This window comes from Actinia tenebrosa, unplaced genomic scaffold, assembly GCF_029948245.1.
Source record: "Actinia tenebrosa isolate PJP-AT-01 unplaced genomic scaffold, QUT_ActTen_1.0 PGA_scaffold2__45_contigs__length_23673736, whole genome shotgun sequence".
In the NCBI taxonomy this organism is placed as follows: Eukaryota; Metazoa; Cnidaria; class Anthozoa; order Actiniaria; family Actiniidae; genus Actinia; species Actinia tenebrosa.
The window spans coordinates 3,385,047-3,509,659 of NW_028292579.1; the positions used below are offsets into that span (position 1 = coordinate 3,385,047).

At 38.7% G+C, this 124,613-nt stretch overlaps 8 protein-coding genes and 1 pseudogene across 12 annotated transcripts; 5 read left to right on the forward strand and 4 right to left on the reverse strand.

Annotated features, from left to right (window-relative positions):
- Positions 1–3,815: 3,815 nt before the first annotated feature.
- On the reverse strand, positions 3,816–40,197 carry LOC116300457 (uncharacterized). Of its 4 annotated transcripts, none has more exons than XM_031709336.2 (9): positions 40,134–40,197; positions 29,043–29,122; positions 28,540–28,678; positions 28,004–28,105; positions 26,546–26,636; positions 25,290–25,387; positions 22,664–22,826; positions 6,424–6,561; positions 3,816–4,383 (listed from the first exon to the last, which is right to left on the reverse strand). In XM_031709336.2, exons 2-9 carry the CDS (start codon positions 29,117–29,119, stop codon positions 4,157–4,159), a joined length of 1,035 nt encoding a protein of 344 aa, XP_031565196.1. In that variant the 5' UTR covers positions 29,120–29,122; positions 40,134–40,197; the 3' UTR covers positions 3,816–4,156. The 4 variants fall into 4 exon arrangements, with proteins under 4 accessions (XP_031565196.1, XP_088890506.1, XP_088890504.1 ...); XM_089034380.1 differs by lacking the exon at positions 40,134–40,197 and adding an exon at positions 39,957–39,976; XM_089034378.1 differs by lacking the exon at positions 40,134–40,197 and adding an exon at positions 37,371–37,615.
- LOC116300458 (uncharacterized) lies at positions 31,150–36,148 on the forward strand (annotated as a pseudogene). The gene is made up of 9 exons (XR_016120366.1): positions 31,150–31,237; positions 31,401–31,459; positions 31,820–31,930; positions 32,014–32,844; positions 33,274–33,385; positions 33,494–33,755; positions 34,207–34,496; positions 34,598–34,899; positions 35,010–36,148. The product of XR_016120366.1 is annotated as an uncharacterized LOC116300458 (transcript).
- A 5,803-nt stretch (positions 40,198–46,000) lies between the features above and the next one.
- Positions 46,001–57,388, forward strand: LOC116300466 (scavenger receptor cysteine-rich domain-containing protein DMBT1). Its single transcript, XM_089034363.1, has 14 exons — positions 46,001–46,196; positions 47,807–48,133; positions 50,182–50,508; positions 51,265–51,591; positions 51,926–52,258; positions 52,427–52,750; positions 53,692–54,015; positions 54,130–54,232; positions 54,348–54,615; positions 55,019–55,082; positions 55,703–55,805; positions 55,921–56,188; positions 56,644–56,707; positions 56,948–57,388. The coding sequence occupies exons 1-14, from the start codon at positions 46,076–46,078 to the stop codon at positions 57,139–57,141; spliced, it is 3,147 nt and encodes a 1,048-aa protein (XP_088890489.1). The 5' UTR covers positions 46,001–46,075; the 3' UTR covers positions 57,142–57,388.
- Positions 57,389–60,723: 3,335 nt separating this feature from the next.
- On the forward strand, positions 60,724–62,158 carry LOC116300456 (tachykinin-like peptides receptor 86C). Its single transcript, XM_031709334.2, has one exon. The coding sequence runs from the start codon at positions 60,925–60,927 to the stop codon at positions 61,960–61,962; it is 1,038 nt and encodes a 345-aa protein (XP_031565194.1). The 5' UTR covers positions 60,724–60,924; the 3' UTR covers positions 61,963–62,158.
- Positions 62,159–65,785: 3,627 nt separating this feature from the next.
- Positions 65,786–67,686, reverse strand: LOC116300467 (steroid 17-alpha-hydroxylase/17,20 lyase-like). Its single transcript, XM_031709343.2, has one exon. It carries the CDS (start codon positions 67,568–67,570, stop codon positions 66,101–66,103), a length of 1,470 nt encoding a protein of 489 aa, XP_031565203.1. The 5' UTR covers positions 67,571–67,686; the 3' UTR covers positions 65,786–66,100.
- A 224-nt stretch (positions 67,687–67,910) lies between these two features.
- Positions 67,911–71,963, forward strand: LOC116300469 (chromosome transmission fidelity protein 8 homolog). Its single transcript, XM_031709345.2, has 3 exons — positions 67,911–68,431; positions 70,212–70,323; positions 71,727–71,963. The coding sequence occupies exons 1-3, from the start codon at positions 68,409–68,411 to the stop codon at positions 71,961–71,963; spliced, it is 372 nt and encodes a 123-aa protein (XP_031565205.1). The 5' UTR covers positions 67,911–68,408.
- Positions 71,876–96,072, reverse strand: LOC116300468 (scavenger receptor cysteine-rich domain-containing protein DMBT1). Its single transcript, XM_089034367.1, has 12 exons — positions 95,937–96,072; positions 82,699–83,013; positions 81,956–82,294; positions 81,140–81,475; positions 79,853–80,176; positions 79,431–79,748; positions 78,971–79,073; positions 78,245–78,512; positions 78,036–78,111; positions 77,468–77,629; positions 75,798–75,964; positions 71,876–73,836 (listed from the first exon to the last, which is right to left on the reverse strand). Exons 1-12 carry the CDS (start codon positions 96,040–96,042, stop codon positions 73,792–73,794), a joined length of 2,559 nt encoding a protein of 852 aa, XP_088890493.1. The 5' UTR covers positions 96,043–96,072; the 3' UTR covers positions 71,876–73,791.
- A 2,244-nt stretch (positions 96,073–98,316) lies between these two features.
- Positions 98,317–102,820, forward strand: LOC116306564 (uncharacterized). Its single transcript, XM_089033994.1, has 5 exons — positions 98,317–99,722; positions 99,944–100,259; positions 100,674–100,807; positions 101,026–101,297; positions 102,564–102,820. Exons 1-5 carry the CDS (start codon positions 98,317–98,319, stop codon positions 102,818–102,820), a joined length of 2,385 nt encoding a protein of 794 aa, XP_088890120.1.
- Positions 102,821–103,131: 311 nt separating this feature from the next.
- Positions 103,132–105,309, reverse strand: LOC148909023 (uncharacterized). Its single transcript, XM_089033491.1, has 2 exons — positions 104,521–105,309; positions 103,132–103,958 (listed from the first exon to the last, which is right to left on the reverse strand). The coding sequence occupies exons 1-2, from the start codon at positions 105,258–105,260 to the stop codon at positions 103,163–103,165; spliced, it is 1,536 nt and encodes a 511-aa protein (XP_088889617.1). The 5' UTR covers positions 105,261–105,309; the 3' UTR covers positions 103,132–103,162.
- Positions 105,310–124,613: the final 19,304 nt, after the last annotated feature.

Below are 124,613 nucleotides of genomic sequence, written 5' to 3' on the forward strand. Positions count from 1 at the left end.
TAGTCTTAGAAATATGCTCTGAAGGTGGTTGTCGAACTTGTATGCTATCATATCTCAAGCAGTGGGTTTTAAAATACATATCGTCTTATTCGTCTTGTTGTTCTTGGATACTTCTTTAGATCCAGGTAAGCTTTATGTTTGCCATACATTTGTTAATATAGTTTTTATTAATAGTGTGTGAGGTCCGTACTGTAAGTATAGATAAAATGTTTTGCTGGAGATGAAATGAGAAAAAAAAATCCTGCATGTTTGAGCCTCTCGACAATATATGTTAATCGTGCTACAGAAAAAAAAAAACTCCTGCACGTATGAGCTTCTCGACTATATATTGATGTTTTAGTTTGTTTTATGGTTCGTGGCCTTTATTATATTTCTCAAATCATTCATGCCATGTAAACGGTCATATAATCAGAGAGGAAGCTTTACCAAACTAGATATGATAAATATTTACAGTATTACTTATATAGACCGTAATATACGAAAGAACATAAAGAAAAATGGAGAAAGAGGAAAGTCTAACCATTTTTAGATGTAAAATAGGTAGCAGTTTCTCCTCAGTTACTTTAAGACGCTGATTGTTGGTCCGGCTGGAATTCGAACCACGACCTCCCGCACGAAAGTCAGAAATGAGCATAGTTAATTGTCTACTTTCACATCCCCATAATGCCTTGCGTTTTTGGGGGGTAACCAATCAAAAAACTGTCCCAAATTAAGGTTTCTTAATTGAATTTATACTATATCTGCTTTTATCTGTACAATACTGATTATCAATTTATTCCAAGTCATTTTTGCGTGTACAGATCATGAAGAGTTTTGGTCTTACAGAAATTGTATTGACTTACGAAAAGTTTTTTAAAATTTACCTTAAACGTCTTCAAGCTTCTATCTTTTTCTGTATTTTACTTCTTCACTTTATCTTTGGATACCAAACAAGGTATTTTCAACATTGTCTGATCAGCCTTCAGCAAAATAAGTGGGTTTTTACCCTCTGGTTACCCCCGAAGACGCAAAGGATTATGGGGATGTGAAAGTCGAGAATGGGGCTCCACTAAGGAGGCTGGAAAGTGTTTTGTGCCTAGCTTCACATTATGAACTAAAAAATAATAATGACTATAATATGATAGCAAGTAAACCTGTAAAGCCAAAGACCATAAACCAAACATCACAATGGACATGAAAAAATGACGTAAGACGTTGCTATGACAACATCCAGAACGCAGAAAAAAGTCTGTAAGAGGGAACTATTCCCAACAAATTTTACCACAGGTAAGCTTGGTTTCTGTGGTGTCATGTTATAAGGAAATTGGGATTCATCATAAATTTCAATAAAATCATTGAAACGTGAAATAAGGCCTCGAAATTTTACCCGATCATTGAGAAATAGCACTTTTTTCGCTCTGTGTGGTTATTTTTTTAATTCAGCCCGTTTAAGGATTTTTTCCCCCACCAGTAAGAAATAAGAGAAGGTTGGAGACTCGAGTCCCAAAAGCGAACCATCACGAGTCTTTGAAACCTCGTAGGTCTTCGAATTTCCTTTCCAGCGCAAAATTTTAGTATAACCCTTCTCGCACATCCCTATAGAACCGAGAAAGTCGCATTAGAGATTAGTGTACGTGCCTTTAAGCCATGAAATTTGCTTGTATTCACATACTACCTGGCTTGTTCTGACCCGTACTTGGAGCTCACTGTACACCAGTTCAACGGATTTCATTCGGCAACCGACCCGAGGTCACGCCGGAAGTCTTCGTATCGTAAATGTGGATTTGGAGATAGTCTTTCTTCGAAATTATAAGTTAAATACTTTTGTATCTTAGGCCGTTAAAAAATACACTCACCATAACTTTGAAGAAAGACTATATCCAAATCCGCATTTACGATAAATTTTCATTGATTATCAATTCTTCCCATAACAGGATCCTCGTCAACCGTCCATGTACGTTTGGTGGATACCGCTGTACCTAACGCTGGTCGAGTGGAAATAGGTTACAAAGGTGTATGGAAATCTGTCTGTGACACCGACTGGTATTTCAGTGTGGCCAATGTCGCGTGCAGAATGCTGGGGTACAACCAAGGTGCTGCAGCTGCCATCCATGGAATGGCAAGTCCTGATGACCCCTGCCTCTTGTCTTTTTTTTGCGAAGATCAAAAAGCAAGCATTGTTTCCATCGACAAGTGTACGATCAGCAATTCAACAACATGCCCAGATGACAGACGAGCCGGTGTGGTTTGCATTAGAGGTAAAATGCTGTTACACTAATATGAATTTAAGCACTACATAATAAAGGGGAGCTCCCTGTGTTGTTTTGGCTTGCAACGCGAAGTTCCGAGTGTAAAAACCAAATGCTCTGTTTCAAACCGTTTTCATAGAACTCACATGCCTCTATCGTATAAAACGCACTATTCGTCTCGCTTCAATTCCATGCAAAGAGAAGAGGCTACTTTTCAAGATGGCGCAAATTTCCTTGTTAATTTTACTTTAAGGTGGCTCGACCCCCTCACGCTTGACCGCTACCTTCCACTTTTGGAACGCTAGTGCATAAACGTCTTTTATCCTATTGCAAATTTTTTTTGCACATAAGACACATAAAGATTGAATTAATGTTTGATGCAGTTTTTTATGAGATCGGACGTCATAACACGTGATTATGATGAAATATTTGATTTCGTTTAGAAAATAATTTTAGCCTTGCAGAGCGTTCAACACTAAAATGCTTCGTACCACATAATTATATACTAGATGCCTCCATTTATGGGGATTTTTAAAAAAATCTATCTAGCTAATTATGTGTGTATAATACATCTTATTTTTCCTTGACCTAGTAAAGCCATGGACATATACTTTCCCTGGCTCTTCAAAATCCAAAATGGTGGACGCTTCAGATCTAATGTACACGCGTTACACTAACACTCTTCTGAGAGACACATGCGTGACGTTATGCATGCCAAACAGCAAAGAGAGTACTTGAGGATCAGCCTAGCATGGAAACAGCAGTTGTTGCTTCAAATTATAATGCACAACTTCTTGAAATTCTATTCGACCCTAGAGGAGCTTAGAATTCTATACGCATGCGCATATTTGAGGACATCATCTACATTCAATGAAATAATCATTATAATGAAATTCCTATTGATTTGAAATTCTTTTCGGCCCTATAAGACCAAAATTTCCATACGCATACCTTAAAGGACAAAATACAAAATATAGAATTGGAGGACATCATCGAAATTCAATTAAATAATAATTGTATAAAAAATAATGAATGTATTTGATTTTTGTTTTCTTCTTCTACTTCTTCTTCTTCTTCTTTTTCTTCCTTTCTTTCTTTCTTTCTTTCTTTCTTTCTTTCTTTTTTAACGGTATACATTTTTTCCATTCAAATCCCTTTGACATCGTTGTCTTTGTTTAAGAAGATCGATTTGATGCATGGGAGAATAAGCGAGGAAAAGAGAGAAAAAATGAGCCAAGAAATGCCACTCATTTGGCTTCCAAACCGTACCTTGTAAAGTTTGTGCAGAAAGCCGGCACTAATGTACAACAATTTATCAAAAGCACGCTCGTCGACTCCGCCATATAAGCTAAGCATTTGATGAAGCATAAATCTCTCGGTACCTTTTATATTTACGATTGGCGGCAGTCAAAACGAACTTTACAAAAAACCGTTTAAATGACTGCGTTTGCAGAATATCGAAAATCTAATATTTGGCCAGAAAACCAGCTAGACCTCTCATATTCAACTCAAACAAATGAAGTCAGTTTCTCTCAATTTCTCTTCTAACCAAGGCTACCAAACTAAAAGAAAATACAAAGAAAAGTCTTGACAGAGAAACTTTGTCATTTACTGTCATGCCGTTTGCATCAGAGTCAGAAGTGACGCAGCAGCAAGAGTCGGCGGCAAATTAAACAATAGCCATGTGTTGTTTTTTTTTTTTTACATTATGCTTGATAAGTAATTTAGAGATATTAACATAATTATCTTAATTGCCACTGATTCTACTCATGTTGGTTATTATGATCATGGCTATCTTTACGTTTATTTTCATTTCAGTTACTGTGATATGTGGTTTTTAGCAATCGCTTTTTCAGCCAAGTTTGCTGCATCTACTGCAGAGCCCCAAGAAAGCAAAACTCCGTTCCCACCATGCCCATAGTTGTGAATTAATGCTGGACATTCCGGGTCGATCTCATTACGGATTTCATCCTTTCGAGCTGGGCGTATCCCAACAATAACTTGTTCCACATCTTTATATTCGAATGCTCGCAGTGGGGGAAAAAAGCCTTGGCGTTATCGAGAATTTTTCTAGCAAGTTCATGGCTCATATCAGCTTCTGCAATATCTGTTCTGTTTTCTTCAATACTACCACCGATCCAAATACTGTGGTTACCTGTTGACAGAAAGACAAGCGAATGATTGATATAATCATCAGTTATTTTCGATGATCATAATTATGTTCATAAATTTTAACAAACCTTTCAGCTGGAAAATGAGGAAACGTAAAATATAACACACATGCTACATTGCATGCAGATGGAAAATCACACTGATGTCCTTTGTAATTATGATCAGTCATTTCGTAATGGATAAAAAATAACAAATAAAAACAAAATAAATTAATTAATTTGAAAAAATCAAGGATGCAGCATGTTTCAACAAGCTCCGGTCTTGAGGATGGCAGGTTGTATGACAGTAACAAACAATAACCCTCTGTCAATCAAAGTATAAAAAGACCATGTTTGTCTATGTGTGGTAAGTCTAATTCGACTAGCGTTTTGTGAATTATCCTTGAGCTTTTAAATCTGTTATACAGTCGCAGCTCGTGCCTCGGGTGTAATATAAAAACCGCTTTTATACGCCTTGTGTTTTTAAATCTGTTATGACAATCATATAATTGGCTCGAAAATGACGTCTTTCTTGTGATTGGTTCATAATAGATGATGTGCAAAATCTTTCAATGTAGAACCCAAAATGGTGCAATTTAGGCTGTATTCACTCCTGCAGGGAACCAAACAGATTGCAAAACTTGCTAGTGATTTCAAAATGGATGTAATATGAAGAGTAAAAATGTCGACCATGGCCGAAAACAGTGCCTCAATTTATATTATGTTTAGCATCGAACCGCTTAGAATTATCTCACAGTTTCATATGTCTACCAAGTACATAATATATGTGTTGTGCACAAAAGTTCCATATAGTTTTAGGGTTTACTGCCCTTTAATGAGTACTTCACGAAACAGGAATAATTCTTGTTTTGCCGATAACTGCGGCTGTCGTCCCCATATCAATAGTTATAAAATAAATTAAATAGTACGCACGCTGTGATTGGTTGATAGCCATGTTTGCATGAGGATATGCAAACACAGTCGTGACGTCACAACTTTCGTGTTTTCGCAGTACGAGTTCAAAAATTAAAAATTTACAGTTTCTTTCGAGGAAAAAAACGCCCCCAAAAATGTATTTTGAAGACGAAGTTCCAAATTTTGACTTGTGTCAGGGCCACAGGCATAACCCTATGGTCTCATGCAGGTCTTTCTGATCGTAATATCATGACAATCTCTCGTTGGTCACCGCAAAGAGAATTCCCTCAGGAGCTACAACACACGTCCTCCGTCAGGACAGCTGCGGTTGTTCAGCGACGTGCTTTCTCATGATTTAAATGCACCGCCCGATAAAGAATACATGTATTTCAAGGAAACAGTCAGCAGCTTCAAACTTTTTCCAGCGATAGCTCTTGAGCTCCACAAAATATCTTCTCGAGGCAAGACGAAACAATCAACTTCGCTGCCATGTTTTCTCGCTGTCAAATTGAGCAAAACCGCGTTTCTTTCGACCGAGAATTCCATTCACAGTGACACTTGTTATCCACTTTTGATCACTTTCGTAAAGATAATCAATTCTGAAATCTTTTAAGCATTAAGATTTCTATTCAATCTTTGGACATTTCTTTGTATTTGTTTTAAAGTTTTAGAATGATAAATATTTAAAATAGCTAGCGATTCTTTCTCGCTTCACATTTGCCTCCTTGGCGTTTATTACACAAAATTTGATTGGCTAACGATCGAAGTTCGTGATGTATGGAGAATTTGCATTTTGATATGAGAATCAAATTCAAATAAAGATTTATTTTCTTGCAAGTGGTAATGTTTTCCCTTAGTATTTATTTTATAAAAGCAATAGAAAACTTTTTTCTCTGTGCTTACATAGCCTGATAGCAACACTCGGGGGGTTGGGGGAATTCTCGACAGTTATGCAAACCCTCGACTACCTCTCGGGTTTGTATAACTGTCTCGAATTCTCCCAACCTCCCCTCGTGTTGCTATCAGGCTATGTAAACACGGAATAAGTTTTCTATTGCTTAATTAGTAACCATATCAATGGTTACCTAATAACCACAAAAACAATATAATTCTATACTGATGACACCTACCTCTTGGAATAATGTAGAAGTGCAAATTACTTATGTCATTTTCGTCTTCAAGGTTCAACAACTTGACATAATCCAAGGCCAAGGAAAACTTCAACTTAGGCATCAGAACACCATCGTTTTTAATTTTTAGCACAAAACCTGTGAGACATAAGTCGAATTGTAATTACATACTTTAGTTTTCGAAACATACCGGTGACATCAATTAGGGTAAAATTTGCAGCTCGTACAAACACAGCGAAAAATAAAGCCATATCTTATATTTGTAAATCGTAGCGTTATCCAGGATGGTGTACAAAATTAGATAGCACTGAACTTAAGGGGTCGAAATAAGGAAAAAGAAACCATCAACTTGTCGCGCAACATTGTTGCGTTGCAAGTTGCAAGTCATTGTTGCACGTTTTTTAACCCGAACCATCAACCACCAACCGAAAATCATTTGTTGCGAGTTGAATAAACTCTGTCAGCTGATTGGTTAGTTATATATTTTCAATATGGCGGCCGCTACTTCACAGCGAAAGCGGGCCGTAGCTGTTGTTTTCCTTATTTTAACGCTCGACGAGGTGCTTGGAAAAAAATATCCTCTTTCATGTAGGGAAGTCCTTCATAGAACTTCTACTTGACCGCCTGCCCCTCCAACACTCTTTTTACCTCTCTTTGTTTGACCCCAGATGCCCATGCTTGACTTTGCGGAGGGTCGATGTCTCGATGTTGTACTAATCGCTGAGCTCCTCTATTGCCTTCCCTCGGGCGTTTTTGTCATTGTATGCCGCGCAACCCGTTTTCCATAAACATGAAAAGTTCTGATGACTTGAAATGAGTTCCGACCTCTTTTCTTCTGTCAGACTTCTATCGAAATTGATCTCGGAATCCCCACCGTCCGAAGACTTTGCAGGCGAAATCTCCAATAGTAGTATAGGGGATGGGGGTTCCAAAACAGTGACCACCCGAGGTTTACCCGCGTTTGTAGAACCTCGGCTTACGCCAGGAATACCCGCATCCCATATCTACGTAGTTAAATATGCTAGTCTATATATGGAGTGCGAAGATTGTAAGAGGACTTTTAAGAAAGAGGCAGATTTGAAGAAGCATTTGAGGATGAAGAAGAAATGTTTGAGCAGCTATGATTGTGGGTGTGGTAAGAAGTTCGATACGAAGGTCAAGTTGTATTGGCATTGCCAGGACTGCGAATATGACTACGACGATCTGAAAAGGGCTTGGAATTGAGCATAAGATATTTCCTATTATATATGGAATCCCAAACCAACTTCGAGACGGTGTCAATACCCGGTAACGGCGAGATGCCCTGCAGGAGGAGGAGGAAGCAATAAGAGAGCGCCTGCACCGCAAGAAGAAGGTAACATTCACCAAAGAGAGTCAGGATGCATATGCGGAGGCTAAGGTTTGTCACGTATGCGATAGGAATCTCCTGCAATACGGCAGGCAAGCAAAGAGAGCGTGGGACGAGGAGGGTAAGTATCTCGGGGAAGCGCAATTCAAGTGCGGTACCTACGCAAAGAAAGGAGAGAAGCCCGGCAAGCCTTCCACGCACTGCATTCACTGCAACAAAAGATTCGCATAGGATTTCTACATGGACAAGGTGCTAGACTACTGCCCCCTGACGGGCGCGCACATAGGAGCTGCCCACTGAAGATGTCGTACGCACGTGGACCCCGACATGGAGATCCCCGTGTTCTTCCACAACCTCCGCGGTTACGACTCCCATCTGCTGCTACAGGGCACGGACGGCTTCGACGTCAAGTGCATACCGAACAACAAAGAGCGCTACATGTTCGTAACTGTGGGCAAGCTGAAGTTCTTAGACTCGCAGCAGTTCATGGCGGACTCCTTAGCGAACCTCGTCAAATACAACACCAACTTCCCCATCTCCCAACAATACGGCGCAGAACGCAAGGGTGTGTTCCCATACGAGTACATGGATTCCTGGGAGCGCTTCGAGGGGCCACTGCCACCAAAAGAGAGATTCTACAGCACTTTAACAGAGTCAGGGATATCAGACGCCGAGTACAAGCACGCAGTAGATGTGTGGCAGAAGTACGAATGCCAAACGATGGGCGACTACCACGACATCTACCTACGCTCCGACGTCGTCCTACTAGCGGACGTCTTCCAAAGCTTCCGGAAGATGGCTATGGAGTACTACGGGCTGGATCCCGCGAACTTCTACAACGCACCCGGGTTGAGTTGGAGTGCCCTGCTGAAGAAGACCAACGCGCAGCTGGACCTCCTTACCGAGTACGACATGTACCGGTTTATGGAAGACGGGATCCGTGGGGGCGTCTGCGGGCCAAGCCGTCGTTACGCACGCGCCAACAACCCCTTAGTAGAGCACGACCCGGAGAAGCCAACCACGTACATCTTCTACTGGACGCGAACAACCTCTACGGCTGGGCAATGTCGCAGTACATGCCTGTGCGCGACTTCGAATGGGATGAGATCCGGTCGATAGACTTCTACATGCGTGAGACTTCTACATGCATGAGTTCCCCCTAGCGCCGGAGGCTATAGAGATACCATTTGCGCAGCTGTCGCCGCTGCAAAAGCAAATGTGTCCCAATTACAAGCCCTACAGGAAGCTAACGATGAACCTGATGGACAAAGAGAAGTACGTCGTGCATTACCGCAACCTGCAATTCTACGTGCGCCATGGAATGCGTGTAAAGAAGATCCACCGCGTGTTGAAGTTCACGCAGGAGCCGTGGATGCGCTCCTACATCGACTTCAACACCCAAAAGCGCACTGCGGCAAAGAACGACTTTGAGAAGAATCTATTCAAGTTGATGAACAACTGCCGTCTTTGGGAAGACGATGGAGAACATCCGTAAGCGTGTCAGCGTGAAGATCGCCGGCGCCAGAGAGGAGGCAGAGGCATACGTGTCGCATGCCAGGATTCGTAAGGTACGTGGAGATGCTGAACTTCTACGTGATTCACATGAAGAAGGCGAACCTCTTCTTGAACAAACCCGTATACACGGGGTTTACAGTGTTAGACCTATCAAAGTTGCTCATGTACGAGTTCTACTACGACAAGTTGAAGCCGAAGTACGGAGACCGCTGCCACCTTCTCTACACGGACACCGACTCTTTAATCCTGGAGGTGCAGACGGAAGACGTTTACCAGGACTGCATGCAGGACATAGACGAGTACGACACCAGTGGTTACCCAAAGGAGCACTTCCTTTACTCCGCGAAGAACAAGAAAGTAATCGGGAAGATGAAGGACGAGATGCTTGGAAAGCCCATCGTGGAATATGTAGGGTTAAAACCAAAGATGTACAGCGTGCTGAAGCTGGACGGCGTAGAAAAGAAAGCCAAAGGCGTAAAAAAGTACGTGGTTAAGAAGAACATTACTCACGAGTCCTACTTAAACGTACTACGCACGCGTAAGGAGCAGCGTCACAAGATGAACGGTCTACGCAGCTACGGACATCAAATACACAACGTTACGCAAGAGAAGGTGTCCCTGTCTGCATTTGACGGTAAGAGGTGGATGTGTGACGATGGGATTCACACGATAGCATTCGGACATCACACGATAAGCAGTTCTTCTTTGACGAACCCACGCGTGGGACCATCATGAAGATAATACAAGATGGGCTGACCCTTCTTAGCTATCGCGCTTCGGATCTGGTAAGTTTCCAAAGACCAATTAGGATCCGTAGCTCTTTTGGATCCTCCTTCTAATTCGCCCGGCTCATAGAGATATCGAACCGTGACATCGCCTATTCTCTTTTCCTGGGGGAAGGCCGCCCTCGAACTTCTGACGTAGGACTTGTTTTCCACGTGTTTCTTTTTTATGGCATCCTTGGGTTTCATTCCCGTAGCCCTGGCCGCCTCGTTGTTGAAAGCCGTGATGACCTGGGGGAGCCTCTGAGTCCATTCCCTGTTGCGTTTGGAGGGATCTTCCAGCTCTTTCCAATACTGGAATCCAAAGAGACGCTCGGCCAGGGTCTTATTGAATCTTTCGATGCTCTGACCCCTGTGGTACTCAGCTTCGGCTCTTCTAATCTTGGTGCTGTGGTCTTTCAGGGTCTTGGTAACCACGCCCATGAACTCTGTCCCCGCATCCACTTGCAGCAGCTGAGGCCATTTCAAAACGCGCTTATAAATCCTACCTAGGGCTTCTGCGACTTCCCCAGAATCCTTGCTGGTTATGGGTTCGGCGTCTTTGTATCTGCTTGCGATATCGACTACGGTCAAAGCGTACCTATAGGTCTTTCTTCTTACCTTGTCGTGCGGAAAGAAAAGCAAATCCGCCTGATGAACCTCGTTGGGGGCATTTACGGTGAAGCTGGGCCTGGGAATGTACTTGGGCACGGGAAGATAAACCTGCCAGAGGGTTTGTTTTTTTAACCAGTTCTTAGCCGTTTCTTCTGATACCCTGGCCGCGGCTGCAAGTTTCTTGATAGCCGTTGTCCTCTCCAATAGCCTTCGGGCCCATAGTAAATCCTTTTGAGTTTGTCCTCAGTTCGACCCATTATATGAATTCCAAAACAAGATTGATCTTTCGTCCGTTGAAATCCACCGTCTCTCAGTCCACTTTGATAGTGATGCTTATGCTTTCTACCAAATGAGACAAATCATAGTTTAAAGAAATGGGTGCGTATTCTACCAGATCAAATGGATTACCTTTGGGCAGAAACTTGGACATAAGAGAAGACTTTTCTCCATTGCTGTAACTATGGACCAAGTCGCAATAGACTTCATAAGAGGATGCAACTTTCCATTTCACGGGTATGGCCGTGTTGGTAATCGTCTTACCCAAGGCACATAATAGAGATTCCAATGGGTCAAACTTTCCAAAAGTTACTGAATAGTTTGGCATATTATGTTTGAGGGTCATTTCGTGCGGTAATCCGGTGGTGAGAGTATAACCGCGCTTGGCGAGCTCCTTAGCAAGGGTGATTGGTGTGTAATGTCCATCGGGTAGCATTTCACCTTGATAATTGCTGCCACCTTTATGCACGGTGACCATGCCATTGACTAAATTATACCAAGAATTGTACAAAGAGCAACTTATAAGCCGAACCTTATGGGCTTTGATGGGGGGATTCAAGTAAGTGGTAAAGTCATTCTTGTCGCTTTCCAAAAAGACGATCATATATCCCAGGTAACAAAGTTACCTTCTAGAGGTCAGACAAAATACGTCAAAGCCGCGCCTTCGGCCAGCCCTGCGATACCAACAAAGACCAGCTCATTGTCTTTTTGCTTCTTAGAAGGCTGGTAGTAATTCTTAAACTGGGGCTTTCTCATTATCGATGCCGCGGGGCGTGCTTGCGCATAGAGCTTAAAGGCGTAACCCGTGTTTTCAAAGTTCTTATCCGCCTGCATTTTGTCTTGGTAGTTCTTGTCCAACCAATCCCTGTAAGCTTGTCTTTTTTCATTCCAAGCCGCCACGTCTCTTTGATACTTTTCCAGCGCCAAGTCGTGTCTCTTTCTTTCAGCAGCGCCACTATGATCGCCCCTGACCAGCCTATCCAAATACTGACCGCCATAATTAGCCCCCGTGAATGCTAAAGCTGCAATAATTCCACCTACGACCACGCTAGCCATTTATACCTAGGGAGTGAGCTTTGCTCACACCACCGGGATGTACTTTCCCTTCGTAAGGTAGTCCTTAAGGGCAATGCTGTCCGCTACGGCAGCTGTCATCTTAGCAAAGCCGGCAATGCTCTTGCTTGGGTCCTCGGTGAACTCTTCTTTGAGCACTTTCTTACCTACCCAACCAATACCCGCAACGATAGAAGTAATAATAGCAGCCTCTTCAAAGGTTTTCAATATGCCAGACGACATTATATCATATCCTTAGACGCTTTTCTCCTCTCTAGTTCGCGAATGACATCCCTCCTTAGCGCCCAAAACCAGATCAAGTTAATGACGGTAAAGGACGCAGTCATCTTTACGAAGTTAGCCAAGCTCTTACTTGGGTCAGCTACGAGTTCCTCACCTAGGACTTTTCTGCCAAACCAACCAAGCACGGCAAACCCTATAGTCTTTCCGATAGCGAGGCCGAGGCCGGCGCCAACAACGCCACCCATTGGTACATCCATATATCCTAAGGTCTAATCCATTTCAGGGATGCGACTCTTTTTGGGCGGCTCCTGCGTCACGTGTACGGCTTTCCACTCCACTTTTGGTTGCGCGGTCTTCCATTGCAAGTAGAGGCTGCCTGCGGCTATGACGACTCCTAATGCGCCAATGACGTAGCCTAAATTGATGGAGGATCCCTCTTCTTTCTCTTCCACCTTTTCCTCCTTTTTTGCTTTGTTCTTCCTGTTCATCTCTGCGAGCTTCTTCCCCGCCGCGACTCTACCCGGGGACTTAGCCTTGGTGATTTGTTGCTCCTCCTGAGGTTGCTCTGCCTTCGACTCTGGTTCACTCATTTATACTAAGGACTTGAAGGACTTGATAAGTACTTAGGGATGACTTGACTAGGTACTTGGGGCGACCTGAGTAACTCCCGCGGATGACCTAAGCAAGTACTTAAGGAGGACTTGATAAGTCACTTGAGACGACTTGATCAGGTACCTCGGCAAGTGCTGCCTTGAACACCCTTTCGACTTCTTTGTCCTTCTTGAAGTCCTTCCAAGACGTCGTAAGTTCTTTCAAGTCGACATGCTGAGCTACGTGAAGTGCTGCAGAGGCGACTGCCATTAACTTACCACACTTCAAAGACAACCACCCACAGGTTATCTTAAGTTCTTGGGCGATGACATAGTCCTCTCTTATGTCCTTCTGTAGTTGCTCCACGTCGTCTATGGGCAGCGCAAGTCCAAGCAATTTAGTCGCAAGTCGGATAACGGAGTCTGCTACGGCGTCCGTGGTCTTACTTGCAAGGGCAGCCTCGTACCTCTTATGGAACTTCTTAACTTCCTCTTCCGACAACTTATTAACCTGTTCGTGGGTAAGTTGGCATCCTATCATTTCCTTACACTTCCCAGATGACACAAGGATGTTAAGTTGTTCCTTGAAGTTACTTTCGTCTAGCTGCGTGGGGACTTCATCTATGAGCTGCTCAATCTCCATATATGTTAACGTCATACGGAAACCTCAAAGAGAAGATAATGTAGGCGTACTCATGCGTTTTTAGATGCCGCATGTATTCGCGCAACTGTTCCTTGGATATCTCACCGCCATAGTCGCTTAAGATGGTTTCCAGATCGCTTTTACTAGGTGTGTAGAAGACGACCAAAGAGCCTATGTTTTCCCTAAAAGGCTTAGAGACACTGGTAAGCTGCTGCGAGAGCAACCAAACGCTAATAATGTCATGCCTGCCACTGAAAGCGAGTTTATCAAGCTCTGATATGCGCCTTTTTACGTCGTCCCCACAGGCGATGTCGTCCAGTATGAAAAGGGTTTGCGCATTTTTTGGGAATTGCCTATGCCAAAACTTTAAATGCCCAGATAACTCGTTAGGGTCCAATATGTCCACAAAGAAGTCGTCATCTTTTACTCCTATGCCCGTCCAGGTGCGGTTGTTCACGTAGGTGGGGCAAAGCAGTACCATGTAGTCGAAACGGTATCTAAAGGGTCCTAGCAGCTGCTCTACGACGAACTGGGTCTTTCCGCAGCCGGTGGGTCCTACTATCAATGCGTTGCAGGGCATGTGATCTGGGTTCATCCTATATGAATCCCTTTCATATATATGGAGCCCGCGGAAGCAGTAGAAAAGATTATAAACATCGTCAAAAGGAAGTCAGATCTGGAGAGGACGGTAGAGATGCAAAGGGAGGAGATAGACCGACTAAATGGACGCGTGCAGGAGCTATATGAGGAAATGTGCGGTCTGAAGCGCGCAGAACGGTTTGGCGCGCTGATAACTATGGCAACGTGGGCAAAAGAGTCCGTCGTGGACTTCATGAAATATCCCATGTAGAATGTTAAATGGGGGTTAAGATGTTGTTAAGGGGCCCGCCAAACTATCTCAGAAACCCTTCTAGAATGTTAAGGAATGGTTGTTATCTTGTTAAGGAAGGTTGGAAACTATCTCAAAAATCCTCCTGGGGTGTTAAATAGGGGTTAAAATGTTGTTAAGTATATATGGACTGCTTGAGTTGTAGGAAGGTGTTTAGTAGTAAGCAAAGGCTGCAATACCATGTTAGGCACGGCGTTTGCACAAAGAAACCAATCAGTAAGGCCTATGAGGACTGTGGTAAGGAGTTCAGCACTCTTCAAAAGCTGCAGTACCACATTAAGAAGGGTGTTTGTCGTAAGGAAATCACCACCCAGTGCAGCTACTGTGGTAAGGTCCTTAGTAGCCGCCAACGTCTTCAGACACATAAGAAAAGACATGAGAAGAAATATCAAATTCTTGCAAAGAAGTACGACTTAGAAGGGGTAGATTGTTATGAATGCGGGGATCTTATGAGCCGTTGTAGCATAAGGATGGCTACATAAGGGATAGAATTGACTACTTTAGGAAGATAAGTAAGACATTGCCATTCTTTGACTCCGCTGAAGGCGTCCCCTGGACTAACAGGGAATACTGGAGGCAGCAGTGTGGGAGGTGTGGATGTATAAGGGAGGAGGAGCACATACTCAACTGTCTCTTAACAAGATAACAACCATTCCTTAACATTCTGAGGGGGGTTCTGAGATAGTTTCCGACCTTCCTTAACAAGATAACAACCATTCCTTAACATTCTGAGGGGTGTTCTGAGAGCAGCATTCTTTGGAGCCTTTCAATATATGGACTGTATTACATGTGAACCCCCCGCAGACTGCATCGTTAAAAAAGAGTCGCCGAGCAGAGATACGACTGCCGACGACCCTATTTTCGACGTGCCTAACCACATAGGACTGAAGGAAGGATGCACTTCGCAACGTCAAACGCCCATCGACCATCCTTCTTCCCATACGAACGCAGATGCGTAAACTCCTGTCCTTCGATGACATACCTTACGCGATCCGGCGCCCACATATGTTTTCATATGTTTCATCCTCCTTTAAGTTTCTCCAGTGTATCTGCCTCACAGCGTTAAACGTCATATATCCTAAGGAATATCTTTAAATGCGTTCTTAGAGTGTCCTCGCTGCGGAAGCGCTTTCCACAGACGCACGGCAGGCGCATTCCTTGCGCATACTCCGCGATGCTGCGGCAGATGTCGTCGTAGTCGCTGCTGATCAACACCTTATAACCATTTTGCTCATATCTCTGCAGGAGCGCCTGCTGGTCCGCGGACAGGACGCCGTTACCTTTTGGAGTCTTCAGCTCGATGCAGAAGCCCCGGATCCAGATCCGGCTGCCCCCGTTGATATCCCTTCTGCCAACACTTTATGCGTTTACCGTCGCTATCCTGCAGTTCGCCTAGACCAGGGGTCACGAGCATTTGGGGGTAAAACCTGCGGATGTAGTCTACGACTTTCTTATGTAGGTCGAATTCATTCTCTATTTTGAAGACCAACTTGTTTGGACCATTGAAACGTTGTTCTATTGCGTACTTGCCAGTTTTGCGCAGCGCGGGTAGGACCTCCTCAAAGACCCAATCGCGGAACTCTACGGCCTTGGGCAGTTTGGAACTAAATATCAGTTCATACAAACCAGGCTCGGAGATAAACACGGAATGTGGGTGGATAGTAGAAGGGGAACGATTTGGGGCCCCTTGCATGTCAACCCATCTTTTCTGGTATTTGTCAGAAACGTGATCTCTAATAGCCTTCTTGGTGTTTTCGTAGCCTAACGCAGCAGCCACCTCCTTCGCTTTAAAGTACAGTTTGTCGCCTTGCACCACGCACTGCAGTTTGGTATCGTCGTTTTCGAAGACGCGTAACATGGTATATTAGTCGAATATTGTAATATGCGACACTCCTTAGTTGGTTCATTTCTACGCTAAGCTGCGCGTCAGACACGACGAAGATATAGCAGTTTATCTTAGTAGTGTCGCTGGCATGCTTAGTACGCTTGAATTCCAAAGTGATGCCGTCCTGGGTGTTTACCAACCGCAACCCCTGACCATGCATACTCTCGTCGTTGGTGGTGCGCATGTCAATCCACAGCACGTACTTATCCGTGAAGAACTCCTTTGGAGCAATCTGGTCGCCAAACTTGCGTGCGACTTCCCGGTACATATCCGCGGGCTTTATCCCTTGGGAGTAGACCTTGTTAGGCACTCCGTTAATACTAACACCTACGTTGGTAATGTTAGGATTAAAGAATACCTCGGAGTCGCGCAATCCTGCGGTGTATGTCTTTGCGAACAGCAACATTAACCCTGTAAGGCTGCGTCGTGGTATATTAATGCTTTGGTTGATAACCTCTTCGACGTTGTTCGTGAAGCTGAACGTCTTGTACATCACTACATGGTCGTATAGGAATGCCTTCCCTGCAGTGTGTTCCATGCCGGCGCTACGGGCCAGCTCTTCGCTGTATACCGTCTCGTACTGCAGCTCCAAGTTAGTAACGGAGTATGGGTCCACGGCCGCGGAACTTACGTCCTTTCCTTGCAGGATGTTCGTAGTGTCTGCTAGGGTCACTTCAAACTGCAACTCACTTAGCTGCCTTGGGTAATACGCACCGTGGTTCGTGATAACTTCGAAGTCCAGCGGGATGACGTATTTGGTGCCATAGGCCGCCTTTATTTCGTCTTCTCCTGAGGCGCCGGAGGCTGCGCTTCTTACCTTACGTATGGCATCACTGGCGATTCCTTGTTCTATCCTTTGCGCGCGGTCAAAGGCCGTTAACCATAAGTCTTTGTACGTGGTGTACAGATCGTATCTGTTCAAGTCCAAGAGGGATTCCCCGGCAAACTTGATTCTCATCTTAGAGACGAGGTTCCTGCCTACGTTATTGACGACATGACGCGTGTCCGCGGTATCTGGCTGCACCGTTAGGTCAAACATTAGCGCCAAGGTGCCAGGAACCGGGAAACCGTAGAGTGGGCAACGCAAGAACTACGGATACGCTATCCCCGTTTCGAGGCCGACGGCATAAGGCTCACAGAACGTGGTAACAAAGTTCTCATAAGCGTCAGAGACATGAGGCATGCTGGGGCCGAACGTTGGACCAAACCACAAGTCCTCTTCGATGAAAATGGCGCTGTCAAGGTTAACGTGGCGAGATTAAGGGGCTTCCAAGAGGCCACCCGAAGTGCGTTAGAAAGATTGGCAGACTTGAATGAAAGGGTCGCGCTAGAAAGGCGCGCCGAGGGGCTACAAGAAACGTTGGAAGAAAGGGAAGCAGATTACATGAGACAAAACCAACTACTTCTAGATGCTCAAAAGAGAGAACTTGACGACAAAAACGAACGAATACTCCAATTAAGGGAGGAAAGAGACAATGCCGAACGCCAAAGAGACCAGGCTGAAAACGCCTTCGATCTTGCCCTGCGAGACCTGAATATGAGTAAGGAAGAAGCAAAAAACTTACGTGTCACCATAGACGGCTCTTTCGAGGAACGGCGGCAGTTGGTTGCCGAAATCAACACCAAAGAACAGCAAATTAGACAAAGAGATCAGGCCATCGAAGACCTGGAGGGGCCAATAGAACAACAGCAGGAAATAATTAATGACCAGACTCGCCCCGAAGAGGAAAGGGAGGCCGCCCGAAGGGAATCAGAAACCCTTGAGGTAAGAGTTGCGGAATTACAGGCGCAAAAGGAAAACCTGGAGCGGGAGTTGGGGCTTACTACCAAGGAAAAGGTAAAAAGAGCCCTCATGAAGTATGGCATACCGCTAGCATTCGCGGTGGGTATTTCTAGTGCAGTAGGATACATTTTATACGCGCTTAAGGCCACGGGTAAAGGCGTAAGCAAGATAGGCAAGGGATTGGCGGATTTGGGAAAAAAGATGGCAGCCAGCATTCCGGGGCTGCTTGGATCTGTCATTTCATTCGCACTTAGGACCGGCGGAGAACTGTTGAAGTTCTTGGGGAATAACATTTGGATCTTGGTTGTCGCTATTGGAGTGGTCCTCCTGAAGAAGATGAAGGGTTAATCTTGCCCTTGTGTATTACTGAGGGCTTATCGTCGTCGGGCCTCCGGGGTGTTCTCGACTTGGGATAAGTAAAGATAGTATTCGCGCCGCCTTGATAATTTGGTACCAGTGGTATGACGATCATGGTAGAGATTGGCTTATGATTCCAAACCTCATCCTTCACGATATTACCCGTCTCAAAGATGGCATTTATCCTGACGAAGCTATGAATCGACGGATTCGATGGAAAATTATCGCTAGGACGAACTTGAAGCTTTGCATATTGGCAGTTGGCTATCATATGAAAAGTTACCGGCGTTAAGTCTTCCAAACTCGCAGGCGCTGGCTAGAAACGTGAAATGAGCTAAAGGCCTGGCATTTGTCTTTTTCCTATAAGGCGGCGGCGGGGTGTTAGTCTCATCAAGGATCCTAAACCCAACATTACCGTTATTCCACACGTTAATGCTAACGGTGCATATAATCAATCCCAGACCGCCAACCTTTACCCACAATCCGGTGTCTTGCCACTTATCTTCCCTATCGAACCATTTCTCCTTCAAATAGCAAAGAAACCAATCTTCCTTTGCATGTGGGTTGTTTATATATCCTAGGTAACAAAGTTGCCTTCTAAAGACTAAGCACCGTCAAAGTACTAATCGTGGCATGATTATAAGCGTTATCCCCTTGATCTTCTATGCTGTTAACACATACGCTTCCCGTATCATCTACTCTCATTTGTAGCTTTACCTTCCCATGACAATCGGCGACCAGGTGGAAAGTCCAAACGGAATGATTTTCGGGGCTGGCTGGGGTAGGCTCTACGGAGAAATGCGCAGGCTCCCTATTGTTTGTTTTCACGCGCATGGGCTGTAGTATACCATTGTCATCCAGGAACCTAAAGCCCACGTTGGCGTGGCTGCTCGTGCCAATGCAAATACTACATATTATCAACTTCTTTCCTGAGTAGTTCAAGTCAACAGACATCCCAGTGACGTCAACCCAAGATGCTTGGGTGTATTTTTTCTCGCCTGTGTAAGTCGTATAGACACAATCTACTCCAGCTACGTAGGGGTTGTTCATCGCCATATATAATAACTCAGACCAATGCTTGCGGTGGCCAGGCCGGCCTTTAGTAAGTTATGGTCATATTCCTCGGGTATCGTAGGCATAACGTGGACCTTCTTCTTCGGTTTGGGTGGTTTCTCTGTATGTACCTTCTTTGGCTTTTCTACGAAGTGCGGAGTCCCTCCAAAAGTGTCAGAGTTCACGTCATTCACCCCAAACTTCATATCCGCAGTAGCTCGTTGAAGTTTGTTGTTGTAACCCACGACGGAATGGGTGTTAATGACCAAATCACTTGGCATTAACCAACAACCAGGTGACAAAGCGTAATCCAGTCTAACCTTTGATTGCTGCACCGCTAATTGATATCTTTGCACCGATTTGGATATGTCATTTTCTATTATCGCGGACTCAAATAAAGTTAGGAATTCCTGTTGCGTGTCTTGTGACGCGCCGTGCGATCCAACGATGGGGCTGCGGGTATTTACCTGTTCCCCCAAAACGCAGTACACGAATGCTTCAATGCTGCGGTTGATCCTAGCTAGGCTTCTTAAACCTTTTCCTTTTAGCAGCACGAATGGATCCCAGGGGCTGGGGTAAATCGTCTCAATCCTATCGATAAGAGTAACGTCATTCTTACGACCGCCTAAATCATAAAACTTCAAGACTCCTGGGTATTTCTGGTGATACATGTCTGCCGGACGCGCGCCGTCAACATGCCACGCATAGATGATACCTAAGCCGCGCGTGGCACCCTCCCGATAACGGAAGTCTCTTCGCTGCGGCTTAAACTCATTCATTAGCCTTTCTAGGGCTGCGGAGTCAATGGAACACTCAGCTCCTTCAATATGCGTCGCATAGTAAAGGCAACATGAAACCTTAGAAAGGCAATGTCAAACATGTCCGCGGCAACCCCACAGCCCTTCGTGGCTGCCCAAACGGCAAAGTTCAACTGCCTAAAGTTAGGCCCCTTTAACCATTCTCGGGCTTCTTTTCCCGTAATGTGCGTGAGGTGAAAATCCTTGAAGATACTCCTTACTACTACGTCAAACGTTTGCTTACCCACTGGAATCTTCAAATGCGTTACTATCTTATCAAAGTCGTTTATACCACCTTCCGCGTCGTAAAATGGGTAATCCTGGTTGGTTATTAATAGATTCTTTGGAAAATTAGGCTGCTTGCTTACCTCTCGCCTTTCTTTATGCTCGGGTACCTTCTTCGTTATATTTGGACTCAAGTCCGCATTGCTGTACATTCAAGAGCCGTCGAAGTAAATCCCATCGGGTCTTCTTTCGAACTTACTAGGGTCTGCATGTGGAAACATCTTCCTAAATGCTCTCCAATTCCAGTAGTCTCTGTTATCGTGATGTGGCTGCTCCCCGACGTCATTCCCAAAAGCGTCGTACATTAGTATATATAATGGATGTTATACCTTCAGCACCTAAGATGTACCCAGATATTCCCAATTATCACACTACGGCACCCATTGCGGATGCAGAGAATTTCAGACTCAACAAAGCGAACCTAATCCTGGCTTACTTAGAACAACAAACAAAACACTACGAAGGCGTCAGGAAAAAATATGCCAGAGCCCGTAGCACGCTGCATAAAATTGCGATAACAACCGGGTCCATGTCTGTCGCATTAACGGGCAGCGGCGTCGCTACTTCGCTTACTGGCCCTGGAGTAGTCGTAGGCGTTCCTTTGGCCGGCGTTGGGGCGGCCTGCGGTATTGTCTCCGCCATTGCTACGGGCATTATCAGACAACTGTCCAACAAAATATCCAAACACGAAACAACGATAGCCCTTGCTAGGGCGAAGGCCAACACTATTACCGATCTAGTCTCCAAAGCTCTGGTAGACCGTAAGATAGACGACGTGGAATTCTCTTTGATCCTGGCGGAGGAAAAGAAGTACGAAGAATTGAACAACAAAAAAACGATCATAAGAGATCTTTCCGAGGAATCTCGAAGGAAGATCTACCAAGAAGCAAAGGAAGAGCTCCAAAGAAAGCTCGCTCAGTAAACATTCACTTTGGATTTCAATTCACGTCAACGTTGGGGTATCCATGCTAACAGTGGATGATTGGGGTCTAAATCGTGGAATATTTCATAGATTGCGTCAGGATAATAAGGAATATCCTTATCCAGCCGACAGAACATCCACTCGGCCCTTCTCATAGTATCTTCGGAAACCTCAGGAATAGGTTCGCCGGTAATTTCAGACAAAAGATAGGGAATACCTTTGTAATATTTCCCTAGCTTTAATTTTTTCAATGTCTTCCTTAAGCTTCGTGGTGTTGGTTCTTTTAAGTCAAGCGCAATCATCTCCATTACTTCGTTATCAAGGTAGACGGGGCGATAACCTTTGATATGACTCATCCAGTCCCTAAAGTATCTTATTCTCTTGTATGGGGTCTCCTTACGACCTCCGTTAGAGTAATATTGTTCCCTGGTAGCACAAGGTACGGCATTGCGAAATGTTCTTACCGCACTCGTAACACTGTGCTGACGTGTCATCTTCTATTTGCATCTTCTTACCACAACAAACAAGCTTCCTTGATGGTTGGGGCACAAACTTTGGTTTCAGGCACTTTATACAGAAGTCGTAAACGAATTCTTTACAATCTTCGCACTCCATATATAGACTAACATATTTAACTACGTAGACATGGGATGCGGGTATTCCTGGCGTAAGCCGAGGTTCTACAAACGCGGGTAAACCTCGGGTGGTCACTGTTTTGGAACCCCCATCCCCTATACTACTCCAATAATGTTTGTTTACATTCAAAGCAAAATGTTCTGCCCTCGCGTCTCCCTAGCGTAAGTTTGGACTTTGATCGGACCAGGACACGTGACTTCTCTGGACCAGCCAGCAGCGAGACACTTTTATAGTGTTGCGTGACACCATAGTGTGACACCTCTATTAACTATGGTGACACGTTTTGTGTTGATGAAAAACAAGCAACAAAAACCAAACATGTTGCACGAAGTTGACTGGCGCTCTACTTCGCGCAACAACTTTCTCAACTCGCAACAAATGATTTTGTTGCGTGACAAGCTGATGGTTAGGGGTGAAAAACGCTCAACAACGATTTGCAACTTGCAACGCAATAATGTTGCGCGACAATTAGCATGATTTTGTGTCCCGTATTTCGCCGCCTTTAGTGTTTCACGTCGTTTTAATCAAGATGACGACTTGAGAGTATTAAACTATCTTTGCAAAAATAAAATTTCTTCGTAAGTGTTACCTCTGAGTGGCAAGACTTTCTCGTCTCCTGCCAGTTCTTTCGCTGCCACACCGGTGCAATTCATAACCAAATCAACATTGTATTTCTCTTTGAGATCTTTGATTTGCTCTATCAGTTTGCCTTTTATTTCGCCTTTGACAAATTTCGCCCCCTTCACTCGGCACTAACAAATGACGAGAAAAACGGTGAAATTATGATATGGTACGACGAAAGAGTTCTAGATGTGCATTTTAAAATTTATTATTGAAGCCGCATCTCATATCTAGATCTTCAACACCTACGTCCTATAGGCTCGTATCGTGGTGGTAGCTCAAGTGTACAATTACTTAGCTATTAATGTTTTTCATGCGATTTCATTCACGCCGTTGGTTGATTTGAAATAAGGAATTAATATATAAAATTGTCATACAGATATTAGTATAGTCTGCGTGGTAGGCGTTCCTGGCTGGGTGCTGAGATGAAATGGGGAGAGAGATAGAGAGAATGAGGAGAAAGGAACGCCTTTTCGCAAGCCTCGTTATTGTTTAATATTCCGTTCGTGGACGACGGGATCGCTGATTGGCACTGCTTGACTATTTGTGGTTGATAGCTGATAATTCCTTCAAAAATTAGGAATGTCTGACCGATGTAACACACTGTTATATTAAACATGGCGGACTTTAGTGAAACACTGTTCGAGAAAGTTTTAACATAATTATCGAAATCACTAGCAAAATCGAAATAGATCAAAAACCCCAGCAGAAAAATGTTGCGAGACAGCTAGTTTTCGGTGGCGACTTGATGGCTGTTCTTCCGACGGGATTTGGTAAGGGTATGATCTTTCAATTTCTCGTCAAAAGGAACACAACAACGAAAAAGATTCCTTCGCAAGTTATTGTGATCTGTCCGTTGAAGAGCATCAATATTCAAGTGTGTTACGATGATTCGTTCGCTTGTCTGGCATTAAACAGACCTTTTACTAGTAGTAGTTGGAGAAGTCGCATCTGTCGCACAGTGTAACTTGGATCTTCTCCACGACGGGCTTTTTTAATATTATCTGGCTAAGTATCTAAGTATTCTAAGTATCGCTTTTTTCTTTCGCTTTGTTATCTTCAACGGGATTTTCTGATTTTCATCTGAATAAATTTTCAGATGACAATGTGCCGTTCTTTAGGAATATAACAAATTTAACATTAGAATTGCATTGATACACAATCTACAAACTTTTCGTGTATCGTGAAGATAAGACGTGCTAAAAGACAGGCATGTTTGTGAGTTTGACAAGCAAGAAATCCACGTGTGGCTAATATTTTTACCAAAAGTCAAATTTCACTTCCTTTAAATTCCTTGGTGCAAATCAATTGGTCATGCATAACTAATTATGGGGAGTATTTCAAAATAACCAGGCTCGCGGGCAGGCGTTCCCTCTCTCCATCTCCTCTGGGTCCCCTGCCAGAAACGCCACGCAGGGTAACATTTGTAAATCAAATTTATAAAACTCATGAATAAACAATGAGGAAAACACAATAGAAATCATTGTCCGTGGAGGAGGTTGTATATCTGATACAAAATCGTCCTGATTTGCATAAACTTTAACTCTCCAATTTTCTTAGCCAAATTCAATTTTATCTTTAAAATTATAGTAGAACATGAATGTATACACCTAGACGTTTCATAAGTAATACAGTGGAACCCCGTTAATAAGGACACGGTTGGGACGGACAAAACTGTCCTTTTTAACGGGGTGTCCCTATTAACCGAGGTGTCAGAAAAACAGCTGAAAACACATTTTTAACCATTTATTTTTACTGTACTGTAAAGCTTGAACTACAATGTTCAATATAACAGCCTAAACTGGAACAAAAAGTGCATGACCGTACAAGAACTACATTCGCATTTACTGAACTGCATTGTACAATTTCATTTTGAGTTGAGTTCTGGAAAATGACATTGCAATGGTATTGCGAGCTTTGTCTATTTCATTATACTGTCAGTAATAGGAAACTATACTGCAATGATCAGTGTGTGGTCCGTTGATACGCAAAAACTGACAATATAATCCGTATTAAGCTCATTATATCAATAAACAAATACTGTAAAGACGTCTTCAAATTTTAAAAGTGTCCTTAATGCGGAGTTGATTTTGTATGGAAACTGTCATTCAGGTCCTAGAAATGTGTGCTTTGTACTTATTAACGGGTGTCCTTATAAAGCGGGTTAATTTAACGGAAAATGTATGAAGCTTTCGTCGGGACTTTGAAACCTGTCCTTAATAGAAAGGTGTCCTTATTAAGCGGGTGTCCTTAGAGCGGGGTTCCACTGTATACAATATTCGTGTCCGTGTTGTATCAGATTAACAATCACTCGCCTTCGGCTCGTGGTATGTATATCTGATACAACACGAACACAAATACTGTATATGACTTATCAAACGTCTAGGTTAGTTCCTTTGTGTTTCACTAAAATTTTCAAAATTAAAGTGAGTTTGGCCAAGAAAATCCAACTTAAAGTTTATGCAAATGAACACAGTTTTGTATCAGATTTACGACACTCTTCAAGGTCGTGATTTCTGTTGTGTTTTCCTCATTGATTATTCATGAGTTTGATAAATATTACTTACTTAAAATTAGATTGGATAATGACGTACCTCATTGTATATCCACTTCATGAAGACCACGGTATCGATGGCTGGAGCTTGCACACAATAGGCATCAACAACAGGAACAAAATCAGTCGTACTGATACCTGAATCAGTTGTAAAGGGTTGTCAAGTACATACGACATGGGACTGATCGTCAGGAAGGTTTGACGAAGTGGTCTAACATGCAGGGAGTCGTTTCGTGAAAAAAAAAGGCACAGAGAACCCAATACCAATATTTTACGGGAAGAAATAACACAGGGAATATTTTACAGAAATTCCTTCTTTGAATGTGCAAATAAAAAAATTCGAAGTATATGACGGATCATCATGAGGTTTTGCGATCCGGTATATGGAATGTCATTTTGTAAAATAACGCAAATAACCCATTACCTGTGTTTTACCAGACGTTTTATCTTGAATATGCAAATAAATATCGAGGCACTTAAAATTTTCAAAGCATTTGGTCTAGTGTCCTTCCAAAATCGATGTCTGCAATCGGTAACTTCCTCTGTTTTATTTTTACAAAATGACATCTGGTTAGACAAATCGTCAATCCGACCTTCATGACGATCCGTCTCATGTGAAATGTACGTCGAAGGCTGCATTGATTCAAGGGTTTTTCTTCAATTTTCGTCCGCATAACCAAGCTGAATTTTAATTCAATCTGCGAGTTGTCCCTGCCCCGACCTTGATTAGCCCGTATGTTGTTCCATTGTATCTACAAAACTTGGTAGCTCGAAGATTGTTTGTCAATAGGTTCTCAAGAATGCTCATCTAGTATGTACTGAAATATCCACATGCAGCTCGGGCGACGTAGAGAACGCCTTTGTATTTACCTGTGTTCCAAATACTGGCGTAAAATTTGAAGTAACTGTTCTTATAGGTACCGCTTAAACACCAGGGCCCGGTTGTTCACGCTAAACCTGGATTAAATCGCCTAATAGAGGTTTAAATTTTAATCTAGGATTAGATTGTGTTGTTTAGAAGAAGAAGAACTTTATTTGTACCCATTATTACATTATTTTCTAATTTGATACATTTGGTTAAAGAGTGGGTTAAATTTAAACCGACTGATTATAAGATTAGACCCGCAAACCGAATGGTCTACGAGTCAATTTATAGCTCACAAGGCTGATAGCCGAATGGGCACCTTGGATTGGGTTATTGACTAGTAAACCATGAGGGCGAGTGGTTTAATTGTTTAGGCTCAACCAAGTAATCGGTCAAATTAATGGTTTTGAGTTAACCTTAAGTTAGTTTACCTGTTTCTTTGATGAGGCTGGCGGAATGCCGGAAAGTTGGTATATTGGACATTTCCTTTAGTTTTTGCGCTTGCTCAGGTGTTTCTTCCATCTGTTGTATAATCAAATGCAATTTTTCTAGATAACGCATTCCATGGGGTTTTAATATCTTTTAAGACTAATATATTCTATTGTTACTATCTTTCATTTTAATAACTGGGTGACCTCGTTTTCCTCCACTTGTCAGCCAATATTTGAATGGTTTATACAAAAAGTATACTATTTTTAAAGGACTTGAACAAAACAATAGGTAACAGGCAAGGTTGGGATTTTCCTCCCGGCCGTCTGGGTCTGGGTCCTTCCGTATTGCCCTTAAGGACGTCACGCTCATCGTGGTGACGTTATTCCAAAATTTTTATAAGCAACAAATGTCATAAAACTTTTTAATTTCTTATAGCTTCTAAAACAAATCAGGAACCCCTTCTTTTTAATGGCTGTTATTCCAGTTGAGTCCGCAATGATAAATTCTTTTGTTTTAAGAGCCATACAAGTGAGGCAATCGGGCCGATGCAATGCTGGTTGTCTCATTTGCATCTCATTTGCATGCATCCATAATAACTACTATTCGTTTTTTGAAAGCACTTTATAATACCTAACTTTAAAGGAAAAAATAAAAAAAAATCTGACGATGGGCTCAATTCGAAATTACACATTTTTTGTATAATTGGAATAGAATTTCACTTAACGCGAAGGCTTCAAGTCCACACTTGTTTCACAATAACATTCTAAATTTCTAGATTTTAACGCACATTTTAAATGTTAACTAGAAAAAAAAGGAATTTCATTTTTTTAAGTCAAATATGACACTTATTTTTGACACTTTTCCAAGGTTACGTCGACGCGCGTTTTTACCGTAAAAAGAGTGGGAAATTTTAAGCATTCTGACGGTTTAGTGATAAATAGTGTAAATTATATTATTGCGCTTTTATTGCGGGTTGCACTCTATTTTGTAAAAATCTGTCTTACGGACGATCATGACAAGGGATGCCATCGTCAGATTTTTTTATTGTACATCATATTAGAAATAAAATGAGCAAAAAAACTGGGCCCACAGATTTTGTTTAGCTATTAATTATACAATAGAAAACATTATTATAGAATAATTCAAATAAAACGCGTGCTCTGATGGGTAAATAACCGTTTTATATAAAGATCGTAAAGAAAAAACATCAGTAGATGCAAGAAGCTTTCCAAGAAAGACGTGTAAAGTCGGCATGAACGAAAACTCTAAATATTCCAAATATTCTGTACTGTATAATACTTATGATTTATTTCAATAGCACTTAAAAGTGCTTCACTTGGCAGTCAGAACCAACTGAGACCTCACAACGACCGCCTCTAAGTAATGGCCACCCATCTGAATTGCCACACTACTATGATAGAGTGCTTTAGTTAATTCAAAATAAGGTTGGGCCATACCTTTTGCTGGAACAGAACATACATTGGGCGCCAAAAAACTCCTGTTTGACTGCTGTTCTTGCTAAGAGCCTTAAACTCGTTATAACTAACCATAGCCCATTTCTGAATGAACAATAAGGATACTAAGGAAATATTTAGGGAGGTTTGGGCTTCAGAGGGAAGGGTCATCAGCAAAAAAAAAACATATGAAATATATTTATGTGTCAAATGTATTTACCTTTTCTTTTTACAGATTAATTGGGGAAATTAATAGAATGAAAGAAAAAGAAAACAAATAATGATGATGATGATGATGATCGGTTGCTGATGATAAGGATGACGATAACAACAAAATTTGATATTATTATAAACTTATGATGCATGATAATGATGATTTAGAGGATGGCGATCACGACAACGATGACGACGAAGATGACGAAGACGATGTTGATGATGATGAAGATAATCAGTCATAATGATTATCTATAATGATTGAGAAGACGGCGATGATGATGATGCTGTTTGAAATGCAGTGAGAATAAGTAAATCAAACAAACCTTTGGCTTTTCCAGTTTGATGTCGGTGTTATGACGACCACAGAACCCTGGTGGATATTCCCACTGTGCTCCAGCTACCTCAGAAGTTACGGAGTAGTCACCTTGAGCAAACTGCTTTGCCAAAAGAATGACTTCATACCTATTAGGTAAAAAATATATATTAAAAGAAAAGAAATTTCTTTTTGATTTTCTTCCTTAGTTGCTTGTTTGCTTTGTCTTTTTTTTTTTTTTTAGCTTGCCCACTTCTTGCCGTGCCGGTATTACATTTCCATCATTGGAATGGCGTCCCGGGTAGTGCCTGCGGTTACATCGCAGTTGTATCACCGACATATTGAAACAAGGTTATATAGAGAGTTGTGTTCTAACCGGAATTACTTTCAAGCGTCCGGTCGGTTCCGTTTGTAAATAATTGACGCTCTACCGGCCGGGAAATATAGACGCAAAACTTTAGGAAAGAGGTGTTAGTAGGATAAATGGCACGCCAAGTGCAGTCCAAGTCTCACCCTTTTTCAAGTAGCTCGTATGCTGTAGTAGCACCAATTACCCCGGCACCAATAACGAGTATTCTGTTAGACTTCATTTCCTGAAAGAATAAAATAGACACTGAGCGAGGTGTTTTTTTCCGTATCATTCCAAAATTGATTGTTTTAATTGGCGCCTTTATTTTTGATCAGTCAAATAATTCAACTAGTAAAAGTATTATCACACTCATCCATAACTCAGTAGACCTTTCTCAAAATGGCTGAAGTACGTCAACCAAATAGATTGAATTAGCGTACGAACGCCCGTGAATAGAAGTACGACAATACATTAAGTGTGGTCATACTTTTGCGCTGTAAAAAACGACTCGTGTTATAACTTTATAAAATATATGTGCATAAATGAATGTATCTTAAGAGCGAGTCCGTGTGAGAACCATGCAGGCAGGTATACATGGTACCTCACCGATTTTCTTTAAACGTAGCTTGTTTGTACATCTTGATGAGCTTACTACTCAAGCAAAGTCGTTTGAGCTTAGAGTAAAAAGCGTTGGAGTTACAGCTGTTTGAATGTTTTAACCTCAAAACGGCCAAAATTAGCATAAAATTTTGCTGACGTTTGAGGGTCTCATATTTTCTCTACAGTTTAGATAGAGAATTCATATCTTGTCCACGACTGACTTGTGACCTTATAAGCATTGTAAAGTAAATAAAAATTTAAGTATTTAAAATTTGACAGTTCTGTAGATTTTTGAATTATGGCTATTATGCAGTTGTTTTCGAGCTTATAAAAATATAGATTAGAAAGGAGCTATGTTCAATTATGCGGCTTCATTTCCTTTGACTTCGAAAGCTATCACCGATATATCAATGATAGGGCAACCTGTTTAGCAAAAAAAATCTTTGTAAAGGTCTCATTTTTCTAGGAAAAATTACATCTCAAATAGATGAAATTTCGCTTGTTAGGTGTCACGTGACCCAACAATACGTCCATGACGATATTTTCAAACAAAAAACGGCGTAGACTTAGGCCATATTATAATTTATAAAAACCTTTATCGTGTAAGAATAGTAAATACAAGTTCGCAATTTAGATTTGTTGTTTACACATATATATTCTGTGCTCGTTGACTCAAATATAAGGCACTTTGTTTTGGTGGCTAATTTGGGTAAAAATAGAACCTGTGTCGATCGATGCTTTTTATACAATTTCATCTTAATTTCAAATTTATATCTCTGTGATCTAATTGCATTTTTGTTGTAACGAAAACAATATTATGACTTTTAAAATCGCCTTTAATACACCTATTATCAAAGTAACGCGACCTAGGCGTATAGAGTTTTAACTTCCGTTAATCAAGTTACGACGGGCCGAATTCATTCCGATCGCAAGCGATGAAGAAATTCCCTTATTCGTTCGACATCCACTTAACTTTATGTTGCTATAAACAAAACTACGCTCACATACGATAAACCAAACTCAAAAATACTTTAACATTTTAATATTTTTATCTGATACGATCGATCAGGATCGAAATCAAAATATCTTGTTCATTTCAGGCGTGAGAATAGTTGTCTCTGATTGGTTGCGCGGAATTTCTCTTGATTCGGTTCATGCTAACTTTATCATCATCACTATTACATGATCCAGCTTGTTCATCTAATCACGACGAACTTGAAAAATTTTAAGATTCTATAATATTTTTTTAGATTTCTTTAATACATCTTATAGACTTCTTATAGACCTTCTTGCTTCGAATGTGTTTTTATTAGACGTATTTAAATACACACCAAATTTGCATACATTAACAGTGGAGACATTAAAAGCGACGTATCGATCGATAGTTAATTATCCTTCAATCATTTCTTTAACTATATGAGAACCTTGTTTTGGTTCTGATAATGCAATGGCGTTTTGCTCTTTCCAAAAATATTCGAAAAAATCTTGTGGGATTTCTAGGCGAAACAACAAACAGACGTTTTTTCTTCCACTAAAATCATGTACAAATAATGTCTCAAATCATCTAAAAGGCTGCTTCCAGACTTCACCGAATGATGTGAACGTGGAATGGAAGTTGTGTCTTCTCAGAGCGGGATTATTCAATGAAGAAGATGTGGACACTTTCACAATATGCCCACTCCACAGAGATCAGTTTGGGCTGGGATGGCGTCCAAGCAAATCATGCAAACATCCAGCTCACGACAGCAAACAAAAACCGGTGAGAGGCGTAACAAAGCGACTGTCATCAGAAATATTTGAAAGTTGGGGGATTTTGTGCGAAATCGGTCAAGGTACTGCTTTATTTACTTTATTTCTCAGTTTTGCTAATTAAATTTATGAAAAAGCTAATTCAGAACGTTATTTACCATTGTTTCATGCAGGGATTTGCATGAAATGTTTAGGAATTCACAGAAGAACTTTAGAGGGCTCAGTATCGGAGGTATGATTTTATTTATCCCATGTTTAATCAGCCAGTCAGTCAGTCAGTCAGTCAGTCAGTCAGTCAGTCGGTCAGTCAGTCAGTCGATCGGTCAGTCGGTCAGTCAGTCGGTCAGTCAGTCAGTCGGTCAGTCGGTCAGTCGGTCAGGCGGTCAGTCAGTCAGTCAGTCAGTCAGTCGGTCGGTCAGTCGGTCAGTCGGTCGGTAGGTCAGTCAGTCGGTCAGTCGGTCAGTCGGTCAGTCGGTCAGTCGGTCAGTCGGTCAGTCAGTCATTCAGTCATTCAGTCAGATGCAGATGTGCCAGATCTAGAAGGGTTGTTAGTCCATTTAATTTTTGTCTTGTTTACATTTTATCCCGCCAGTTGCAAGACTCAGCCTGTAGCCTTAACGAAGAGAAAGGTATTATACCTCCCCTAGCCCTAGCCGACAGCGATGACGAAGTGGCGGCCATCACAAGAACAAAGCGAACAGAGGTTCGTATGTCTGCATGTGTTTTTATCGTCCGGTATGGTGTAAACGCAGCTTAAGTCCTATCCATATATGTATCTATTTATAGGCGCAACCAGGGGTATACTTTAAGTTAGAAAACAAGCATGATGATTTGACGTCACTAGTGTCTCAGTTAGTCAGTCAAACAGAGTCTTTATCTTTGAATGATCAGGCTGACCAATCTGATCAAGAATACATGCCTACTCCCCTTCCAAACCGTAAACTTCAAACCCTGAATCGACAAATTACCAGTTTGAGTGACGGGCGAGTGAACCCGGTGCGATTTCAACTAAACCAAGCCATAACAGAAGTTGCCATAAGCACTCGTTCTTATATTAAATGAAAGGCCAATGAAGTAGTCACAACAACTCTTGAATGCATAGCGCCCGGACAGTCTGAAGAACTTCTCGGGCTAATAACGGCATCTTCTTCAACAATTGATGACAGACCTGAAAATGATGTCATGAAGACGCTCATTTCACTATACAATGGTGCCACGTCACGGCACACCAAACTGATATTGTTGTCAATCTTCGTCAAGCACTACACCAAAACGCAACTCAAGGCAATGGTTCCTGGACTAACAACATGGCGAATCGACGAAGCAAGAAAATACGCAGTCGCTGGAAATTTGTGCGAAGGAAAAAACCCTGTGATTCGTTATCGGTTAGATGAAAAGAAAGTCGATCATTTTATAGATTTCATCAGCAGCCCTTATTATCTTCAGGACGTGGCATACGGAACAAGGAAGCTAAAGTTGTCGAATGGAGAAGTAATCGAAATACCAAACATGGTTCGGACTGTGATAAATTCAAGAATGGTAAGGCTCTATGAATCATATTGCCAAGAAAAAGGCTTTACACCACTTGGACGATCGACGCTCTTTTCCATTTTAAAGGTATGCATTTAAAATCAAACTAATATTATATCTTTTCAATGAAAGAAATTAAACTATTTCTAAATAAAAAAGACACTAAATGAAAATAAATCATAAGGGGCACGTGACACCAAAAATCTGAGCTCCAAATAGAAATCGAACGCATGATCCTACGCAGGCTATCTGCGTACTAGACGGATTATCTAATTACTAGGCTACAGATTTTTGCGGAGTCCAGGCTTATGGTTAATTTTCATGCAGTGTGTATGTTCATTTATTCGTTTGTACGTTTATTGATCTATCCATCCATCCCTCCCTCCCTCCCTCCTTCCCTCCCTCCCTACATCCATTCCGTCCGTCCGACCGACCGACCGACAGACCGACCGTTCATTCATTTATTTATATGACGTATAATAATTTGATATCTGATCTCAATGCATTTTCCCATAGGTATGTGCATCGTCTCAGAAGAAAAGTCTTGCAGGACTAGACAACACAGCGACTGAAGGAGCGTCAGCTTTTGACACCATGGAAATGATCATACATACCATGGCATCCCTCGGTAAACATCTATTTTACAACAAACGTAATGAACTATCTTACGACCCTCTTTTCTGACTCTTAAGTGGCTTACATAAGATCTTCTTACCCCTTTTACTTATGTATACAGGTTTATCTGTTGATCATGCCAACAACTTCATACAAAGGATTCAAACAGCTAAGAGATACCTGAAAGCTGATTACAAACTCCATGTAATCGAGGAAAATCCCTGTGCTGATCATTGTATACGATTCGCACTGTCTTCAAATGAAAATCAGTATAAGTCAGATTGTAAACATGATCATGATATGCTATGCGATCGGTGTCAGGACTGCAGAGACGTCTGTGAAGATATATTTTCCGAGCTCGACTCAAAGCCTATTTCATACAGGTATAGTCAAAACTTTATATAACGAGCGCCTGTGTCTGCGAACAAAGTTTTGTATCGTTTTCAGTGCTACATTTAGGGTGTGTTCAATTTGCTTCATCACAATATGTTTCGATGATAAACAGAGTACCATAAATATTTTATTATTTCATTTTTAATCAGCACTCGATCTTTAAGGTATAATTTCTTCCCTCTTCCCTTTAAGTGATAGACCCTTTGCAGTTAGAGGTCTTGTGACCTCACCTACCTAAAAACAAATCAGCAATTGTCGTCTAACTAAACTCGACCTGTCCTTTCCATTTCTGGGCATCAGTTTGGCACTGCTGATTGATTTAAGGTAGGTGAGGTCACTTGACCTCTAGCTGCAAAGGAACTATCGTAACGATATTCATAGAGAATAGCCGGACTTATCTACAGGTGCTTCAAATAACTATTTTAACCTTATTATTCCTAGTTATCCAGAGCAACAAGAAGAGCTAAAACATGATGCTGAAAAAGCAGCAGGGAAAATCCTAGATTGGAAATCACACATTGTCAGGGCTATCAACCAAGAAAGGGCCAAAAGAAAAGTTCTTGACAACCTTGCTTACGAACAGACTTTGATCATAATGGATTGGGCGATGAAATGGCTCCCTCGAAAGGAACCGTGAAACCCAGAACGATTGGTTTGGGAAAAAGGGAATTAGTTGGCACGTTTCGGCCTGTATAACAAAAGCAGCTAGTAACAGAGAAAACGACTTCGAGGTACTTTATTTGTCTTTTAGTAAGAATGCAATGAATTGCGTTTTATACAAATACAACAAATTGGATTTTATGATTTTATGCATGTTTGCTACTGTTCACAGGTGCGCACCTTCGTTCATATTTTAGAAAAGTGTAATCAAGATTGGTTTTCGGTGCTGTCGGTATTAGAGAATCATGAGCTTCCAAAAACGTTGCCAAACCTCAAAGAAGTATTTTTGAGAAGCGACAATGCTGGTTGCTATCATAATGCTGCCTTAATCACAAGTATCCATACCATTGCTAAGAAACAAGGGCTGATTCTGAAGAACTACAGTTTCAGTGAGGCAAATAGTGGTAAAGACGTCTGCGACAGAAATATTGCACCACTTAAGGCACATATTAACAGATATTTGAATGAAGGTAACACAACTTATTCTTTTTTTTTTTTTTTCAACGTAAATCTATTGCAGGGAATATGGCTGGTGATATTACTTTACTTTAATTAATATATAACTATTTTTACCTACTGGGTCGTGATATCACTTCTGCTGAACATCTGAAAGAAGCTATTGATTCCTATGGAGGGTTGAAAGGATGCCAAGCTGCTATAATTGAGCTAGATACAAAGATACAAAGTGCAACGAAACCTTTTAAATTAAAAGGCATTAGCAAGCCTAAACAATTCGAATATAACATTGATGGAGAAATGACGGTATGGCAGGCGTGGAATATCGGAAAGGGTATGAAAATATCGAAGACTGGCAGTCCTCAAGGTGAGACGGGCGTAATTGCAACGCAGCCATTTCTTAAACCAAAAGTGACGTCTGGCATTTTAAAGAAAACTATAGTGGAACCTTCATCATGTCCAGCTGCAAAAAATGAGCCAAATGTCCCTGATGTAAAAGACAAAGAACCTGTCAAGTTTTATTGTCCTGAAGAAGGATGTATTAAAGCATATAGCTGCAGTCGCTATCTTAAACAGCACGTTGATATTGGAAAGCATGAATTCAAGCTTCACGAAGAATCACAGTATGATCAAATACGACGGAAATGGGCTCAAAAATGTACTTCTCTAAAACCTCAAAACCCCTCGTGTCCACCAATGGTTAGCTCGGTTTCTAATTCAGAAGAAGTACATGTTCCTGATCTAGTGACCGGCTGGGAATTGAAAAAATCGAAGTAGTGCAACCGATTTCCACTGCACGTGAAGAGCTACCTTGTAGGGCAGTTCCTGATTGGGGAGGACACAGGTAGGAAAGTGACGCCAGCAGAAACATCGACGCGAATGCGTTCCATGCGTGATAGTAACGGGAAACGAGTCTTTGATAAAGATGATTGGCTAACGGTACAGCAGATCACCAGCTATTTTTCAAGACTGGCGGCGATGAAAAAACTTGGTCAGTTACCACCAGCACCTCTAACTGAAGAAGAAGAGGAAGACGTCGAAGTTGCCTTGCGTACGACCGAGAGATATAATCTGCGTGAGAGAGTCTTGAGGAAGCTCACTTTGTGACTTATTTAATCGATCGAGCTAGAGTGTATTTTGGGAGGACCTTGCGATGACTCTAGCAAACATTTAAAAATGATGTCGCACATGTAATAATAATATGATGTTGCAGCTTAAAACATGAAATGGTCGGCTTTGAATGGCCATAGTACCGCTTGGAAAATTATATTTGTTGAATTTTGATTTTTTTCTAAACAAATGTCTTTTAAACTTCTTGTATTGAAGATATATATCAATATCTAAAGACGTCCAGATCAATGAATGTGTACTGTATTTTGGTGTATGGCTTTTTGACTTTGTTTATGTTGTATCATTCTCTCACAAACAGTAAGTAGCAGAGCTAAATATCTGACTTCTTCTAGATTGTTTTCCTTTATTTACTACTGGTTTGCAATGGTTTTTCATTTGATGAGTTATCTTTGTTGTAATCAGCCATTAGCTCGTTGTGTAAGATAATCGCTAGATCACGTAATTTGCGGTACTCTCATGCTTCACAGTTAATACTTTACAAAAATATTTTTTCGTGCACTTGTTTCCTATTATCAAACTTGTTTCCTATTATCAAAAGAAAATCAAACTGCGTGCTTTTAGAAGCCCGCCGCAGCGAGAATATACGATGTTTATTTTAGGCCAAAAATACCTGTTTCAAATTTCGATTCCAACGACTTAATCGTAAATTACCTTAATTATTTTGTTTCGAACTGCAATGATAGTTTGATACCTTCATCGTAGTGTTCAATAGATATACTACACTTGTATAAGTTTCCATTTCGAAAAGAGCTGTAGTTTTAGAGAACTGTTATTGTGAATTTCGCTCTAATTTCAAGTAATTTGCATAATTGGTCTGGGCATGATTCATTCGACATCCATATCTTCTCGGCGTTTTAAAATTTTCGTCTGATATTCCACACATTTAATAATCACATCAAAGTACATAACTGTGCAAAATATCAAGATAATCGGAGATACCCCATGTAGACACATTTTTCAGCATTGCATGGTTTTCAGGTGGACTCTAATATGACTAAAAAAATGCATTTAAATAAATTGAGTGGTAAGTGCGTGACAAGTGTGACGCGGCTTTACAGAACCGCGTGACCAACTCTATTTTTCGTGTGTTTGGTTTTCAGACAGATAAAAAACGGATAGAAAAATCGATATTATAAACCTTCAAACCATCACAAAACTAATTCAATTCGAAGAACAGTATTTCCTTTGTTTAAGAAAGGATTCGATTAAGTTTTTGAAGTCAGTGAATGTCCTGGATTCAAAGTACAACGGGTTCAAATCTACAATAATCTAACCAAGGGCACTAGGACACCGAATGTGGTTGGATTTCTATAGGGTTTTTTCCCCTTTCGATTATTTGAATTAAATCAACGTTATACTTGTTTACTTATCTTGCGTCCGTGCTCCTTCGTTCGCTGTTGTAATGCAGACGTTTTCATTCCAAAGGTCAAACGGTTTGAATAGCCTATGAGCGTTTACTTCTTTAACGGCCGTTCCGTACTTGACTCTGTTTGTACTATACCAACAACAACGCGACCGCGTGATGCTCCTTACGTCAGTAATATTCAACCGTCCAGAGTTAATATGGTTAATCAAATTCACCTTAAGTTCCATATAGGGCTCTATTGCAGCCATAAAGTACCGAGAAAAGCAGACTGAATAGTTTGCAAAACGAGAATATGTGGACCGCATGGCACTAATGAAAAACGAGGAATCAACTGGCACGTAAGCAGCGTCGTAACCAGATCATCATCCAATGATCTTGAAGTTGTTTCATATGTTCATTTATTCAATAGTTGTCGACAAAATTGGTACGCAGTTCTATCTATCATCGAGCACCTATTTTCGTTAATCAAAACACGCAATCCATCGATAAGTAAAACATACAACAACATGTTGTTATCGTCCTTATGTGACCTTGGAAACCGACAAGGAATAGAGGTAGTAAGATACGACCATTCCTAGCCCTAATCCGGCAAAGATGTTTGTGACAGGATCTTATGTCCACTAAAAGGCATCCATTACACGTTATTGTATTGAAGGACATGACATCGTAACAGCTCAAGATATGCACACTGCTTTAAAGGAAAGGCCCGTAAATGGAACAACTGCTACTGTATGTACTATAGAGGAGAAGACAAAACGCCTGAAATAAATAAGATCAACAACTACAGCAAGTTACATAACTTCAAGTTCACTACAAATGGGTTAACGGAGTGTGGAAAGCTTTCAACATAGGAACAGGGAAATTGCTGTCACTAAAAAAACATCGTAACAGGTTAACAGGGAGCCACAGGACTGAAAGAAGTGGTTGAAAGCTTTCCTACAAATGCACGCACGTTTGGGTCTAAGAAAATGGCTAACTTATGCCCAGAGAAAAAATGTCCAGACCCCTCTTGTACTGAAGAATTCGAAAGACATTCTGAACTCGAGGTGCATTTGAATATATATGGTCATTGCATGGTATCTCACCCAATCGAAGAAAGCCTGTACGACCACCTAAAGAAAGACTGGGTTCATCGTTTTGAAATCCTTTCTTTGCCTGAGGAAAGACCGCCAGGTGCAGTGAACAACGACAAGACAAATCACCCACCCCTAAGTATGGGCTGGGCACTTACACAAGAAATGTAGTAGTAAAAGGTTCTCTACGAATGTACGCCAGTATTTGATAATGAAAATTAACATCGGGCAAGAAACAGGACGGAAATAACACAGGTGACAAAGGACATGCGAGCAGCCTCAACAGAAGACGGAGATAGAAAGTTTTAAAGAGCAGAATGGCTCACTAAATCATAGATACAAGGCTTCTTTTCTAGGTTATCCAAGAGAATCAAAGATGGTCAATTGATAACAACGGTCAATATCGAAAGTGAGTCAGAGGACATGGACGATGAAGATGATATAGAGGAATACGCATGTGACGAAGATGATGAGCAATTGATTGACACTAGGCAAACTGTATTGGACAAAATAGGTGTAACCCATCCAATTATTTTTGATGTATATAATCTTTGCACATTAAAACAGGAGAAAAGGGTATCTTCATTCAAGGTCAAGATGCTAAAGGAAAATTGCAGCCACTTTGAGCTACCATTTCGGTCTCGAGACAATAAAGCTGATCTTGTGACCACGATTGAAGAAATGGTTCAAGGGTGCAGTTGTAATGCCTGTTGGAAAGATACCTGTTAAAATTGATTGTTCGAAAATTTTGGTAAGAGATGGAGCAAAGGTATCAGCTGCAGAGATCCTAGTCATTCTAGTGTTTGAATTCTTTTGGTGGAAGGCCTGTTAGCTAGACTGGTTAAGTCATGATCATTTATCCTGTAAAATAGATATAACACTAACACACATTGTAGACCCTTATTTCCATTTCTTTTATGTCTATTTGGCTATTAAACATTGACTAGCATTTTTTTACTTCTCGGATTGTAATGAAGAAACTTTAAGAATAGTATGTTATAATATTGTGGTAAAAATAAATAAATATATTCCAAATGAAAAGAAAGTGTTGTGTATGTAAATTTAAGGCAGGCGGGTTCCTCGAGTTCTCCGTGGAATGGCTATGTTTGCATCTCATTTGATATGTGTATATACACATAAATGTATACTACAACCTTTTATGCAAGCGAGTGTTTTAAATATATATACATCATCTTGCCAGTTAAATTTAGCCGAACGATTTCTATTCGAAGGTAAGCAGTCCGTTATCATACATAGAAAAGGGGAACCCAATAAAGTGCAAGTAGTTCGACGTAAAATAGCAACATGGGGCAATTGAACGTGTACAGCACAATATGCCACGTCTGTAAATCGCGAACGGTAAACGAATGTACAGTTTATGCATTGGTGACCGGTGAACGCTATGTATCACCGCTACACCACCCGTGCTTGCAATGCATACTTCTTGCAAAAAATCAAAATCAAAATGTTATCGACGTGAAATGTAAAATACTGATCATACATACAAATGTTCAGGATAAAAATCGCCATCACAAGCATGAACAGTCGCAAGGGCTAAAAACAACTAATCAAAAATACGAATTAGACTCGTTTGAGAATGAGCACAAGGGAAGCAGACGCTGAAGCAAACATGAGGCAAAACAACAAAACACATACTTTAAGCGAAGGACGAAAACCTTTACCTTACAACTTGGACACTTTCCAGCAACAAACGAATATGCTTCGTGCAATTCCCTTTAAATAAATGAAGGGCGGGGTCTCAACTTCCATCACGACTGTCATTCATTAAAAAGTCAGTCTTAAACCACGTGGTCTGTGACGCATGCGTTGGACTACTTATAGTTACAGTCGACTGCTGTTTATCTTAGTATCTTAGCAACGCAAGAGACATCTTCTTATCAAGAAGCTGATTGTTTACATCACATATTATTTCAAACCAAAATATTATAGATTTTCTCGCATTCTTCATTACTCATATATAGCTTTAATATTAGAGTGTTTTATGGAGTACAACTCGTTAAGAACTTTTTTGATGTAGAATGAATCACCAAATGAATATCCCGGTAAATTAACTGTATGGACGTCATGTCTGCTGTTCACACCCGACCAGCATGTCCGTCTAACATGCGCCAAATACTAACCTTTTTTTTAATTTACAGGTTGGTTATTAAAGCGGTTGGGAAAGGGAATTCGTCTAGACCATTATTTGAACCGAGCGTTAATTTCTGCAGGAGGTGTTATATATACATTGCATAATATCACGAACAGATCGAACCATGTGAACTGAATAGAGATTGAAAAGTATCAAAAGCCTGTAATTTCAATGTTTCTAAATTTATGAATATAGAAAAATAGTTTACATATCAATATGCGAATGTTTTGAGAGTTTTATATTTGCAAGAAATATTCAGTCTTAAAGCGCAATTAAGTTTTCAGTTAAGGTGGCGCCAATGAGCGAACTAGAGTAAAGGGAGGTAGCGACCGAACATCGAATACCCCATAGGTTTGTTAATAGATGTACTATAGAATATATATCCTACAATCTTTAATTTCTTTCTTGGCGGCTAAAAGTGATTGAACACTGCAAACGAAGATGAAATATAAAATTAAAATAATTTTTTTTAAGCGCTAGGGAAAAAAACATTATTTTTCCGAGTTACACGTGGCTTACGAAATGCAGATTTAAAGTTTGATTGACAGGCGACCAAAACCAAATAATTGGACACTAGGTTTTTGGAAAGTTGCAAATTGTATTTCGCGCAAATTCTTACCGGTTTTCGTTTTTGCGTTGTTACAAGGTAGAAGCTGAAAAGTGCTTTATGAAGGATAACTTTAGTTGAGGATTGTAAAACGGAAAGGATTCTATATTTGTTAGTAGTTATATTTGGAGAATATGTGGACAAGACACAAAACTGTCGGATTTACTGTGCACAAAATCAATAAATACTCTTTGATGGACACCGGTTGTGCCAAGTTCTGCAAAATGGCGTTCATGTTTTGTCTTAAGAATGACACTTTGATATTGTTATTAAACCGAATCAAGAATTGTATTTATTTCTAGGAAACAACAGTCATACAATTCCATATCGTGTCTTTCAAAATGACATGCATATGTTTAAGAGGCAGTCCGCATAAGGATCGAGCAAACCTACCTAAAACTTTACCTGAAGAAAGCCTACAATTAGGCTAGTACACTGGTACAATTTATTATCGAATTTATTTATTTAATTTAATTTTATTTTTTTTGAGCGAAAAACAAATTTGGTCAAAAACCGAACGCGAGAGCGTGAAATTTGTGAACTTCAAAATTCGCTCCAAGAAAAAACTGAGGTCTTTCGTAATCAAACATTAAACGATCATCTTTTGTGCCTTAGAACTTTTAGTTGAAGTATTAAATTATATATTTTTACTAAATTTATGGGGAGATAATCTTCTCCGAATACGGCATACTTTGTCCTTTCATACAGAAGTGCAAAATAGCCGAAGTGCAACAGTCCTAAACCAAGATAGTAGCTTTGAGAGAGCACTAAAAACACTAATTTTCCCAGAAAGATCAGTTATTCTAATAACTTTGCCTGACTGAAATTCCGCGGGCATTTGCTTGGTGTTGAGAGGGAGCTTCCTTCTTACTTAACTATTTTCACGTTTTCACCGGCTTGATCGTATACTGAATACATCCATGTAAGAAAAGCTAAATAAATTATACAAATTCAGGAGATCATTGAAATGTCACTAAAATTCACTTTGGAACTTGTGTGGACACATATTAGTACATTTTCCCTTTCTAGATTTACTTTTAGTCTAGTTTAGCAGCTTTTCATAGCTAACCTAGCATCTTGTGTGCTGAATTATGCAAATGAGCCGCCTTGTTTTCATGCTCTTTTCTTTCGGCTTTATCAAGAGCGAGCCGATCACAGATTAAAGAAACTATATTGCAATCAATGTAGTCCTAAAAGAATACAGCTCAAATGTGGAAATTGCTACAACCATATTCAGGCTTCAGCAATCGTCACTATACCAATAAGAACAGCAAAGTTCGTTGACGTACAATAAATCATAGTCAATGGAGCGGAATGGTTTGGAATCTCCATAGAACAAAGCTATAGTTTTGAGTCTGATGTTGAACCGTACCATCACATGATACTGACCCTGCACAATGGACCAAAGCAAGTATGGCTGAAAATACTCATTTCCTTATTATTTTCGTGTATGAACATTTTGAAAGTGAAAACTTTCATTAGATGACCAAAAACCATTTGAATAAATATTTCGGCGCAGAGATACAGTTAAGTTACTAGATGATGAATAAGAAAGCATGAAAAAAGGCAATTTCCTTTTCAATAAACAATTTGTATTAATCATATAGGATTAACTAACAAATAAAATATAATAAGAATTTGAGAACGTTTTTTAGGGTTAAAAATTTCTATATTCCCGAATACTATGAAGAAACGGAGCAACGTTGTATAGGGCATAATTGGCTGATTGCTACTCGACTAGTAATTTTAAAAATGTCTGTTGACGAGTCGCGTGGTCATAATATGATTGAAGCGAATCGCGTTTTCTCAAAGCCGGTTCTTTCAATCGACGGAAAATTGTACTTTCTAAATTTCTCTTCACACAACAAATTAATAGATACTTCAAAAGGTTCAAAGATTGTGCACGGTCAACGTCATATAACAGTGGATATAGTCGAACAAAAACCTAGAACAATAGGTTTCCCAACTATTCCGCTCCATTAACTATGAATAAATTTAGTCCAGGACCGTGAAAGTCACAACAACATGGAAATTAGTATTTTGATGTAGAAAACCCTATCTAATGCATTCTTTAAGCTCTTTAAATTCCTAAGTTTTTTTGTCAAGTTTCTCGCTGCTCTTCTAACTCTGCAACTAATGAGTTATATCGGATAACTATCCCAGCAGCCGACTCTAGGATTGCCACGCAACCACTTGCAATTAATAGATTGTATCCAATTCGACTCCAAAATACACCGTTACAGGCTGTAAAAGCCTAAATCTGTGAGCTACTGCATGTGTTTAATTAAGAAATATCAGGGTGTTTTGACGCGACATATACGAGTGATTTGAAAGAATCATAAAATGCACTCGCTTCCATGATATATCCTTCTCGCTATTATGTGTCGATAGTGATCGAATGCAAGGAAGGAGGAACGAAGGTTACTGATTCATGTTACGCTTACGCCAATAGCACGCGCAAATCAAGCACCCTTTAGACCTTGGTATATCCGCGTATACGCCTAACACCCTGTATACCACGTAAACCCGATATACACCATGTATACTCTATACTCTTGTATATCCATGCATCTCATTTACACCATGTATACTCTGTATACCCTGTATCCCCAAGTAAACCCATGCATACCTTGTAAACCCTGTATACTCTGTATACCCGTGTACACCCCTGTTTACCCTGTAGACCCTGAATACCCTGTATACCCCTGTATACCCTGTATACCCTGAATACCCCTGTATACCCATGTACACCCCTGTATACCCTGTATACCCTGAATACCCTGTATACCCCTGTATACTCTGTATACCAATGTATACCCTGTATACCAATGTATACCCTGTATACCAATGTATACCCTGTATACCAATGTATACCCTGTATACCAATGTATACCCTGTATACCAATGTATACCCTGTACAATTCGGATGATAGCAGCAGTGAAACTGAAAGTCAATCAGGTGATGATCAGTTTCATAATCACGAGGAAAGCGATGAAGAACAAGAAGAAGAACAAAGCAACGATGATGAAGAGGAACCAAATTATGCCGATGAACAAAGAGACTCCTCGGCTCTGACGTAATGTTTTCCCATTTCAGACCACGTGTCATTCCCTAGAGTATCATTTCTTTGTAAAAGGTTTGCGCTCGGTTACACATGATAAGACACATGAATATGGATACAACTCAAACAAGGAATATTATTACCAAGGGAGTGACACGTGGTCTGACATGGAACAACATTACACTAGAGCGCTCCAGAACCGAGGAGGTCTATTTTTCAATTTATCTGTAGTTCGGTGCCCCACTTGCCATTCGCATGAATGTCACTTTGGTCATGTAAGCGGGTTGCTTGAGTTTGACATTTGTACGACCATGTTCCCTTCAAATCAACGAAACACGAAGATTAAAATGTTTTACTCTTGTAATGATTTCAAATCAACCAGCTGGCTTTAAAATCAAAAAAATTGAAACTTATTGAACCGAGAGCATCGAGTTACTATACAAGTAATCAGGAAGTAGGGGAAAAGAAAGTAACGTAGGATGTTGTAACTTTGTTATGGTTTAAGGAAAAGCTGAAAAATCAAAAATGGTACAATCGAGTGAAGAAACGAATGACGAGGCAAACCCCCGGGGGGCCCCCAGGGACGCCAGCGGGGGATAAACCACGGAACATGACTCGATCTATATTAGGCTGTTATTGAACAATATTACTCAGTACAACATGTCAAACTAAACCGGTACCTCAATACAAAAAAACAAAAGGAGGTTTCGTGACTCTTTGTACTATCTGAAAACGATTAATTATGCGCATTATTTAGTTTGTAGTGGATAATGATCTACTGACAATATAATCAAAACATATTGCTTAGCAATCCTTTCCAAAGGTCACTAGAGGCTTTTCAGCAAAAAAAAAGAAGGTATAATTATGAAAATGAAGGCAAAATAAACATGTGATAGCGTCATTTGGCTTTGCTTTTTCAATTAGAATTAAATAATGTTGGAAAGATGACACAGCTTTCGAACCTTTTTTGATTTTTCAGCTTTTCTTTAAACCATAACTAAGTTACGATATCCTACGCTACTTCCTTTTCCTCTACTTCCTGATTATTTGTATAAAACATGCCTTATAAGTGAATAAGAAGAAAACTTAAACACATGCAGTATGAAAAAAATGTACAACACTGACATTTCGGACGTCATTCTCTCGGAGTAAAAATAGTATTTATTATAAGTTTGAATTTCTTCTTTTCGCTTGTTGTATAAACTAACACAGCACCAACTAGTACCCGCTAGAGATTAGTATACCAAGTCAAACGCTACCGAAATATTCTTCAATCAAAGACAAGAGTAAGCAATGAAACAAGGATAAATTTGAATTTAAATGCATCAAAATAAAGACAATTTTTGTGCAATATTTGTAATGACGGGACAAACCGAAAGAATTGTTGAGTAATAGTTGTTGAAGTCATTATTGTCTCCAAACATGATAAATCTGGCAGGTAACCAATCAGAAAGCGTCTAATTCGAATGTTGCTGTAAGCACGGGGTAAGAGAACTAAAGGAAGAAGGAATATGAAGAATCATTCAAAAATAGCAGATTGCGAAAAAAAACCCCAATTTTTTAAAATATTTTGATTAGGTGAGTTACCGTGTAATTGTCAAATTTAGAGAATGAATGTGATATACATGATATTTTTATATAAATGTTTCTAATAACAATAGTAACCATATCTTTGGCTCAAATAAGCGAACTGACTTCCTCTGCTGAAACGTGGCTTGGTGTAAATCAAAGACAACATTTCGGTTTTCAACCTAATTGTGTCAAGCTGGAACTGAGAGAAAACGAAGTCTGTGTTTTAGAAACATGTTTCGTTGTTTAAAAGAAGTTCTATCGGGCACCATCCTTATTCTATACAGCATGAGAAATACAACGTATTTAACCTTAATTTTCAGTCTATGGCTAGCTTTAACTTTACCGCAAATAGGTGAGTCATTTTTGGTTATCTTACTTAAGTAATTGAATCGGAAATTTGCATACATTTATCAAGTGAATGTGAATAATACGTGACTGTTTAATATCGTAGTGCACTGAGTAATACTATCGGCAAAGGTATTAGGATGCGCTTACTACCACTATGCGCGATAACTTTAATTTAATTTAATTTAATTTAATTTAATTTTACTTTACTTTACTTTACTTTACTTTACTTTACTTTACTTTACTTTACTTTACTTTACTTTACTTTACTTTACTTTACTTTACTTTACTTTACTTTACTTTACTTTAATTTACTTTACTTTACTTTACTTTATTTTATTTTATTTTTTTAATCGCTGGTCACCTTATTGCCCTTAGAACGAAATTTGAGCTTTCCTCAGTAAAAACGTTGTACGGACAGGACACCTACATTTTTAATGAGTTATCTTTACAACAAACATGCTCAGGATTCAAAGATAGTACGGATAAATAATTCTAAAAGCACTCTCAAATCGTCACATGACATATCAATTCTTTGTAACAAAACGTACTTATAATTCTAAGTTGACTAAGCTATACTACCAGATCATAGTTAATGGAGCGTAATTGTTGGGAAACCTATTGTTTTAGGTTTTTGTTTGACTTTATCCATTGTTATATGACGTTGACCGTGCACAATCTTTGAACCTTTTGAAGTATCTATTGATTTGTTGTGTGAAGAGAAATTTAGAAAGTACAATTTTCCGTCGATTGAAAGAACCGGCTTTGAGAAAAAGCGATTCGCTTCAATCATATTATGACCACGCGACTCGTCAACAGACATTTTTAAAATTACTAGTCGAGTAGCAATCAGCCAATTATGCCTCTGTTTATGCTATTAAGGAATATATAATTTTTTCCCTAAAAATCGTTGTAAAATAGTTATTTATTAATTAATCCTGTAAGATATCATTAATTGTTTATTGAAAAGTAAAATGGCCTTTTTTCATGCTTTGTTACTTATCATCTAGTAACTTAGCTGTATCTGCGTGGAAATATTTATCTGCATAGTTTGTGGTCATCGGATAAAATTTTTTATTTTCAAAATGTTCAAACAAGAAAGTAATAAGGAAATCCGTATTTTCAGCCATACTTGCTTTGGTTCGTTGTGCACGGTCAGTATGTATCACGTGATGGTACGATTGAACCTCCACGTGATGGCAGCCGTGGCAGGAGGCACAACGATAGATTTTTCTTTTTTTTTTTTATTTATTTTTATTTTTTCGCAGATAACAATAGATCAGATTCAATAGAATAAACCAGATTTAATTCTTTGGTGCAAATGCTCTATAGACTTGGCTCGTGTTATATCTTGAAATGCTAAGGCGACATCTTGATTTCTTCATTACTTTTGGTTTTTAACCAAAATATGAACAAAGGTAGAAAGGAATGAATGAATGAATGATCAAGATAAGTGAAATCGGTACATATGGAATGACTGAAAGGAATGAAAAAGGTATCTATTGAATTGATAGGATCGATCAACCCAGAAACAAATATCGCTGATCGGAAGTATGGTTGGGGAAATCCTTGCTCCCAAAACAAATTTTCATTTATTATCAATTCTTCCTATTACAGGATTCACGTCAACCGTCCATGTACGTTTGGTGGATAACACGGTACCTAACGCTGGTCGAGTGGAAATAGGCTACAAAGGTGTTTGGAAATCTGTCTGTGGCACAAACTGGTATATCAGGGAGGCTAATGTTGCGTGTAGAATGATGGGGTACAACCAAGGTGCTGCAGCAGCCATCAATGGAATGACAAGTTCTGATGATGCTTGGCCGTCGATTATTTCCTGCAGAGGACAAGAGGACGCCATAACTTTTGAAGAATGTACCATTAGAAACCGAAAATTTAAACCTTGTGCGCATGACAGGAGAGCTGGTGTTGTATGTAAATCAGGTAAAACCACCATTTATGGACTTATTGAATGACTGATTAAAGGTCACGCTGACTGGCTGTCAATGAGTGATTCACTAACCCACCCACCAACCAACCCGCTGTTCTGTTTCATATAAAATACAGGGGAAAATAATCCATAGTAGTCAGACCCCACCCCTCCAGTGGAGTTCTTAAAGTTATTAAATCATTAGGGTGATCAGCGGCGTTCTGTTAGGTAAATTCCCTCATTTCACATTTTAACCTCTTTTCCTTCTATTTGCATACTATCAGTAATTTGGTTTCAGAATTATTTATATATATATGTGTGTGTGTGTGTGTGTGCGTGTGTGTGAGTGAGTGAGTGAGTGAGAAGAAAAAGCCAAGACTACATTTTTCCCGACAAGCCTGTTTCGTGAATCGCTTCACTCTTCAGGGGATTTTATGATATGAATATTCGTGACTATCGTATATATATATATATATATAAATATACTACGCAACGTTACTATGTTGCTACGCAACAACGTTACTACGCAACAGCTGAACTATATTTACTAAATAAATTAAAATCTATTTAGTAAATATAGTTTAGCTGTTGCATAGTAACGCTTTGTTTCTGTGGCGGCATGAAAATACAAGTTCGTTTCGTTTATTTAATGATGAGAGTTAAGGTCGGTAGATTATTAGAAATTTTTCTTTGAGGCAAATGTTACATCTTTTTGCTGGAGCTGTTGTAGGCAGAGCTGGAAGATAGGACGCGCCATGAAATGGAGTAGCCGATATTATTATTGTTCTTGAGAGTCCAGATGCGTTTGCTGAGTTCAGTGGAGTTTTTGTGTTGTTCGTGGCGGAATGAGACGGTGTGGTTTCTGTATCTTGTTTTGAAGTCGTTTTCTGTGAGTCCTATGTATGTTGTAGTAGTGTTATTGTCCTTTCTTGTGACGGTGGCTTGATAAATAACTGTTGGTTGGAGGCAGTTGCCATTAAGCGAACAATTGTTCTTTTGTCGGCAGTTTCTCTGTTTTGTTGTCCTATGTGTTGTTTGCGGTGCCGTTGCCGTCTTTCAATGAATGTAAAATCGCTCTTTGTCGTGCAGCTGTAACTGATCTTGACGGTGTTCCGATTAAATTTTCTAAGGTTATGGCTTCTAGGGAAGTGTTTATCAACTAGGCCAAGGAATCTCTGTCCGATATTGGTGCTAACATTTTTGCTAAATGGGGGGTTGTACCAGAGTATGTTGTTTCGTTGTCTGTTTTTGCATTTTGTGGTCGTGGTTGGTTCGTAGTGCAGGGTGTACTGGTATCCGCTTTCGTCGAGTGCTTTTTGGTATAGAGGGGCAGCTTGGTCGAAAGATGTTTCATCATATGAAAGGGATGACAGTCGTCTGTTGATGCCGGCTTTTTTGATGTTTTTAGTTTCTCTCGGTGTGGCGTTAGAAATGGCTAGTCCGTCGTCTCGGTAAAGTCCTACGTTGATGCTGGGGTTTTGTGGTTGAAAAAGAAGGAAACTTCCTACTAACTCGCATGTTTCAGCGCCGTCGTAGCTGCCCATTTTAACGTCAAATGTGGTGTCACCTTTCTTTTGCCACTGTTGCTGTTTGTGGATTTATATATATATATATATATATATATATATATATATATTTATATATATATATATATATATACATACACTTATTTCAATAAAGTTAGTCACCCGAAAAGCTATAAAGCTGAGGCCGACAAGGATTATGGGTAGATTCATTTTACACGTTCAACCGCTTGATAACTGTTCATGGACTTACGAACCTTTTACCGGTTACAGTCTCACCTCTTCTGAGCATCATCGAGCTGTAGTTTGTATTAAAAAAGCTTTGTATATATATATGCTTCTTTGATATGAAAAGTTTCCCATGATGCTCAGTGATCTCAGCTTTCTAGGATTTTGGTGACTAACTTTATTGAAATAAGTGTATATATATATATACGATAGCCACGAATATTCTTATCATTAAATCCTCCTGAAGAGTGAAGCGATTCACGAAAAAGGCTTGTCGGGAAAAATGTAGTCTTGGAAAATATATTTCATAGTGCTCGACCCAAACATAACTGTTCGTCTGGTGGATGGAAGAACCAGAAATCAAGGCCGAGTAGAGGTTCGATACTTTGGAATCTGGGGCACAGTCTGCGATGATGACTGGGACCTAGCAGATGCTCACGTGGTCTGTCGTATGCTGAACTACAGCAAAGCATTATGGGCAGGAACTGTGAAAGTAAAAGGTAGTGGACCAATCTTACTGGACAATCTAATGTGCAATGGAAAGGAAAGGTCTTTGGAAGAATGTAGACAGAAGCCTTGGGGGAAACACGACTGTCACCATGGTGAAGATGCAAATGTCACGTGTGAAGACAGAAAACGTAAGTATTTAACTTTAATGATTTAGGGTTTTTGATTACTATCACCCATATTGCCACACCACTATAATCAGAGCCACTATGATCATCCTGACTTAGAATCATTAGTATTACCATGATTGCTGTAAGCAAGCAAGCCGGTAAGCAAGCAAGCTGTCATAGTAAGGGCTACCTTTATGTATATATAATGTAGTCGGTAGTGTACAATGTAGTCAGGGACTGGGGCGAGCCCACCCTCTCCTCGTGGTTATTAAAGATGGCGGCTCGTACTCGAGCCGTTCAAGTTATAGACTTCCCCGTTCTTTAACACAAGCAAGCAAGCACTGAAGCAAGCAAGCAATTAATTTAAGCAAGTAATTTGTTTACACAGGTAGAACGAATTCGTAAGGGTTACCAGGAAGACAGGTTTTATTTTATTTCACTAGCTTCTCTTTACGTAATATGTGTCATTTTCATTCCCTTTTAAAGTAATTGCTACTATGATATGTAAGTTCATTAATATGCTTACTGACTCAATTGTCACCACTTAACCAGGGATGACTACCAATATTATGACCCATATATCAAATATCAGTCCTCGTTCTAATCTTTACAATCATTATTCTATTATTATCATTATGATTATATTCGTCATAATCATCACCATCATCATCAGCATCAGCATCAGCATCAGCATCAGCATCAGCACCAGCATCAGCACCAACAACAAACTTTCCTACAAATATGAGAGAGCTGAAAAAACTTCATTATGCTTTTAAGATCAATCTTCCTTCGATGTACAAGTTCGTCTTACCGGAGGCCAAAGTCACTTTGGTCAAGTAGAAGTGCGTTACAATGGCACCTGGATACCAGTCTGTGATGATACTTGGGACATATCAGACGCTCACGTGATCTGCAGAATGCTCGGTTTCAATAGAGCGCTTGTAGCAATTCCAAGGTTCAGTGTTGGGCAAAGAGGATTCTGGTTGAGTGGTCTGGGATGTAATGGCGATGAACATTCGATTAGTGAATGTTATCATCATGGCTGGATGAATAACAAATACAGAAGGTTTTACAATGCTGCAGTCATATGCAAAGTACACAACGGTTGGTACCTTTATTTTTACTGCTTCTATTTAAGCGATTTAAGGTCAAATAAACATAATGATTCTTATTTCTTATATTCATAAGATACAATCAAGACCTTTATTTGCGGATCGAAGGTCAGAAAGAGATTTATAACTGCTATGGGTACATGTGATTGTGGGATTGCTACACCATCTCGCCTCTTCGTGTTCGATTCAGTTGTACTTCCCAAAATCATATGCACCAGAAGAGCATTCCCAGCTTTAAAAGACAGATCCAACCTATGAAAGCAAACTATTGCAGCCGAATGTAACAAGATGCTGTATTTTTTCCCTTGCAAATTGTACTACCTCAGATCAGGGTGCAAATTTAGCTGTTCGTTTGATGAATGGAAGTACTCCAAATGAAGGCCGAGTAGAGGTTCGATACTATGGAGTCTGGGGAACAGTGTGTAGTTTTGGTGGATGGGGACTACGCGATGCTCACGTAGTCTGTCGCATGTTGAACTACAGCAGATCTTCTTGGGCTGGTGTCGCTAAGCTTAAAGGAAGTGGCCTCGTTTTACTGGACAATTTAAAATGTAACGGTAACGAGAAATCACTGGAACACTGCCCTGATATCCGCTGGGGTCGCAATTACTGCAGTCATTATAGAGATGCAGGTGTGAAATGTGAAATGACGACACAAGGTACGTTTTGCCGCATGCTTATCTTACTGATAGATAACATAATAGTAATAGATAATATTCTTTTTGTTTTTTTTGTTTTTGATTTTTTTTGCTTTTTTTTTTCTTTTGTTTTGTTTGTTTGTTTGTTTTTCTTTTCTTTTTTTATATATAATTATTATTATCTCCTAGGGGAATCATCCATTATTGTTCGCCTTGTGAAAAAGAAACAAAAAAATGTTGGTGGAATTGAAGTCAAGTATAATGGAACTTGGAGACCAGTCTGTGATGACTCGTGGAGTATATTAGAAGCTATCGTGGCGTGTCGAATGCTCGGTTATGAGACAGCTTTAGCTGGAATAAAGAAGTATAGTATAGGAAAGGATGGATCGTGGATGGGTGGTGTGGTATGTAGCGGAGATGAATTATCCATCGGTAAATGTTCTCATCGTGGATGGTCCAATACCAAGTGCCATGAAAAATTCTATGCCGGTGTTGTGTGCGTAATAAATAAAGGTATTACATCTACTTCTGGACGAAGAATTTCCTCCAAAGCTACCGTTTATTATAAGTAATACCATGGCAGGAGGGAAACTAGTGATTACATTTTCCCATTTCCATTATTTTTTGGGCTTGTAAAAGGTGACAAGACATTGATGTTCAACCAAACGTTTTCGGTTTTATTAAACCGTCTTCAAAAAGAAACCGTATACGGATTCATTACGAAGTACTAAATGTACACATATAATGTATAGCATAAAGTCTATATTATGAAAGTATTGTATATAATTTAAATTAGAAAGTGTTAGCGGTTTAAGCTAGTTCTTTAGTCTTCTTTAGAAGAAGAACTAGCCGAAACGCATGTCATTTTTTAAAACCTTTTATATAGAACAATGATTTCATTGTCTCTTTTAAGAACCAGTACGGCTTATCCCTGAAGATGGTTTGATAAAGCCGAAAACGTTTGGTAGTAATCGATGTATTGTCATCGTACTAGTCCTAGAGAGTAAGAATCCAGTTTCGAGTTTTCTTTTGCTCAGCCTTAGCCTCAGTTGTACGTTAAAATATTCAGCCATTCAACCAAAAACCAGTGTAAATTTGATTAACTTGTATTGTTCAGTAGTACATAAATTCCTAGCTATTCAATGGACCTTAATTAAAGAAAATAATACATTTGTACACAATCGAGAACTCGTAATGGATTACAATGTCTTTATATGGAGAAATATAATCGCTATCACTTATCCTTCATGAAACATTTTCTAAGTTTTTGGAAAACATGCTGAAAGGCACGCATGCGCAAACGCTTTTCTCCGCTACTAGCTTACATAGGATGCCTAGCAAGAATAATAGATAACGCAAACTCGTTCTCATTGTATACTGGATCAAATAACGGGATAAGTTTGTGTTATTTTCTTGTTGTAATTTTATTGAACTTTGGCATACATCCTTTATAGATCCTCCTCCAGTGCAAATTCGTTTAGAAGACGGAAGTTTACCCAACTCTGGCCGTGTCGCTGTTCGCTATGGTAACGTATGGGGCACAATATGTAACAAGGGACTAGACATCAATGATGCTAAAGTGATTTGTCGTATGCTCGGATATACCGGGGCAAGAAAGGTGTATCCGGTTAATAGTTTTGTTCTCTCAAGTGACATTATCTGGCTGAGTGACCTGGAGTGTAATGGAACAGAGAACTCGATCGTTGACTGTCGCCATCCAGGATGGGGACAAACGAAGACGTGTAAAGAAAACGATGGAGGGGTTGTGTGCACAACAGGTATGGTGCAAAGCTAGGATTATTTTAATTATTTCATTGAATGATTTTTATATTTTCAAGCAGCGGTAAACGAACTAGTTGAACACTGAGTGATCATTATCGTTTTGCTTACAGCTGGAGCCCCACCAATACAGATTAGAGATACCAAAGACATTTCTTATTCGAATGTAGTGATCTTTTTCAGCAACTCCAGCAGAACTAAATCACAAAAGAACAGGTAATCGTCTGGAACCTACTGCATAACAATTAGAGATTTGTTGACTAACAGTCACAAGGACTAGCACAAACCATTTATTCTTATCGGTCTTAAAAATAAATATTATTTTTGTCAGTGTATATCAAGTGGCAGTGGAAAAGAAAAACAATGAGCTACGCTTCAAATCCTATGAAATGCCACCACCCTTTGTCTACAATGAAGTCAACGCTACTGTGGCAAAACAGATGGGTAACGATAGCTACATCACGGCAGAGATCCTGGGTCTTGTCTCGAACTTAACGATTGGTGACGGTCAGTATTACCATGGTTACTTTAATGAACCGTTAGAGCCTGGATCAAAGTACAGGGTTCATGTAAGAATCGTTACCACGACAGTGGATGGGGTGAGTTTGCGGTGATATTCAAAATTCATGGGTAATGGTTAGGTCAGATTAGTTTTTCAATAACTTATCTAAAAAACAAATTCCATTCAATTTACAGTATGATATGACTTAGGAAAGGCTAACACACTGTAATTAAGTAAGAATGATTATTATATTGTTCACTGTGCTCTACCTTTGGAACTGCTACCTCCATGAGTGCACCTCTGTCGCAACAGTAACCGATACATTGGTCTTCGTTATTCCCACTCTTTTTTTTCTTGTACTTTTGTGCCACCCATCTTCATACCTCAATCTCTTTATTTTTCTACCCTTTCTTCTCTTTTTTTGAGGGGGGAGGAGGAGGGGAAGAAGGAAGATGGGTTTACAGAATCTAATTTCCATTTGCCTTTTTTATCTCTTTCAGAAACGAATTTTCGGAGACTCGAGTTTTGTGGCTTTCACGACAAAAACCTACTACAAAGATGAAGGTGCATAAAAATAGTGCTTGCTGTTACAGTCCAAATTACACTTATTGTAGCATGGGTGGCGTTCGCGGCTAACGCGTCTTCTTTCACCGCTGCGAGTCCAACGGGTCGGGTCGCTGGTTCGAGCGGTCGCCACATGTGAATTGAGTTTGTTTGATGTGTTGTTCTCTCCTATACTACAAGGGTTTTCTCCGGGGACTCCGGTTTCCTCCCTCCATAAAAATCAACATGTGAGTTGAGTGTTGTATGAAATATAGAACGTAGTGGTAGAGTGGAGGAAACCGCACGGAAGAGCCCCGTATGGGGAGTGGTGGTTGTAAAATATTATCATATTATTATTGTATACAAATTACAATGTTTCCGAAATTGTACAATTTCATGTCAATCAAGCCATTTCCCTTGATTCAAAAAAGTGTTGGGTTTTCCGACGATATGATTTTAAAAAACATCAGTTTTGACTGGGAAAAGCATTAACGTTGTAGATCTTATTACCAGTGTGCACAACAGGTATGGTGCAAAGCTAGGACTATTTTAATTATTTCATTGAATGATTGTTATATTTTCAAGCAGCGGTAAACGAACTAGTTGAACACTGAGTGTGATCATTATCGTTTCGCTTACAGCTGGAGCCCCACCAATACAGATTAGAGATACCAAAGACATTTCTTATTCGAATGTAGTGATCTTTTTCAACAACTCCAGCAGAACTAAATCACAAAAGAACAGGTAATCGTCTGGAACCTACTGCATAACAATTAGAGATTTGTTGACTAACAGTCACAAGGACTAGCACAAACCATTTATTCTTATCGGTCTTAAAAATAAATATTGTTTTTGTCAGTGTATATCAAGTGGCAGTGGAAAAGAGAAACAACGAGCTACGCTTCAAATCCTATGAACAACCACCACCCTTTGTCTACAATGAAGTCAACGTTACTATGGCAAAACAGATGGGTAATGATAGTTACATCACGGCAGAGATCCTGGGTCTTGTCTCGAACTTAACGATTGGTGACGGTCAGTATTACCATGGTTACTATAATGAACCGTTAGAGCCTGGATCAAAGTACAGGGTTCATGTAAGAATCGTTACCACGACAGTGGATGGGGTGAGTTTGCGGTGATATTCAAAATTTATGGGTAATGGTTAGGTCAGATTAGCTTTTCAATAACTTATCTAAAAAACAAATTCCATTGAATTTACAGTATGATATGACTTAGAAAAGGCTAACACTGTAACTATGTAAGAATGATTATTATATTGTTCACTGTGCTCCACCTTTGGAACTGCTACCTTCATTACTGCACCCCGTCGCAACAATAACCGATACATTGGTCTTTGTTATTCCCAATCTTCTTTTTTCCCCCTGTACTTTTGCGCCACCCATCTTCATACCTCAATCTCTCCATTTTCCTATTGGTTTCGCCAATGCCTACTCCTTTAATTCTCCATTCCCTTTTGACTCTTTCCATCTCTTCTCTTTTTTGAGGGGGGAGGAGGAGGGGAAAAAGGGAGCGGGGTTTATAAAATCTGACTTCCATTTGCCTTTTTTATCTCTTTCAGAAACGAATTTTCGGAGACTCGAGTTTTGTGGCTTTCACGACAAAAACCCTCAACAATGATGAAGGTGCATACAAATAGTGTTTACTGTTATTGTCCAAATTACACACTTAGCCAGAGCAATTAATAAATGCCTTTTTCAAACTAAAATAATAAAAAAAAATATCCTAAAAAGACTAGCTGCGTTGGGTTTTCCGACGATTTATTGAATACGATTTTTTAAAAAATTTGATTGGGAAGAGCGTTAACGTTGTATAGGTCTTATTACCAGTTATTCTTACCTTTTTTTCTCTCTCTCTCTCGATAGCAATGCCTCTCAAGCGTGTGAGTGATGAAAGTCTTATAGGGATCGTGATTGGTCTATCAGTCTTCATATTTGTACTCCTTGCAATCTTTCTCCATCATTGTTGGTCTAAGCTAAAGTACAAACCAAACAAGAAAGACCTTGGAACTGAAATGGAAGACCTAAAGAATGGATATAATTTATTGAATGACAATTAAGACCTGGATTACCGTCTCAGCGCAAAGCCTTGTTAGACTGTATTTAAGTGTTAATATTATATAGGCGACCTAGAGTCCTATTGTATTATCACCTGCCCTTGGGTGAATCATAAATAAATTTATATCACTCTCACTCTGTAATGCCAACTCGAGTTTTTTTTCTTCGCCAACATTACTCGGATTGGCTAACATGGATACTTAGCTGAAATATGGTATAATAAATAATAAAATGTAATAAATAAAACAAGACTAAGCTTTTATCGCTACTTGCGGTGACCATTTTATCAAGACGGCGCGCGGCCGTTACAAAACTTCGATTGGAGAAGATATTTTACAACCCAATCCAAAGAAATATCAAAGGGTGTTACTAAAACGAGTAACGGAGTAATGAGTAACGAGTAATAGAGTAATGGTCAAACGAGTAAGAGCCAAGTTTTTCTACATAGAAATTTACAAAAGCGAGTAATGAATAAACTAAAAAACGAGTAATGATCAATCTTCCCTGCGAGTAAAATTCATATAAACAAATCATCAATATCACATTTTGTTCGCTTGTTAATTTCACCATGATCGCTTTGGTTGGAAATGTCTCGGGAAAAGGCTGCACGTGTTCTTGTCTGTGTCGTCTTGTTGTGCGCCAAAATGGAGGAAGGTTAGTGTCCTGTAATTCCAAGAGTGAACACACGTATATTTATCATCAATCCTTTATTTATGGCTTTTATGTTTTCTTAGGAATAATTGTCATAAGCGGCGATGAAGTGGAAGTGGAGGATAATCGTAAGTTAAAGCTTTTTTTCACTCAATTTATCGTCAGGCCCTTAATCGTCCGCCTCGTGAACTCAAAGAGTTCCTATGTAAAGATCCCAAAAATTCATAAATGTACAAGTGCGGCAAATCTATTGTTACATATTCTTAACTTTATGTGGACGAAAGAGGAGTGTATTGTCGCAACTTCGGTTTAAATTTTACGACTTTTTTCCCCTCAGAACTTGCTCGCCCTTGTGGCTTAATCCATGCCCAATAAATAAGACGGGTTTTCTAATAGTACTATCTGCCTTCTGTTACAAATAAAAGCAACTTCCAATGCAGCAACTTCCAATGGGTAACAGTCTCTTTCTCTCGTAATAACAGTAACTTTTTCCACGATAATTAGCCGCTATTTGAAAAATTTCTGTGGCAAAATTTGGCTATTGCTCATTTTTCCATTACACTATTACTCGTTACTCATTACTCCGCTACTCGTTTTAGTAACACCGAAAATTTAATACTAACCATTGCTTTATAACATGTGCTTCGTCCACTGCGATGCCACACAATTTATAATTGTAAATGCTGCTACTCAATAACTTTCTCCACCGTTCGCACTTTAACCAAGCTTCTGGAGTCCCATACAGCAATTGAGAATCTCCCCTCTTCAATGTCCTTAATCTCTTATATCACTCACGCTTACTGCAGATATTCCAAGCCGATGAAGGCTACTCACTTGATCATTCATTAGACTGATCAGTTATGAAACAACCACGACTTGACCAGAAGTATCAGTGTACATGCTATCGAAAAGCAATGGCAGAGCAAGATATATCATCGATTTTCCACTTCCAGTCGGAAGATTTACGAAAATGTCCCTTCTTTTTAGCACGAATTGGACCAAGGCTTCGCGTTGATAAGTATCTAAATATGTTAAATTATGTTTGTTGCAAACTATTTGCAATGCTTCGTCGAACGACGCAATTTTGTTTACCAAACTCACGCGAAATTTTAGCCAATCAGGATCCAGCTCCCGGATTATAGTAGGTTAACTGTGATATGATTGGCCAGAGAATGGGAATGGAATGTAGTGCTCGATTGAGCAGACGTTAGTGGGGAGGGAAACGTTTACCGGACCGACACTAAGAGCGACTGCTGAGGAGACTACTTTAAATGGCGTGTTTGTTTTTTCTCCTTGCCTTTCCACACTACGGTGGTAGATTCCGTGGTAAATGAAATAAAAAAACGGACAAGCGACTTTTTCGATTTAGTAAAGAAATGATACTCTAGGGAATGACAAGTGGTATAAAATAAAGAAACTTTACGTCTAAGGAAAATCGCTGTAGACCAGCCGTTTATACCTGGAAAAAACTTGTTCGCACATATAAGCAGCAAAATAATAATAATATTAATAATAATAATAACAATAATAATAATAATATTTTTTAAATAATAATAATAATTAATAATAATAATACTTTATTTAGATAAACCTTAATAGTATACATGTCTTAATAGAAATAGAAATACACTCGCTCTAAAGCTACTAAAGTTCCAATGCTTGATATTTTAAGATAATGATAAACAAAAATAAAATGAAAAACTATAGGATCTAAAGTTCATAATCTCAATGCCATTATAATAATATATATATATATTTATTTATTTATAATAGAATTCAATTAACTATTAATAATAATAATAATAATAATAATAATAAGAATAAAATTTATGATAATTTTAATAAAGAGATTATGAAAATAAAATAACAAATATATGTACAAATTACTTATTTATCGATAAAAACAAATTTGTAAAATATAAAAAATAATATTAATATTAATATTAATAATAATGATAAGAAAAGAAAAGAAAAGAAGTTGAAAAGAAGAGTTGGGGGAAAAAAACAACAAAGGGCTGAAAAATGGTAAAGAGATGTTAATGCGCTCATTTACACTAACGTTCAGCATGTCAACAGTTTGACAATTTGAGAGGAATTTCCGGGAAGAGGAAAAATTAATCAGTGACGTCGGGCCCTCTTTAATAAACACCCATGTCATGTCCTGGACGAATCTAATAACTCTTTTATTCCGATAACTTCTTGCTGTGTTTCATATTTCTCGTCACTAACACAATTATAAAAATAATAATAATGATTAAAGTCTGATAATGATCTTATAATCATATCACTATCAGACACCTTAGCCAACTCTAGTATTTTATATCTTTTTTTAAAATTTTCTTCGTTCGTTGCGTCATTTATTCTTCTTTACCTTTTTCACGTATTTTTCCCCAACTGTCCCATCCATTTTCTTCTTTTTTTACAAAACAATTGAGGAACCAAACCCAAAACCCAAACATCAACCAACGAATTTATTTTTCGCCACGTATAATTATTATAGTATTAGAGTGGAAGCGATTGTTTATAGTTTTGTTATGCTTTGTTTCTTTTTCAGCGCATTAACACAGTTGTGTTCAAAGCTGGGGAAAAAAAACACATTCAGTTTGAATGTACTACACTAATGCCTAAAAAGCAAGAACAACACAAATATTGGAATCTCATTTTTCGTAGAATTTAAGTAAAAACTTGAACGAATGAGTATCATATTCAAAGCTTTTAACACAGCATTCTTATTTATACAGCCGTTTTTGATATTTAACAAAATAAGACGACATATGTAAACATTTCATTTGTAAGAGTAAAATTGTGGAAACCCAACACATGTCATTACTATTGCCGAAAGAGATATTTCGGATTTGTAATTTATTTTTTGATGCAATATTTGCAGTTCAATGACTTTTCAACGTCGGTGAGTCACGTATTTAGAGTATAACGAAGTTCAATAGGTATACACCAACCATAGCGTTTGCAAAACTTGTACTTCATAGCGTCACTTAGTTTAAAAGAAAAGGCTACATCCCTAGTTTAGAAATCTACTAACTGATAAAGATAAAAGAGGCATTGGTTCCTTTAGACTGATCTTTAGTATTTTGTATCTCAGCAAATACGGAAGGTATGGACAAAAAAGGTTTTCCATGACTTGTTGTGGCTTCAGGATCGTTATATTAAGGATGTTTCCAGACGATGAACTGCAGCTCTACGCGAAAGAACTGGCCAACAGGAGCTTAGGAACAGTAGTGTTAGAGTCGCTTGTATGTGGTTTTCTTATCTTGGTAGCTTTCTTTGGTAATATGATAGTGTTGTGGATAATCTACAGATATCGAAATCTTCGAACAATCCCCAATCTTTTCGTTTTTTCATTGGCGTTGTCTGACGTCATTATGTCGGGTTTTTGCGCACCTATGTGTCTGGCTGCCTTAATCAAAGGTGAGAATATCTTTGGGGATGTGCTCTGTACAATACAAGGTTTTCTCATCTCAATCCTTGCAAGGGTGTCTCTTCAAACGATGGCACTCGTAGCTGTCAATCGGTTTTTCCTTATCGTGAAGCCAAGTCTCTACCGCAAGATCTATAAGCCGTGCTACACTAAAGCCATGATAATGGGTGCATGGATTCTTTCAGGGACCGAACCGCTTCCATACCTGACGATGGGAAAACAGTACTATTTCAACCCTGCAAAGGTGTTCTGTTTCCCTGATACTAGACTCCCATATGTGCTTATAGTAGGATACATTTATGTAGGCCTTCCCATGCCGGTCCTGGCATGGTGTTACTTCAAAGTCTTCCATTCCCTACGCCAACACACAAGACGTTTGCACCAAAGTCAATCAAGTAGCTTTCAGTCAAACGCTCAGAAAAGGGGGCCTTCAGTTGAGGAGATCAACGTCACATGGACCTTATTTCTTACGGTATGCGCCTTGATCTTTTGTTGGATACCAATAAGCGTGGTAGACCTTGTGGACTTTGCCCGTGGTACCTTGGCATCGCTTCCAAGACCGGTCTACATGATGTACTTATTCTTGGGGCAGTTATCTACTGCGGTGAATCCTATGATCTATGGTGTCATGAACAAGTCCTTTCGTGGGGCGTACAGAAAAATACTTTGCAGAAGAAGTAACGTTATTGAGGCGGTTAAGGTGACCGGTGCAGGTAGCACCCAAGCTCCATGTTAAACGATGGGAAACCATTGCAAGCAAGGCAGGAAGCATATTTTAAAAATGCAAAGCATAAAAATTACCAATAAATTGTTAACTTTCAATTTCATCAAACCCCGAAACAACTTCTGAGATGATCAAATTAAAATCATAGTAATAACTCAAACCCACTTCACAAGAAACAAACAGAAGAAACAGACTGAATAAAACTGCTAATTCACATGGGGGGGGGGGGGGGGGGGTGTTGGATATTGTTATTATTATTATTTTTATTTATTTATTTATTTTTTATTATATTTTATAAACGAATTCGGGCATCCCATGTTTTATTTCATATCTTCCTACTAGAACTCATTATAAATGTTTGTGTCCAATTTAAAAATAAAATAAAAAATAATATATATTTTTTTAATTTGAAAAAAAAAAACAAAACTGGACGATCGCATTGCATTAAAGCTTAGTCTAAATCCTGAGAATATCTATATAGCAATGACGCTTGAGAAAAACGTTTGCGCATGCGTGCATTTCAGCTCTTTTTCAAAGAAATTTGAAGAGTTTGTGCGAGAAAATATAAATGTTTGTTTTCGTTCCAAGTATACAAGAATTTGTCACACAAACTAAACGTTTCTGTTTGTTTGTTTTCATTGAATTATTGTATATCAAAATAAGTTACTCTGTACACAAGTTGGTATACGCTAAAATAATTGAATAAAGTATATTCGGCGAATAATTGTTAAATAGTCTATCTTCAGGAATATTTTCTCATCTAAAGAATAATGATTAAATTATCTTGTAAGTTGTTGTTTAGCTTACCTTGACCTTTTATTGACAAACATTGACCATTTCGTCGACGTCTGCAAAAGATCACATATAAAATTAACCTAATGATTTTAACCTAAAGTTAAATTTTGTTGACTTTTAAAAAAGTTTAGTAAGACGAGTCAGAAATTTCTGTAGTGCCAGTAATGCTTTAGTGAGGTGGCCAAGACGTTTTCTGTGCCAGTGAGGCTCTAGTTAGGTGGCTCAGAAATGTTTTCCCCAGTGTTGCTCTCATATTAACGTGGCTCAAACTGGACTTCAAATATTAGTAAAAATGGTTTTGTTTTCACTGAGCTTTTTACAGTAAATCAAAAAAAAATTTTTTTTAGTATTCTTTTGCCACAGCAAAAGAGGTATGTGAATTCAAACTCCTTCGAGCCTTATATTTATCAAAAATTTGTTTGCATATATTAACAGATTGCAGACTAAAGTGAGTGTGAGGGGGAATGAGAGAGAGAGAGAGAGAGAGAGAGAGAGAGAGAGAGAGAGAGAGAGAGAGAGAGAGAGAGAGAGAGAGAGAGAGAGAGAGAGAGAATGTTGTTATTCCTTTTAATTTGGTTTAAACTTAGCTTAAGTTAAGAACCTGCATTCTCTATATAACCATCAGTCCAAAGTCCAGTCCAGCAGTGCAGTCCAGTGTTTACACAAAACCACACTTAGTTAACTGTAATGCGAGTAGAAAGACGTCATAGATATCACGATAAAGCTCCTCATCATTACCAAAGTCACCATTGATCTCAAAAGCCAAACGCTTTCCTTTTCTGTAGAGCCTTCTTGCACCTTCTACTAGTTCAAGCGCTAGTTCACAAAGTAAAGTTAATTCGACCGTTCATGCCAATCTAACCTTCATGTTGCCGCCCCCCCACCCCCCCCCCCCCCCCCCCATTCCCCCCGTCGGGGTTGCCTCTTCGATCGGAATCTGTCATTTGTGTTTACCTACGTTTTCCCTTTGACCCTGGGATAGCGTGATCCAATTTGACGTGCCTTGTCAGCTGATTTGCCGCTAATATGAATAACTCTAAACTAGCACGCTTAGATTTTTTAAAATCATTTTGACAGAACAACAATAGACGACACAGACAACAACAGATAGCATGAGGTCACCTAAGACTATTATTTTACACAGACATTTGCTACCTAGACTTATTTTCAATGTTTTCTTCTCGATACCTCATTTTAGGTTTCTCCACAGTTCAGCTTTCCTCATTGGCAACTTTCGTATTTATCAGATATTTTTCCTTTCACATAGGCTTACATTGCCAACCCAAAGTTTCTAGATATATTCTAAGGCCTGTCGATTTGGAACTGCCATGCCAATCAACATATAATATTTTCAAATAACCTTTGCTCTCTTGATATACTATTATGTACTGACTTTAAGTGTGATGCACACATGCATTGCTTTCCAATTAACAACAACAAACACAACTACAATGTCATGGTATGCGAATTTGGGTTTTCTTGGTCAACTTTTCTCGGAAACGAACAAACTTTTAACAATCTTTTACGTTTTGAAATTCAAGATCTGATATCGTCACTCAGTTAGCACACTTACGAAATCGTCAGTTTTATGGATATAGTGACCTTCTTCCAGCCGTTATCGCCGGTTATGAACGTAGAAGATACCATATTACGCTTTATTTACCGTTGCCAGTCAAATTACTCGTAAATAAGCCCTTTGTACAATAGAACCTCTATTCCCAGTTAATATCAGGTCAAAAATCATTGTTATATAGAACTTTTAGCTCATGAAGACTTATTCCTAGTTTCTTGTCTTAATTCTAAACTCGTTTTTAAGGCTGACGCGCTAAGTGCTTGCTATAGTGAACACAATTCATTGATAGGTCCTGACACACCATTGAAAGATTCTGATGATGCCTCATGGCTTGGCATCCTTTGGACAAGATCATAAAAAACAAAGGATCAGAATGACAACGTAAAACAAAACGAAGAATAATTACGGACTCTGAACATCTAGAACTTACTTGTAAATGAACTTTGGATATGAACTTTGCTTTTAAGCAATTATTGAACTTTGATTTATACATATATTGGGCAATATATAACCATATATTTTAGACAGCTTAGCTAGTTTTATTAATTGTATTTATCCTTCTATATTATCAATTTCTTATTAAGATTATTCAAAAACAAAATCAAAAACAAAAACAAAGCAAAACAAAAATCTCTACAAAAAAAGAGAATTTTTTCTTAAGACTCAGATATAACAGCTATATCTTAGCTTCAACAATATTATTACTTATATTAATATATACTCGCATATATTTTGCTAGTTTAGCTATTCCCTTTCACACCTGAGGCATGTTATGAGAGAGAAAATGAATATTTTTACAGAGAACGATCAATTAGCTATATAAAAGTATCAATATAAGATTTCAGCAAGGCTACCATCACGCACAAGTTTAGATAATGATATGCATTGAATTCACAAGTAATCCTCTTAGCTCCTCCTCTTAGTACCTCTGGTTACGCGGACGCCCTACACAGTTTTTACCCCTTTGCTCAGTTATTTTAGAATTATTCTCTAGAATCGTATGATAGAAATATTCCTTGTAGCCTTTTCTATACATTTACAATCATATAACAACTTTAGTTTAAGCTATGTTTAATTTTCCAAGATTTTCACTCGTATTACTCATCAATAGAATATCGTGCTAAAGAATTTATTTCTTATTTCTTGATTATAGAATGACACCTGTCATAGAATAGTTATGAATACAGATTGTGAAGTAAGTTCAACAGAGAGAGTAGAATAAAGATCCCGAAGCTCATACCGAGAGCGGTCCTCCCATAACAGATGCTTATAAGCATATAATCTTTAAAAGCTTTCCTCCATAATATGTTGCTTTAGGATAGATAATATTTCATCTCCAACATGACTATTTAATATATGCAGTTAAGAAACATAATAAACTGAATTCCTTGCCCCATCCCACCCCTCCCTTCCAATCTTACCCTATATCCCCCCTCCCCCAAATCCACAATAAGTCTCTCTAAAGTCATCTGTTCTAAACAACTTTTTTTGCCTTTGTCGTTGACGTTAATTGATCATATATAGTTCTCCACTAAAGTTTTAGTCCAGTATATGCACTACTGTTATTGTATTACTATTAACCACTGCTAGGCTGTTGTTACTGCTGTTCATATTTACTATAGACTCCTAATGCAGCTAAATGTGGAAAAGACAAACGAATGAATAGAATTCTACTCTCCTAAGAATTGCAATTGTATTGTTTTATCCTTCAAATTGAGTTACTTTGGAATCTAGAGCAAGGGATTTATGCAATCAAAGTAAAGTCTACATCTGTCCTTTTCACTAACGTTTTTTGACACAAACCAAGTACGGCTTTGGATGCAAAACAGCAGCTGCATGTCCTTCCAACGAAGGTAGCTCACATCCTTGTGGAGTCTCAAACTTAAACTGCTGCAGAAGCCGACACAGAAAGAGAAACAACTCAGAGCGGGCAAGAACTTCACCAAGACATACACGTGGACCTGCTCCAAATGGCAAGAACGTTCCTCCCACTGGTGACTTGAAATTGCCTTCTTCATCCAAGAATCGGTCAATATTGAACTTGAAGGGGTCCTGCCAGATGGTGGGGTCATGATGAAGGGACCACAAGTTCGCCATGACAGTAGTATCTTTTGGAATATTGTACCCTTCCAAAACTGTGTCGTCTGTTGTCTTGTGTGGAATTGCCAATGGCACCAGATTGGCTTTGCGTTGGGTTTCGGCAGTAAACGCTTCCAGTGTCGGCAACATTTTCTTTTGGTTCAGATTGGGGAACTCATCACTGCCAATGACGTCATGGATTTCCTTATAAAGGCGTTCTTGGATGTCAGGGTTGTGTAGCAAGTAGGCTATGGCCCAACCGAGGGTAGTAGAAGTGGTTTCAGAACCAGCTGTAAAGAGAGAAGTTATACCTGCAGTCACAATGGTGTCATCATCAAGATATTTCTGGTTGGCGTGATCCTCCGTCTCAGCCTGTTGTTTGGTATACAAAAGGGCATCTATGTAGTCACGGATCGTCTCGCCATCAAATTTCTTTTTATGCTCAACAAATTTTTGACTCAAAAACTCGAATCGCTCATTCGCCATTTTTTCAAGCAGTTTTGTTTGCTCGTCTTGTGGCAAAAAGAACTTCAGAAAAGGAAAAAGCTTTTGAAAAGAGGCGCCGATGAACTTGACTCTCGTGATCTGGTCGTTAATATTGTAAATCTTAAGAAACTCCGGGTCATCAATTTCATATCTCTGACCAAGTAACTTAGTACAAATCACATTGGTGACAGCCATGTTGAATTGAATTGCAATATCCAGAGGCTTTCCAACCTCAGCCTCCAATCTTTTGCAGAGTTCGTCGACTTCCTTTGAAATGACCTCTTGTAAGCGTCCCTCTCCGTAGATTTTAATGGCTGAGTGCCCCAGTTTACGGTAAAGCTTCCACTTTGCACCATAATCCATCAAGGGCAGACCTGGGCCTCTTTTGACAATAAATGGAGGTTCTACACGTCCAGCGAAGTCTTTTGGCTGTCTTACGAGAGCTTCTTTGATGGCATCGCCACTCAAGACAATCATTAATTTGTGGCCAAGATAGATGCGATAGATCTTGCCGTACTGCTCACCCACTTTTGTCAAGCTTAGGTGCATTTCTTGGCTTAGCAGATTCGCATTGCCGATGATAGGCCATGGTGCTGGACCAGGGGGCAAGTTGTTTCCACGAAATTCGAAAAAGAAGTGATAAATGAAGAAGACTGTAACAGCGAAGAGAGCTAGCTCTATAATCATCTTGAATATTCCTGACGTGTATGTTGTTCTGCTTTAGTGCTTCGTCTGGGACGGTTGTCTCGGTTGATGGAAGAGTCAAGTTTAGGAATGTTTTATGAGTGTCGACATGATACGCTTCAAATGTCACGCTTTGGAAAATCGGAAATGGCGTTACGGTTAAACCGGATCTCCGGATCAACTGACATAACGAACTCGAAATCTAATAATCTTTGGAAAAGGCGAAATTTGGGGGGTATCGGGGAAATTTTTGTTTGAAAAAGGCGGGGATGGGCAAATTTCTATCAGAAAAATGTGGAGGGGGGGGGGGGGGGGGATGCACAATTTTTGGAAGAAGCTACAAGCCTTGCCTAGGGGGGATCGTATTTTTTTGCATGACTTTAAGGGGGGATGTTAAGAACTATTTTGGACATTTCAAATTTTCACCTGCCCCCCTCCTCTGCCATACATTATGAACGCAGCCTAAATATTTTGATTTCAATTCACAAGCTTTTTATCAAAAATGACTTTAACTGTACATTTCTAGCTCTATCGCTGTGTGTTTCAAAATCCAGCAACTTATTTTAACATCACCTTTAGGCCATTAGAGAATAAGGTAAACTGTTCAACTCAAGTATCCCCGTGTATCCTACCCCAGAGTCGTGTCATTTATCAATTTGGGCTTCCTGTGGATTTTTGCTGGCGCAGGTAAGCAAACCAGCGGTATTCATAGAAGCGCGGGAAATAAGAAAGAGAACAAAATGGCGGAGTGACCATTGTTAGAATCAACATATTTGTTGTTCTTTGAAGTACAATTTGTACATAATTATAAAGATCGGGCTCAACAAAATAATAGAGAAAAATGGTGCAGATTGTGATGACAATGTAAGTATTCTTTTCGTAGTCACGTAAGGTCAGAATCGGTTCGAACTCATCACTAGCTCTTGATCTGAAAAGTTCTAAGCTTACTTTATCTATATCACAAATTAGTTTATTAATTAAGTGTCGAATCGTCTAGCTCGATCTGTGATGTATGCATTGTCTAACCAAGAATATGAAATCGTTGACACGAGAACAAAGTTTAAAGAATCAGAATTCGATCAGACGATGCGAATATATGAGGGGTAATGAGTCATCAGTTGTTCATTTATATACTGTCATGTTACCCTCGACAAACTAAGATAATTACTTACTTAGGGACGGGCCATTTGGTTTTTGTAGGGGGGAGAGGTTTTTGTTTACGCCTCATGACCGTGCAGTAATTTTTTTGGACATTTGGATTTTTTTCTGGCACTTTTCTTGTGCACGATTTTTTTTTCACTCTTTAAAGCTGTGCTAGAATTTTTTGGGGCTTTTGCTCAACCCCCACCCCCTCTAAAATCTAATGGTCTGTCACTTACTTACAATAACATGATAATGGTAGTAGTGATGGTGGTAAAGAAAAAAAGAAAAAACTTGCATCCATTCCAATTGGAATTGGTGTCAATTTGGCATTAATCGATATCAAATTAATCCATTAAGATCAGCATTAACGAAACAATGGAGTTCTTTTTTTAGCTTATTATGAGATGCCATTCAATTAGATTTACTTTCAAGTAAATATTGCCTTGTTCAAATGTTGGCCATACAAAATAGTTATTTATTGCTCTCTGTTTTGTCTTCCCTCCTCTCAAATCAACCCTAACTAATTCAGACTGGTTGGAGCTGTGCTCCTGGTTCATACATGGACTGTATAGCAGCTGCCAGAGGCCCCTTTACATGCTTTCAGGTCAACCCTGTTCTGCTGCGCCAAAGCTGTAATTGCAGTGGTGATTAGTAATAAGCTCATAAGAAAGTAAGACAATTGGAGCTACAGCTTACCCATTTACAACCATGTTTCATTCCCTAAAGTATCATTTCTTTGTTTATCAGTTGCACATGAAAAGACATATCAATATAGATGCAACTCAAATGAAAAATCTTATTCTCAGGGGAATGACACATGTTCTGAAATGGGAAATGTTTTCACATTGTGCCCAAGGAAAAGAGGTCTATTCATAAATCAAATTGGAATTAACTTCATGCTAGATATTTTCGGAGGGAGGAAAATGGTAGAAACTTGAGAAAACCTCTAACTCTTCTCATGCGTCACGAGTCTTGGAATCAAACTTGATACCCCAATGGGAAAATATGATTTACGTGCAAACTGAAAAGGTCTATTAACAGAATAAAAAAAGAAAGTGTGTAAGGGATTCTGCTAGTCATATTTAAAGATGATATTGCAAATGTCCTATTGGAGTTAGTTGAACTGAGTAATATAAATTGATTGTAAAGTTTAATACAGATGAGGATAAAAGGCACCCAACAAGTACAGTATAAATAGCACAGCTCATAGTCCCCTTCTGATTTGGTCACTTCCTGCAAGGTGTATTACTCAACAGAGCTTTCTAATCATTTCCATAAATGCATACATACATTCTTTATATATATAAGGATTCTAACTAATAATAATAGTAATAATAATAATAATAACTAATTCATAAATTAGAAATAAATAAACTTATCAATATTCTTATTACTATTGAGCTAGAACCAATTTAAGTGATCTTATCTATAATCTTAAAATGCTTAGAATAGAATTTTTCCAGAGCTTATAAAAAATAATGGTGAATTATTTCTTCAAAAGGGATACAGCAGTCCAAGAATGGATCGTAATAGAACTCCAAGGTGCTTTAGAGACAAGAGATGAGGTTAGCCTGGAGGGCAGACACATTGGCGATTTACATTTTGACAGCATGGTATGAATCGTATAATATCAGTATTGTGTGTTAATAATGTACTCTTAACTTGCCTTTACTGGGCTAACATTCAATAATATATATTATATTTCAGTTTTTATGCAGATAATACATTTATATTTTATATACACTCTTTCAAGGTCACAGTAAAGAACTACTAATTTTATCAATTAAATATTAATTAATTAATATTTAATATTAATTAAAATCCTGAAACAGGCTCAGCTCTGGGGTTATACAGTAAAGTCAGGGCATGGCTCATTGACGTCTTTACCTTGGGTGTAGTGTTTTCCCATTTCAGACCTTGTGTCATTCCCTAGAATATTGTTTCTTTGTTTATCAGTTGCACATGAAAAGACACATGAATATAGATGCAACTCAAATGAAAAATCTTATTCATGTGGTCTGAAATGGGAAAACATTGTGCCCAAGGTAAAGAGGTCTATTCATAGATCAAATTGGAATTTAGCTTCATGTTAGACTTTTTCAAAGGGAAGAAAATGGTGAAAACAGATGAATTAAACTCTACTCATGTGTGATGCCGAGTCTTGAATCAAACTTGATACCCCAGAGTTGACAGGAAAGTGCACTATCCTTACACCATCCATGATTCCCAAACAACATTCCTGTATGCCCAACAGACCCCTCTGGGGTCTTTTGTTCAGTTCCTGCACTCAGCTTAATAGATTACTCAAATAAATAAATCGGATTTAGCAGTGGCATTTTCCAAGAGTGGTTCTTTATCCACTGAAATTGAAATTGAAATTGAATAATCTTCTAACCATTAAAATTGAGGGTTTATAAGACTATTTGGTTTTCCTCCCTTATCAAAACCCAATCTGAGATACCTGTGCCAGTGCCCTGTTATTTCAGTGTTTGATAAAATTGATGCTTCATTGATTTTTTTTTTTTTTTTTGGTTGAAAAAATCTTAAAAATCATTTTTTATCATTGCCGTTAAACATCCTCTGGCCTAACTCTTCAACTAAAGGAAGTATTCAGTTTGTTAGGTTTTGCAGATGAAGTGAACATTAATTAGAGAACCTTGAAAGAAACTTCGAAGTAAAAACCCTTGAATCAAGGGAGATCAGTCGCTTAACACCAAAATAGTCACAGAGTGGATTAAAGTACCAAATTTGGCAGAGATGTTTGTTTTAATGATCAAAGTGATTTCAGAAGGGGAGCCAAGAGATACAAGTTCAGGGGGGTGTCGTACACTACCAGAGGGGGGAGGGGAGGGGTTAAATCATCCCTAAAGTAGGTATCCAACAACCAAAACTCACATGTCATATAGAATCTGGAACCCAAGACCTCAGAGGTGTGGGGCAAGTGCTCTACTTTTATGCTACCCTTGATTCCCTGAACATAACATGAAAAAATAATTAGTTTAAACCTTGTTCTTAGGGTATTCCACAGTTAATCATTGGCCATCATCTTCTTACTGGCAAAATAGTAAATCTGGACAAACCCTATGCAGTCATGAAGAGAAGCACTTCTATTGAACCAATGGAGATTGAAATAGATGCAGGAAATAGTAGAAAACAAACAGAATATGACATTGTAGCTCTTGTTAAAAGGAAAATTGTCTTTAAGAATAGACCCAAGCCTATAATTATTAAAACAGAGCCAATAAGAAATTAGAAAATTAGGTATTAGTATCAGCAGACTTTTTCATGGTTTTACACAGTGCAATTACTGCAATTTTCACAAACATGCGAACTCTTTGTCTCTGAGTTGCACGCTCAAACAAGTCAAAAATATGAAAGGTACCAACTGATTAGGTTTGATTGACGACAGCGAAAAACCGCAGCAGATGCACCGTTCACATGTTTTGGAAAATCGCAGTAACCTACAAGTAAATTTATAAAATAACTGTTATGAATGTCACTTTCTGATTGGTTTGGAGCATGTGCTTTATGAGAGCACATTGCATGCGCGTGCACTTTCCGTTGCGTCATTCCTACCTATTATGGTAATTTGTATTTTATAAAAGAAATAGAAAACGTGCGTGTGTGCTGTGTGCCGTCATAAAGCACTTGGGGGTTGGCATTTCTTCATTAGACCTCCCTTTAACAAATCAAACAGCTTTTGCCGGCGCTTCCTAAGTGCTTTATTACTGAACGAAGCATGGAAAAAATTGTTTTGTTTTATCATTAAGTTAATGTTATTTCGGTATTGAATTTATTTACACAAAAAGAAAGTCGGTCGAAGGATCTAGCAGCACTTCACGCATGCAGATGGTGTCAGCACTGTGCTCCGTTCAATAATAAAGCACAGTTTTCGACCAAACAGTGCGCACGTACTACCCTAACTATATAATAATTAACAAATAAAACAGCTTTTTCCGTGCTCCGTTCAGTAGTAAATCAGACAGGAAGTGGCGTAAGCACTCAAGAAGTGTAAGGAGAAGCAACTGAGCCGTAGACGAGTGCTTCTCACACTTCTTGAGTGCTTTCAGCACTTCCTAAGTGCTTTATTACTGAATGGAGCACGGAAAAAGCTGTTTTATTCTTTCTGCAGACGATGTTCCCATCCATTATGTCCCAATTGGTGTCACAAATAGATTTCCAATCACCATAGTAACAAACTTCAACATGACCACTGTTAGGTACACTATTGCTGTTCATAACAATTGACAAAGCTAAAAATATCCGGTAACATACATACTATGTTCATTACATACAAAACGTTTTGAAATTATTTTTCAATTAAAAGAGAGTAAAAATAAATTAGTTAGTTAGAATACTTCTTTACTAACAAGCAAAATGTGTTATTTTTTAGACGTCCTGCCAGTTTTTACTTTCGAATACCACTTGTTTCGACTTTCAACTTTCTTTTAAAATCGACGATTGTGATCAAAAGTAAAAAGATTACTTTTGTTTACAAATAAGATATAAAAAAGACGTCTATTTTCTTAGAAAAACATTGACATTCTTTACATGAGAACCAGGATCTGTCTGAAAATCAATGCTGTGATTATTGATATTGTATTGTTGTGTTGTGTGCGAACACCGGCTATCTGGTAACCTCTTTCCACTTGACAGTGGTGCAGCGAGTCTCAAAAATAGAAGAACGAAATTTTTCTTTTTAAGTTAAACGAAAGAAATGGAGATGGAAATTAATGTCTAGTTATAGCAATGCTAGTATAATATTTGAAATATAACGTGCGCGCTGATTGGCTGATAAAATATTTTAAATATATCGCGCACGCTAATTGGATGGCTACAGTGTTTGTATCAGAGTACAGAACTCGCGCCAAATTGGTAAAAATGTTTTATAAGATGAGCAATATAAAACAGATGCTTATTTCTCTGTATTGTGATGAAAACACTCTGGGAGCTATATAGCATTTGAATATTGAATGGATAGAACTGTGGTGAAATAATGATAGATGTGTTGATCATCACAGTGAATGAGCGATCTAAGCAAACGCTGTGAAAAAGACCTGAAAAATAGAGATTTTTTGTAATCAAATGTTTTCATAATCCTCGTCGTCTGTATCCTTTTCTTCATCCTATTCAAAAAGAAAGAAATTTTAATATTAACGACTTTTTTCTGGATTTGCGTTTTTGTCCCCCCACCCCCCCACCCCCAATTTATTCCCACGATGGTGATTACACGATGCGACTTCGATTGCTTTTTTAGTGGTTGAAAATTGCACCATACTTTACAGATTCGAATCTTTCCGACTGTCAAAAAATTTCCGTTTTTGAACACTTTGATTTATTTTGATATAATTGTAACGTTTGAAAAATACTTTGCATAGACGTTTGTAATTTCGCTTGAGTGACCCAAAACAAAAGTTCTGAGTCAAGGTTGCATGGACGCCACTTTGCCACTTTGCATGACCATGCGCGAACTGCTGTGCTGTGAGATAGTAATGTAGGCTCAACACAGGGTACCCACGCATTTAGCTTGTAGCAAGATGTCTCGGTGTTCGATTTATTTATTTCCTTTTCTTATAACCTTCACAGTTATTTGAAACTAATCAGCTACATGTAAAATCGGCTAAAGAATGTTCTCAAAGAAACGATTTTTGAATAATAGCTCTAGACATATAATTTATTCATAGGCAAAGCAAGACTATGCCCTTGCAGAAAATTGATAATTTCTCTATTTTCACCCCCTAAGCAGCCAAGAAACGAGGACGCGCGGAATGTTATCATTACTTTCTGGGCGTGATTCCTAGGTGAGAAACATTATGAATGCCCCCGGGTCGTCAGTTGCCTATTTAAGAGAGAAAATCCAAGGTTTCGGTCCAATTTTCTCAGGTTCGCTGTACTAGTCAGTGCTAGACGGATTTTTGACCCCACCCACCTCCCCTTCGGCGACGTTTCTCCATTATAATAGTTCAGTCCGGTAGCTTAATCACAGCCTCGGCAAAACTTAACCGCGCGTATGAGGTGAATGGCTGCTTAGGCGGTGAAAATAATATACTATTTTCCCCAATTTTTCTAACTAATAAAACACGATAGGTCGAAAGCACAGATAACAAAGACATCTAATCAAATGAATTTTATGTGGTAGTTTCTCTCACAAGTCAGAAAAGTACTCGAGAGTAAAGATAAACATAATTATACTGCATTTGATACTTTCTTAATAAGTACCCAAGAGAATTGTTCGATTGCTGGGATATCGAGAATCCCTTTCCGGCAAGGATACATATAACTAAAATATGCATTATTTCGGCTCGAGCATTTGAAATAAAAAAAGTTTCTTGACCAATTTATAAATGACTATGCAAACAATGTTTACTACTTGGATGGACAAGAAATATAACTTCCCGGATTTTCCAATCAAAGTCCATAAGCAAACACAATAAACACATATAGATGTTATCATTTTTGCAAAGCTCGAATTACGAATATGTGATATGAAAGAAAGGCGAATATTTTCGCATGTCATTGCAGGCGATTTCTACACATGATATCGTAATAAAAGAAGAATATCATAACACTCAACTTTATAGCAAATCTGTCATCAAATAGTCTTATTTCTTCAGTAAAACCAATAGCTAAGCATATCACAACAGTCGCCATTTTTGAGGTAGCTCGCATGGCTCTTTGCAATCATGTTTTGCGAAGACTTTATGCGTTGATATTCACTTGAATCGCACAAATGATACATATTCGATGTCAGGCTTAATGTCTGAGCCTATATCGAGTCGTTTCAGAAGACGAAGAAGCAGATCTTTGAGCACATTTATCAGAGTATCGCCACATGAGCTTTGCATGGTATGGCGCGCATGCGCAGCAAAAAAGCCCCTTGTTATGAGCACATTAAGTCCAACTTTGGAGCCATTGTTTTGTGGCCACTCAAGCTCAAAAGGTCTATTTTCTTTGACAATCAAGTTATAAGGCATGGTTTTCGATTGCGTTAAATGTAGTACCCTGAGAATTCTATCCTATAATATATATTTTTCCTATCCACATGGTTCTTCCTTTATGTGATATCATGAATTGAAAGGATTCTTACCGTTAAGACAGGCTTTGGCACTTGATAACGCTGCATCCAAAGTCCAGTAACATTTTCATAATCACAACATTCATTTTCTTCGGTTGATTCGTATTTTCGATCAAGAGGTTTGCAATAAAAATCAGGTTGATCATTTGGCTCTTCAGGGTTCGTAAACTCTGTCAACTCTACAAGAAAAAGTGTCCAAAATTTTGCAATAATATACTCATTCATTTCTTTATCATGAGTGTCTAGTATTCCTATTATTAATATACAATTGAAAATATAATAACCGCTACGAGGATTATACGAACCGATTTTATTATTTTTACTTAAAGTTACAATAATAACCCATGTAAACTAAGATCAACTGCGATCCGGCTTTGAAAATTATCTGCTGAAAGTAAACTAGCTTGTAAGATTGTTTGTCCGAATTTCGCCTTTGTCTTCGTTTTTATGACGTAACGGTTGCGCTGCGCTATTAAACGAACGTTGTAAATTCCAAACCCGGGATCGGATGAAAAGTTTATTTTGTTCTTCACAGATTCCAAGGTGCAAAGCCAAAATTATTTCTACAATTGTAGCAACCATCTTAAACCGAATTCCAAATATTACCGCTGTGTTCCTTGGTTACGAACTAATTTACTCAGGGTTAGCTTTGAATCAGTGTTTAAATATCCTTAAAACACTCATTAATAATTCATAAGCTTATGGTCCAATTGGAGCCACCATACACGTCACGTGCATGAACCTTTATACCCGATAAAGTCCTCTTCATTAGTATTCAAGTGATTTTATATAAAGACAGATGTGATCTTTATATAAAGACAGATGTGATCTTTATATAAAGACCACTCGAATACTATGAGGATGACTTCATCAGGGATGAAGTATGCATCCAAGTTTAGATGAAGACATAGAGCTTCATCAAGGTCATAGTCAACCCTAATGATCTTTGACTAACGTGCCTGTCTTTGCCTTGGCACGTAATATCCAACGTGTGGGAGCTTCTATTGAATCTGGTTGCGCATGCCCATGACGTCAAATCTCTATCGAAGTATAAAAATCCATGTTCGTGACGTGTATGGTGGCTCCAGTTGAACCAAAATCTTATAAATTGTTCATGAGTGTTTTAAGCAGTTCAAAAAACTCGTAGATCGTGTTTTAAACAGTACACAAATATCAACGGCCCGGAAAAGTAAAGAATGCACAACTTCGAAAATACATATCAAACAATGAGTGTCAAAGCTCTCTTTCCCGGTCTTAAAAAAAAGAGACTGGGGAGAAGCTTGTTTTTTCCCGCATTTTTTGTAGTTTTTTTCGTCTTCGCCAAGCTCGTAAATGTCTCTCAGCCGTTTCGCCAGCCAACGAACACGCTTGTCCGCCATCTTTGACCTCAGGGTAAAGACCCGCAATCCAAATATGGAATTATATGGAGTGACCTTTCTCAACTCCAACTTTGACACTAATGGATGGAGCAAAACTTGATATACAAACACTTTGAAAGTCGACGGACCTTGACTGGAACACGTGAATATTCTGCACAAAATTGAGGCTAACTTTATGTAAAGGAGTCTGGTAGTAACACAGCGGTAATTTTAAACTCAATAATGGTTTATAAAGCATAAACACCCTGCCAATAAATCTTCACCCCCTCCCCCCAACCCAGCCTTATCCTGCTACGTTCTTACCTGCTGCTTTGGCAGACTTGTATTTTTTCCTTGTATTCTTTAATTTTATTGTACAGTAAGCGATAAGCCCAACAATAACACAAACCAACAGCATTAAGATCACTGATAATCCTAATACAGCGTAGCTGTAAGTATTTTTCTTAGTCTCCTGGTCTGTCACATCTGGAATATCAAACAAATAAATTCCTAATGTTATAGTTTCAGTTTGATTACTTTCTATCAGAAGGTTTTATAAACAACGATTTCTCTGTGATTTGCATGTGTTCTTTCACAAGTATAGACGTATATCTGCTCGTGGTCTTTTTTAGGATCTTGACTATTTGAATGTTCTTGTTAGTATTCTTGGGTTGCATGTACATTACGTCATAGCCGCCATGTTGGTTGACGATAGCAAAGCATTCCTCATTAGAATTTTATGTTAGTCCAACCAACATGTCGGCTGTTTCACTGTTATTTATATCTGGTGGGGTTACATATGTTGAGTGCAAATGTTTTCATTGTATTGTGTATTGTTCGCATCGTTTTTATTTCTAAAAATGTTCTTTTGTACTTATTAACTAGTAGGTACCTTTCACAGAAGCCGTCGTTTTGCTTTTAGTTGTGAATGCTACGAAGTTTGAGTGGCCGTTAACTCTTTCTTGTTCCTGAAACCCAAAACAAAACTATTAAATCAATTATTTTCACGCCATAATTAACCTGAACAATCAACATGGGAATGCAAACCATTTTCCGCTAAAAAAAGGGAGAAAATATCTAAATACAAGAGACACCACTCACCCCTTCCATTGCCATGGTAACGATCCTTATATGTACTCTATACATTGATCCGGCTTCTAACGGTGCATTGTAGTAACCATGGTAATACTGACCGTCACCAATCGTTAGGTTCTTGATAGGAGATATGATTTCTGCCGTGATGTAGCTATCATTACCCATCTGTGTTGCCATAGTAACGTTGACTTCATTGTAGACAAAGGGTGGTGGTTGTTCATAGGATTTCAAACGTTGTTCAATATTTCTTTTTTCCACTGCCACTTGATACAAACTGAAAACGTTTTGGTACATATATATAGAAAGAGCATTGATTGATTGGTGAGTTGGTGGGTTGGTGGGTTGGTGGGTTAGTGGGTTGGTGGGGTTGGTGGGGTTGGTGGGTTGGTGGGTTGGTGGGTTGGTGGTTGGTGGGGTTGGTGGGGTTGGTGGGTTGGTGGGGTTGGTGGGGTTGGTGGGGTTGGTGGGTTGGTGGGTTGGTGGGTTGGTGGGTTGGTGGTTGGTGGGTTGGTGGTTGGTGGGTTGGTGGGGTTGGTGGGGTTGGTGGGTTGGTGGGGTTGGTGGGGTTGGTGGGTTGGTGGGTTGGTGGTTGGTGGGTTGGTGGGTTGGTGGGTTGGTGGGTTGGTGGGTTGGTGGGGTTGGTGGGTTGGTGGGTTGGTGGGTTGGTGGGTTGGTGGGTTGGTGGGTTGGTGGGTTGGTGGGTTGGTTTGCAATTGCGATATTATTTCGTACCTTTGAAGCCCAAGGTCAATTGTCAGTGAATTGTTCAACAAGATCTCCACCGTTGATTTCGTGATGGCGTTGGTTCCATTGATTTGGAACCGGGGAGCATCAGCTGCAAACGGCAATAGTGTTGTTCACAGTGTTAGAAAATGAAGAAAATATACTTAAGATCCACGTATTTTTACAATATAGTTTTTCTTAGAAATTTTTAACTCAACTTCTTATAGTCAAAGTGAGGAACTGAATACTCTCTAGACTATTTGGAGGTTTGGGTTTGGAGACTGAACAAATTTTACGGCTGCGCCACCTTGGTTTTTCCCCCCTCTCTTCTCCCTCCTTTCTACTTTATTATTTCTTCTCTTATTTCTCAGTTCTAATTTTGAATGCTAAGGCAATAGTATCAATTTGATTTTGTTTTTGTGTGTTACGTCCATACAAATAATTTTTGAAGTAAAACTATTTTCCTTACCTTTCTTACAGTTAACACCAATATCGCTGTCATGAGTGCATGGCGTAGTTTGTCCCCAACCTCGATGACGACAGTCAGCTATTGACTTCTCTGTTCCATTACACTCCAGGTTACTCAACCAGATAGTACCATTTACAGATTGAGAAATGTACCAAGAAATTATTCCGGGATAACCGAACATACGACATATCACCAGAGCATCTTTCATCTCTAGTCCTCTTGCACATATTGACCCCCATATATTACCATAGCGAACTGCAACACGACCAGAGTCTGGTTTTGGTCTTTCTTCCAAACGAATTTGTATCGGTGGAAGATCTGTATTTGTAAGAAAAATAAGAAAGAATAATGAGTGAAATGAAAATCAATCAAACGTTTGATATTCTACAAGGAAAGATAAAATATCAGAAAAAAAGACTAACCTTTTGTCACTTTACACATGACACCAGCATAGTAGTTCCCACGGCATCGAGCGTTTGTCCACCCGCGATGATAACAGTGGCTAATTGATACTTCATCGCCACTACATTCCACACCACCCATCCATAATCCATTTACTCCTTGACGATACTGTCGTATTGGTGCTTGGGCTCCTTTGTAACCAAGCATTCTACAGACCACGTAGGCATCTGATATATCCAAGGTATCATCACAGATTGGTATCCAGGTCCCGTTGTATCTCACTTCTACGAAACCAACGTGTTTTTCTATCCTTTCAACGAGCCGGGCAGTCACGGACGATTCCTCTGAAAGTAGATGTTGTACTAAGTCGAGTCCTTTGAGCGGGTCTTACCTATTTACTTGAAATTACTTATTTAATAAAAATAGCATTATTTTTGAAAACGGTGAGAAGGCCAGGATAAAAAGACATGTTGAAAATTTGAAATTTAAATATTTTTCCAACCGCTTAACGTAGATAGAGTAAAACCCATGCTTAAATGTGTACCAATTCATCTCAGGTGCTACAATCTAGCTTATTTTTTCGGTCAAACCGTGCTTGTTATATGCCGTCGTAAATTACGTATGCGCGATGACGTCATCACATATATCAGAAAACGATTCATTTCAAACATCGTTTATATGTATGAGCTTAAAACATAAGAAACACCTCCTTAGATATTTAATCTTTTTCATATACAGTTAATTCTCGGACAGCCTCGGGACCGATAATGAAGTAATACTTCATTGCCGTAATTAATTCTCGCTACTGCCGACGCTCGCTATTACGGACATGAAGTGACAGTCCAGAGACTGTCCGCTGTAATGAGAGTTGGCTGTAGCGAGAATTAATGATGGTCATTTCTTTGTCAATATAGCGAGTTGTCCGTAATATCGGGGTGTCCTCAAGGCGAGAGTTGATTGTCGCAACCGTAGCTGGTAAATAGGTAAGACCCCTGTTGTTGACTACAAACAACACTGGATATCGATCTCAACCCTAACTTCCGTGTTTTTGACGCGAAACTATAAGAAACACAATTCACTTTAGCTATTGCTAGTTCATAGAATGACCTATCGCCTATCGCCTATCGCCTATCGGCTATCGCCTATCGGCTATCGCCTATCGCCTATCGCCTATCGCCTATCGCCTATCGCCTATCGCCTATCGCCTATCGCCTATCGCCTATCGCCTATCGCCTATCGCCTATCGTCTATCCCCTATCGCCTATCGCCTATCGTCTACGAGATACGATATCGGCGACTGATCTCACCTTCAGTCATATGTCCACACTTGACACCAGCATCTTCACTGTGGTCACAATTGTGTTGACCCCAACCCGGCTTACGGCAGTCTCCCAAAGTATTTTCATTGCCTCGACACTCTACATCATACAGTAGAATAAGACCACTTCCTTTAACCTTAGCAGGTCCTGTCCATGATGCTTTGCTGTAGTTCAGCATACGACAGACCACGTGAGCATCTGCTAGGTCCCAACCATCATCACATATTGTGCCCCAGATTCCATAGTATCGAACCTCTACTCGGCCTTCGTTAGGGGCAGTACCATTTACCAGGCGAACGGCTACGTCAGCATCAACTGAATTTTCTAGTAAAAATGCGTTACAATAATAATCAACAACCGAATGATGGTTAATCGTGCATCTAACTAGCGTCTAGCTATGACATCCGAGATATAAAAGGTGCACCATTTGGCTGGCTATCTTGTTCTGTAAAAAGGCCTCTTTACCTTCACACCACTTTCCAATCAGGATCTTTTTTTCCGTTTAATGATTTTGCATGATAAGGCACATGAATTTCGCTGCCACTCAAGCTAAGGCTTTTTTCTATTGTAAAGCACTTGCTAAAAAAGCCATCGGCTGTTCTGTCATTGTTTTTTATTTACACTATAGTCTCCTACGCAGCTTCTCTTAGTGTCGTCACGCAACGCTCACTCCCCTAAGTGCGTAGGAGACAATTCGTACAAAGGATAAGCAGTAAGTATTTTTAGGAACTGAAAATTAAATCACTAATTACTGAAGTTATCAAAAATAATGAAAACACAAAACACTTGTTTTGGTTCTCTTACCTGATGATGATTTGCAAGAAATCCACGACTCCATGTTGGTATTGCATGAGTTTATTTTGTTGAGTACTGCCGTGCTGCATTTCTTGGTCGAATTCTCATTACCATTACAACTAAGAATTAACGAGAACTTAATTACACTGAAGCTCATTGGCATCTTAAAAACTCCAAGAGCCTGGCTATAGCCCATCATCCTGCAAACCACGTGAGCGTCTTCAAGATCGATGTTGTCCGCGCATAACGCTCCCCAGGTGCCATGGTAACGCACTTCTAGTCGTCCAAGTCGTCCAGCATAAGCAAATGCGTTATTCGCCCATCTGAAAGCCAGATTTGGTAACTTATCTAAAACATTAAGGGCAAAGAATCAGTACTGAGGGCACTCACATAAATATAGGATTTAGCCTGTTTAGCGGCCTTCGATAATCGTGGGGCTAGTACCCCTCTGAATCCAAACTCCACCATTGAGGGCCGCTACGCAGGCTACGTAGAATGTGATGTTATTTACCGTCCTAAAGTCGGTCCGGATAGGGAAAAACTATGCCCGAGGTCTTGAATATATGTACAGAGGCCAAGGCCCTTTACTTTTCGACTTGTTTAGCAATACGTTATTCTCATGCGCGCGAGCGGATGACGTCACGATACGGCACCGCGGGCAGACACTGAGAAAATATCCTCTGATTCAGCCAATCAGAACGCACGATTATTTAGGTTATTGAACCGGAAAAAATTAGAATAAATATCGTTACCTGAGTAACACACCATACCGATATCTTCTGAATGATCACAGTCTTCCAATCCCCATCCACCATGTCTACAACTGAGTACTGAGTTCTCATTCCCTGTGCATAATACATCTTCCAGCCATGTTTTCCCCGATCCTTCCCCTACATGCTTAGCTATTCCTTGTTGGTAACCAAGTTCTCTACAGACTACTTTGGTGTTGTTTATAATCCATCCATCGTCACATACTGTTCCCCACTCATTGTTGTGGTAGACTTGTAGGATCCCAAAATACAATGCGTTGGTTTTGACGCCATTTAGTAATCTGACGTTGGCTTCAACTGGAAATCAAAGAGAACCTCGACATAAAAAATGTAAATATTTGTTTGTCAGCAAACTATACGGGTTCGAAACCCGCCAGAACAAGGATCCTTTTACAAAAGTAGCTTGATGACAAAATAGTTTACAAATTCATAAATCGACTATTCTTCTAGGCCCGTTTGTACGAAGGGTGGATAGCGCTATCCAAAGGATAAATCGTGGTACAGTAAATACGTCGATGCTGCTATCCAATAAATTTATCCACTGGGTAGGATTTGTCCGTCGGATAGCGCTTTTCACCCTTCGTACTGAACTGGACCCTGGGGCTTTTAAATTTTCAAACTTTTGTTTCTCGTATGGGCGCCATTGGCAAGAAATCAACTCCTATCTGGGGTCGTAAACCTTATTAATCAATTAATAATTAATTTAGTTGATGGCATTTGCCTATCATCGTTTGTGTATAATATTTGGTAAATAGACAGGGTTGTTCAGTTTCGATATCATTCTTTTAGCAAGGAAGATTTGGTTGCATTGCAATGAATTGCTAAAACGAAATATTAAATTCGAATAAGTTAGAGTGTGCTTGTGACAAGTGTGCAAGCCACACAAAAGTCCGGAAACTACAAGGTGACGTAGCTCCAGTAGCCTTTCCATCGTGCTCAAAACCAAGTGATGTCCTTGATATTGCAAATGTCGAGCTTGCAGGCCAAAAGACCAGTAAAAATCTCACTGTCGCAGAGAAAAGGAACGGTAGGTTCTATATTTATACATTTGATAAGCAATGCAAAAGCCATCCTAAAAATGTTTTGTTTTGCTTGTTGGCTAACCACAGAGCAAAAGAAGAAACAGTTACAAAAGCACCGAGAGCTATACTCCAAGGTCAACCAGTATTCTCGAGATATTTCCAGTACTGCACCAGAGTTGTCTCTCTCAAGTGATGAAAACTGCAATCCAGTTGCGTCAGATGCAACCGATAGAAGCTGCACAATCTAAAGAAAGTGTACAAGTTATGCCAAATCAACCGGTGGGCACTAAAAGAACTGGATTTGGCCCTCAGATTGAGCAACTTAGCAACATCTTACCAGATGTACCGAGGTCGACCCTTGCAGCGTTGTTGACCCAAGAAGGCGACATTAATTCTGTGGTCAACCTAGTTTTCACGAATAAGGAAAATCAAGGGAATGACTGTGGCGATAACTGCGAAGCAAGGATCATCGTCGACGAAGTATGTTGGGCTGAGACAGAGAAAGCGCAATCCATAGCCGCGAAGACAACAATAACAGCTGTCACCTTGAAGGAAATTCTCAACAGCGCAGAGGAGAATGAACGCCAAGCCTCGGTGGGCCAAATACTGTCTTTCCATTGTCCGGAAAAAAGTACGGTGTCCTTTTCCAGCATTAGTGAAAGCATGGAGGTAGAGAAGAATGGCGCATTTTGTCCTTCTTGTTTCAACCATCTCAAGCAATTCCATTTTCATTTCTGTCCTTATTGTGGGATGCTTTTAAAAAAGAATTATCGTCGCCTTTAATTAACAAGACACGATGAATGCTCCTAGTTTCAGTTGTAGATAGACTTCAGAATTGTCCAGATTCTCAAGGAAGTCTAAAACGAAGACTGTGGATCTCGAGGGAAAAAATGTTTGTGTATAATTTCTCATTCGACGTAAGTAGATGGACTCTTGACTAGACTTTGAGCAAAAAACTATTCTTCTGTAAAACGATTGCTTAATTTGTCTACATGCATGAATAAATTGTTATTACGGTCGTTACGCATCAATAATTTCTTTTGTATTATTAGACTAGACTGTTTGAGTGCACTCTTACACATGGTACTAATTAGTACTATTTAATGTTCACGGTTTTAGTGCGTGCACTCTATTTTCATTACAGCTGTCTGTTTTAGCGGCATAAGGATCAGTTCGGCAAATAATATGCCACCATTGTTTTATATCTATTATTGTCTTTGTATGTAAGTTGCATGGAATAAAGAGAAAGTGTGAATATCGCCGTGAGAGGAACCAATGAATCAGGCACTCTGCACAGTGTAATTGATATGTAACTAAGAATCATTCATTTAATGCATTAAATCGATCTGTTTTCTTAGTTTTTTTCATACACATAATAGTTACCGGCGTTTCTGTGAGACTTGGAGAAATATACTCTTTTTAAATTGGAACAGGGTTTTGTTGAGCGCGATAATTATTATTAACGTAAGTCATGTTTAGTGTTTATATTTTTGGCTAATAGTGTCTCAAGCGTTTATTTGCATTAATACCTAACCTATCCTTTCTTGTTCTTTCTTTGATCCTCTCATCACCACAAACAGCTATTCACGTCCCACAGTGACGGAATTCGAAAAAGCAACAGCCATCCTCACCAAAATGGTGCAGAGCGAGACCTTCTCAACTCAAGGGCCTACAGGAACAGGTTGATAGCCAGCGTGACACCTCGAGGAGAAAGCGGAGCACACTTAAAAGGTCTCCACTATACGGTCTAGACCCTTTCGTAGATGAGAACGGCATCCTACGAGTTGAACTTCAAAGAGAAGCACCCTTCAGTACTGCCAAAGAACCATCACTTGTCGGAGTTATTAATCCGCCATTACCATCAAGCTGTCCACCATCAAGGAAGACAAATTACTCATGGTGCCGTACGCCAAGCGGGTTACTGGATAATATCGGGTCATGGAGCAGTGACAAAGGTCCTCAGCACTTGCATCACCTGCAAGAAGGCAAGAGGAAAGCCGATGACACAACTCATGGCAGACCTGCCGAAAGAGTGCACAGAACTAAGCCCACCCTTTACAAGTATCGGTACTGGCGTCTTCAGTCCATGGTATATCACAATTCGCAGATTATGAGGAGGTGCGGCAAACTCCAAACGTTGGGGCTTGCTGTTTACCTGTCTCAGTTCTCGAGCCATCCACATCGAGCTCCTTAAAACCATGGACGCCAGCTCCTTCATTTGTGCCCTTCGCAGATTCTTCGCAATCCGAGGACCCGCATCAAGAATCCGATGTGATCGTGGCACCAACTTCATTGGTGGGAAGTCGGATCAACGAAAGATTGAGCGCTATGCAACGGAGCACGGCTGCGAATGGGCATTCAATCCACCCCACGCCTCTCACTTTGGCGGAGTGTGGGAACGACAAATTCGCACCATACGTAGCGTACTCAACAGCATGCTGACCCAAATTGGAAGTTCTCAACTGACTCACGAGCTGCTATCTACTCTGATGGCTGAAGTCACCTCCATAGTAAACTCACGCCCAATAGCCACTGTTCCGTCTGAAGCAGATGACGCCCGACCTATATCACCTATATCACAGATGGAAAAGTTCTTCTCCGACCAGTCTCCCAGCTAGTGTTTCTCGTGTTATCCACCCACGACTAGGTAGTTGACCTGGTGGCTTTAAAGGAACATTACACGAACTCTAGTTACAGTTACATTTTTTTGTTTAGAATTGATTCTTCATAATGTATGATCTCTAGTTTCATATCCTATTAGCAAGGAGTTGTATCCTTGGGCGAGGAGTGTAATGTTTAGTGTTTATATTTTTAGGCTAATAGTGTCTCAATCGTTTATTTGCATTAATACCTAAACTATCCTTTCTTGTTCGTATTTCGTTTCCGGTGTAATATGATCCTTTAGCGTCCCCTGTCTTCACGTGTTTTTCTAGTAGTCTTAAGTCTTAACATTGTTCTGTATTCTGTGGAGTTTTTACGCCCGAAAGATGTAAGTTTTTACCTTATCCTGCCCAAGTGATTCCTATTCCTCATCTCATTATTGTAATCGTTTATTGTAGTTTTCACCGTGTATTGTCTAATAAAAACATTTCAAGACCATGCACTGGCTGAACACTAGCGTTTTCTTGCTGTGGAGTGCGACAGCCTAGGAACCGCGACAATAAGATGATATTTTTATATTTGATAATCCGTGGAACTATAGTTTTATTGTTGCTTTTTTTATTCGTTTTTAATTGCTTTATCGTTCAAGTCTTTTCAAAAGCAAGCGCCTCCTATTTGTAAGGAATGCACATGTTTGGATGACGATGGGCAGGAATGGTCTTCCGTGGCGAAAAACCGTGGAGATGGAACCATAAACCTTGAGGAATCCTATTGAGTGTTCAACCTTCACCCTTATTCTTCTCAATTCTCTATTTGCCGCACTTTCTCTTCTGTTTCGAGCATCGCGGATTGGTTTTAGGATTGGTTCTCTTGGGGGTAAGCACCGTCTGCTGCCAGGCGATTACGGCGAGGGAGTCGTAGCACACCATTTGGCCCAACCGATGGGATGAGACGATAGGTCTGAGCGTCATTCAAATGCCCAGGAAATCTGATTGGATACAAAGAACTATTAGACACAAAAAATAATGACATGTAAAATGATCATGAAAGGCATCGATCTACACATAAAGCAGCGAAGCAGCATGAATACCGAAATGATCTACCATATCACTTCGAATGAACGGATTTGTTGACTTACCCACTCACTTTCAATACAATCATTCCATTTGCATCAATGATTACTTGCGAAGACATGAAATGTCGCTTTTTATCTCCTCGGTAACACTCTCGCTGTAACCCGCCGCTTGGTCTTTGTATTGGGTGAATTGTGCCATATATAATTCCTACGATATTTGGAAATTTTGGCCATGTATTTACAAAGTTTGTCGACCATCGAACCAAATTAGGCCAGGTGACCAAATGTCGATATTTTAAAAACAATATTGGCACGATATGGTAAACTTCTTCAAAAACAGTCGTCTTGCTAACACTAAAAAAAGCAGCCAGCTCCCTGTACTTGGGGTACGCTCTTAACCACATTAATACAAGCAGCAATCTATTTTTCACAGTCAATAAACATCGGCGCCTACGAGCTGTTAGTGGCTGGTGTGATACACATCTAGGAACACCCACTTCCACTGATACAAATTGAACCATTCGTTCAAAGCTTTCGACATTCTCTCCTGATGCATACCACAAAAGCTGGGTTTTGCTAATGGAATCGTAGATATCCCTGCCTTGGTTTCTAACAGGCATAAAACGAGGAAACATCTGTTGCAAAAGAGTTGGCCTTCCACTGAGCTGAAGCATTCCAATAACAGTCAAGAACTGTAATATCCACGCTGGAAAAGGTGGTGGGATTGGAACGATGTTTGCATTAGACAAAATCCGGCCTGTGATTTATAACAATAATCAAGAATTGCATAAGGAAAAAAGGGAATGGCGGTGGAGGAGTAATTGCAGCATTGCATTGCATCCAATAACTTGTGAGATCGTGTTTTTCTATTGTATGTTCCGCGTATTAGCAGCATTGCACGCACTTTGAATCTATAAATTTTTCTACACTGCAAGCACTTGTGAGATCGTGTTTTTTGCACTAATTTTGCACTCATAATACCGCTACAGCTATATAAAGCCCTTGTTTTTGAACTTGACACTTCAGTATTATCACAATGCAGCCGGAGAAATACCGCTACATCATGTTTTCCTGAGAGCGGCCCGCATGACAGGAGAAGTACACGTACCAAGTCCTGCTCCACGAGTTACCCCTACTGCCACTTCTAATTTTTTGGCCAGCTCACCAGCCACTGTGAAACAACGGCAAAAATTCAAAAGAGTAAGGTTTTCGGATGCTGAAGATTTACTAATAGAAAGAGCATTTCAAACGCACCAAAAGGATTACCGGGCCATAGTTATCTTCATAAAGAGACATTTAGAAATGCTCCCTGAAGACGCAAGAAAATACCACGAAGCAAGTAGCGAGTCCAAACAGAAGGAAAACTTGCAGAAGAAAGAGTCAGAAAAAGAATTAATTCGAAACTTTTGAAGATTGTAAGGTGAGCTTATTTCTTCTCAAATCTTTTTAAATTTGTTGTTACGATAACTGAAAAATCATGTTTTGGTTTTTGTTCACTTTTTTGTTCAAATTTGCGTTGAGTTTACCGAGCGAGTTCAGTACAAAAATCGATTCTAATCAACTTAAAACCCCTAAAACCGTGTTCTATACTATCTAAATATTCGGTGAGAAAAAACTTTTTATCTACTTTGGTGTGAGGTACTTATTTGAATTAAACATAAAAGAACCATCAAGGTTTCTTGCCTTTCTCACAGAATTAGATACGGTATTAGCATCCACTTTGTGCCCTGTCTGCTCTCCAAGATCGAATATCTTGGTAAGATAGTCCTTTTGAGCTTTGCTCACGCGTTTCCTTTAGACAGTGGATGACTTCAATGCCCAGCCTTTTGATAGAGCATCGCCATATGCCAATGTGCGGGAAGTACTTGGTTCTTCAAGTGGCTGGTTCTCCAATGACGCATTTCCTTGGTCACGTTTTAAGGCGTATGACAGCATCGCCTTGTCTAGAAGTGTTTCGCGTTCCATTACATATTTATGCTTACCGACGTCAAGATGGCGTTGAAGAGATGAAAAACGCTGGAACGATTTAATGCAGCCGTCGTCGGGAGTTGAAAACAGCTTTGTCGTTTGCTCTTCATCTTCTGAGCTGGAGCTTTCAGCATCCGTATGCGTAGGCTGGGTCTCGATACTTTTAGATTTCGCTGCTGGTCTCGTTCTTGCAGTTACCTCTGTAAAAGTGGCTTTAGGGGGAGTAGCGTTTTTAATGACGTTTAGTTTTGGCAAAAGAATACTTTTTGGCAGGCTAAATGCACTCCATTTCAAGGTCTTACCCTCGCCAATGCCATACTCTCTGCATACTTTCATGCCATTCTTATTGTAGGAGATGTTGTTAATGAAGCTAACTCCATCCCATTTCAAAGGCACTAAATTTGGGACTGAAGGCGGGTCGCATAGCATAGCTCTTACTCCATTGACACCACTCAATGATTCGATGGCTATTTTCATCTGTTCTGCAGTTTCGACATCTTTTCCAGAGTTCAAGTATGCCTTGATGTGGTTCTTTATGGTGGCAGCTTTTCGATCACATGACCCTTTACCGCCCTGAGGGTCTGAAAAATCGACCCTTAATTTAACTTTGTGTTTTTTGGCTATTTCTTTCATGGACAGTAAGTTGAATGCGCTGTGGTAACAGCCAGCATTGTCCTGCCTTAGAAATACTTCCTCGAGCTCAGGCCTTTCAGTTTTCAGTTGTCCTACAACATCATCAATGATAGCCATTACTGAATAGCTGTCCTGGGTACAGCTTTTGAAAACATGGACGAATGTCAACATTTCCAACTGACCTTCTCTTTTTGTTGTAGCTACTGCAATGTGCCAAGAAATACCTTTCTTTTCATACCAATCAGATTGGCTTTCACGGTATTTCCTTGGGAGAAACTTCATAGCCCAGTCTAATACTACAAGTACTGAGGTTGGACCCAGACTCTGCAGAACGTTCAACCGGGCTTCATCTTGATTGATAGCACGCAGCAGGTGGGCTTTCCAGGCTTGGATATTTTTCTTCGATTGGATGATGACATACATCATCTCTTTCTTCTCTTCATTGTCAATGGCCAGATCCTCCAAAGCCGAATGAACTTCATCAAACACAGATGGAATCAGCTCAAACCGGTCACCTTTTAGGTCGTGCTGATGGTCACATTTAGTGGTGAAATCCGTATCACTTTCATGACTGCGAGCGTGCGCTCTACAGTGGTCGGGGACTCGTGAGCTTTTTGACACATGAACCTGCAAATATCAAAGATTTGATGTTATCGTTTTAACGTCAACCAAAATCCTGGACCCGCCTATGATTTACATACCTTGTAATCAATTTTCAAATAGCGCTTTGCAATTTTCAATTCATTGATTTGATTCTTTACCCAGGGATGACCTTTTCCGTATTCATCTCCAAGCTTTTGGACTACTTCCTCCATTTCCTCAAAGGCTTGAGCACCATCGGCAGAAAAATAGTCAAGTCCTTGTAGTGACTCCTTACGGAAGCACTACATACACTCAACACTCTACATAAACTGCTACGGCTCATTGGTTCAAAACTGGTTTCTTGACAATAGGTAGTGTATTGCTGCACCACCTGTTCAGGTATTAATGTCCTTACAACATTTGGGACTGTGAACTTTGTATTGCTAGATAACTTCAATGTCTTTTCTCCAAACGGCAAATCTTGGATCACTTGACCACTTGTGATAAAAGTCAAAAAGTGGTCAAGTTTCTCAGTTGACACATAAATACGGGGGCTCTTTGTAATGGTAACGGGAGTACCTCTTCCATGAAGCAATGCGTGGTGGCGGGCCACATTCAACCTGTATCTGGAGGAATCCAGTTTTTCAACGCTGAATAGGGCATCTTATCTGCCATTATCGACAAGATCTGCCTTCTTGTGCTCCAATGACTTGCGTTATTGAAACATTCAACAAGAGCCTCCATCAGTGATTTATCAACGTTCTCATCCTTTTGCCTAGATGACTGTAATACACTGAACAACATTTCTGAGCTTTCAGGCCCAATCTCTTCTAAAGCTGCAAAGACAACCTGCTTTGCTTTACGCAAATAGCGTCGCTTAGTTCTTTGCGAAGCTTCATCCCATGGTGTAGTCAGCTGGTTTCTAATAGGACTTATGTCCCTTGCGGCTAAAAATGAATTTAGCAGTTCTCTTGACATTGCCTCTGAGTTGTCTTTGTCCTCCGTTTCTGTTAATAGCGAGCGTTCTGAGGGTTCATAGGCTGTGCATGGTGTTTTAGGTATAGTAGTATTTGGTGGGCTCTGAAAAGCTGGACTTTGTGCGCTGGCTTTAAAGGTTTCCTCATCGTCTTCCTGTAAAGTAAATGTTCTAAATGTTAAAGTTCGTGTGAGTAGGAGGGGATTGATTTTTTAAAATTTGTGTAGCTTTTCTTGTCGCTTGGGTGGGCTTCCTGTGCCATGGCATCAATTTCATAAGATGAATAAGAAAAATTCTAAATAGCTAAAGCGTAAGTACCTGCATATGAAATATATCTTAAGCGTGTAGTCTTGGTACTGATAAACTAATGTGAAGAATGACGACTGATCCGTGAAATACCGCACTTGTAAATAATTACTTCAAGCACCTTCAAATGGCCTCACTTCTTTACCTGGCAGTATGTACGTGTAAATGATAATCGCATGACAAATTGTCTTACCAAGGTCAACTCTTTCATCTGTTCACCCATAGCTATGACATCTGACTTTGAGGAATCTTTACTTTCCATTGTTTTAATCCGATATCGGCATTTCTTGCAAATACCTGAAATAATGTCGATGTATATATTAACGTAAAGAGACAGTACTCAGCAACTTATGAACAGTCACTAGTTATATATGTTCTTTGAAAAAAACTTACCTGATCCAGGAGCGACAAACACGCCAGTATTGCGTAATATAATAGATGATTCTTGCTTGCCTAAACCTCGATCACCTTTAGGCCAGGTTCCTTTACCCTTTCCATGGTCTGAAATCTCCTGCGGAACTCTATATCTTGTACCTCCTCCTCTGGTCCAGCTTATCCCAAGCGTCGCGCGATGATAAGGGCAGATGGTCATCGATTTGATGCTCTCCTTCGACTTATCATACAATGCTACTCTAGACAACATCAGATCTATCTCATTTTCAGGACCTGAAAAACTCAGGGTGGACAAGTGCCTTGCGATATCTTTTGTACAGGACAGCAATGGTACAATTTCAGGGGCTTTTTGTGAAATTTTAATACATTTTCACTAAACTCAGCTCCCCCAGTGCCATACAATGTCACTATTGAGCCCCCCCCCCCCCCCAATCAAAAAACTGCTCCGCCGTCCCTGAATTTGGGTTTGCCGCTTTCGATCTTTGGCATCAAAACCACAAGAACTACCGACGATAGACCTAAACGAACAACACGCAGCTTCCATTTTCTTTACAACATCTGCACTAAACCATCGCTAATTAATAACTGCGGTTTTCGATAGTCAATGAACACAAGCTGGAATTTGTTTGTTTGTTTTTTTTCTGCTGCCTTCAATCGAAAAACGTCAGGCGGTACCTTTTATGTTCTTCACTGACGGTAGTAAAAAGCAATTTCACAAGCTGTTGAAATGTTTGAGTTCGTAGATTATCTAAAACTGATTTCAGCTTTGTTTATCTTTCGATCGCGATATGTAATACCCAACTCAGTTGTAAATGCATGTCACATCACTAATCGCTCTTTTTGTCGTTGTTTGTCTACTGTTTGTATATTATTTAATTTTGTTTCCTCGTGTTTATTGCTTACATCAAACTGATACAAAACATTACTAGGGTCTAACTAGGAAACTATATGGTTTATTTAGGCTCCAGGCATTTCCTCTCATTACAACCTATATTTAGCTTTATTTATTTGACCAAATAAGTATTTTCTTTTCAATGATCTAAATATATAATTTAATGTAATGTAACATAAAAGGAAAAGTGAATAAAGATGTATTGTATCGTATTGTATTGTAAAAGCATTTGATTCCCAGCGAATAGGGCTCCCTGTGTAGTACAGAAACGCAAATTATATTATTTTACAGTTCCTGATGATGACGATATCCAGCAAACGATATATATCATTGGGGTATATTAACAACATCGACCGATCTAACAGTTAATTAGAGGCTTTAAATAACTTTTAGTAAGCGCTGGGATGTCAGAGAAAGGCAAATGGGACATACCGTCCCTACCCTAGAAAGTCGTAGTCTACCTGATTAGCATATAATCCCTGGCCATTTGTTTACGTACTCTAAATTCTATACGGAAATTCAGCTGTACCATAAATTTTGAAATCATATTGATATATTATGATATCGTAGAACTTCAGATAAAAAGGAAAACAATCTTGACTGTTCGACAAGGGTTTTAAACGCCGTTTAGTAAGCGCTGAACCGTTGACATATTGGATAGTAAACGGAAGTTATCAACTGACAGATAATGGTCAAGACTTGAGATACCATCATAACGAATACCGAGGTTAATAGATCACATTTTCGCCTTAAAAAGGTAAGAAATGCTATAATAAGTGTATTTTTTGGCCTGTAAAGGTAAAATAGTAAGAATAAGAGATTAGCCAGGCGAGATTCTTTGATTTTGTGAGTGATGGGAAATTATGGCGTATGACTTCGAAAGGTCAAAAATTGAAGATTTGAATGACCCGTCGCATACCAAATATTTGTTTGCCCAAAGAAATGTTTACATCAATTGAAAGCTTGTTTCTTAAAGAACTAACCCTCGGAAGCTTGTTGGATTTGGAGCTTTATCGCATGGTGAAAATCGATTTTGTTTGGGAGATATCGTCAATCACCTAGAATCACGAGTCTTAAAACTAAGATTATTTATGTCACAAAAAGTAACTCAAATTTCCTGTAAGTCACGTAACCGGATATTTAGATAGCATAGAACACGGTTTTAGGGGTTTTAAGTTGATTAGAATCGATTTTTGTACTGAACTCGCTCGGTAAACTCAACGCAAATTTTGGCCGCTAAAATTGCGATCTCGGGAGGACTTTTTAAAATGGCATTTTCTCAAAAATGAAAATATATTTTCCTTAAAAAACTATGCAGTGGATTTTGTGATATAATAAAGTACATCTGGACAAAATTTGAGCAAAATAGATTTTTCAACCGTGGCCGTTTCTTGTTCGATTTTTACTGACATGCCCTCTTAAGAGTAGCTACTTCGTACTCACAATCGGTTACATACTTTGAATGATTAGCGAAATGTCAAAATCCACATTCATAACTTGCACAGCCTCTCATTAATTGGGTATTTGTCCAATTGGTCTGTAACTTTGACCATATCAAAAGTTGATAAGTCCTTTTTAAAGATATGGTTAGTTTTTCGACCGGTTTGATTTAAAAAAATTACAATTTCTTTCATAACTCTGAAATGAGGAATTATATATATTTTCGTCTCAATATCTTAGGAAGAAAACAAAAATGCAAGAGGCAACAGATTCCTTTCCAGATGTGCTGAAAGCTGTAAAAGAAGCTGCAGAAGCCCATTCAGAGGTTCTGAAAAAGTGGCAGTCAACATTTGATGACAACGATGATTAAAAGCTTAAACAAGTTTTAAAGAAATAAAAGCTTGTGTTTTGTTGTGAATGATGAACATCAAATAAATCCTAAGAGAATTACAAATTAAACTTAATACCCCTATACATTCATTCGCTTCTTTTTCGTTTTTTTTTTTTTTTTTTTTGTTTTGTTTCGTTTTGTTTTTTGTTCAGCAAGTGGAACGAACTAGCTTTTACTAGCCAGACGCTTTTGTTGCACGATGATTCTACAAGCCTGTGAGAGTTTTCCTATTATCTAAAATATCTAAATTATGCAATGTTTTACTTTGCGCTTCGCCTAGCTAATTACGAAACCAAGACCCAAACAAACAAACAAAATGAGCCTCGTCGAGTACAAATATTCTTTTTTTATAACTCGGACAAGTCGTTCTAGCTATATCTCGTAATTCTAAACACAAGAAGAAAGATGCGGATTATATCCAAATGTAATGATTTTATTTTAAATATTTAGTAGTAAATAGTGCTAATTAAAAAATAGAAAACAATAGGATTAGCATAATTTAGCAGTATTTAGTGTGTGGTATTTATGTTGCACACTTATAGTGTTTGTACTCTAGTAAAACGACTAATTATTCGAACTTTATAAGTATATAAAGTATATGATTTAATACGGAAACTGATTCGTATCGGTATTTTATACTACAGGAAATGAAAATATTGATCAAATATTTAGTACGGCACTACATAAGTTACATCATGTTCTGACTTACAGGAAGTTGTAAAAGTACAGTTCTTTCAAGAAATACACCTACTTGCGAGAACGTTGTCATACGACATTAATAGAATATTAGTAATTTAGTGAGAAAGGAATACATTAAAAGACAAAAAAAAAGTTCAGCTTCAGTCATCTTCTTTTGTTTTTTAAATATAATTCTTATCCCACTAAATCGCTAATGTTCTATTTTCGTATGACAACGTTCTTGCAAGTAGGTGTATACTTACCAACATTGAAAAGGAAAATGCCACATCCAATAAATACAATAATAGTAAGAATTGCTTTTTCTTCCATTGTTTCAAAAGATAATCTCCGCGAACTGACAGTATTCATAAAAAGATGACATTACAAAAACGAAAATGGAGTTCCAGGTGTGGTTTTGGGTTGATACTGACGGTGTCGTATCACAGAATCGTGATTGAACGAGAGAGCCGGGTCGAGAGGTTATTTGAGCGTTATGGTTGGTTGAACTGGAGTGGTCATTTCCTTACTGCGATATATACTGCCTTACTGTGCATATTTCGATTTTATGAATTACGAAAATTATCGAAAAATATGATCAAAATTTTTGTTCTGTAAAATTGGATTACATGTTTTATTCTTAATCAGGGATTCAACACAAACAAAAACAAAATAACAGAAATAGAAACCACCGAGCGACTTCAGCTTTCTTCAGCCACTATTAGTTTCAGATGGGCTACGGCTATGCATAGGTAATAATATAGTTTCGAGTGCAATTTGGAAATAATTTGCACGAGTTTGTTTTTGACCAAATTAGATAGCAAAAAGACGCGTTGCCAAAAATGCACGAAGCGAAGAACTCGTTTATTTGTTTTGCGATTATTTTTGTCAAAAATCGGTTTACAAAACAATATTTTATTTACAAAACAGGACTGACAAATAAGAATAACAAAGATTACTTTTGATCTTTAAAAAGTTAAAACATGTTTAGAAATCATTTTTTTTCATCTTCAAAACTTCAATTATTTGACATTTTTTGAGAAAACAAGTAAACCGGCATATTGCGAAGGAATTCTGCAAAACTTCAAAAGCCATATTAACTCAACACTCAAAGGAAAGTTGAATAAGCTGCTTTCTTTGTACAGAAGTATTATTTACCTCTTTGCGGATAATGTAGGCGAAAGTTCTTGTTTAAGTTTTAACATCAAGTTTCAACGTCTCTCGCTTCAACTTTCGTGTCTAGTGACTTTAACAGCTGTCTGTAAAATGGCCCAACCGATGTTTTCTTTCCTTCTTAATTCCCAAATAACAAACATCGAGTCCTCCTCTTGCCATTCTCAGCCTTTCTTGCTGGTTTTCAACTGATGAAGCTTGACTTATTTTAGCATTTTTGAATCCATTTTTGAGATAAAAATCCGCCATCTTGAATTTTCTGAGAACTTCCAGAGAAGGAAGTCTGTTTAGCCAATCAAAATCCTAAGAATTTGTAATCTGCACTGGTATTTCAGAGTTTTGCACTGGTATTTCATTTTTTTGCACTGGTATTTCATTTGAACTGCACTGCTGTCAGCCAATCAGAATTGAGTAAATTTTTCATGTATACTAATTATGTTATAAATTGACATTGTTTTGTTCAGTTTATTCAGGCTGTCTTTGTTATCAATTCCCGTGTAGGTTTTCACGTAACAGAGGCCTTAGAATTATCTTTCAAATAGAATACCAGTAAATCTGTTCCTCGCGTTCAAATTAAAGTCAAAGTCGACCGGTCTCAATATATAACTTGGACGTAACTTGGACGTAACACGTAACAAAGGTCTTAGAATCAGCTTTAAAATAGAATCCCAGTCAATCCGTTCCTCCCGTTCAAATTAAAGTTAAAGTCGACGTCTCAATATATAACTTGGACAAGACAGGAGTCCACATGATATAGAGAAAATGAACAGTGAAAGTAAAGAAACACAAAGTCAAATTAAAAAGAAGCTGACTATGGAACGCCAAGTGTTTCAAAAATACTTATGCGCCACCTATAAAACTTCTGTTGACATATCTAAGACTTCCTACAACATATATACAAGACATAGGTCTTAAAACAAAAGTTTCGACTAAATATAATACTTGTTTATAAATATATAAGACATCTATCTTAAAATGAAAGTTTCGAGGTCTCAAGATAAAAGTTCCTATCAAATTAATACTTGTCCTGATAAATATACAAGACGTCTGTCATAAAATAAAAGTTCCGATTCAAATAGATACTTCTTGTCAATAGCTTTTCTCGGTATGTATATATATAGTCTTTACATGGATATGTAAAATAAATGAGTTCATAAATGTACAAAAATATAATAGCAAAATAAACGGATATCTAACACTTACAAAAATATAAAACTTCTTTCCAGAAATACAACTTGTTGCGCAATTTGCTTTAGGAACCAGGCTCTTGCGGCCAAGTCCTTGTTGAGTCTGGGTTCTAATCCATAATGGCCACCATTAAAATTCCAAGTAGAAATAGACACTAATTAAGTCACATAATATATTCTCTGATATATTCTTTAGTAAATCGCCAGAAAAAACGAGCTTGGGCTACCTGTGCTTAGTGACCACGTGAAAGCTTGGCGCCAAAACAGGAATTCTCCGATAATCAAAATGGCGCACGGTTCGAAAGCTCACGAGGATTTAGTAAATCGATTGAACAGTATAGTTAATTCCCTTACCAACCCAAGACCAAATGTAGCTGTAGCAGAAAGTGCTGGAGTGAATGATTCTTTGGCTCGGCTTTTCCCCAGTGTAAGAGGCAATACCCAAGGGTCGTCAAACGCTGACTCATCTTCACCATCAACAGCTCCATCAAGTGGCCCGCCGCAGTATAATTCTGGTAGGGCTTTTCAACGAAGCAAAAGCAAAAGCAGCAGGCAAAAACAGCCTTATGGAAAGACCAAGTCTTCAGCCCCTGTGATGAAGGACGTTATTCTCCTTCCCAATCCCAAAATGTCTGCAGTTCCTCTTGGCAGGATCCGGGAAGAGCTGTATGTCAGGAAACTTGTGGTTACTGCCGAAATTTCAAATGAAATGACAGCTACAGAGTTAAAGGAAATGTTTGCTGAATTTTTCTCCCGCCGTCTTAGAGGTAGAGATTTTGAAGTGGTGAGAGCTGTGGGCAACGAAATAGTTCAGCCAAATATGTCCGAAGACGCCCAAACAGGCCGAGTACTAAAGCACATTTCTGGCCAAGGTCCTGTGTACCTGAGAAGCAAAACAGCTCTAGAAAGCGATTTTTCTTGGTATTCTGAGGAAGAAGAAGAAGAAGAAGACAAAGAAGATGACAACGAGAAAAATGATAAGTATGAGAAGAAACACAATACTGATGCCTTTTATGTTGTTGATGATGATGAAGATAACGATGATGATTTAAAGCAAGTAATTGATTACAACCCTCCTACCACTGCAAGTAAATCAGTCCCAGGGTTGCAGACCACCACTAGCTCCACTATGCTATCACCATCGACATCAACTGGTGCGTCTTCATCAACATCTACATCAACTGGTCTGTCATTGTCACCATCTACATCAACTGGTACATCACAAGCTTCAACAGTTATGTGCCCAACATGCCACAGGTCATTTCCCTTGTCTTTCATAGAAGAACATGCAGATATCTGTTGTGACATGGCTGCTAGAACACCTGAGCTTGCATACAGTAACTTAATGCTGACAATGGAAAGGGACACACTGCATGATAAAACACCAGATGATGAAAGTATGCCTCAGGAAGAGAAGTCAGAGCTCAAAGATGTTATGCAGAGAATTGCAGGGCGTGTAACAAAGAAGAATTCCTATGTGAACATCCAGCGTAAATTTATTTTGGAAGACTATACTGAAGGAAGGAAACGACCTTGGATGAAACCAGAAAACACTCTTGTTGTTTGTTTTGTTGGCGAGCCTGCTGTTGATGATGGTGGCCCAAAGCGCGAGTTTTTTACAGGTAGGTTGGTAGGTTGGTATTGTTATTTTGTGATAAAATACACTTTTTTGAATATATGTAGGAAAGTGTTGTGAAAATGGTCAGAAGCTAAAAGGTAAAGGGCCATAAAAAACTAGGGGTCACTTTTTTGAGCCTCAAATAGGGGGTGGGGAGAAAGTAATCCACATATTGCAGCTTATTCATCCATTTTTGGGGACATTATTTAAGGGCTGGTCATAACAATTATAATACAGGCTTTAAAACAAGGGTGGATCACCACTGTTTCAATTTTTGAAAATTGCTTATTTATAGCCCACCCTCTTTACTTTCTGACAAGTCATTAATTACTTTTCATTCTATCATAGAAATTCTTCAACAAGTGAAGAGAAGACTTTTTATTGAAGAACAGCAACATGGTGGATATGTGCCATGTGAAAGCACTGTTGCTTTGACAGAGGGAAGCTTTGAAATAGCTGGAGAGCTCATGGCAATGTCTCTTGCCCAAGGTGGACCAGCCCCAAACTTTCTTGCTCCTTGGGTTTATGATTACCTTTCCACTGGCCTTAATGGAGTTGTAGCAGAAATAGAAAAAATGGAAGAAAGTCAGTTTAAGGCAGTGGCTCAGAAGGTAACATGGAATGAATTTTTCTTAAACTTGTCTTATTTCCATTACATTGATTAAAAGAAAAACTATTAACAAATGATTTATTAACATTTTATTTTTGGGATGTTTCCTTTTTATGAATAGAGATTTAAAAAAACCCAATACCTCCAATGATTTGATACAATTATATCATTATTGCTGATGTTTGAAGTAAAGATTTACCTGTTATTTAAGAAAATTCCAGAAATTGATTTTTGGCTTCACCTTATTTCATTCTCTCTTAGCTAACAGTGAATTTCTCTCCAATGACCAACAAAAATTATAATTTTTTACTGTTATGGCCACTGTTATTATCAGCAGCAGTGTGTGAGAATTGAACCAGTAAATAAACAAATGAGGCAGGCAAGTAAGAATTAGTTTTACATTGTTTTGTTCAAGATCATGGCAGTAAACACAGAAGAAGAACTGAAAGATGTGTTGATGGAAGATGAGTGTATGGACATCTTAAGTGAAGTGGGCTATAGGGGAGTTCCGCAACGAGAGAAACTGAAAAACAAGTGTAAATTAGCAAGGTAAGGTATATCATATCAAAGTACATACAATTCATAACCAATCATGCTTTTGTTCCATGATATATAAAACACAATAATTCATGTACTCCATAATGAGTTGCCCTTATTTGGAGTATCAGACTTCCTTTCTGTTCTCAGGAATGGAGTTAAATCAATGAAGGGAATGGAATATTCAGTTACATATACAAACTTGTGACATATATAATTATTTTTTCTAGGTCAATATATATTAAGGTTTATATTGAACCAAAAATTCCAATGTTGAGTCAGATGGCAAAGGGGCTGCAGTTATTTCAAGTCCTCGAAGAAGTAGCAAAAAACAAAGAGGAGATGAAGAAGTTGTTCACTTTGGACAGCTTTGAAGATCTCACTGCAGATTCCTTACTTGGGCTGATGTGTGTCGATTTCTCCCTTCCACAACAGTTAAAGGAAGCTGAAATACGCACATACAAAGCTTTCTGTGACTTCCTTCACATGATAGAATATGAAGGTAATTCGAAGTTAAAATGCTTTCTTCAGAATTTTGATTTTCAGTGTGATTGTCCAGGCTACAAACATTACACAAATAGACTATGGTGGTATAGATATAGATGTACACTATCATACACAGATAATGTGTAGTAAACACCCACATATAAGAACAAGTGGCATAATAACCTTCAGGCAGAAATGTAGTCAATAAAGCACCATATATATATAAGAACCAATTATTCCTAATAAATAAGACAAGTTCTTATCTAAAAAACATGGGGAAGTTGTCCTCAAAACATTCTCTCTTTTCTTTATTTCTATAAAGCATGCTAACAAGTGTGTAGTTTCTGAAACTTGGAAAACCCCATAATTTTAGTGTCATTAATTTTCCATGTGATGGGGTTTGTTTTTTAATGACATCAATATTTCTGTACTTTTTCCCTGACCCACCCTCAATTCCATAAAGTATAATTAAAAAGAAAACAGTCAACTTCTGACTGGGCAAAAAAATTACTAACAATATAAACAGACAGACAAAAATAGTATAATTCACAGAAAATAGGCAAACTGTGGATCTTAAATTTAGAATTTTCATAGGGCAAAATTATTATCTAACACATAAATGTAATACCATGTATTGGTCTGCATTTTGGAAAAATTGTCATTAAAAGTCGATTTCTGTTGGTACAATATTTGCATTTTTGCAAAATTGATTTGTTTTGCACACCAAAATGCTTTAACCATTCAGAAATGGGCATGACATCACGCATGCAACATTTGCCAAAAGCCCATTGGCCCCTCTTAGGGGTGAAATTTCATCCCTGCCACGCCCATCATCTCATAATACAGGTGCCTCTAAGGGTTTATTTTCAAAATTTTCGACAAGCATCCCTGCCTTCATAATGGAGTCCCCCCCCCCCCCAAAGGATTTTTTTGTTTTTTGCTTTTTTTTCTATTTTGCATGGAAATTTTTTGCAACAAAAATTCTCATTCCCAAAGGTTTTGAATGGGATGGAAACAAACATAGCAATGCCTTAGCTGATTTGGTCTATTATAAAAACCACTTTCAACTTATTCATATCCAGTATTATATAATTTTATTTATCAATGGATGTACCTGTTTGGCAGTGCACCTTAATAATATGAACAGTAATGAGTTTTTGAGGGTTATTTTCTGTCTCTATGATGTATTCTATATTTTAGCATAGTGAGACTTAAATACAACTACCTATTAAAAAACTTATAACTTGGCTTTATTTTCAATATTGTTTATTGCACCCAACAGGCATGTCAAAGTATGAGGTTTCCTTGACAGATGTTCTGAAATTTATTACTGGATGCAGTCAAGTACCTCCCCTTGGTTTTTCTAAGAAGATCTCAGTCAGTTTCATCGGTGATTGTACACCAGGATGTCAGTGCCGCCCAACAGCATCAACATGTAGCCTGCACCTGAGACTTCCAACACACCTCCAATCATATGAAGACATGACCGAGGCTGGGATCTCCATGCTCAAAGAGTGTTTTGGTTTTGGTAGCATCTAATTTGTATTTAGTACATATTAATGTACATCACAGTTAGGAGTGTTCTTGACAAAATAAGTCTGAGCATTTTTATGGTTGTTGCCCTTGTTTGGTGGTAGCTCTTCTTATTTGGGTATTTACAGAGTTAGAGTTCACATACTGATATTATTGTTTACAATAGGCCCAATTTAACACTTGGTCTTTGTAAAGTAAGGCCAATATGTTGTTGTTCATGTTGTTTCTGTTGATTTTGATTCTGCCAAAATAGGATCTATATATGGATGTGAGTTAATAACTCATAGTCCATCAAATAATTCCCTTCTTATATTTTGCTTTATTACTATAATAATACAGTACCTTCCATTAAGGAGTATCTGTGAAGTTTGTAATAAGATGCACAGTTTGAAGAAATAAATGTATCCCATGATTTCCATCATCATGGAGAGGGTTCACAGTTAACTCTAATACTATTCTGTCTTGATCATTTAAGCATACTGTTGAACGAGGAATTACCACGTGATTTTCTGTCTGAAGTTCTGGTTGTGGCTCATTATCATCAGTGCCATAGTTGAGAGGGTCAATAATCTCATCATCCAAAACTCTTCTAATAGACGGCTGATTTGAATTTACTCCTTGATAAAAACCCTCAGTCCATATTTGAACAGGTGATTTGTAGTCTGCAGTTCTGATTGGATGATTATTCCATTGCAATACAAACTCTTCAAGAGACCGACTGATCCTTGGTATGAATATGTAATGCAATGCATAAAGGTGAATTTCATTTAGAGGATCAAGTATAAACTGTTCCTCCATAAAATAGAATAAGCTCTTATAGTATCTTCCAAAAGAGTCACCAACATCACGCCACAGACGTTCAATTCTTTGATTGTGCACTGACAGTCCAGTTATTACAGGGTGATGTGTATCTCCATATCTTGTCAACATCCACCTTGCTACATATATGTTCTCTGTTCCATGGTCACATCTTACTCGATATGGGACATTGAACTTATGAATTGCATGTGTAAAAAGATCTAATACCGTTCCTGCTTCATTATTGTTGCTGCACTTCAGGAATACAATTGTCCTTGAAAAACCATCTATTGCACCATGTATGACTAATCTCCATCTCACAAGCTTGTGATGTCCATCCAAATGCCTGTTGAAGAAAAATTAATGCTAAATAAATATAATAGGACATTAATTTGCATGATGGCATCATTTCAACACTATTAACAGGTTTCACAAATTTTCTTTATTATTCAAATTTGTATTTCTACATGAGAAAAGCAAGACAAATGGTGAACAAAAGAAAGTGTTCAAGGGATTCTTATAGTAGAGGTTAATGACACCATACTAGTGCAAATATTCTATTGGTTACTTTTGCATTAGTGAGCTTCTGCATATTAGGGGGCAGAAGCAAAAAAATTATTGGGGGGACACAGTGAAATTGTTTTTATGAAAAACATAAATATCTGAAATTGCTGAGTTTATGTTGTTAGCCAGAAAGCATCTGGCCCCCAGACAAATTATTGGGGGGGGGGGGGGGGGGGGGCAGTAACCCCTGCCCCCCCCCCCCCCCCCACCCCCCGGTTCTGCAGATCATGTTCTGGAGTTTCAAAGGCAGAATGCCAGTTTGGTGAATGTAATTATCAATTTAAGCTTTAATATTCATGAGGAGGTACATACGAGGTTCCCAAGATATTACTCTATAAACATACCATAAACTGTTTGGTCCAGCGACACTGTACACTCTTCTTCTAATGTGCAACCGCTGTCTCTGCTGCTTTCGTAGTGGGTCCACTCTAAGCATTGACTCTCTCAGCCTCCACCTCTGTACTATGATTCCTCGTCCACGAAGTGCACCTCGCATCATTACTTCTCCAGAATTAGGAGAGATGTCCATAATAGATTTGACAAACACATCAAGTTCTTGCTCAGTAATATCACTAAAATTGCATTGTTCTTGGATACCTAATTCATTTCGCCGTCTATGTAGTGTAATCCTGGAAATACCAAGCAGGTTTGATATTTTTGTCCAGGAAAAGCCAATTTCTCTCAACGGCTGAATTTGTGATTTGGACACCACAAAACGTGGCCTGCCTCGTGATCTAGGTTCACGGCTTCCAGACGTTTCACATCGAAAGCTTTGGTTGTTTTCCCGTTCTTCAAGGAACTGACAGCGTTCTTGGTATCTTGCCCGGAATTCCTCATAAACGTTTAGTAGTTGCAGCAAATGACTCATCAAATCTGCTCCTTCCATTCCAAAATTCTGCGACTCGAAAATGCTGTAAAACAACACACAACCAAAGCATATGCCTTGTGCAATTCTAGACATTTCATCGGCAACCTCCAATTTGTCCGTAAGAGCGTTTACTCGAAGTTGTTCATAGGGAAGATCAAGTAGAAATCGTTGGAACTCTCTGCGAATAATATCTGTACTGTCCTCCGTGGTGGCCATTATGAATTAGAACCCAGACTCAACAAGGACTTGGCCGCAAGAGCCTGGTTCCTAAAGCAAATTGCGCAACAAGTTGTATTTCTGGAAAGAAGTTTTATATTTTTGTAAGTGTTAGATATCCGTTTATTTTGCTATTATATTTTTGTACATTTATGAACTCATTTATTTTACATATCCATGTAAAGACTATATATATACATACCGAGAAAAGCTATTGACAAGAAGTATCTATTTGAATCGGAACTTTTATTTTATGACAGACGTCTTGTATATTTATCAGGACAAGTATTAATTTGATAGGAACTTTTATCTTGAGACCTCGAAACTTTCATTTTAAGATAGATGTCTTATATATTTATAAACAAGTATTATATTTAGTCGAAACTTTTGTTTTAAGACCTATGTCTTGTATATATGTTGTAGGAAGTCTTAGATATGTCAACAGAAGTTTTATAGGTGGCGCATAAGTATTTTTGAAACACTTGGCGTTCCATAGCTGACTTGGTTTTCTATATGTGTTCTATATTTTTATTATCAAAGAGAGTAAACAAGGAATACGAATAAGGAAATCAGTTAGTGGAAAATAAAAGGTACTCCTTTTGGTCGTTATCTTGACGGAGCCTGATGTATCAATACATTAGAAAGCATTAGCCTCGAGGTTTGCTCAAATGCACTCAACAATTAACGCAACCCAATATAGCTACGAAATTTTCCGATATAACGAACACTCATTGGTTGAAAGATGACCATGTGACACTAGTTAAATCTAAATGTATCCTGACGGGAAATAAGTAACTTATTACCCGGTCGGGAAATAAGTTGCACGTGACAATAATCGTGAAAAATAAACAAGTGCATGTGATCAGAACGTGAAAAACGCCGGTGGCGTGATATTTTGCACCAATCACAAACAACAAAGCGGAAACAGATACTTTGCATGAATTTTCAGTACAAATGGAGCTCGAAGCAAAACAACAGAGATTTTCCAGTGTTTCTGCAGAGAAATTACAGACTTTCATTGAAAAAAGGATTCGGAAAATACGAAAAAAGCGACTAAAAATGATGTTGCTACTCTCCTCGCTTTTTGGTAGAGAAATACAAAACCGTATGTGATGCGTGATGTTATACCGTATTGGATTTGATTATCATAGATTTGATTATTTAGTCCACTAGTTTGTTCATACAAAATCAAATATAGTGGTTCACAAGTACCAGTCTCTCTGGGAAAATAGAATCTTGTCTACTGGTTCTATAGTTATTTATTATTAATATTGACAACAAACATGTTCATATATAATTTATAGACATACTATACGTATGTCAACCTTAAAACATTGATCTGTTTGATCAAGTACTTACGGTGGCCCACAAGGGACATGCTGCAAATAAAAAATACGCTGCAAACGAAAAAGAAATGTTGCAAAGAAAAAAGAAATGATGCAAACAAAACTGAAAAATAAATGACGTAAACAAAAAAGAAATGATGCAAACGAAATATGAAACGATGCAAAGAAAAACGAAAAACACAAAATAAAAGACAAACGCTGCAAACAAAAAAGACTGAAGCCTGCGCGCGCATTTAGTTTTGGACGACAGGAATAGGTTCTAAAGATGGCGACGTTTCCCGCCAAATGATGACAGAAGAAAGAGCTAGGAAAGACATACAGTACGAATCATGTTTTGCTCTAACTGTGGAACCGAAATTATAACAAAATCTGTAAGATTTTGCCATGGTTGCAGGAAAGCTGTAGCAATGGAGGATTCAGTTTCTAATACACGAAAACGACCAGCTCCTGATGAAATTCCATCTACTTCAAGTTGTGCAGTTAGTAGTGGAAATCCGCTTTCTTTTCAATGCCTTCAGGGAGAAGAAAGAGAAGGAAAGAAGCAGTCGGTTTACAAAGAAACCTAAATTTTCATCATCGAAAAAAGAAAACCACCCTGAGGTCACTATTCAGATAGGTTTAATGAAGTTTCGCGATGGCGAGCTGAAAAGTGTCAGGGAATCTACCCTTCGCTTGAAAGTAACTCCTGCAATCGGCAAGGAGGAACTATTATGAAAAGGAGCCGAAAAAATGATCAAATTCAACAAAGATTTGAAACTCTGTTGATTACTCTAAGTCGCCATCTTTAGAACCTGTTTCCCTCTCGTCCAAAACTAAATGAGCATTCATTCACACGTTGAAAATTTCAGTATAAGATCTGCGAGGGCCTAAAATTCGTGGCTGTGCTGTTACGTGTGTAAAATTCCTCGTATTATTCATGACAATTTGAAGCTTTAGAGGGCTTCCGACGACTGGTTCAGTATAATTCAAATGTAATCTGAAAGTATAGGAGATAAGCTATCGTCGTGGTTTGGTTTCCTCTGGGGGCACAATGGAACATTGAAGAAAATCATGCCGTAAAGTAAGAATACCTATATATATGGGTCACGAGCAGTATCTCCAGAGTCATTGTCGAGTGTGTGCTCAATCTTTGAGAGGACCCCGATTTAATGAAAAGAAGAAGAAGGAAAATATAAGCAAATTCTTGTTTATTCGCGAGTTTAGCAAGTGCTGGAATGTCAACATCGAAGATGAGAGAAAGGAAACGCATCCTGAACTGCCTTGCGAGAATTGCAAGCGTTTTATGTATAGAATACGACATGGTCAGACCATAGTCAACAAACCGCCGCTTGCGGAATGGAAATACATAATACTTTTGTATTGGCTTTGGAAGTACTAGCTCTAGAGATTCTGTTGGGGAAAGATGACCAAGGAAGTGAGACTGACAGTGCCGACGAGACTTACGAGGAACTTCGTAAATCGGCATCGTCCTCCTTGGCTGTTATTTTGGAGAATATCCTTTGTCTGGCTGAACATGAAGCATTAAAAGTGGCCGAGGCTCTAGCACAACAGTTCGACTTGATTATCTTGAGTCGCTCAGACATGATGAACCCGTGTTTGTGCCGTGAGCTCTTCACAATAATTTCATGGGTTTTGCAGTTGGTAGTGGAGAGGGGGAATCTGACATCCATACAGGGGAAAAATTGGTCTGTAGTGAGTTGCCTGAAAATCAATAGTAACTTGTGAATTCTGTTACCATATTGTAGTTTTTTCTCAGGGATCATTTACTTCACTATATTTTCATCATATTTTCTTTCAATTGTTATTCCAAAAGGAATTCTGTAATTTCCCACTAACATTTTTGAACCTTTTCTCAACAAGGCTTAATTTCAATTTCAGAATACTCAATTCATACAAAAAGTACTTAAGCAAGTTGTTAAAGAACACACTATTGAGCCAGATGGGGCAGTGTTGGATGACATTGATAAGAGAGTCTCCGAGATAAAAGCTAAAGAGGGAATGCGCATCTGTCCTGTTTGTGAAACAGTGATGGAGTTAACCAGAAGAAAGTGCATAAACCCGGATTGCAGGGTAAACCTTAAGAGTGCAGAAAAGAAGCTAGATGGAAGTGAGTTATTAGGTACTGCACTTGTTGCTCCCCCAAGGCAGTACCACCATCACATTCGTGAATCCCACTTGGGATTTACCATTGATAAAGTAAGCGATAAAGCTGTTGTATTCATAAAGGAGGATAAACCCATGTGCCCAGTCGTCACCCAAATGACCCTTTATCTGTAATTGCCAGTGACCCTGTCTTTGTAAATCCTAATGCCTTCGAATCACTGAAAGTTGTACCTGTGCTTAAAAAAGTTAGTTCCACTCGATTGTGTAATTGTATCTTTTTCAACTTGATCAATTTGCTGTTTTGAAATGTCAAAATTAGACGTTTGGCAAACTCTTAGAAGCTCAAGATAGGGCAAATCTAAATACTGCTTCTCATATAAATCGATTACTGTGGGGATTCTTCGGCTAGGTAGCACATAGCTGTTAGCATATGGCTCTACCAAACTAAGCACAACTGGTTTTGTCTTGCAGTTACTTAGCTGTAAATACAAATCATCCATTTCCGCTTTAGTCAGAGCTGGTATTTCCAGCGTGCTTATGCCACTATCAATGGTCGACTGTTCTGGAATATTATCAAAATCCTCGGACAAACTGTCGATACTGGAATCCAGATCTGCCTTCATTTTTCTTGCGGACTTAAAGTTTATGTCGCGGATTCTGGCATACTCAACTTCGTTTGCAAAACTTGGTAAAATCCACGAGCATTTCATTTGTGTACAGGACAGTTTGCCATTGATTTTGGTCCAAGCCTCGAGGTAAAATAAAACACTTGCGATGTGCAAGCAAGCCTCAGCCAATCCTGCCTTGCAACCCAAGCAATGATCGCAGTTGATTGTGCCTTCCCTCTCGGTGATTATCCAAATTGGTATCAGAGCATCGTTCATGCGCTGAGAATGGCGCACCTTCGCTAAAACAACGAATTTCCCGAATTTCTCACCTTCCTTCTTTACTAGTGAGGGTTGGGGATGTGGGATGGGGTGGCGTGCGTGCTGGAGGTGATTCTCAAGCCGTAAAGTGGCTTATATATATGTTTTTACAAGCCTACTAGCTACCTCGATTAGCCTCTGGTTACTGTAGCTAGTGTGGCACCTTAAAAGATGTCATATTTGTATTTTATGTTAAGTTAAACAATTGTAAATAAGGTGATAAATAAAGATTTGATTGATTGATTGATAGTATTTAACTCATATATCTATTTGTATTTATCTATTCTATTTATCAGTATTTCTATTTATTTGTAATTGTATTTTATGCCACGGCTCCCATTGATGGCAGAGCTTTTTTTAGTTCTGAAGGGACTAGCATGGCTTTATTTATTTTTAAATAAATGTTTTCAGAATTTGAACCACCTTCAACTACTACGAGTGCTGATGATAGTGATGGTAACAAAAATCAATCACAGGCCAGTAACCAATCAGTGGATGTTAAACACAGATACCCATCAAGGATAAGAAAGCCACCCCAAAGGCTGGACTTATGAACACTTTACCTTATTATGAACACTTAACTGTTTACTATATTTTGAACAATCACTTGAACTCTTCATGAACTTTATTATTTTGAAAATGGTTGTTTACTACAAAATATATTAGTGCCTCCCAAAATATAACCTTCTTTTAAGGGAAGGGTATTGTAGTAGCGTGGGCTTCCTGTGCCCACGCGCATGCATGTTTCATTATTAAAGATGGAGCCTTGTGGCAGATTTGTAGCTTGTCCGTCTCTTCGTCGATTCGCGGCTTAATACATCACACATACGAAAAGTTGAAAAATATGCTTAAGTTTGGCAACGAACTTAAAAAAGGAAAACGATTTTTCAAACCGGACAAATTCTAATGTTACTAACCACGTGGTTTACATTTGTATAGTAATCATTATGATAATGACAATATGTTTAATTAGGACACCCGATGGCTCCAACGAAAAGAAACAAAAGTGCGTACGCGGTATTTAAGACTGACTTTTTTACGGCGGAGAGTAAGTACAATCTCTACTTGTGACTTGGTGGTGCATGCTTTGTTTTCGAGGACTTTTTATTCAGTTTAGTTCTGTCCATTGTTTATGCTCACGCTCTTACATTTCATCTTACATTTACAGCAGGTATAGCCATCCGACAAAAAGAGGGCAAGAGAGCACTTTGTCCTAGAACCAATGAGGCGTGGAAAAGATTGGCCACACCAACTAGGTTACAATATAAAAAAAGTTTTTTATTCAGTTTAGTTCTGTCCATTGTTTATGCTCACGCTCTTACATTTCATCTTACATTTACAGCAGGTATAGCCATCCGACAAAAAAAGGGCAAGAGAGCACTTTGTCCTAGAACCAACGAGGCGTGGAAAACATTGGCCACACCAACTAAACTACAATATAAAAAAAGGGCAGAAGAAGAAAACTTCAGAAGAAGTAAAGCGGACAAAAATAAGCCTCATAAGGATTGAGATCACACGTTTTTATACTCATATAGTAAGATATTTTTGGGGGACCTGGAAACACGAGACCCTGCAAAATCCAGTAACCTTTTCTAAAATGTTGATTTGGGCATATAAATTTGATTATAAAACCAATAACGAGAAGTTGCGGCATTCATACGAGAAGTTGGAACATATGCTTTACATACAAGTTTGGCAATGAACTTAAAAGAGAAAAATGATTTCTAAAACTGGACAGATTCTAATGTTACTCCTTATTTCAAATCCTTTTCAAAATAGTTGAAAGCCACAACTACGTGGTTTACATTTGCATAGTAGGCAGGGCATTCTCAGCTTCTGCACCTAGACTCTGGAACACTTTAATTTTGCATATCAGGACTGGTATCACCTTATCTGAATTTAAATCAAAATTGAAAACATTCTTATTCAAACGAGCTTACAGTGACATTTACAACGTTTATCTTTTTTATAATTTTTTTTATATATGTACAATATTAGTATCAATTTTCTATATTTTTCATTATATCATTACCATTATTATTATTTTTGCCATACACATTAATCATCTTTTTTCTTATTATCCATAGATATTTATTATAATTTTTATTGTAAATAGCCATAGAATTTTAGATTTTGGCTTAATTATTATTATTATTATTATAGTAAACATGATGATGGTGACAATCTCTTTATTTAGGACCCCCGATGGCTCCAATGAAAAGAAACAAAAGCGCATACGCAGTATTTAAGGCTGGCTTTTTTACGTCGGAGAGTAAGTACATTATTCAATCTCTACTTGTGCCTTGGTTGTGCATGCTTTCTTTTCAAGTGTCTATTCAGATAGTTCTGTCCATTGTTGTGTCATGCTCTTAAAGTTCATTTTACATTTACAGCAGGTAAAGCCATTTGACAAAAAGAGGGCCAGAGAGCCCTTTGTACGAAGGCCAATGAGGTGTGGTAAAGATCTGTCACACCATCTAGGTTGCAATATAAAAAAAGAAAGAGAAAGAAAGTAAGTAAAGCAGCAGAAGTGAAGTTGAAGCAAAACAAAAAAAAAGATATTCAAAGAAGCTCAAGAAAGAGTTAAGGACATGGTAAGTTTCTGATTCAGTAGTGTGTTTACAGTAAGCTTATTCCTTGGATGATGTTTCACACCTACACTTTTAGAATCCTTGTTGGTAACTTTTTTTTGTTATGTCAATTCCCAAAACTTTCTCAGAATTCTATGCCTCAAGATGGCTGCAGAAACAGTATAAAGGTCAATTACTGAACATCTTCATCTAGTACTGTATAAGGTTTAACCCTACTTGATAATAGCCTGTAATAATACTCGAGTACACAACTACGTTGCTCCATGTATTTGTTAATTAGTGGCTTTTTTATTCCTAAAGAGATCGACCAGTTAAGCAGCTAATACTGCTCAGCACTATCATATCAAATGACCAATCACGGATGATAAAGAAGATATCATCAATGGCACGTCGTCAACGTAGGACCAACAATTCTTTCGATAATATCAAACTGAACCAATTTCCAAACACCGAGAAGTTAGTTAAAAAATCGAGGCAAGGCGGAGTTTTTTAACGAACTTTGAGGTGTTAGGAGTATACAACTACACTACTCCATATATTTGTTTATTACTTGATTCATTAGTGGTTATATTATTCTTGAGCAGATCGACCAGTTAAGCAGCCTAGGCTGCTAAGAAGCGTTTTTTTTTTATTGAAGAGGAGGGCGAACTCAATATCATTTCAAACACCTAAAAAGGAGGACAGCATCAAGGTAGGACCAACAATTCTTTCAATATAAGTAAAACGGTCCATTGCTTAATAGCCTGTACTAATACTGGAGTACAGCACTACGTTACTACAAACACTAATTTATTAGTTGAGCCAATGTTTATATTATTCATAATCAGATAGACCTGTTGGCCAGCCTAGGCTGCTTTGCAGCATTTTTCCTTTTTCCTTGGTCTTTGCCCACACACTTCAAAAATTAACTACATTTTCAGTGCCATATTTAGCCTTAAAAAACAATGAAAAAATAGTTTAAAACACAGCTGAACACGTAAAATTGTCTAAAGTATATTTCTAAAATAACTGCTCAAGTAAGTTGAAAACATTTAAAGCAAAAAACAGCTTAAAATGATCCGAAAAGCATGTCTCTGTGTCCAAAAATTCACCAACAATATTTCATCACATATCTAAATATGTCTTTCAGTGCATCCAGTTAGGAGTTGTGTTCATGCAGTTCAGTGAAACAGAAAAAGGAGATACAAGAAGGGGCATGATGTACTTTCATATTCGTATTCATATTATTCATATTCAAAATAGGAATGAAATATGCCTTTGAAGCAATATCCTGCCGTGCTATCTATGGTCAGTTTGTTTAATACCAAACGGTTGTTGGAATGACTTACAAATGGAAATGCTTGTGAAAAACCAACAAGGCTATCCTGAGAGGAATGTGTGGAAATAAAACTTAAGGTCGATTTGGAGAAGTACAAGTGCCCCCCAACCAACAAGCCATACTCAAGCCTGTACAAAAGAAGATGTGAAGGAAATGGCTACGATTCCGGCCTCTGTCAAGTATTTCCATCGTACTTCCATCTTTATCTGCTTTTTTTACAATCATGTCAGCTTCCACAAAAAGGTGGGGAAAATACTTCTCAAAAATGAAAGGACAACATGATAAGTACAAAGCCTATCTAGAGAAAGATAAGAACAGAAAGAGCAAAGAGCAACTCAAGTTTTGAGTTCAGCAGAGAATGAAAGAAGAAGAAAGATGTGTAGAGATAGAGTTCGGTTACACAGGCTCAAGCAAAAGATGTCCAAAACTCAATCCTCATTGCAAGCCAAACAGCAAAAAGCAAAGAGGATCATTGAACCCGGTTATAAGACACCACAAGCTCTTGGGAAAGCACTCAACAAGGTGAAAGCACATCTTCCAGTTAGTCCGGGGAAAAGAAAAGCGGTAATAAGAAAACTTGACAAAGATATGCCCACTCAAGCTGAAACGAAAGCATCTGGTAACAAAGCTCTCCCAGAATCGGTTCAGAAGTGTGTGGAGGCATTCTTTTGTCTGGAAACCATTTCCCGCCAGGCTCCTGGTCGCAAAGATTATGTTTCCTTGAAGCAAGATGGCAAAAAAAATCAAAATTCAAAAGCGTTACCTGATGTGGACTCTGAATGAAACATACACTCTCAATTCAAATAAGTTTCAGCAAATTCTGCTCCCTCAGGTCAGCTCATTTTTGCTATCATTTTTGATGCCAAGAGATGTCTGCTTATGCCTGTATCATGAAAATGTAAAAATGCTGTGTGATTGTATAAGTAAAGTAGTACCAGCATTCCCTACCTTCACTGACCGTACATTTGCTGAAAACTTTGTTTGTGACAGTGCAAGTGAATCATGTATGACAGGAAATTGTAACAACTGCCCCAAATCAGCTTTTAATCTGGTTGATGACACTCTTTTATGTAAGCCTGTAACATGGTGCCAGTGGGAGAGAGTTTCATGAAATGTTGTTGAAGAGAATGGTAAAGCAAAGAAAAACATCAAGACCATGTTGAAAGTCCAAAAAGAAGACACACTTGAAGATGCAGTTAAGTCTCTTACAGAAAACGTGTGGCTACCATAGGTATATTATGACGTAATGGTAAGGTACGTCACGTGATAAGCACATGGCATGTTAGAGAAAGGTATCGGTCAAGCACATGGAGTGCAAGAGGGCTTGTTGTTTTCTGTGTTTACTGGTAGCTAGAATTCCCAAATAGTTCAGTAAGTTTATATCGATGGTAATTTTACAGCATTGTAAGCAACTGATTTAGGAACTTTATCATTTATGTAGAAAACCGCCATTCACCAACACAACACATGAACGCAGTGGTTCATTGATTGTATAAGGTTATGCAATAAAGTTTGGTAAGATGAACAAGCAGGTGCGTTTCATCTAAATAATTTCCGTAGCTACCACCCGCTCCTTGGGTCAGGAGTAACAAAAAGTGCCAACATTTCTCCAGCATATTTTTGTTCAAAACAAGCAATTGAGATTTTTCCAAGACAAGATTTCAAATCTTCAGCCTGATGAAGCAGTAGTCCAAGTAGACTTTGTTGAAAACTATATTTGTTTTCCTAACAAGTAACCCTCTTCACTGTTGCTATGTGGAAGGGCAGTGATGAAGGGAATCAGCCAAATTTATTTAGCTCCCATGCTATTTTATCAGATGATTTGAATAATGAAAAAACGTCTGTGGCAGTCTTCATGGAAAAAGCAATTGAAATCTTGAAAGGTGAAGCCCCTACTGTTAAAGAAGTCAAAATATTCTCTGATGGCCCAAGTTCACAGTTTAAAAACAGGTATATCGCACATCTGCTACAATCGTTCCAGAAACGTCATGGAATTATAATCCGCTGGCATTATTTTGTTACTTCTCACGGTAAAGGTGCTGTTGATGGCATTGGGGCTACTGTAAAACGCATGGTTTGGAGTGCAGTTTCTGTTGTTAGTGCAGCATCATTTGCAAGTGTTGCAAAGCAATACTGTAAGACTCAGATCCATTTAATTACAACAAAAGAGATTGCAGCAGCTTCCAGAACATTGAAACTTGATACTTTTAAAGCAGCAAAGTCAATACCAGGAATAAGCAAAGCTCACTGTGTAGAAATAGATATAACTAGCTAGAAACTAGTGTGAGCTGCGTCGGTGTTTCTAATGAAACAGTAATGATGAAAAGGTAAATTATACACCGTGAAAAGATGAAAAAACTTACTGACGTTTCGGACGCTAGTCCTTCGTCGGAGTAAAAGAGAAAGAAGTGGTAGAAAGGAGTGTATATATGATAGAATAAGACAAAAGAAACCAATGAGAGCAAGGTAGGCAAGGAAACAAAAAACAAACAATCAAAAGACAAAAGAAAAGGTTAGTTGAAAATAAAGCGTTCATTAATCCCGTTGGGACTAAGAGTGCCCAATAGGTGAATAAGCCGCATTTCTTTGGTCTTGCGACAATCATTGTTGCCGTTAAGCAAAGAAAGACCGAAAACAATGAAGTCAGAAAGAGAATGGTTAGCTAGATTAAAATGGCGGGAAACTGGTTTGGTGGGATATGGTTTCCCGCCATTTTAATCTAGCTAACCATTCTCTTTCTGACTTCATTGTTTTCGGTCTTTCTTTGCTTAACGGCAACAATGATTGTCGCAAGACCAAAGAAATGCGGCTTATTCACCTATTGGGCACTCTTAGTCCCAACGGGATTAATGAACGCTTTATTTTCAACTAACCTTTTCTTTTGTCTTTTGATTGTTTGTTTTTTGTTTCCTTGCCTACCTTGCTCTCATTGGTTTCTTTTGTCTTATTCTATCATATATACACTCCTTTCTACCACTTCTTTCTCTTTTACTCCGACGAAGGACTAGCGTCCGAAATGTCAGTAAGTTTTTTCATCTTTTCACGGTGTATAATTTACCTTTTCATCATTACTGTGTAGAAATAGATACACAGGCTGTGAATGCCAGGATACGCTTACGCCTCAACAGTTCGCAAGACACCTACACTGAGATTATACCCTACCATAAGTATAGCCATACTGATGAAAGTGATTCACAGAGTGAAGAGTGGCATGAAGACAGCAATGGAGATAGTGGTGATGATTGTAACAGTAATGGTAATAATTCCGATGATGATGGCGGGGATGATCTTACTAGTGATGAAGATGATAACAGTGATGAGAATGGTGAAAATGTTAGTGATGAAACAGTGATGTAGATGATGAAAAATCAGACAAAAGTACAGATGCAAATAGCCATAATGCTGATGGTTCTTGCCAAGTGAGTGCAGAATCAACAAAAGATCAATCAGTTCAGATGATTAAGTACAGTCTGAATTGCTTGCCTAGTGACACTGTTACTGCACTCAAGAATGTTTGCCCAGAATTTTGTCTTTTGCCACACCATAACCACATTGTCGATATGATCGTCAATAAGAAATTGCCAGCCACTGGTTGTCCACTCATAACAGGGCGTGATCTTCAAGGCCTTCATGGAAATAACACATCATCACAGAGTAATTGGCTGTCAAATTCTATTACTGATGAGTACCTCAGGGTCTTGTGTATCCAGCCTGGAAACTTAAAAGTGGAAGTGTTGACATGGGAAGAGTTTGAAAAAAGTGTTGGTAACAAGCCAGCTCATGCCATTGTAGAAAGCAAAGCAAACCTGTTAGATCAAGATCTGATATTAGTTCCTTGCAATCCTTGGTGGTCTCAACACTGGTTTCTTCTTGCTGTATATCCAAAACAGAAAAGCATGGTCATCCTTGACAGTTTTGTTGGGGATGGTGACAAACTATCATGGCATCAGGCCATTCAGAAGATGATTTCACTGCTTAAAGAACTGAATGGCTCTGCTAAATTGCAAGATTGGATCATTCATGCAAACGAGGGAAAGGAAATACCACAACAAGGAAATACACATAATTGTGGTGTTTACGTTTGCCTTTTTGCAAGGACCTTAGTCCTCGGCAGCCCATTGGTCAGCCAAAAGAGTATTCCAGAAGTCAGAAAGATGATGGTATTAGATATATATCTTCAGCAACTGCAGCCTATTCTCCCCAAGGGTATCTGTCCTGGGGAGTGTTATGCTGTACACTATGTCTCCAATTTTTACAATGGAAGGGTAGTTGAAGTGAATTCGAATGGCCAATTTGTGAAGTTCAAGTTCCTTCATTGAGTGGGTGCGTATATGTTTGACTGGCCAGGAAAAGATGACATTGACAGCCCTCACATCTCATGTATTTTTTATGGCCCAGTACATCTTCATGGAAATAGACCATTCACAGTTTCCAAAACGTCTGACATTGAAAAGATATTTAAATCTCTGTAACATGACTGTAGTGTTTTTAAAGACATCTCAGTCAACTATTATTAGGATACAAATTCATTTAGTGAGGATCTAGCTATTTTTGCATTATGCCTTTATATGGCTTTTTATTGATATTTATGATTGGGTTTTAAGAAGTAGTTCTGATTTTATAATTATTTCCATTACACCAAAATGCTTGACTTAAAAACTATTGAACAAGATAATATGATTATATAATTAAGCTATGTAACGTCCATGCTGTAACGTCCATGACTGAGTTCATGTGTATTTTTCTGCATTATAATATGAAAAATGTCAGAGTTTGTTATCACATATGCATGGGACTTGGATAATAAGAGAAAATACTGCTACCATTTTTATGTTTTGCCAATATATTACCCAAAAACCATAGACGTATTTGCTTTTCATGGATGTTACGTAACGTCCATGATTGACTATTGGGTGTCTGTTTCCTATCAAATGAAATAAGCTGAGTCCAATTATTGCATTGTATATCAAAGTACAGTGTTAGCACTTTAAAATAATCAAAGTATTTGAGATCTTCACAGTCACAGCAAGTACATTTTACAAATGCAAAATAACTGTAGCATATTTCTCCATTCAATAAATGGCTGACTTTGTGGACCCCCCCCCCCCTGAAATAGTTATATGACCCATCAACACAAAATAAGTATTTTTGATAAGTTCAACTATTGTTGTTTATGATAGAATTAAAATTTTGTTCAAAATCATGCATTTCAAGTTTTTGCTTGTTTTAACTCTCATGTGGAACTGCCCACTGTATATATATATTTTTAGTATAGTAAAATATATAAATATATTTATATATATTATATTCTATTTCTTATTTTATATATTTATATAAATCTGCAAATATTGATTTGTATTTTAATCAATAAAGAAACATTTTTATTATTATGCATGCTAGGAAGATGCAGCAACTGCTCTGCACATAAGTGGCAGGATACCATTCCAAAAAAATGTGAGTCATCCCTGGGTAATCCAATAACGTGGTACCAGTTGAAGAGTAGAAATTAAAATGCCAGTTAAGGTAATTCCCTTGAAAGAAATTTTGCCAATAACTTTGTCCTGAAACTTTGCATGGACATTAATTGTGTTATGGAGATTTAAAAACTGCAATAAAAATATGGGGTCACCATTCTCGTTTTTTCGCTAGATGCTCTCCAAATATGTCAGATTATGGGTTTTATAATGAAATGCAATTTAAAAGTAAATACATTGTAAGCATTCTTCCCACATTCTTCCCATTCAGTTTGAACATTTTTAGAACATTTTTATATCAGTTTCAAAGCCTTTCATTGTTTAACATATTCCTCATTTTAGAACACACGCTCACAGGAAACTTTTTCAATTTCCCAAATGGGAAATTAGTGGGAAAATTTCCCAAAGTTGGGAAATTATTGGGAAAACACAACCCAAATTTGGGAAAATTTTTGGGGATTGCAGAAAGGCTTTTTTAAAAATACAATATATTGGGTTTTTGGGGAAGAGGTGATGCACAATTTTCAAGGTAAGCAAGCTAAGCTTATGAATGATGAACATACTACTTTTATCCCTAGCCTGATTAATCCGTCCCTTGAGAATGTACTTTTCCCTGTAGTTTTTATTTATCTTGATTTCCGTTCTTTATCAACATAAAATAGATGTAAATTCCTACCATGATTCTTAACTCACATGATGGACACAATCTGAAAGTTAAAGGGCCCGTTTATGTGAGGCGAGTTGTCCCAGCTAACCGAGATATCTCGCCCAACCGATTTACCCCAGGCGAGATCGACAATTCTCCATACATTTCTTTGAAAAACGCTATCTACTGTTAACATGAAAATTCTGAATCATCTCAGTTAACTGAGACAACTCTGAGGGTGAGATAACTCAACACGCCTCTAGCCGTTATCAACACAATATTTGTGAAAAACATGTCAAAGCTTTTATAAATATAAAAAGTAGATTTTTCTTTTTGAATCATGTGTTTTTATCTTATTTTTTAATTCTATTTAAGCTGAGGACATAACGGATGAGGATGTACTCAAAGATCTTCTAAACAGAGAGCCGGATGCTCAAATATATAAAACCCTGGGCTTAAGCTATGGGAAATCATTGAAATTAAAAAAAGAATTTTCACACATCGCCCTGAAAGAAGCAGAAACTACTAGTCTAAAATCTTCTCCACAACTTAAACCAACTATGGTAACAATGGCAACAATGCCTCCTGAAATCAAAAGCCTGTATCTCACAAAGTAAGAATTGTTTGTCAATAATCAAGAACTAAGTGGTGCACACATATTGGTATTGTTGGTATGATACTTGGAATGATGTTTGGGTGAAAATCATAGGTCTTCAGTCCTGTTGTTATTTCTCTTTGATCCCTTTTAAACTAATATCATTTCCTGACTTTTTGTAGGAGAAAACGCATTGGAGTAATGGCCACGGAAGAGTTTGGGCCCAGTTACCCTAAGTTCCTACTCCAGAGATGAGGTCACGTTTACAGAAATTTGCTGAAAAGGCATCTGAAACATGTGCAGTGCCTGAAGCTGATTTCAATGTAAAAGGAATTGCAAAGCATGTTCAAGACTTTTGTAGTGAGCAGCATAGATACAGAAAGCTCAAAGAAAGCAGTAAGGTAACTATATCATTTAAAAACCTCATCAATAATTCATGAGCAATTACTCCAGTCAGCTGGCCCTTTTTGTTCACATTCATGAGGTTTTTAATAGTATAATGCATAGATTCATCTCATTAGTACTCAATATAGACACATGCCTTTATACAGGATCTTTATGAGAATTGCAGCTTGCTGTATTAAACCTCATAAAGGTCGGTTGTTATTCAGAACTGTTCTGTATCGATTAATCAAGATGTTTGCATGGTTTCATTAGTAAAGGGTTTTGAAGTCACATAGAAAAACAGCTCATGTTTTATACTTGATAAAACGCTGTTGTTTGTTACTTACATATTAAGAATAATGATTTCTTAGGGCAATTTTTTTTTTTTTTAAAAAAAAACTTCGAACTTTTGACAGAACAAGATGGCAATACATCGTATGTAAAATTACTAGAAACTGATAAATTCATTAGCTGATATATTTTTCTCTGCTTAAGATGATTTATAAGCTTTTCTTACCGTACAGAATGCGATGTTTTCTGCAAACATTTTCAAAGATCCCTCAAAATGGCCGACATGCTGCTTCGTCTGCATATGACCCCAGTGCATGATGGGTGATGAGATTAGAGGACCTGGAATAGCCCACTTCCGGGATGGGCATGCTTCGCTTGTCACGCAGAAAGGTTTCAATATGTGACAACGTGCTAAATGCTCAGTCATTCGTGACAGGCGGTGAGAATAAATTTAATTTCGCATGTAGCCTCATAGGTATCCCTCTACCACTGAAGACAGAGACCCATAAAAAATAATTACTTGATTTTTCTGGTTGTCTGAATTATTTAACTAACTTTCTTGGATTAATTTGCGTATTTCATACCATATTTCATATATTTGTTATAGAATTATATCAACCTATGGTTAAAATGCAGTATTTGAAATAGATGAAACATATCTAAGAGGGCACATACACATAGATGCTACAGCACTTTTTTGTCCACCAGTCTCTTATTCTTGCAAGGGCAGATCCAAGGGGCAGTCCAGGACAAACGACAATGGTTAAATTTTGCCACAGGTTTGAAGTAATTTTGTATAATACATTCAAGAACCCTTGGCCCTCTCAAAAATACCTCATGGCACCAGCCTAGTCCTCAGCTAGTTATTTTCCAATAAAGGGACCTATGGTCATAACTTTACATTCCCCAGAATCTTCTCTAAGGATTATGAAAGTTTTAATAGACGACAAAAATGTAAAAGCTTAAAATTAAAAAAAAGCTGGAGTTCTATAAAGCACATTTCACTTTGTCTCATTGCACTTTATATTATGATCAGTGGACTTTCGAGCTTCATCAACCAGCTGATAAAATCCTTTGAATCTCATTATCAGCCCATAATGGTGGCCAAACACTGATCACCATGTGCTGTCAGCCAGAAAAAAGTCTATTGAAAACTTGTGATTCATCTGACATTCTACATGAGACAGGAAAGGATGTCAAGTGAAACTCAGTGAAGAAAGTTAAAAAAGTAATATAGAGGTTTTGCACCATTATTTGCCCATGCCAATAATACAGCTTAGGTTGCCTGTAGTTGGATTGCAGAACAATAAAATTCCTTTACTCTTGGGAATGAAATTCTTTCTTATGTAAAACAATTGTGTTGTTCCTGCCATCTAACATGGCTGCCATCACGTGATGGTGTAAAAACCTCTAATAATTTTTAAAGAACACTAAAGAGCACACCATGGTATTCATGAAACAAAACAGAAAATTTATTGTAATAGCATAATAGCAGCTATTTTGTACAAAAATAGGGAATTTTACTGGAGCAGAACATTGGGAGCAAAAGCAAATAGCTCTATGCCTCAATTCTTAGCTATCTTACAACTACATAGTTGAGAAATAGATACTTTACGTGTTATATGGCTAGTACTTTGAAATTACAAGCACATTTCACTTATAGTCCCCTTCAACAGTTCGCTGTACCATCTTGAAAGGCAACTGCACCCATGCATCAAGTGAGAATGGTGATGACCTTACAATGATAGAGATAGAGTTAAAAAAGGTCTCTATCATTGCAAAGTAAACGTTGTTCTCACTTCATGCGCAGGTATAGTTACATTTCAAGATGATGCAGGGAACTTTCAAGGAGACTACTAGTAAATATTAACCTCCTTTTAAGATATAAAATGCTACATATTTTTTTTCTTAACTGATGAAATGACTCTAGAAGGAATTTAATTTTAAATGAGTTACTGATAGAACAAGCAAATACTATTTAATTAGGGCTAAATATCTTGAATACAACAATAGAAAACAAAGGGGTTTGCAACACAAGTTTGCACACTCTTGAAGAGTTTATAATTAATTTTGAGAAGACTCTAAAAGATTCTTGTGTCTAAAATCTGTAATTACAATGACCGAAGACAATATAATTCCAAAAACAAAGTTTTTATTTCATCTTCAAATTAAAATGATTCAAAACTATTCCAGAAATACTTCCATGATTAGCAATTTCAAATGAGGAGGAAAAACACCAACCCTTCCCCCCTGAGGGGAAGATAGGTCCCCTTTGATGTGATTTCACGTTCATTATCCCACGTGTAGCTTGGCCTCCTTGAAGTCCGGGGGGGGGGGGGGGGGGGGGGGGGGGGTACTCCCCTATATTTACTATACGGGTACGTGCCGCCAAACAGGGTATGGTTTTCAGCGATTCTATCCCCCACCCCCCCCCCCCCCTCCCCCCCGGGCCTTGAAGCTTGTCAAAAATCAAAAGAGCATATAAAATTGGACGGGAATTAGGAAGATAATTGAAAATGTCATTTGTAATATCAAAACAAACTTAATAACTTGATAATGAAAGAGTTAAGAAATAAGGGATTGGATTTAAAGGTTAAAATGTATGAACGTTTCGCTTGACCTGTCCCATATGACGTCTTTGGGAAGATCTCTGCGAGCTGTTCACATGTTTACTCTTAGCCATAGCTCACAACGACTGAACAAAAAGCTAGGAAACAGGGACAAGGCCTTGAACCCAGCATGTAATGTAACTTACGACTGAGCTCTCTTTCGCTTTCAAAATCAGCCATCAGTGAGGAGCTTCAAGCGATCTTGCTTCTCCTCTCACTAGGAATTCCTTCGCAGGACCTGCTTGAATGGAATGACTTCCCCGTGCGATGAAAGCAGGCCAATACACCGCTCAGTGTGCAATGAAAGTCATTCAAAGTACTATCAATGAGATCGATAGATGTCCTTAGGGTTAGAAAGCTGCATATAATACAGCAAGATCAAAGGAATAGAGCAGCAAGAGAACGTAACAAAGTGGCGCAAAGGTTTACATACTGAATGGTCTTGAGGATGGACCAATCAGATGACTAGTTTCATGCCTCACGCAAATTTCCGGAAAGCATCCGGGGATTTTTACGGAAATTACCCGAGTGTTTGCCGACTGAGCTAATAAACGAATATTCCCCGACTTTCATTAAATTTTAAGTGCAAATCACTACATTAGAATGTAAATATTTTATATCTTTTATCTAAAATGCTTTCCTATTTGTTTTTTCTTAGTGCAAACAGGTAAGGTACTTGTGGTCGTAGATTCCAAATATTATTCCTCTGGACCCAGTTATACGAAGGCTGGATAGCGCTATCCGGCAGATAAATCCACTGGATAAGTCAATGCTTTCTATCCAATAAATTTACTCCGTGGATAAGATTTATCCGTCGGATAGCGCTATCCAGGTTTCATACAACCGGGCCCTGGTTTTCAGCTTTACTCTGAAACAAACTGATTTGAAGATATTCGTTAACATATTCTTTTTTCAATGAATATTAAAAATTATCGGTTAATGCAGCTTAATTCTTTGAAAATGATCTTTAATTTATGGTGTAAGATCAAAGGAAACCATTTCACTGCAGTAAACCATTTAACTGCAATTCAACCAAAATGTTGCAAACATTTCCTAACTATGCATAATTT

Bases quoted from the DNA above. Each gene is read 5' to 3' on its own strand.
- LOC148909023 (XM_089033491.1), bottom strand. From the start codon at position 105,260: ATGGCCACCACGGAGGACAGTACAGATATTATTCGCAGAGAGTTCCAA. The intron at 103,959-104,520 runs GTATGTTTATAG...TTTCTTCAACAG, and splicing joins GCTGGACCAAACAGTTTATG to GCATTTGGATGGACATCACA.
- LOC116300466 (XM_089034363.1), top strand. From the start codon at position 46,076: ATGTTTCGTTGTTTAAAAGAAGTTCTATCGGGCACCATCCTTATTCTA. The intron at 46,197-47,806 runs GTGAGTCATTTT...TTCCTATTACAG, and splicing joins TTTAACTTTACCGCAAATAG to GATTCACGTCAACCGTCCAT. The intron at 54,233-54,347 runs GTAATCGTCTGG...TATTTTTGTCAG, and splicing joins ACTAAATCACAAAAGAACAG to TGTATATCAAGTGGCAGTGG.
- LOC116300456 (XM_031709334.2), top strand. From the start codon at position 60,925: ATGACTTGTTGTGGCTTCAGGATCGTTATATTAAGGATGTTTCCAGAC.
- LOC116306564 (XM_089033994.1), top strand. From the start codon at position 98,317: ATGGCGCACGGTTCGAAAGCTCACGAGGATTTAGTAAATCGATTGAAC. The intron at 100,260-100,673 runs GTAACATGGAAT...GTTTTGTTCAAG, and splicing joins TTAAGGCAGTGGCTCAGAAG to ATCATGGCAGTAAACACAGA. The intron at 100,808-101,025 runs GTAAGGTATATC...TATTTTTTCTAG, and splicing joins AACAAGTGTAAATTAGCAAG to GTCAATATATATTAAGGTTT.
- LOC116300469 (XM_031709345.2), top strand. From the start codon at position 68,409: ATGGTGCAGATTGTGATGACAAT. The intron at 68,432-70,211 runs GTAAGTATTCTT...TTTCTTCAAAAG, and splicing joins GTGCAGATTGTGATGACAAT to GGATACAGCAGTCCAAGAAT. The intron at 70,324-71,726 runs GTATGAATCGTA...CCTTGTTCTTAG, and splicing joins ATTTACATTTTGACAGCATG to GGTATTCCACAGTTAATCAT.
- LOC116300467 (XM_031709343.2), bottom strand. From the start codon at position 67,570: ATGATTATAGAGCTAGCTCTCTTCGCTGTTACAGTCTTCTTCATTTAT.
- LOC116300468 (XM_089034367.1), bottom strand. From the start codon at position 96,042: ATGAATACTGTCAGTTCGCGGAGATTATCTTTTGAAACAATGGAAGAA. The intron at 82,295-82,698 runs GTAACGATATTT...TTAATGTTTTAG, and splicing joins CGGTATGGTGTGTTACTCAG to ATAAGTTACCAAATCTGGCT. The intron at 80,177-81,139 runs GTGAGATCAGTC...ATCTACTTTCAG, and splicing joins GTGTGGACATATGACTGAAG to AGGAATCGTCCGTGACTGCC.
- LOC116300457 (XM_089034378.1), bottom strand. From the start codon at position 37,430: ATGAAAACGTCTGCATTACAACAGCGAACGAAGGAGCACGGACGCAAG. The intron at 25,388-26,545 runs GTAAACTAACTT...CAACTGATTCAG, and splicing joins CAGCCTCATCAAAGAAACAG to GTATCAGTACGACTGATTTT. The intron at 4,384-6,423 runs GTAGGTGTCATC...TTCTGTCAACAG, and splicing joins CTTCTACATTATTCCAAGAG to GTAACCACAGTATTTGGATC.